Here is a 108,150-nt window from a genome sequence, read left to right as displayed (position 1 = left end):
GCCAATGGATTAGTGATATCACACCATGGCAATAAGGAAAGGAGATGAGAAAAGATACCGAGTTGAAAGTTCAGAGTGCATATGTTAGATCATATTTTAAAATAAACTATAATGACTATAAAATGAACTATAATAACACCTTTTAGGCTACCAGTTTTTGTTTTGTTTTGTTTTGTTTTGTTTTAAGGCGAATATTGGTGGTGACATTACTGTTGATCCGGTCTACTATTCGAATTTCCCAGATAACTAGATGCTTCCAGGCTAGATAAAGACCCATTGCCATTGCAGTTTAAAAGGCAGGATGCTTAAGAGTTTGGGTTGCCTCAGGAATCCCTGAAACCATTTAGGATTGTTGAAAATTTCTATTCTAGCAGAAATTCATGCTAATGGGACTTTGTCTGGTGATGATAAATGATAGTTGGAATTTGGCACTGGAACTATTTCAAAGTCACAGAATCTTAAAGATGGAAGGGATATCAGATGATCTGATCCCCCTGCTCATTTTTACTACTGAACAAACAAAAGTGACATGACTTGCCCAAGGTCATCCAGATGGAAGAGCCAAGACTTTGACTCTAGAGGTTCTGACCTAAATTTCCAATGATCTCAAAACCCCACCTTCTTACTTTTGTCAGCTCTCCCTTAGAATCCTGCTGCTTTCTTTTCTTTAGTAGCATCTCAAAAGGCCATTCCAAAAAAAATTTTTTTATGACCTTGCTCATATAACTTCATATTTTTGCATAAATTTTGGAAAAGATAGGTATTCATGCATATCCTCACCATTGTCTTAATATTTTACTCAGTCTAAAAAAATAGATAGGGGAAAGAGAGATGTAGATCCTTTTAATTTTGACCTATCCTTCTGCATATTACTGAGGAGTTAATTATTCTGTGTGGGGTAATCAGGATACTTGAGAGTATGCAGACTTTAAATTTTTGATGCTTAGCTGCCTGAGGACAATTTCCAAAAACACTAACAGAAGAGCAAGCTTTGTTAAAAGTGGGATATTCATTTCATAAATGCGGTAGCAAATAAACTAAAGTGAACTAATGATTTCTGTTTCTTTTCTTTTAAAAGCAAACTGTCCTAAAGAATGAGGACACTCCCAAAGTTCTTTATTCTCAATAAAGAGCCTGATGCAAAGAATATTTCAGGATACTATGCAAAGAACAACTCCCCTGAAACAAATTAAACAAAACAATTTAAAATTTTCAGATACTTCCAATCACATGCCTCTTGTTAATTATGATATTAAATATGTTTGGTTAACAATTTCCCTCCTCTGTCCAAAGAGATCCAAACAAAAATCACACATGAATTATAACATCCTAGCCTCTTAGTTAATGGCTACCTCCTCCCAAGGTCCATTTGTTTCTTTAAAGGAAAGTAAACGTCAGCATGTCAGGTGTTATGCATGGATATTAATTTTATGAATCCCTATCAGAATACTGGAGACTTGGAAGGGCTCACAAAATTTCTGCCGGGGAGGCCTGGGTCTCACTTAGCAGGGTTCCTATTTTCTCTAGACTCTGATAAAGACCACCTGGTCTTAGAAGTCATTTGGTTAATGTAGGAAGGTGATGTGTGTGTGTGTGCGTGTGTGTGTGAATTTGTTGTCTCTTAATCACAAAGAAAGGGAAAAATATAATTTAGGACCCCTCCCCCATATCCTTATGGTTATTATTATTATTATTATTTGTAGAGGGGAAAAACGTGCCACTCAAAGCACAGTTGGAAAAGGGCCATAGTTCTCTTCAGGTAGAACCTGGGGCAGTTCACCACAGGAAACACATACACTTTCATGGAGAGTGATCTCTCCTCTTGATTTTTAACCATATCCCAAACACACTCTAGTCTAATAATTTTATTTTTATGACCGATTATCAAACAGAAGAAGAATTTAACACAATCTTAATGACAGAAATCACTCAGTGTTATCTTTGCATTGCCCCTATTTAACTGAATGGGGTTAATCCTATACCACTTTACAAGTCAGTGTTTAACTGGCCAAGTGGAGATACCTGCTACATTGTTTCAGCTTAAAGTCCCTTCTCCATTCCATAATGGGCCCCCTTGCTGATTGGTAGTATTTGAAAATCAAGCTTTCCACGAATTAAATGGAATGCTGGAAAGTGACGTTTGCTTTCCTTGAAAGAATACCGTTTATTTCACTGAGGAAGGGTTACTCACTCCGCCAGCCTCCAGAACATTCATAGCTTTAAAGTTTAATCCGAAAAAAGGGAATTAGGGGGACAGAGGTGGCGGCGGCTTCTGTCTCCTCGTACTATCAAAGGAGCACAGCTTCATATCGTCTTAAATTTAGGGTGGCGCCTGGAAAATCCAAAGAAGGAACAAGCTAACTACGTTCGGATTGTTAACCTTTAGGTCCAAGGAGATGATTTTTCCCTCCCTCAGGACAAATTTCGGTTAGAAAATGCTTGTTTGATAGGTGGAGCCTCCCCCCCCCCCCCCTTTTTGCACAGAGGCCTGACAGCTCTTCAAATGAAATACACCTTCGACCCCCCAGAAAACAGGCGGGCAGAGATTCCACCCAGCCTCCATGAAAAAATACTGACGGCTTGTAGGATCGGCCAAATTGACCACAGTTTATTGCTGGTTCCAAGGCTTGGATGCCACACTGAAAGCTGGTACCTGCATTCTTTGCCGTTCAGAACACCCTTATCATGAACATCACTTTCATTCTAAGGACAAAGGTGGGGGTGGGGTAGGGAGAATGACGCATTATAAAGTCATGGGGAAAAATGAAGCATGGAAGCATGAAGGCTCAGGGACACTCGACCACGGGTGAGGGTGGGGGACCAGTTCTATTGGGCAAAAGTTCAACATTGAACGGGGTTTCCAGGCTTTAAAAGAGCCGCCTGTTAAGTAAAGCTCCTGTGGCTGGGCCGATGTAGTGAAAGCTGATGAGCGGCAGAGGTCGCTATTGGATCATTTTTCACCCCATTGCTCTTCTAGGTAGCCAAGAAAGGGTGGGGTTGTTCGTTTGTGTCTAAAGAAAATAGGGAAAGGGAATGAAGGAGAGAGAACCCGGAGATGGGGGTGGGGACGACGGGGGGGGGGGAGAGGAGAGAGAGAGAGAGAGAGAGAGAGAGAGAGAGAGAGAGAGAGAGAGAGAGAGAGAGAGAGAGAGAGAGAGAGAGAGAGAGAGAGAGAGAGAGAGAGGCAGGCTTTCTCATGGGCTCATAGGCACAGTATAATTGGGGGAAAAGAGTCGATTTTTTTTTCACGCAAGCCTATGTCAATTATTTAAAGTTTAACAAGAAATCGAGGTAGTTTTGCATTCCTCATCCCACCCTGTCATGTTCTAGGGGGTAGCCTGTGGCTTCTCCAGCAGCCTCGCCTCGTCTCCCGGCCTTGGAGGCTGATGCCCCCGGGATGCCGATGGGGAGGGCGCTCAGGAGGCCTGGCCAGCCCTGGCTTTGCCTGCTCCCAGGGCTTACCGTTGGCACTGGGGATGCTGCCTGGCGAAGAGCTTGCTGGTTGCCGCCTCTTTCCGGCTCTCTGGGGAATCACTGAACTCGACCTTTTTGATTTCTGAGTCTTTGGAGTAAAGGCCATTCAACGGCTGACGGCTGCACGCCTGGGGCACACACACACATGCACACGAACGCAGGGCACACACAAGGTCGCAGGAAAAGGCAGACAAGAAAGGGCAGTTGGGAAGAAAGAGGCAAGTGGAATGATAGAGAAAGGGACAGAAAGCAGAGATCTAGTTATAGTGCAGCCTGCCTACAATCATCACCTTGCTTTCCGCAGGGTGAGGGGAGAAACTGAGACCTTAGAGTTATTGTGGCACAATTCCTGATTCCTTATCCAAGACCTTACACCGCCCATTCCTCGATTAGTTCACCCCACCTCGAGGACCAGAATATTTTGAGAGGAGTCAAGGCCTTTCACTTCCCTTTCTTCCTTCCCCATCCAAACCCAGAAAGGATGCCCGGGGTGGGTGGGGGGGAAGGGGATGACCAAGTTTCTCATTGTCCCTTGCCTCTCCCTGGAAAGTGAAACTCGAAAGGCTCTCCCAAGAAGGTCCTCCTTCAACCGATTCTCAGCCCCTCTCCCCATTGCCCCCATGTCTCAGATCGAGTGACTCTTACCTAATTGCACACAAGCTGAAACAAGTTTACGCAATTGGTCTCCATCACCCGTTATCTGAAAACAAGAACAAGAGGAAAGGTGAGGAGTGGTCCGTTAGCCAAATCTGCCAAAAAGACAATTCTCTAGGTAGATCTGGGCCTAGCTATTCCCGCAGAGCCATCGTCGAACTGGTTTCTTGTCTTTGCCAGTCAATTGGGCTAAGCTTTTTAGAGTTCAAGGGTCCCAGAACTCGCTTGGAGCCTCCGCACTACATGTGCATAGACTTCCGGGCCTCCTTCTTAATAGAGACCCCCCACCATCCAGGCTTGCAGAGTAAGAGAGAGCCCTTCGAACTCAGAGTTGGAACCAGGGCTGGCTACTGTCTAGAAATGGTTAACCGCTCGCAAAAAGACGCTAATCATACAGCTCGAAAAAGTCACGTTCCTGCGGGGGCCGTCTGAAAGGCTCTTTCGAGGACTGGTCTGCTCTGTAAAAGGCCAATTATTTATAAAAGTGCAGCATATGGGGGACTGACTTTCAGCTCTCCCTGATCGCCCCCCCATCCTTCCTCCCTTGGCATTTCTTCTTACACGGAAAGAAACCCTGGTAATAATAGCGAGGGTTTTGGATGCTAAAGTAACTTGTGGCCCTGGCTTCTTAATCCATTGGTATTAACTTTTCCATATTTAGCCATGCCTTACTCAGAAGATATTCAGCCGGTCATTCATTTACCTTATAGCATAATTTAAGAGCGCTGAGGAGGGAGAAGAGGGAGTGAGGTAAGAGTGGAGTGAAAGTGCAGCGCTTGGAGCTGAAGTAAATTTCTTGGGCGTGTTTATTGCTTTCGAAGCATTTGAAAAGAACCTCGTTAGAGATCTTCCTTCTGCTACCCCACCCCACCCCCAGCCGGAAATTCAGGTCGTCCCAAATCTACAGCCACCCTGTAGAGCCAACAGAAAACTGACCGCGCCCTTGGCGGGCCTTTCGCCACACACAAAACGCGAGAAGTAGAGGAAGCGAGCTACAAGGCTCAGGTACTGGTGAGTTAGAGGAGATTATTTTGTTAAAAGAGAAACAACGAAGGAAAAGAAGAAGAAACGGGGAGGGGCATACTTCTTGGGCTCCTTGGGTTTGTAAGGAGAGAGAGAGAGAGAGAGGAGAGGAGAGAGGAGAGAGAGAGAGAGAGAGAGAGAGAGGAGAGAGAGAGAGAGAGAGAGAGAGAGAGATGTTTCTGGATCCAATATTTATTTATCTCTACATTTTTGCTTTGTAGTGGGGAGACAAGTCAATGGCACCTAAGGGTTCGAGTACCTTCTAGGGTATAGAGAGAATTGAGATCAGGGAAACAAGGCAACTCATAAAGCCACACTACTTCTTTGGCCTCTGATGGCACAGAAGTCCTCCTCCTCCTTTCTCTCCTTTTCCACTTACTATTATTCTTATTCCTTGCCCTTCTTCTTTACTAAAAGCCTAATGTTGAGCCAGCAGTGGGGTCCTGTGGGCTAATTTCACTGTCCAGAGGAACTTAGCTGTGTGTGTGTTGGGGTGGGGATGAGTTAACAGGTCACCAGTCTAAGGGGAAAGTTGGTTAGTCCCTGGGTAAGCAAAGGTTAGGGAGTGAGGCTCGGGGCCAGGCAAGCTCGCAGGCAGGGGAACTGTTTTCCTTTTCTTTGCCCAGGGTGCCCGCCGAGTAGCAGTTTGGCGCCTCCAGATTTAGTGATTCTGGAGTAAAATCACAGGATTAGTCCCTGATTGAGATGTCTGTTCGTGAGATATTACAAAATTCATTATCACAGCTCTCTACTAACTCGATATGAAGTAACCACAGATGGGATTTTATTAGTCCAGACTTCAAATGTTTAACTTATGATAATTTCAGAGGAAATTTGCATGTCATCATCATTTCGGTAATCTTTTTTTTTTTTTTAAATGTCTGAACTGGCTGCATTATTAGCCGGTGGCCAAAGCACAGAGGGTTACAACTACAGATAGTCACCGGATGAACTAGCTTTTAAAAAAAATTAAAACTATATGCATAACAAATCAAAGCATCGGAAGTCAGCAAAGAACCACACTTTTTCAAAAGTGCCCCAGTGCTTGAAACAAAAAATTAAAAAAATTTAAAAAGCGACAACCAAACCTGGCTCTGGGGACTGAAAAAGAGGTCAAGGCTTGTTTTTTAAGCTCCCAACTTAGATAATGGTCTTGTGGACTGAAGCTCTGGATTTATATTGTATGCCCCATTTAATAATAGGGCCTGGTAGTAGCTGGGTTTTGGCTAAATTATTTAGGGTGACCCATTTTTAAAAGGCACCCCCAGATCCTACTTCTGTGTTCCTGAAACAAATTCACTCGCCTTATTTTACTGCTGGCTCAGGTGGCTAAATTATCTGACAAACTGAGAAGGGCAACTTTTTTTCTTTTTTTGAAGGGAAGTTGTTCTCCACTTCCAAAGTTCGTGAACTTTTTGACACCCTCTCAGAAAAGACAATAACTTTTTATTTTATTTTATTTTTTGTGCCCAGACTCCAGTTGTTCAGCAAGATTTAAGTTTTTTTTTTCTATTTCAGTTTTAGGTTTTAAAAGGAGGGTAATGTGTTATAATGTCGTCTCTATAACTTATGAATCATATTAGCTAACACAGATACACATGCCAAAAGAAACAAGTTGGCCTTCAAAAACAAAACAAAACAAAACATAGAAATGATTTCTGTTAATTGACAAAAGGAAATCACAGCAGGAAGTAAAATATTAATTAAAATATAAATAAACACCCACTCTACTTTCTTATGAACTATGTTATCTTTGAGCAAGTTTATAATGAAAGCTCTAAACGCAAGAAACCTAGACTACCAAGAAACCTAGACTACCACATCCCAAAAACCAAATGAATGAGAAAAAGGCATTTGATTACTTAGTGATGGATAGTTAGTTCAATAATGAAAGATTCGATTGCTATAAAACTTAAAACGATTTCCCAGAACCTATTCATATCATTGTGTTTTAGGACCAAGGCACTGAACATGAAAGAAAAAAGCCTCAGTAATAACTAGAAATTATTTTCCAGGAAGAAAAATTTCTCATTCTATAAATGAAGTTTTTTTATTCATACTTAACCCCCCCAACCTTTTAATATTGTAAGATTGTTGTGTAATCTAATTAACACAAATCTTTCCTCTCTTACATCTGTCTTTCCTTATTTCTTTCTTGCTATACTCATTTGAATTTTCTAGGAAAAATATTTTACTTGATATTTTAATTTCTGTCAAGTAATATACTTGGATGACAAATCTTTCAAAATTAAGTAAACATTGCTAAGAAATTTTTCAGTATTTTTGAGTTTTGCTATTTCCCCCCTTATTTTGATCCTGTCTCTCTCGAAATCATTATTGTAGTTAAGGAAATTACCTACAGGACAGAGAACAAAAATATATTACAATGACTTGATTTAGAAATTATTTAGAAGGACTGCAATAGAATGGAAACAGGGAAGCATTTCTTTCCATATTGCACAATCAACAATTTTACTAATTGCGACTTGGTAGAAAAAAATAGCAGTGATTAAAATTTTATTTACAGACTGCACAATTTTAGGTGTGTAGAGAGAAAAGGAATTGGTCAGTAGAATAGAGATAATTTGTAACCCAAAGTAATGATAGATTGCCTAGCAAAGGGGCCTGTCTCCCAGGTAATATTGTTAGTTAGGCCTGCTGTCTAAGTCACTAATTGCTAGTTAAGAGGAAATTTGTTTTTCCAGAGTGCAGCAGCGGGATAGGTGGCTACTCTTTTTTTTTTTTAAGCTGTTGAAACTTTTGGTCTATCCCTTTTTATCTCTAGAATACTAATCCCCCTGCCGCAGGATTTGTTAACAGCGAGATGGTGTATAGATTTAAGGAAGATGCATCGGTTTAAATGCCATACGTGACCTCCACTTCTGTAGTCCTCCACAGTTCCTTAGGAAAGAGTTGTGAAGCTTTGCTTAGAGAAAGGGTTTTGCAAGATCTATTTGCAGAAAGAGAGAGCGAGAGCGAGAGAGAGAGCGAGAGAGAGCGAGCCTTGCTACAAATCACCTACAGTGGACGATTCGCCTGAGTGGAACAAATTCGCGGACTCGCATTATCTCACATCCCTGCAGGAGGGATGGCCTCCACTTACCGGCTCCCAGTTGAGCTTCCTACCACGTCCTTTGCCTCCCACCGCAAGCCTTGAGCAATCCGAGGTACTGGCTTCCCTGTAACCACCAGAAACTCGGGGCCAGGAGAAATAAAGGGATCCCAAATAGAGTACAAAGTTCCGAGGGTGTTGAGACTTTTCTTTCTGGGATCCGGAGATCTCCCAACTGCTGGCTTTCTTTCTGCTTGCTCCTCTCCAGCTTTCCCCCTCTCTCTCTTTCTTTCTGTCTCTGTCTCTCTCTCTCCTTCTCTTCCCCTTTCTCAGTCTCTGTATTGGGAACGACGTGACGTCAGCAGAGATTCCACCAAACTAAAACTCCACAGAGGAGCCGAGAGAGGCGAGCTGAGCCGAGAGCAGCAGAGAGAGCAGAGCAGAGCAGAGTGGGGGAGTAAGGGGTGGGTGGGGTGGGGGTGGGTGGGAGAGAAGAGAACGGGGGAGGAGGAGAGAGAAGGAGAAAGAGCTAGGAGGGATTGACAGAACTGAGGAAATAAAACAAGCAAAAGGAGAGCCAGACAGAAGTACACACGCCTACGCACACAGAGCAGAGAGAATACAGAACAAGGAAGAGAGAAGGACGGGGGAGGGGGGGGGGGAAGGGGGGCGGGTTTGGTGGAATAAGTAAGATTAGAAAACCAGGATAGACTACAGGAGAAATGACCAAATACAGTAGATAGAGCATCTGGTAGACATGACTGTCTTTATTTATTTATTTATTTATTTATTTATTTATTTATTTATTTATTTATTTATTTATTTATTTATTTTTGTCAGCTCAAGGGGGGCAAAACCTATTGGATAAGCGGATAGAGTCGGGGAAACTAGAAGACTTAGAACAAAAGAAAACGTGCGTGTGTGTTTGTTTGGCATGGGGTGGGGTGAAGCTGGGAGCGGGGGTCAGGGATGTGAGACCTGACTGCAAGTATTCGCCAGGAAGGGAAAACCAAGGCAGCAAGAAGAACTAAAGGTGAAACGGAGGATGGGGGGGGGGGTAATTAGAGAAGCAGACGGGAAGAGAGTGTAGAAGAAAAATGAGGAGAGACTGAGAGACACACAGAGAGGGGCACAGAGACAGACAGAGAGTGGGGGGAATAGAGACAGACAGAAAGAGAGGGGAAGAGAGAGGGGGGGAAGGGAGAGACAGAGACAGAGACGGAGAGAGAGGGGGGGACAGGGAGAGACAGAGACAGAGACAGAGAGACGGAGAGAGAGGGGGGACAGGGAGAGGGAGAGGGAGAGGAGAGGGAGAAAGGGAGAGGAAGAGAGGGAGGGAGGGAGGGAAGGAGAGAGAGGAGAGAGAGAGAGAGAGAGAGAGAGAGAGAGAGAGAGAGAGAGAGAGAGAGAGAGAGAGAGAGAGAGAGAGAGAGAGAGAGAGAGGCGGCTGTAGTGAGCGCGGGGTTGGGGTGGGGGGACACGATGAGGAGGGGAGGGCCGTGTCACTTTGCCCAGCGCAGGACTGTTCCCTGCTCACTAGTTCAAATTCAACTCAGACTAGAATAGAAAATGTTTTTCACATCACAGTAGGTAGCTTGTGTACGTGTATATATGTCCATGGTCGGGGTTGGAGACGAAGGGGGTGGTGGTGGTGCAGCCCTGACCACTTTTAATGAAGGGATTGCGATGGACAAGACTCAGAAGCTCATTTAAGTCTAGAATTTCCTTTGCTGTATGTACACCCAAGAAGTTCACCCGAGGTCACTGATATCTGATTTTTAAAAATGATGAGGCTAAAGTGTCCACAAGAATGAAATGATATTAAATGGCAACGTTGGGCTTCTTTCGAAACTCAGTCTGGTTCCTAACAATAATAAAATAAAATAAATAAAGTATTTTAAAGACAGAAAGGTGGGATGGAGGAGAAGCGGATTTGCGGTTTTTGCCTTCGCACTAAAAACTAATTGTATTTTTTCTCGACATCTATTCTGCTAGCCTGGACCAAGTAGGGAATTCTGGGCGCCCATTCACTTTAAGGCCAGAGTTTTGGACAGGTTCTAAATCTAGGTGTGAAGTCTCCACCCAATTGGAGGGTTCAATATCTTTCCAATCTCTAGGGAATGGCGTTCATTTATATTTTGGGGATGGGCCCATAAAGAGTCCTAGGGGACGTTCGATTTCTACAACTGTGCTTTCTGGGCAACACTCTACTCTCTGGGTACCCCAAACAAGAGACGGCTCTCCATTTTCAACCCGGCCGGGAAGGATTGTCATTCCCTTCCAATAGTCTAGTTCTCCTCCACCGCTATCAAGAGTTCATTTATCCTTTGAAATAAAATTTCTCAGATTTATACCGGAATTGTTGTGGGGGGTGGGGTGGGATGAGGGGACTAGTAAGTATTCTCCGTTTTCAAACTTAGCTAAATTTGGGTGTAGTCAAATTCACTTTGCACAGGGTTGAGATGCTGGCTTGATTTGGGGTAGTCTGAGAAAGGTTAGGCATTTTCTGGAATTACCTTGTGTTTTGAATTCATTTCAGTTAGTAGTAAAAACAGACAAACTTACTCAATTTGTTTTGAGTGCTAAATCCCTTTACTTTGAAATTACTAACAGTCGACAGATGGACTAATTTTATGGAAAGGGTTATCCTCTTCTGCCACGAAAGCAACTGATGTGAGACCTAAATTGCTAAACCATTGCTAACCCACACATAACATCCATGAAAACGCAAACTTTCTTTCCTTCTACCCAGTGGAAACTCAAGGCAAATGCTAGCTTTATTTGAGGGTGGGGGGGGGGGAGAGAAATGGGAAAAATGCCCAAATGCTATTTTAATTTCGATTTTCCTTTTTCTCCCTATTGACTAGTACGGATTTTGATTTTTCAAACCTTGTGGATGGCCGGAAAAAAATGTATTTTCTCAATCCAACCCCACCACGAAGTCAAAGAAGACCGGAAAGTTCATCACGTCTAGAGGAAACGTACAGCCTGAAATGGATATTTTTGATCTCTGCTTATGACACTTAAAGTGAGATTTTTCTCTGCCTTCTCCTCGACTCCCTTCTATCCCAATACCTTGGCAAATCGACTCACGCTTTGATTTTGACTTTGGTTTTTTCTTCTTCTTTGTTTTCATTTTTTATAGAGATTAAGAGACACTCATAGCGATGATGGGCCTCACTATGTGCTTGTTGGAAGAATGTGGGAACCCTCTCTAGGAAAAGGTAGGATCAGAGACGTACTAAGCTGCAGAGACAGAGCAGGAGAGACAGAAAAGGGGAGGGAGAGTTGTTGAAGAGACCCACGGATATGCTTGTGCAAATCCCCCACTTTCATGATTCAGTGGGTTGCAAACCCTATAGCGGGGGATGGAATGAATGGGTCCAGTTGCCCTGACTCCCCCCTTTTGCTGTCTGGAGTCTGTCCAGTCAAGTATGTTGGTTCGTCCCAGTCGGGGGCTGGAGCAGGCGCCGGAGCTGAGCTTGTGGGTGCTATGCTGCCCCAGCACCCGTGCAGCTGAAGTGAGCAGCTGGTGGGAAATGCAAATGGCTCCTAGAGAAATATAAGATACAGAATGATTTTCATTCCCTCCTCGAGTGTGTGGAAGGAGCTGGACATACGCTTCACGCTCCTAATCCTTCTTTTACATTTTTAGTCATACTCCTATTAAACAACTAATTAATGCCCAGAATCACCAGGGAATACATTAGACGTGCTGCTGAGAATCAGGGGTTCTAGGGTGTCTGGAAACTATGGAGCTGACTTAATATGTGGATTCCCCCTCCCCCCAGTAAATATTAGAGTGGGTCATAGCTATTGTATTTGGATTTCCATTTCTCTCCCCCCTCATTCTCCCCTTCCCCCCAGTCCCCCAAGCTCGACAAACCCAATCAATCCATCGCCCAGTAAACAAGATTTCAGCATCAAAGGTACCAGTTACACAGCAAACAGATCTCATGGTCTGGGGTTCTGCGGTGAGACACTGACATAATCTAATCCTGAATTATCAAGGATGTTACACTTTTACATAAACAAGTTGGGCCCAGATTCCCCTGTAATCCAGGCTGAGAGCCCCAACCCACAGAATCGTAAAAAAGTGCACAAGCATATATACTTCTTGCTTTCCCCAGATTTGGAAATGTCCAAAGCTAATCTTCTCCAATAAACCAGTGTGCTGGAAATCCCTCCTCGCCACCCCCCGGCCCCCACTCCAGTTATCTGGGATAAACTTGAATGTGCGTGTGTGTGTGTGTGCGCGCGAGCGCGTGTGACAGAGGGAGGGAAACATTGTGGTTCCAAAGTATAACCTTGCTCGCGTGAGTGTTTTGCGTATGTAAGTGTTGACTAAGAGTATTTGGGGCTTTGGGAATGGTTGTCGTTGCTGGACCGCCGATCTTTAACGACAACCACCACCACCACCACAATCTTTGGAAGTAAAGGTGGGAACTCGTTCGAATGAGAATCCAAGCCTGAAGGACAAATGGAGATTCAAGGCAGGACAACTCCCTGGTCTAGTGTGCCAAAGCCCCATTGCCCAATGGCAGGACCTGGGCATTGCACAGTTTTACAGTATTTTTTGAAAGGCACGAGGGGGCCAGGTCCTCCACTACCATTTACTTTCTTCGTATCTGGATTATGATCTCAAACCTTGCAAGCAATTTCCCAGCTCTGACAACAAGCGAGTATGTAAATACCAATGGCTAGCGGTGTTTAACCGCTTCAAACAGTATTGATTTGTGGGCTGCACTAAATTTGCCTTCCTGTCCAGATCTTGTTGCGGAATTGCCTATTCAGGCGTTTGATCCATGCCTCCGACACTACCATACAATAATTGTTAACAACCAAAAAAACAACAACAACAACAAAAAACAAAAAAAAAAAACCCAACCAGGCAGCATTGAAAATGAAGTGATTGATTTGCATATAAATTAAAATCACAGTGCGTCGCATATTCCAGTGTTTTATAATCATTTTGAAATTGGTACTTAACCACTTGAGTTAAAAGAATATATAAATGTCTGTATTGATTCACTAATGAATTACCTAATTAAAACGTCCCAGGTAAGTGGGTCTCGGGAAAGATGGTTAAATCAGGGCACACTAGGGTAGGGGTACAGTCTGAACCCGGGCTGAGCAGTGGGTTGCTCAGCCAGAGGAATCCGAGAGGCTTTGCTATTCTTCTATTAATTTTGGGGTCCATCTAGCTTAGGTCTCTGCTATAAAGGCTCTAAATCATTCCATTTCTTTCCCTCCTTAGACATTTTCTTTCTTTTTTGTTTTTGTTTTTGTTTGTTTGGTTGGTTTTTAAATGAGACAAGATGAAGTTGTCTTCCTCTCCGACTTTGCTGCAGTGTCTGAGCTCTCCAGGACCTGTGCGCTCTTTCTCAAGGTTCGCTACCCTGGCGGGAGAAGAAAAGCTCCCGAGCTAGGATGGCCTGGGCTTGGCTGGCCAGCCGCTGTTCCTCCTTCGCCATCCTGAAGAGAGCCGACAGCCAGAGCGAGGAGCCGGGGAGCCAAGCCGAGCAGAGCAGAGGTGGGCTCTGGCAAGCCAGTTAGCTAGCTAGCTAGCACAGCCCGGCACATTTAATAGATATGCTAACTGAGCACTTACCTTCGTCCTGAGAATAGGAATAAAAGGTAGCCCTTCTTAAGAGAGGCACTGCAAAGGCATGATAGGAGTTCAGAAGAAGCCTGGCTGCGGGGAAATCTGTAGCCTGGGGGCTAGCCAGCATCCCCTTTCATTTCAAGCACTTATTGATTTGCTGTTGTCATAGTTGGCGACGCAGAAGGACACTTGAAAGAATTTCTGATGGGGCTCTGATCTGAGAAAGGAGGTGACCTGACTGGGCTCCCACCAAATTCTTAATTACCACATCAACTGCTTTTTTTATTCTCCCCTTGCCCTCCCCCCTCAACTCCCCAACCCTTCCCCCATGGCAACGGAGTTTGCTTATTCTTAACTTTTTAATTATTCAGCAACTCCCTTTCCTCTCAGTGGCTTTACTTCAGCAGCAGTTTTCTATTCAAATTCTTCTTTCCATCAGTAGGCCTGCTTATTGATTCCTCTGACCTTTGGTGCATATACCCCCTTCAGAAATCTTTCACTCTCTTTATAATTTAGGCACCCTCCGGATTAACTTCATATGATAAGAAATATGAAGATATACTTTCTCTGCCCTCAGACCTAGAGGCTCAAATAGATACTCCCTTTCCATTTTCTGGCAAAGAAATCTTTGATGTTTGTTTGGTCTGTCTCAGCTTGGAGACTGTCTCTTTCTTATGCATTTCTCCAAAGAGTTGGAACATATATATGGAAATCCACTCTCATCATTTCCAGTGTATTCTTTCTCAGGAAACCAGGACAGGGGATGGCATATATACTGTATTGGTGGCCAGAACCTACAAGTCCATGAGACAACCAGGTCTCTTTGAATCTCATTGTGGTAGAGAAATAAATTCCAAGGTGGAGATTGGAGAGAGAGGGGGCAAAAGTCACAAAAAGAAGAATCAAAATTACATAGCATTAGTAGTTAGACCCACTAGAATTAGTTAAGATGCACCAGAGTTCATATTTAATTTCCAGATGTGGAAATATTCCATTATTGGAGAATTAAGCAGGAAAGACAACTGTCACCACAGGTATTGGTGAAAGAGAAGTACCATGGTCTTACAATTGAGAGTTAAATAGATTGTTAGCTGCACAATTGACTTTTTGGATGACATTAGATACTAACACAGTACCAGCTGCTTCATGTGCTCCATTTTTGGTGCCCAATCAGAATATACCTTGAAAGCAGCTGTAGAAGATTCCAGCAGAATTTCTTCTTGAGCTTGGCTCTATATCAGACTATATCCAGAAACCCAGATAGCAAGAAATGGATAGAACCATAGATTTGGTGAAAAACAAATTGATTGTTTCTGAGTCCTAGGGAAAACCAGAATATAGTAAGCCTTTTGCCTGGCACTTGATCTAAGTTTGGCTTTGTGGATTTTTTCTTAAGTTTTCCCAATGCCATGTCCAGCTTGTTTTTTGCAGTCGTGGACCCATTGTTAGGACGAGACTACTGCTAGCAGGATTGATGTTCAAATATGCCTGCAGCTTAGGTGGGTTGTTTTGGACAGTGTCCTTTCCACGTGAGATTTTTGGTAAAGATGATAGGATGTCATAAACTAGACATTCCTGCAACACATTCTGATGAGCGTTAGAACATGTTTCTGGTCCAAGGATTGATGCATTCCTGTTTCCTCACTTCCTATCTCTCTTTTTTTAAAAATCATGTTAGTGATACCAGATTAGTCTACAAGCTAAAGTATTACACTTGAGAGAATCAGGAGACATCATAGGAAGAGTGTTCCACTTAAAGTCAGCAGATAGATGCTGGCAGTCTAGCCTTTCTACTGTGTGCTTTTTCCAGTCTCTTTTCTCAAAACCCACATTTCCTTATTTAGCAAATGGGGACAATATATATGCCACCATTCTCAGAGGACTCTTGGGAAAAATCATTTTGTAAACTTTGATTATTGTTACCTTTAATAGTACAGTAGAAAGAGAACTGGATGACATCTTTCCTTGCTGTGTGGCTGTGGGTAAACCTGTTGAATATTCTGATTCTTAGTTTATTTAAGTGGATGGATGGATAATATGGATAATATTGCTTGAGATATCTATCTTATAGAGTTGTTATGGGGCTAATGTAACTTATAAATATACATCATAGTACATTTATATATATCATAGTCCTCAAGAAGAGAGTTAGAAAGCACTGAATGCAGTAAATATCAAATGTCATCTCCAAAAGTGAAATTGATAATATTGGAATAGCTAGAATAATTGTGGTAGCCATTCCAGAATTAGGTATCTGCAATGAGAGTATTTGCAATATAGAAGGAAAGTCAAAATCAAAACCAAATTTGAAAAAATAAATGTCAATATATGAAGGAGATAAGCCATGCTATTAAGGGGTTCTATTCCAAACTATTGGAACCAGTTTTTGCCTCTGAAAAAATAGGGAATGGGGAGCAGCTGGGTGGCTCAGTGGATTCAGAGCCAGGCCTAGAGATAGGAGGTCCTAGATTCAAATATGACTTTAGACACTTCCCAGCTGTGTGACCTTGGGAAAGTCACTTAACCCCATTGCCTAGCCCTTATCACTCTTCTGCCTTGGAACCAATATACACTATTGATTCTAAGACAGAAGGTAAGGGCTTTAAAAAAATTAAAAATAGGGAATGAAGTAAAAGTAAAGACATTGATCAAAAAACATTTGCTTTTTAATACACATTTTTATTTTAATGCCCAATGTTAAGTATATTTATTCCAATTCAAGATATCCCAAAATTCTTAGTGCAGTTTTAAGCTAAAACTGTTAATATCATTACATAAAATTATAGCCTCAAACTATCACGACTTTTCATCCTGTGTATAGCAAAGAACATAAGGTGCAATTAAAAAAGCCAACCAAATGGGGAAAAATAGAAATGATTACTTATCTGCCTGTAAATTTCCATTACTTACCAATTATTAACCAAATCTAAAGTTTAGATATGTGTTGACTTTAAACATCATCCACAACATCTTTATTTATCGTTTCTCATAGAATGTTAATGGATCTAAGTCAATCATCACATTGATCATACCATAAGAACCCAGAAACTGTTTCAGTCAAAAACAGCTGATGTTGTCAAGGGAAGGAGCATTGTAGACAAAATAATCTCAGATTTAGAATATAAGTTCATTTTCAAAACATTATGGAGTAGCAAGATGGAAAACAAACAATCCATTCAGAAAAAAAATGATCCAAATTCCTTAAACTATGACATGTAGTTGGACGGGCAGTTTATTGACTTAGTCCATCAGTGCCTTTATCAAATGCAGAATTGAATAGTCATTGAGGATGGGCCTGGATCTCACCTCATATAGTGTGGAATGCTTTCAGCATTCCCAGGCTGCTCTCTGATATAAGCCTCTTCTTTTTAAGTATCAGTTTTATCCTGGTGACACCAAGTTGTTGGGAATCCATGGAAACTCATGCTTTCAAAAGCATTACAACTACAGGTGACTCAAAGGGAAATGGAAATACATGGCAGGCTAAAGCACATGCCCAATAATAACTTGCTTGGAAATGGCATAAAGAACTTCATCAAGGAAGTGTTTTATCTTATTTGTTTATTTACTGGACCTGCGATTTCATCTGTGAAGGAAGGTACTGGTGAAGAACTCTCTCTGCCAACACAGATAGACATCTACCCAGCAAGTTATAGTCTTAGTGAATTGCCTGAGTTATGCAGAAGTTAACTTATCTGTTCAGGGTCACACTGTCAGAATGCGTCAGAGGCAGGAATCAAAGCCGAGGAATTCTGGATGCTAAGACCAGTTTTCTAGCCACTATACCATATTGCTAATGCATGTCCAGGGCTCAATAGGGGAAGGTGATCCAGTCACATAATGAGAATAAAGAATAAAAGGTAGTCTCGATATTTTCATAATATTATTAACATTAAAAGAATCAGAAGAAGGTATTGGGTATATCCTCTAGGGAGGATTTACAAAACAAAATGCAATAAAATCACATGACTGTGAAAGCCTGGATAGGTTACAATTTGCCCCAGTGGAAAGAATGTGATTGTGGATTCTCGATGGTGTCTTCTTAAGACTAAGAGAGTCTGTATTGGCAGATGGGAAATTATCATGCCCTATTTGGGAGAATGAAAGCAGGGAGAAGATGAAGGGGTATTGAGGTGGTGATCAGGCTGAGTCTTGGGAGGTCCTTCTCTTCCAGAAAGGCTTATTGATGAAAGGGAATACAGAAACTTAAAAAAAACAACAACAGCTCCATAAGGATGAGCAAACTGGATAACCAGTAGAAACAGAACAACAGCATGTTTGGATAGTGAAAGATAAGAATGTCTTTAAGGTCAGAGCATAGAAGAGTGAGCAAAACCAAAGAAGACTGAACTATTTATATATCCCAGATAGTTCATATTACAAAAGGGAAAATGGAGCTTAAGGATGTTTCTGTGAATCAGGAGAACAGAAAAATAGTAGAACGTTAAACCGTAGGAGCATTCTTGTTGTTGAATCTACTTGGAACTTTAGGGAAAAACTCAGAGAACCTGGAGAGGAAAAAAAGTCTCACTTGCTTTGGCATTCAGATAAAGATAGAACCATTGGATCAGAATTTTGGTGAAAGTGGAATTTTTGATCTTGAATCAAGAGGGCACCTAATGGTCATCTGGAAAGGGTTAACTCAGTGGTTGAGTGTTAAAGGAATAGATCACTTAATCTTTGAAAGAGAAGTGTGTTACTTTGTCTGGATTGTGCCAACATAAAACCACCTGGTGGCAGAACTATGAGAAGATTTCTCTTTCTTCTCCATTTATCCCAACAGGTCAAATACAGTGTCTGGTGGACAATATTAGTTAACTTTGAGAGGCACAGACTAAGAGCTTGTTTAGATCCTGGTAATTGCATTAAACTGTGCCAAACTAAAGTGAGTAATGCAATTGAACTTGTAATTACATACATGTATATTATTTAGTATCTCCACCCATTGTATTAGAGTAGTTTTGTATTTCACACAACTGAAATTATGTCCTTTTGAAAACTATATGGTGGGAAAGAGGTTTGGGAAGAGGAATGAAAAGAAAAGTTTATGATCCCAAGTACCTAATCTTTGCAGGAGAAACTGCTACCAATCATTCCCTTCTAGGATGGTGCTAAAAGTGACTTTGTGACAAAATTCTGTATCGTCATAATGGCCAAGGACAATACCTTCTGGACATTGTTGAACTCTCGGGGGTGCACCAATATGAGTCATCTCCCATCTGCACAACTTTGGGGGCTTATTTTTTTCATCCTGCAAAGAGGAAATAGAGGAATTTTTTCCCCTCTTGCAAAGAAGGTGTGCCTTCTTATTTTACGAAGAAGAAAGGAAAACAGAAAGAAAAAAAGAACCCTTTCCTGCTATAAGCTGATAAAACTAATGGCATTGAGCCTTTGTTGCATCTAGGTTGCTTGGGTCCTAAACTCACAGACATGCTTCTCTCTCAGGGTGGGACTCAGGTAGAGAAAAGATTGGGAATCCAGATGTTCACTTTAAGATGAATTTCAGCCCATGCCGCAAAGCCTGCCAAAAGAAGCCTCAGATTCTTTCAGATTTTTCTCATTCAATAATACCTAGTCCTAGATAGAGATAAATATTCTGGGCATGTAGAATATCTCATCTGCCATCTGGATTCAGCAGGGCTCATAACTAGCTTTTTCCACAATGGTGAGAGTAGATTTTTCACACATTGGATCAAAGGGTTGGAAAGAACCAAGAGAGGTCATCAGGTCTAACCTCCTGCCTATACTTAAATCATTCCAGAAAAATCACCATCTGCCCTTTTCAAAAAAGGAGAGTCCATAAGCTCCCTTGGTAATGCAATCTGATGCTTCATAAATGAACATATATACAGTATATCTGTCTATTGATTCAGATCCAATTGCTGAAGAAAATGATGCTATGTCAAACAGTTTATTCCAAGGTCAAAAGTGCAAATGATAAGAACACAGCACTATTCGATGTACAGGTCACCTTTCTTCCAAGGACTTTAAAATATTTCATCTTTATTTTTTACTCTCAGATAAAAATGCCTATATAGATATGGCCATCCTCATTTTTTCAGATAGAAACTTAGGTGTAGAGAGGTAAGAGACCTTACCCAGATCATCCTCTTTTGCCATGGCAAAACCAAACTTAGAACAAACTAAATGGATTCCAGTCAAGAGCATCTCCCACTTGTGATCTCCCTTTGTACTATTTTTTAAAAAACCCTATTCATAGTTGAAGCTTTTGTTTACTTATGCCTACTAGAGGCAATGAAGTATAGTGGATAGAGAGCAAAGTAAATGGAGAGGTGACCCTGGAGTCAGGAACAGTGTGCTCAAATTCTGCCCCATATCATCTGTATGGCCTTGGACAAATCACTTCACCTCAATGCCTTAAGAAAATTTCCTAAATATAAGTGGCAGAAAAATTGCTATTTTTCAGTGATAGAGGGTGAAATCATCATTGTCATTGTCATTGTCATCACTACCATCATCATCTCTGTCCACATTCATCTGTCTGCCTGCCCAACACTTATTATTTAATCCAACAGTTTATCTGCCCTTCTCATTTCTGAATATACACTAAGTCATTCAGTGAATTCTACTTGGGGAAATTGAAATATATTGGAATTTCTCAAAAAGCAGTTATAATTAATAATGCTCCTGATATTTAAGCATCATAATTTACAAAGTTGTCTTTTGTTCCTACCTAGAAATTGTCACACATCACTTTACATGTCTATCAAAAAGGGTATATTATGCCCTGTTATGAGCATGTGTGGATTTTATTTTTTCTTGAGGGAGTTGTGAAAATTTTGGTTAAATAACTCATGATATTTGAATCATTCTTACAATTTATGAGAAGGCGACATTTTTTTAAACAGATCTTACATCTGTAGGTGTGCTATGTGTTTTCTCATTGTTGTATTTAATTTAAACTTTTCAAATCCAATTCCAAGATGCCAAAGTATTCAAAATGCTAACATTTCCTAAAAGAAAAGATAATTACATAATTGAATTATCTAGGGCCAATTGTGAACTTCCTAACTTTATCTCTGCCTTTTTTTACCTCATCTTTACATCTTTTTCTTGGTGAGTTTTTTAAATTTATAGATTCCCAGTAAAGTAAATCCAATGAGTTTCTGAGAATTGGTGAGATTTTACTTTTTAAACTATCCCCCCCTTCTCCCTCCCTTGTACTGCTTCCCTCCCCACCAGTCTGTTTGTTACCCTTCTACTTCCCTATAGGGCACAAATCAGTTCTCTGCCCCAATGTATTTGATTGTTCTTCCCTCTTTGAGTCAATTTCAATGCACGTAAGAATTGAGTATTTCCTATCTCCAACCTCTTTACCCTTCCAGTGTATCGATGTTCTCCCCCCCCATCCCTCCATGTGCTTCTTTATGACATATAAATTTACCCCATTTTGTTTCTTTTCTCATTTCTCTTAGTATTAACTTCTTTTTAAAAACTTTAGTTGTATATATATATATTTATGCATACATATATCTATATACATACTTATGTTTTGGCATTTCATCCTATACAGTTTGTCACTATTCCCTCTAAGTATAATTCTTCTAGTGACCCAGGTGATAATAACAATTTTTAAGAGTTATCAATATCCTTTTTTCTTGTAGGGATACATATCATTTTAACTTATTGGGTCCCTTAAGAAAAGTTTGTTTATTTTTTTCTTTATTTTTTTCCCTCCTTTCTTAATTACTTTTTGATGATGCTCTTGAGTTTTATGTTTGGGCATCAAATTTTCTATTCAGGTCTGTTTTTTTCTTTGCAAATGCTCAGAATTCTTCTATTTTATTAAATGACCATACTTTCCCCTATAAGAATATAGTCAGTTTTTCTGGGTAGTTGATTCTTGGTGGTAGACCTAGTTCCCTTGCTTTCTGGAATATCATATACCATGCCTTTCGATCCTTCAGTGTAGATGCAGCCAGATCCTGTGTTATCCTGACTGTAGTTCCATGGTATCTGAATGACTTCTTCTTAACAGCTTGTAATGTTTTTTCCTTGGTCTGATAGTTCTTGAATTTGGCTATAATATTCTTCAGTGTTGTCAGTTGGGGATTAAGTACAGGAGGTGATCTGTGGATTCTTTCAATCTCCACTTTTCCCTCTTGTTCTAGAATGTTGGGGAAGTTTTCTTCTATAATTTCCTGTAGGATGATGTCCAGGCTTTTTCTTTTGTCATGGTCTTCTGATAGACTAATGATTCTTTTTTTTTTTAAACCCTTACCTTCCATCTTGGAGTCAATACTGTGTATTGGCTCCATGGCAGAAGAGTGGTAAGGGCTAGGCAATGGGGGTCAAGTGACTTGCCCAGGGTCACACAGCTGGGAAGTGTCTGAGGCCAGATTTGAACCTAGGACCTCCCATCTCTAGGCCTGGTTCTCAATCCACTGAGCTACCCAGCTTGCCCTGGACCAATGATTCTCAAGTTGTCTCTCCTGGAATGATTTTCTAAATCTTCTCTTTTGCGAATGTGGTGTTTCATATTTTCCTCATTTTTTTTTCATTCTTTTGGTTTTGTTTTATAGTTTCCTGCTGCCTTGTGAAGTTGCTTGCTTCTAGTTGTTGTATTCTGGTTTTTAAAGACTGAATTTCATCCTTGGCTTTTTGGTCATCCTTCTCCTTCTGGTCTGATTTTCTTTGGAGGTCATCTTTCATCTCCTTTGCCCCTCCCTTCATCTCCTTTGCCTCATTTTAAAGCTGATTAATTTTGGCTTTCAAGAAACTATTTTCTCATTTTAGTTCAAGTGCCTCTGTTTCCAGATGACTTATCTTGCTTTTTAAGTTCTTTTCCTAGTTGTCTTCAGCCTCTCTTAATTTTGTTTTGAATTGTATTTTGAGTTCTTCCAAAGTCTGTGTCCAATTTGCTGGGGTTTCTGTGTTTTTGCTTGACATTCCTTGATCCTCCTCTGTTCCATTTGCTCTTTGTTTATTGCCTGGATAGAAGCGGTAGATTGTAATTTCTTTTTTCTTTTTCTGTTGTTTGCTCATATTTGCCCCTTCTTTGTTCTCTGTAGTTGCCTGTACTCTTGCTCCTCTCATTGTGTGTTTGGAATTTTCTGTCAGCCTTCACCCTTGAAGCTTAGCAAGGCACTCAGAGCAGTCTGTGGGGGAGGGGTGGTGGTGTTTGAGCTTTCCTGCCCTCTGAAGGCTTGATGATATTAAGCCTAGCTGAGTTGAACTTGCAGAACTGGATGTGCCCTGAGTCCAAAACTTCAGAAAGTAGGGGGAGGTGCAATATGGAGTATCTCCACTGCTGTGACCAAGCTGTGTCCTCTGTGCTTCTCCTTGAGCTGCCTTCCAGCCACCCATATTTGGAGCTCTGAGCCTGGCACAGCTTTGCCCACAAGGTACTTCCTTCAGGCTAGTGCCCTTGCCAGTCCAGAGATTCCAGCCACTGCTGGAGGTTCAGTACTGTGGATGGGAAAGGGGTCCTGGAACCTTCCTTCTTCCTTCCCCTTAAACCTGAGTGTTCTTGAATTCAGGCTTTTTGGGGGTGTACCTTTTAAGTTGAGTCCAGCAGGATGGTTCCTTAGCTCTGCCCTGTTGTTAGGTTTGGTTTATAGTCCCCTAGGAGCATGTGGTTTATAATTGGTGAGGAAGGGTTTTCAGAGGTCTGAACTTTCACTGCCTCTACTCTGCCATCTTGACTCCACCTCCGTGATTTTACTTTTTAATGAAATACATTTTTGTCTCTTGAAAGAAATAGCTATTTGGTCTTTTTTTGGGTGTTACTTTCTCTTCCTAACTCTTAAATCTGTCTCTGTCTTGTCTCTTCTTTTCTCCTCTCTCCCTCTCTTCCTCTTTCTCTCTCCCTCCTTCAACCTCTCTCTCACCTTCCCTACTTCCCTCTCCCTTTCTCTCTTCTTCCCTTCCTTTCTCTCTCTTTCCCTGCTCCTTTTCTTTCTCTCTTCCACTCCTCTCCATCTCTTTCTCTCTCTCTGTTTTATTTAGTATTTGTACATTGAGATAATTTAGTATAGGTTCACATACTTTGTCTTCCTTTGCCTAAAAATATCTTCTCATAAAATATTCCTTTCAGACATAATAGGCCAATTTATGTAAATTTGTTACTTTATAATTTTTTAACCCGAGGGAAATTAAAATCATATATAACATTTTTGTTTCTTTATTAAGTTATAAAAAGAGTAACATATGTAGTATATTCACTGTGCAAATATAAAAATATTAAGTGAAGAAAAAATCAGGGAAAGGGAAGGATGAGATTAAAAAGAAGTAAAAAAAACAGAGACATGACCAGTTAACTAAAAAAAGAGCCAGTATGTCTGGCAGGTTTAGTTTTTTGCAGATCAGCATTGGCTCATGGATGATGAGAACAATATTTCTAAGTTGGCTGATATTTAAAGTATTTTTCAAATCTTTATGTGTTGCAGAAATATGATCTATTATCATTATTATCATTAAATCTCCAATGCTCAGGGAATATTTAATTGAGCTGAGCAGAATCTTAATAAGTAACAGTTTCAGTTGTATAAGTAGGGAGAGGGTACACAAGATATAGATATGCACTCTTGGAGAAAGAGACAGAGAGACAGAGATAAATAGAAACAAAGACAGAGACACACAGAGAAAGAGAAGAGAAGAATGATCCTTGGACCAAGGTTCAAGGGAAGTTCTATTGTCTCACATATCCTAAGCAGGAGTGAAAAATAATCTTAAATGATTTAATTTCTTCCAGTACTTCCTCAAAGTAAAGGAAACCTCCCACCTTCCCTACCATTTCTTTGTTGCAAACAGACTCTTGTGTTATAGGGAATTACATGATTAAGCTGAAATATAATCACCTTGGCTCTTACTCTGGTGATGCCTTTGGGAAAATTGAGGAAACTGGAAAAGCACATTACTTCTAGGCCCCTCCCAAAATAATTGCATTGGAAAGTTTTAATCCAGGCATTCAATCCGCTTAGAGGGGGAAAAAGATTGTGGAAAGGAATAAGTGTGAGGTACATAGTTGATTGGTGAATTGGAGGTGGGGAATAGAGATTTGAGGGAGGATTTTCCTATGAAAAAATATTCAATTACTCCAAAGTAGGAACAGGATTTTCCATACTGGATCAGATTCCCTGATCCATCTTCACTAATTCATCTTTGCCACTTACTCTATGGCAGTAACAAAGATCTGATACTCTTGAGGATGCTGAATTCAGCTATCATTTTCCTGATTAACTTTAAAAATGTTTCTAATCAGTTGAAAAATGAGTTAAAAGTCATCAAGCTTAATGTTAGCCATTCTATTGTTGAAATGTATTATTAAAAATGTTAATGATTTTATTTCAAACTATTAGTTCATAAAGGATAGCTTAAAAATCTAAGTTCTGAAGATTAAGAGTATGTGTATATACTATGTAGAACCAAATACTGCACAGAGGAATCCTATATAAAGCAACACATTTCAAAGCTGGCCACCACACTACATAATATTTTTTTCAAATATGCCTATTTTTTCATAGAAAATTTAAATATATATATATATATATAGTGTATACACAGACACACATACACACACATATATATTTGTATATTTCTATTCAGGATAACCAAATGTCTAATGAAATTACTTTATTTTCTGCCTTTGGGCTTATAAGAAATAACCTTGAAGAAGGCACACTGAGTCATCAGAGATATTTAGGAAAATAGGATCATAGAATTTCAGCTGGAAGGAACATTAGAAGTCACTGAGTCCAACCACTTTATTTTACCAGTATGAAAATGGAGTACCAGTGAGGTTAAGAGATGTGTCCAAAGCCATACAGGGAATAAGTGATAGAAGAAAGATTTAAACCTAGGTCCTTTGCAACCCAATCTGGCACTCTTCTAACTGTCCCATACTGCCTGCCATTGAGGCTTCTCTTTATTTGCTTCTTCAAAGAGGAATTATGAGCTATTCTTCCATGTAACTGAGATTTATTTCTTTTTTTTCTCTTTAATTTATAGTGGGAATAACAAGGTTTATCCAATCAAATTCTTTTAATAGTCTGTAAATGTTTTGGTGGTTGGACAAGGAACTCACATTAAAAATAGTAACAATCAAATTAAAGTTTATAGACATTCTAAAACCTACATGAATTTTGATATACTTTTCGCTTCTTTTCCACTTCTGACAGTGTTGCTGCAGAAGTAGAAGGATGGGGCAGTAAACTAACATCTTTCCCTCTTAAATTTAGTCTAGTTTTCCCCCAAAAGGTATTGAGAACATTCTTGAGACTTAGTTGATTCACAGGACTAAAGGCTTAGCCATTTCCTGGTCTCCTGAGTACTTAACAATTATTAGGAGATCCTGGCACTCTCTGATGTTGGCTAGAAGACCCAATAGGCAAATCAGGCAAGGGAACTTTGCTCAATTGAATCAAACATATCAAAAAAGTTGGACAATTTATTCAGTATTCTATACTAATAGCTTCTCACTTCTGTAAAAAAAAGTAAGGGAGCTGTCTTCTCATATATTTTATTTGGTGCCAGACTTGGTCATTATAATTTCATAGCCTTCAATTCATGATTTTTCTTCTTTTTGTTGTTCTCAATTATTTTATTACTGTCATTTATTCATTCACAGTCAGGCAATTAACAAGTGTTTATCATGGGCCTTCTAAGTACCAGATCAGAGTGCCAAGGATACAAATACAATGAATAAATCAACCACTATATTTAAGAATCTTACATTCTAATGGGGAAACTATAATCTAATGCATAAGAACATAGAACACAAATATAAAGAGAATAAGTACAAGATGTTTATATCCAAGGTTGTTTGAAAGAAAGAGGGCACTAGCAATTTTGGTGATGCCCATGTAGAAGGTCATACCTGAACTATGTCTAGGAAGAAAAGAAGGACTCTTTGAGGGAGATTCAGTGAAGGGAGAGTACATTCCACTGAGTGAGGGTCAGCCATTGAAAGGCATGAAAATGTGAGATTCTGGAATATTGTACATGAGGTACAGAGAGAAGGCCAATTTGACTAGATCACAGGCTATGGATGGTGAGTAATTGACAATGAAACCTCACTGGGCCTCCATATTCACATCAGTAATGTTGGGACAAAGTCGTGAGGACCTTTGAATCCTAAATAAGGGAGCTTATATATGATCTTTGAATCAATTGGAACCAATGAAGTTGATTGAATAGGAGTATATAATATTGTTAGATTTAAGCTTAAGGAAAATCATTTGGACAAGAGTATGGAGGATGGGCAAGAGAAGAGACAACTTGGGTCAATGAGACCAATTAGGAGGCTATTCTAATGATTTATGTGGGAATCAATGAGGGTCTCCCAAATTAGAATGGTAGATGTGTGTGTAGAGAGAAGGGAATGGATGCCTGAGGTATAGGAATAGCAATATTTGGAAACTGATTGGATATGTGAGGTGAGGGAGAGTAAAGTGTTGAGAAAAACACCAATGTTATGAAACTTCAAGCCTTGAAAAATGGCAGTGTTTTCTTTAGAAATAGGCACATTTGGAGGAGGGAGGGTCTGGGGGAAAGATGATAAGTTATAATTTGTACATGCTGGGTTTGTGATGTGTTGAATGGCATCCATTTTGAAATGCCCCAAAATGAATTGGCTATGTAAGACTGAAATTTGTGAGGGACTGGGGCTGGGTATGACTACTCAGAATAGATATGTATGACTAATTAGCATAGAGGTGATTATTAAACTCATGATAGCTGATGGAGGGAACTTCAATGTGGACCAAATGGAGGGAATTCCATGATGAACCTGAGGGAGAGAACTCTATGATGGAGCTAAAGGAAAGAGAAGGGAGAATGCAAGAAAGAATGGTAGAGACAGAATGAGATAGAGATAGGTAAAGATACAAAGATAGAGATGATAGAGAGGGAAACCGACAGAGAGAGGCAGATGAATATATAGAAAGCAGGGAAGGAGACAGAGAATTTAGGAATATTAACTGTTAGGGATATGATATAGATCATAAACCATTAAAAAGAAACTGAGAAGGAATGGTAAAAGTAGGAGAAAAAACCAAAAAGAGTAGTGTCATGAAAGTTTAAAAAGGAGAGAGTATTTAGCAGGAGAGGATGGCTAACTGTGTCAAATTCAACATGGACTGAGAAAAAGACTATTAGATTTGGCAATTAGAAGATCATTGCAATGACCAACCAAAGTTCCAGAGCACTAATGCTGAAGCATGCTATTATCCACCTCCATAAAGAGAGGTGATGGATTAAAGCTGCAGGATGAATTAAACATGGATGATGTGTTTATTTTGCTTGATCATGAGCATTTGGACAAGAGACTTTTTTATCAGTTGGAGAATATGTGTGGGAGAGAGAAAGTCATTGTTTGTTCATTTAAAATAACCTTAAAAAAAGAGAAATATTTTTTAGTTTGGGAGAGAACAGTTCAAATTGAGTGATGAAGTCAGAAGCCAGATTGCAAAAGGATGTATGAAGAGAGGAGGCAGTTTGGTTAAGGCAGGGAGTTGTAGGAAAGTAGGTTGAGGGAGCAGTAGGGCTTTAGGAAGGTTTTTTAAAAAAGGATTGGGGAGATAGGCATGTCTATACTTGCAACCTCCCGGCCCTCGAGAGGTTGCAAGGAGAGAAGATAGAAACAGGATAGAAGTTTTGGATCCCGCGAAGGGCGTGAACGAGCCGACTTTAGAGATGTAAATAATTGAGTCAGTAATCAATTATTGATTTTCGGGAGCCACAGCCTGCTCCGACCACTGGTGGTTATTAATTCAGGCTATTCCCATCCAATGGTCTCAATTTAACACTGCACTGGTCAGAGGATAATGCTAGCTCAGAAGGAAAGGAGATCAGAAACTAAAGGAGGTAGATAATGCTAGGTATTAGCATTAGAAAAGAGAGAGAGACAGGGAGGTCTGGCCAAAAGGCCAGGCCTCAGGGAGAAAGATAGAGAGGAGAGAGAAATGGGAGAAGTTGCTCCATTGCAAACCTGTCGATGTCCTCCAAGTGGGCGGGCTGGCTGTGACTCGCTCATTTTATTCTCTTTGATATACAAATGAGCTCAATACATATTGATCAGTTACAAGATACCTCAATACATATGGATGAGTTACCTGGCGTATTGCCATTGGATAATGCAACTTATGACAAGGTGAAGGTGGGGTTATTATCCTCGGGAGAGTGAGACAAAGGGAAGCAAGGTTTCGCACCTAAACTTTAGCCATGCTGGGAATAGAGCTCATTGCCATGCGCAGGGTGGCCATGTGCTCACTCACAATCCTTGTCTCTCCATAATACCTATGGGCTGGACTGCTACAATACTTCAGTAGGAAAGAAAGCAGTAGAAAAGGAGAACTGATAGAGGCAAAAAAAATCACTGAGATTCCAACTTCTGGAGAAGATAGAAGGGGATGGGATTAAAAATCACATGTAGATGGTTCAGTTTTGTCAGAGAATGGTCATAGCATTAGCAGAAAGGGGAGGGGGAGGAAAGGAAAGCACAGAGGACAATTCTAAGTGAGTTTAGAGATGAAGAGGAGAGAAGAACAGGGATATCAGGTAGAATGGCTTCAATTTTGTATATATGGCTTTCTTGTCTTATTTTGCATCAGTTCATGCAATTCTTCTCATGCTTCTATACAGTCACCATATTTGTTGTTTTTAACAGAACATATTCCACTACATTAATGCATCCCAAACCTGTTCATTCATTCCTCTATTGACAGATATATTTTCTGTTACCATTTCCTTTTAACTAGAAAAAAAATACTGCTCTAAATATTTTGCTGTATATGAGATCTGCCTTTTATAACATTGTCTTGATTTTATTTATTTTTTAAACTTGATTTTTATTTTAATAGACAATTTTTCAAATAAGTTTTCTGAAGTTATATGATCCATATTGTCTCCCTCTTTTCTTCCCTTCTACCTCCTGGAGCTGACAAGCAATTGAATATGGGTTATACATCTTTTGTCATACAAAACTTATTTCCATATTATTCATTTTTGTAAATGAATAATCTTTTTTTTTTTTTAAAAACCCTTACCTTCCATCTTGGAGTCAATACTGTGTATTGGCTCCAAGGCAGAAGAATGGTAAGGGCTAGGCAATGGGGGTCAAGTGACTTGCCCAGGGTCACACAGCTGGGAAGTGTCTGAGGCCAGATTTGAACCTAGGACCTCCCATCTCTAGGCCTGGTTCTCAATCCACTGAGCTACCCAGCTGCCCCCTTAAATGAATAATCTTATAGGACCAATCCCCTCCAAAATATATCCAAATAAACAAATGATAAATCATATGCTTTAATCTGCATGATCTTTCCAACAGTTCTTTCTCTGGAGGTGGATAACATTCTTTTTCATAAGTCTTTCAGAATTGTTCTGGATCATTGTATTGCTGTTACTAGCAAAGTCTATCAATTTGATTGTTCCACAGTATTGTATGTACTGAGTATAGTGTTCTCCTAGTTCTGCTTATGTCACTCTGCATCAGTTCACCTTGGTATTTCCAGCTTTTTCTGAAATCATCTTGTTCATCATTCCTTATAGCACAATAGTATCCCATCACCATCATATACCACAATTCATTCAGCCATTCCCCAATTGAAGTACATCCCTTTAGTTTCCAATTTTTTTTTGCCACAACAAAAAGAGTAGCTATAAAATTTTTTTATAAAAACAGGTCCTTTCCCATTTCAAAAAATCTCTCTTTATATACTTAGTAGTGGTATTGATTGCAAATTGCTCTCCAGAATAGTTGGATCAGTTAATATGGATCCTTGTTAATATGGAATCTACCTGTTGAGGGCATAGACAAAATGAGCCTCAGCGAATAAGAAAGTATGGTTGCATTGTGATTTGCATCATTGGTGGTACTATTGATAATGATGAGACAGAAAAAGCATTTTCTGGTAAACTACCTAGTTGAAGAGTTTCTCAAAGAGGTAGTCATATTGTCTCCACTTTCAGAAGTTGGGATTTTGGGTAAAAGGGACCACAGAATTCAGAGTACATTGATCTATTCACATTTTATGCCACCTAGAAAGTTGTGTTCATCTTATAATTGATTCAATTATTTATTTTAAAAAATCAATAAAGACCTAATTTTCCATGTTTCTCATTTCTATAGTTTAGTATTAAATGCAAGAATTTCAGTTGGGATTTTTATAATACTCAATATACTTTAAGAGGGAGATGTCTTTAAGAATACACCAATACTGTGTGACCCTGGGCAAGTCACTTAACCCCCATTGCCTAGTCCTTACCACTCTTCTGCCTTGTAACCAATACATAGTATTGATTCCAAGAAGGAAGGTAAGGGTTTATTTAAAAAAAAAATACACCAATAGCTTCAAGTTATACAATGAGTAATTGGAAGCAATGGAAGGATTGTGAAGAGGTCTTTATTCCTAAGCAAGCAACATATAAAGCAATTTGAATCAAGATAAGTACTCTAAAAATGAAATGGAAGCATGAAATTCACAGCAACGAACACAAAAACAAAATCCTCTCCCACACTCTGGCAATTATATTGCTCCTGGTGTGAGTCAGAAAGAGGTAAATACTCTTGTAGCAAAGTGTTCAGTGATGGAGTCATAATAAGAATAAGACTTTGCATCTATGAATCTGTTATAGCTCCCAAAGTTATTTTCCATTTATCTCTCCTGATCTCCAAAGTGTCATTGTGACCTAAGTAGTGTAGAGATTTTTACCACCATTTTGCAGGTCAAGAAATATAAGTAGAAACTTTTCAATACACTGCTATCACAGACACAATGGAGATCTTGACTCCCATTCCACTGGATCATTTAACTTATGGTACTGGATGGCACTCTAAAGTTTGAACCTGAGATAACATGGTAGTTTTTCAATTTTGAGGGTGTTTGAACTTAAACAAAGTTATTGTGCCAAGTCGGACTTCCCAAGTTTCCCCTTCCTAATTGTACAAGCCACAATTTAATTTCTAATGCAGCAGCGAGGTGGCTCAGTGGAAAGAGTTTTGGACTTGAAGTCAGGAGGACCTGAATTAAAATCCAGCCTCAGACACTTAGAAGCTATGTGACTCTAGAAAATCATGTAGCCTCTGATTGCCTCAGTTTCCCCATCGCAAAATGGAGATTATAATAGCATCCACATCTCTGGGTTATTGTGAGGATCAAATGAAATAATATTTTTGAAGCACTTAGCACAGCACCTGGCACATGGTAGGTGCTATATACATAATTATTTCTTTCTCTATTTTATTACCTCCCACAAAGCTAAAAAAGAAGAGATTTTGCCACTAAATGCTTGTATTTAGGGAAGAGGTTGAGTTCTCTCATCACCGAATAATCCTGAAGAGATTTACACTCCTCTAGACTCTGATCCACAGATTGGCTAAATGGGTTTGCTAAGTATAATAGAGATTTGGGATGGGACAGAAATTATCTCAAGTGGGATGTGCAATTTTTTCACTGTACAGTAAGTACATGGATTTCAAATTTTATTCACCTTGGTGTGTGGTCTTTGTAAATTGCCATGCTCCCCTCTCTCGCAAAACATTCCTCATTATTAACCAGCATTTACAAGTGCCTACTATGTGTAAGGTGTTGTGCTAGGTGCTAGAGACATAAAAAATGAAAGTATTCCACCTCAAAAAGCTTACTTTTGGGGGGGGGGGAGAGAGTTTGGTTATACTGACTAAAAATGACTGAATAGCAACAACAGAGCATTAACATTTGGGATAATTAAGAGATGGCACATGAGCTGAGTCTTGAAGGAAGCTAAGGATTCTGACAGGCTGAAAATGAGAAGGAAGCATTTTCCAGGCATGGAAGGGAAAGCACACAGACAGGAGATGACATGAAAGTTTGCATTTCTTGCAGTTTAGTTCACATGGTCTATAGAGTAAGTGAAAAGGAATAATATGACATGTCCAGAAAATGAAATTAGGGCTAGATTATGGAGGATTTAAAAATGCCAAACGGATGAATTTTCATATTTTCTAAAATATAGGAGGGAGTCACTGAAATCTGAGGATACGTGATAAGATCCATGACTTTTTTGGCAACAATGTGGAGGAAGGATTATAGTGGAAAAGTGAAAGACAAGATGAAAGACAGAGAAATGTGACAAGATTCTATCTTAAAGAGATGTATCCTTCTAACCAAAGTTCCTGTCACAAGCTGTACAAATATCCTCATTGACACCTTCTCAATAAATGTCTTGTTATTTTAACGCAATTCTTTAGAAACATGCTGTTATACTGTATAACTTATAATCATATAAAAACATCAACTAATTAGTATTTATTAAAATGGGAAAATTAGTAGTTTACTACTTCAGGTTCTCAATGGTTCTCAACAAGGCAATGAAGGATGATAAAAAGCTCATATATCCTTTTCTCGATTACCTAGTTTCTCTTAAGAGTAATGGAGAAACCACTATGTTCTTAGGCAGCCCATTCTACTTTTGGGTATCTTTAGTTCTTAAAGAGTTCTTCCTTACATCAAGCAGAAATTTATTTCTTGGCAATTTCTTGGATATATTTTGCCATTAACAGTCATTTATTTTCTCTCTCAGAAAAAGAAAACCTTGGCAACAAATAGCCATAGTCGAGCAAAACTAATTTTTACTTTGACTATTTAAAAAAAAATGTGTCTCATTCTGCATCTTGAGTCTTTTGGGAAGTTGGTAGCATGCTCCATCTTCATATCTCTTGAACTGTGATTATTCACTCCATTGATTTGTTATAGAGTCTTCATTTCAGTCCTTCTAATCTCTCTTCCACATGACAACCCTTCAAGCACTTGAAGACAGCTATTATGCCTTTTCTGGATTTTCTTTTTTCTAGGTTAAATATCCAATTCAATTGCTTGGTCTTGGGTTTTCCTTCCATATCGGCCACCCTCCTTTGGCGTATAGTCAGGTTGCTAATATCCTTCCTAAAATGTAACATTCAGAACTGAACACAATATTCCAAATATGATCTGACCAAGGAAGAGTACAGTGGGATTATCACCTTCCCTATTCTGGACTCTACACTTCTATTAATATAGTCCAAGGTCACATTAGCTTTTTTGGTCACCTTGTAACATTGTTGACTCATCTGGAGCCTGGAGTCCATTAAAATAAGCAAATCTTTGTTACAGGAACAGTTATCTAATTGTATTTTAGCTATCCCACTCTTGCACTGGTGACTTTTTGAACCCAGTTGAAGGACTTTACATTTTTCTACATTACAGTTTATTTGGAAATATATTTAAATCTATTCTCTTGACCTGTAGGGTTTTTTAAATCTTATCACCTAAAATGTTATTTATCCCTCCCAGTATTGACTTACCTGAAAATGAGTAATTATGCATCTATACCTATATTAAATAATAACACAAGAAGTAGAGAATGGATAAAAATACTTCAGAATGAAATTGGAAATTTATATATTTATGGTTGTTAATTATAGTTTTTTCAATCAATAAAAAATCTAATTTTTCTTCATCCTTCCTCCATCGCCTTCTTCCCCAATTAAGAATGAAAGAAAAACAAAACCTCTATCACAAACATGTATAGTGTAGCAAAATAAATTTCTACACTGACCACATCAAAAACAAATACATCTCATTCTTCACTTTTGAGTCCTTCACTTTCAGCCTCTATTTGGAAGCATATTTCATCATTAATCATTTGTAATCACCTTTGCTCATTTTAGTGATCAGGGTTCCCAATTCCTTCCTTCCTTCCTTCCTTCCTTCCTTCCTTCCTTCCTTCCTTCCTTCCTTCCTTCCTTCCTTCCTTCCTTCCTTCCTTCCTTCCTTCCTTCCTTCCTTCCTTCCTTCCTTCCTTCCTTCTTTCCTTCCTTCCTTCCTTCCTTCCTTCCTTCCTTCCTTCCTTCCTTCCTTCCTTCCTTCCTTCCTTCCTTCCTTCCTTCCTTCCTTCCTTCCTTCCTTCCTTCCTTCCTTCTTTCCTTCATCTTTTTACCTTTCTCATTTCCCATACTGGAACTTCAAAGTGTCTACATAGCTTGAGTCTTTTCATCAGGAATACTTGGAAGACTTCTATTTCATTAAACATTTTCCATGAATAATTATGCTGAATTTTTCTGGATAAGTTATTCTTGACTGTAAGTCTATATCCATTAACTTCTGGAATATCATATTCCAAGTTCTCTTTTTCTTTAGTTAGAGGCTACTAAATCCTCTGTGATCCTAAATGAACCGATCAGTATTTGAATTTATTTTTTTCTGGATGCTTGCAGTATTTTTTTCTTTGATATTAAGCTCTGAATTTTGACTACATTCATTTTGTCTTTTATTTTCAGAAGGTAACCAATGGATTCCTTCTATTTCTACTTTTCTCTCTGGTTCTAAGAGATCTGAGCAGTTTTCTTTTAAGACTTCTTAAAATACAAAATCTAAATTCTTTTTGGTCATGGCATTCAGGTAGTCCAATGATTTTTTTTTAAATCTTGAGAGGATTTAATGCGTTAAAATAGGTAAAGAGTTCTGTGAAGATTAAAGCACTATGTAAATACTAACTAATCTTATTATCCAAAAATCTTTCATCATTCTGAACACTCTCCAGTTTACCAATTTTCCTTTTAAAATGTGACTCCTGGAATAGACTATAATAATCCAGATTTAGTTTTGGCAAAGCAGAGTACAGTTAGATTATCAGCTCTCTAATCTTGGACACCATCATTTTCTTTTCTTATTACCATTTCTTTTCATTTTTATATATAACATAATAATGTAATACATATAATTTTGTTATGATTATGTTATAAATTGTAATAAATATGCATATCCAAGAGAAACAAATTCTTACACTAGATATGTTAAAAATATTTCTCATTCTTTTTTCTTTCTCCACTCCTCCAAGGCAGGTAACATGATATAGTTTATATAAATATTGTCATATAATACATATTTCTCTGTTCATGTTGTAAAACAAGACACATATTTCTTATGCTAGAGAAAAATTCATGGAGGAAATAAAGAATGGCATACTTCAATCTACATTAAGGATCCCCCCCCCCCCTTTTGTGGAGATGGATATCCCTCCCTTTTAAAATTATTTATTTAGAATATTTTCCCCTGGTTACATGATTCATGTTCTCTCCCTCCCCTCTTCCCTCCCCCTTTCTGGATCTGACAAGCAATTACTCTAGGTTATACATGTATTATTGCTGAAAACTGATTTCCATATTATTCATATTTGTAATAGAATAATCTTTTAAAAACAAAACCCCCAATGATATTCCCATAGAACCAAGTGATAGAATCATATGGTATTTTTTTTTCTGCATTTCTACTCCCACAGTTCTTTCTCTCAATCTGGATAGCATTCTTTTTCATAAATCTGTCCCGATTGTCTTGGATCATTGTACTTCCATTAGTAGCAAAGTCTATTACATTTGATTGTTCCACAAAGTTTCAGTTAATGTGTACAACATTCTCCTGGTTCTGCTCATTTCACTCTGCATCAGTTCATGGAGGTCTTTCTAGTTCATATAGAAACCAAGCAGTTCATCATTCCTTATTATAGCACAATAGTATTCCATTACCATCATATACCACAATTTGTTCAACCATTCCCCAATTGATGGACACCCACTCATTTTCCAATTTTTTTTGCCACCATAAAAGTGCAATTATAAATATTTTTGTACAAAAATTTTTCATTATCTCTTTGAGGTACAAACGCAGTAGTGGAATAACTGGATCAAAGGGCATGCAGTCTTTTGAAGATCTTTGACCATAATTCCAAATTGTCTTCCAGAATGGTTGGATCAGTTCACTGTTGTATATCACTTGGAATTGTCTTGGATCTTTGCCTTGTTGACTATAACTAAATCATTCAGTGTTGATCATCATACATTATTATTGTTACTGTATATAGTGTTCTCCTGTCTCTTGTCACTTCATTTTGCACCATTTCATATTTTTTCAGGTTTTTTCCCCCTTTGGTGATCATCTTCTTTGTTATTTCTTATGGCACAATAGTATTCCATTACAATCACATAGCACAACTTGTTCAACTATTTCCCAAGTGATGGACATCCCTTAAGTTTCCAGTTCTTTGCCACTACAAAAAGAGCTACTATAAATATTTTAGAACATATAGTCGTCCCCCCCCCACCACCTTTTCCCCTTGATCATCTTAGGAATTAAATTTAATTGTATTAATGGCTTATAAGTTCTATAACTCTTACTAGTTATCAGTGTTCCCATTTCTTTCTTTTAAAAAATCTTACCTTCTATTTTAGAATTGATATTGAAAATTAAGAATTCACTGATCCTTAATCTTTTTCTCTTCTGTTTTCCAATTCAGTTGGTCTATTCCATTAAACATCATATACTTTTTCCTACTTTTTCAGTTTTTCAAATTTGTTTTAATATTTATTGATGTCTCATGGAGCCATTGATTATCATTTGGTCCATTTTAACTTTCCATGGAATTTTTTGGTAGGGGAAAATTTTGTACTTCTTATGCCAAGATGTTATTTTCCATTCCATAGTTAATTTCTTTTTCAGTTTTTCCTTTGAGCACTCTCACTTAATTGATTAAAAAATATTTTTAAAGTTCTAAAACAAGTATTATTTCTTTCTTCCAGGAATTTTGGTGAATCTGTATCCAAGACATGTTTTTCTTTGTAGCTTTATTTAAAGATGCTTGCAGTCATTCTCTTCTTCTGGGTTTGTGTTTTGAGCATCTCTGTCACCATAAGAGTTTTTTTTTAATGATAGGATTCTTTATTACTTGGACATTCTTCCAGAATATTGTTTAACTTTGGATGTGATGTTAGAGTTAGGTTCTGTGAATTTCTAGAGGGAAGGTCTGTGATGATCCTATTGGTACTTTCTTAGGATAGTGGATATTGTGGTGTTCCAGACTCTCAGAGAAAGAAAGCTTAGGTTGGGGTTTTGCAGGATTTTAGGACTTCCAAAACCTTATTGTCTTTATTGTCCAAGCTCTGCTAATTCTTGACCTAGATTTGGGTCAGAGCAATAATATATTGCTGCTTCACTCAGCCACTATCAGTCAGTTGGAATGCTCTACAGGTTTTGAATTATAGAACTTCAGGCTTTGCTTGGTTAGGTATTTCTGGTCTCATTATTCCTCCACAGACTGTAGACTGGGGCAGAAATTGGAAACAACAACCTGCTCTGAATATAGTATCTGAATCAAACCACTAATATTTGCTTCTAAATTTGCTTTTGTACATTTTCCACAGCCTGCAACTGTTCCTCACCTTGGATTGCCACCTTTAGGTGAAAGTCTCTTTTTCAGTCTGAATCAGTGACTCAGAACTGGGTAGTGGGCACTTATGTTTGTCTTCAGTTCCCCAGTTTGGGTCTGAAGGTGCCTTGGTATGGGTCTAGGAATTCCTCTTGCCTTGATGCACAGCCTCTCCTTGCATTCTAAGTTTTTTTTTATCTACCATGCTCCTGGCCATACCCTGACTCCAGTGTCCTCAGAGCTCTTTATCTATATTCCTATGCTGAGCTAGTCTGGAAGAATTAGTCACTCTGATCTTTTCTTGGATTTCACCACCAGGTTTTGGTTTTGTGCATTTTCTAGGTCTGTTTGGAATTTTGGCAGTGAGGAGTTTGCTGTACTGTTTCTTGCTTCAACAGTGCTATTTTAAAGGAGGCTAGTCTTGGTTAGTTGAAGTGATTAATTAACCTTTCTTAAAAAATTAAATCTATTTTCAATTAATGCAAATCTAATTTTTCTTCTTCTCACCTCATCCCTATTACAAATGTGTATAGTCAAGTAAAACAAATTCCATCATTAGTCTTGTAAAAAAAAAGCCTCAATCTGCACTGAGTTTAATGTTTCTCTATTTGGAGATGGGCAGCATGCTTATCATGAGTCCTCTGGGATTATGGTTAGTCATTGCAGTGATCAGAATTCCTAGGTTTTTCAAAGGTTTGTCTTTTATTATGAAGTTATTTTATGGTTCTTCTAACTTTACTCTTCATCAGTTCATACAAATCTTTCCAGGGTTCTCTTGAAACTGTTAATTTTATAATTTCTTACAGCAGAGTAATATTCCATTAAAATGCTTATTTTTTATTAGAACTTTATCAGGAATTCCCCCTTGCCCGTCACCATGAATTCACTAACTATCTGGTGATGCATAGACTTGGTTGAAAGGATAAGAAATGGAAAATGAATGGTCCATGGACACATAGATAGTGAACATAAGGATCAGAGGATTGTGTTCATGCCATCTGACTCCATGTCCTTTGTTCTTTTCATCACACCAGGCTGCTTCTCCATCTCAATAAATTATCAAGTATTTATTAAGATCTTTTTTATAGACTAGACATGTATTAAGCACTGAGGTTTTAAATACAAAAATAAGTTAAACCCTGTGCTCAAGAAGCTTACATTTCTAGTAGGTGGATCCATTTTTTTATTTGGTTTTAGTGTCTAAGTCAAGGCATTCATATTGTGATTCTTTTTTTAAAGGAGAAATAGTAATATAGATTTGACTTTTAAGTCTTGAGCAAGAGGTGAAGAGAGGAATCAGATGGATAATTTTGTGCATGGCAAGGCAGATGGAATCCAAGATCACTATCCTGGTGGTCATTCATGTTCTGATAGATGACTAGATGAATGAAGCATGATCTGGGGTGGGAAAGAAATGGAGAGCTATAGTAAAGATTAAATAATCTGAAATATAAATCTTTCTCTATCTATCTATCTATCTTCTATCTATCTATCTATCTATCTATCTATCTATCTATCTATCTATCTATCTATCTATCCATCCATCTTTCTATCTATCTATCATGCTCTTTTAGATCCTAAGTCAGAGCAGCAGGGAATGAGAAAAAATAATTGAAATGACAAATTTTGAACACAGATTATCCAATGATTTTTTGGAAAGATGTAGTTAAAACAGCTCTCTGGATTCAAAGGATTTGTGTCAAGTTCCCTGATCTGCATTTACTACTGGCATGACCTTAATTAAATCACTTAATTTCCATCAAGACTTACTATGAATTAGGCACTGTGTTAAGCAGTGAAAATATAAACACAAGCAGAAAGAAAGACAATCCCTACTCTCAAAGGGCTTATATTATAACTGGGGAGACAACTTATAAAAGGAAGCTGAAAACTGGATTGGAGAGAGAGGTATCCAAAGCATAAATAAGGAATGAAAACATGGCTTGCTGGGGCACGTTTCTTAAAATGGAGGTTCTGGAAGGACCTGGCTAATTAGATGAAGAAGCATCAAAGGCTGAATATACTTCCAGTATGAAGAGACCTGGTTAGAAGTGAACTTTCAGGATGAGGAGGCTTCAGGGACAGAGTGAACTTCAGAGATGAGAAGTCTGCTTTGAAATGGAGAAGCTCAAGGGGCAGTGAGGTAATTCAGTGGATAAGAGCCAGACCTAGAGACAGGAGATCTTGGGGTCAAATGTGACCTCAGACACCTCCTAACTATGTGATCCTGAGCAAGTCACTTAGCCACAGTCTAATCCTTACTCTTCTTCTGCCTTAGAACTGATACTTAATATTGATTCTAAGACAGAAGGTAAGTTTTTCTTTCTTTAAAACAATGAATCCCAGAGAAGCATGAAGGTCTTTGAGCTGACTTCCTCATCTAAAATGAGGAGGTTGGCCTCTGAAGTACCTTTCCTCTATTTGACCTTGTAACTTTTCTCAGGAAAATCACATTACAGGTATTACTTTGGTGTGGAATAAATTAGAACTCAGAAATAACTGGGTGTGAAAGTAGAGAAGACTATAAACAAATACACAAGTGGGACTTCTGTTTTTTTTCCATTCCTGGACAAAGAGTAGTCCCTTAAAAATTAAAGGTTGATATTGAATATTGGGATAAGTAGTGAAATATAAGAATGTTAAAATCTTGTATACAGAGGGATAAAGATATCACTTATTTACTGAGATTTATGGATAATATAATCCATTGAGTACTTAAATGTTAAAGTTAATCCTCTTTACATAGTATGTCTTATAAGAATCTGAATGAGGAGGATTGGCATAGAAGAACAAACAGAGATAGAAAATTTAGGATTTCCTAGAAAATATCTAAAAAAATGAGACTGAGTTGTGTCTGTATGACATATGTGCATCAGGACTTAATTTTGCATGCCTGTTTGAGAAATGGCAATTCTTTCTTACTATATAGAGAAACAATCAGAGGCATTGAAAAATTTACTTTTCAGGAAGATGATAATAATTTGCACTTATTCCTGTATTTCCTTGTAAGTTTCTAAATGCCTTTCTTATATATGTTTATCTTATCCAGCTATAAGCATCTGGAGGACTGAGACACAAGGCCAGTGACCTACTGACAGTGGGTATTCATGACTGGTTGTTCAAACAGACAATTTGAAGGAAAAATGATAAATCATCGGTCCATGAGCTGAAAGTTGACATGAAAATATCTTGGTAACCCCTGATGTCAGTCAGGTCCAGATGAGGATAGTTTGAGCTATGAAGGTAAGGATTTACAAATTGTGCTCTACTGTTTGACCAATGTGTTTTCTCATTCCCTTTCTGTCTTGATTATCTAGAGAGGCTGTTAAAGATAAGGTTTGGCTGGCCAATCAGGAAACATTTTGCCTTTGAAGCTGACAAGAATGACTCATTAACGACCAACCAGGAAGCTTGTGTCTGGAAAATTCTTTTCAAAACAAATGTTTTGAAATGAAGGTTAAAAAAAAAAGGTTGTGTGTGCTCTGACATCCAAACACTATAGCCTGTGTATACACTGGTTTATTCTCAGTCCAAAGATTTGTTTGCTGTACTGGAGCTGCCTGCTGTGGTGGAAGGATCTTTGATTTAAATGCATAGCCAATTTGGCATGTGTAATGTTTGGTATGCCCAAATTGTTGCAGTGACAGACATTCTTGATAAGAGGATGAAGGGGATCACAATATTTTAAAATGGGTGAGTCTAGTGCAAAGGGCTAGCAAAAAGAAACTGAAGTTTTTTTAATCCTTAAGATTTCTTAAGAGCTCATAAATGTATTTATTAAATTTTGTGAATGGAAAAACTTTAATTAATTTAGAATACTTTTCCATGACTACATGATTCATGTTCTTTCCATCCCCTTCTCTCCCCCACTCCCCATAGCCAATGAGCAATTTCACTGGGTTTTATATGTGTCATTGATCAAGACCTATTTCCGTATTATTAATATTTGTATTAGGGTGTTTGCTTAGATTCTACATCCCTAATCATGTCCCCATCCACCCAAGTGATTGAGCAGTTGTTTTTCTTCTGTGTTTCTACTCCCACTGTTCTTTCTCTGGATGTGGATAGTGTCCTTTCTCATTAAGTCTCTCAGAATTGTCCTGGATCAGTGCATTGCTGCTAGTAGAGAAGTCCATTACATTCAATTGTACCACAGTGCATCAGTCTCTGTGTATAATGTTCTCCTGGTTCTGTTCCTCTCACTCTGCATCAATTCCTGGAGGTTGTTCCAGTCCCCATGGAATTCCTCCACTTTATTATTCCTTTGAGCACAATAGTATTCCATCACCAACATATACCACAATTTGTTCAGCCATTCTCCAATCGAAGGGCATCCCTTCATTTTCCATTTTTTTTTTGCCACCACAAAGAGCGCAGTTATGAATATTCTTGTACAAGTCTTTTTTTCTTATGATCTCTTTGGGGTACAAACCCAGCAGTGCTATAGCTGGATGAAAGGGTAGGCAGTCTTTTAAAGCCCTTTGGGCATAGTTCCAAATTGCCCTCCAGAATGGTTGGATCAATTCACAACTCCACCAGCAATGCATTAATGTCCCAATTATGCTACATCTCCTCCAGCATTCTTTACTTTCCTTTGCTGTCATGTTAGCCAATCTGCTAGGTATGCAGTGGTAACTCAGAGTTGTTTTGATTTGCATCTCTCTGATTATAAGAGATTTAGAGCACTTTTTCATGCACTTATTAATAGTTTTGATTTCTTTATCTGAAAATTGTCTATTCATGTCCCTTGCCCTTTTATTAGTTGGGGAATGGCTTGTTTTTTTGAACAATTGATTTAAAAGAGCTCATCAGTTTAGAAGAAAGTGCTCTGAATCTCTGTGTGTGTCCACACATCTACAACCTAATGCAGGAATGTCTGAACTGGCTATTAGAACACTAGCTACAGTGGGGTTGAACTATACCATGGAGACTACTGAAACCAGGAATTAAGGAATTGATGCTATCTGAATGTTCAAGTCCAAGATAGGACCAGCAATCAAGAAGTCTGAAGCCAAGTAATAATTCAGTCCTTTTCCAAAATGAAATGGCTAGGGATGGATTCTAGTTGGTATGCTCTATGTGTAACAGAATGGAAAGGTCATTGGACTAAGCAAAAGGAGTCCTGGGTTCTAATGGTATTCCACTATGTGATCTTGGTGAAGCCACTAAACTACCTCAACTGTAAAACAAAGGAGTTTGATCTATGAAGATGTAGTCCAGCGATTGCATGGATAGGCATATCATAGGATCATAGATTTAGAATTGGAAAGGATATTAAGAAAATCAGGAGCAAAACCATTTGAGGAAAGTTAATCCTCCTTATCTTATATAGGAAGAATCTGAGGCATCAGGATATTAAGCAATTTTGTTCAAAGCCAAGTTGAATTTGAATCCATTTCATTTGATTCTAAATCTGGCTTTCTTTTCACTCTACTACATACTAGGGGTTCAAAGAGAAAAAGAAATGACTCATGTACTTTAAAATATATTTTGCAGCACTTTTTGTAATAGCAATGAATTAGAAGCAATATTGATGTCCATTGAAAGTTGGCTTTAAAATCGGGGTATAAGCATGTAATGACATATTACTGTGCTAGAAAAAGTGATGAATATGAAGAATACAGAAAAGCAAAAGAACTATATGAATGCATGCAAAGTTAAATAAGTAGAATGAGGATAATATATGGTTACAAAATTGTATAAGAACAAAAATCTGAAACTAACTGCTATGTAAGTAGATGATCAAATTTATTCCTATCAAAGGGGGGGGGGTGGAATTGCCTTTTTTTCCTTTCAAAGAAGCAGAAGATTATGGTATGGAACATTGTATACATTGTCAGACTCATTTGATGGCAAGATTTACTGAACTTTTTTATTCTCTTTAAAAGATATTGTTAAAAGAGATAACTCTCTGGGAGAGAGAACAAAACTAGTGTTGCCATGCCAAGTATAGTGCTTATCCTGGGATCCCTAAACTTGTATCTAGGTGGACTAACATTTCTTTTTTGATGGTCAGCCTAATGATGTGCCAAAACACTTTTCTGGATAAAAAGGGATGGATAAAGAGTGACTTTTGGAAAGTTATCCATTTGGAAAGCAAAATTTCATATTTACTGTTTGACCTCCGATAAGTCAGAGTAACTTTGTATTATAAAGCTTGGCAAATGATTTACCCCTCTGGAATGCAGTGAGAATGAAAGAAAAGTCAACTAAAATGCTTCATGATCTCCCAATGGAAACTACTACATAGATAGAAAGTGGTAGCATTCAAATGAAATTTCTTCTAACCACGTCCATGAAAAATTTAGCTCTCAAAAGAGTAGTTTATATGTGGAATTTGGGGATGGGGCAGAGGGTGAGCCAACTGCCAACATGTGTTTTTGTTGAAATGTATTTGCTAATGTAAACAACTTATGGCTTACTGTGGCACCCAAGGACATCACGAGTTGAGTCTTGCATGACTTTTGGAGAATTTCACTCTCATCAAGATTAATACAAGGAAATCTGTAACACATATTTCTACGCTCACATGTGGCTCATGCAGTAAAAGAGAAAAAAGACACCCATTTATGTCAGGCAAGTGTTGTGAAGCAAATGGCATATTTGATCAATAGAAACATAAAGGAAAAGGGATGAGAGAAGGGAAAAACTTCAATAAAAAGGGTTTCAGGGTATTGTTTATAATACATTTTTTTAACTTAAACATTTCCTAGGACTCTGAATATTTTGGTTTTAAAATTAATGTCTTAAAATTTTTTGTCTATAATGTTTGAAAGTGAAATTACTTGGAAGGCTGTTTTGCATTTATAAATAGAAAGACAGTCCTTTGACTAACAAAATGCTGAAAAGAATAACCAGAAATGCAGAGCTTACTGTTGGCTGATTCTTGACTGTGTCCTGATGGGCTGTGGTTACAGGATTAACTCTTAAACTTTACTCACAATCAGATGAACATGTCTTTGCAATTGAAGGATTGAAATAATCTTCAATCTATTTAGTTATATCTTGTTTGTACAGAGATCTTGTATGTTATCTTCCTCATTAGACTATAAGAACAGGAACTATTTTCACTTTTTTTGGTAACCTAAGTACTTGGCATAGTAGCTGCCATATAGTAGGTGTTTAATAAACATTTATTGACTTGAAGTTAGCTTTCACAAGACACTCAGAAAATCACAATCAGAAGAAATTTCATGATAATAATCTAATGCACTCAGTTCCCTTTTTGTTATCTGAGTTTAAGGGAAGACACAAAACTTTATCATCCTTTTCATTACATTGGTAACTTGGAAAGGAAGACTCCTAAGTTGAGTGTCAGTGAAAGCTGTATTCCAGCTGTATAATGGCAGCCTGTATACACACTGAAGCACAGTCTCAAGAGTTTTAAGGAAGTTTCAAGGTTATCTTGGGTAGCTTTTCCTTATAAGACCCTGGAGAAGTAGTTATCCAGCTTCTAGTTGAAAACCTCTAATGAAGAAGAGCTCACCACCTCCTGAAAGGCAAACCATTCCACTTTGGAACAGTTCTTAATAGTTAATAGTATTTGTCTTACATGCTGCCTAAATTGTCTGAAACTTCTTATTATTCTTATTGTTTCCATACCCTGAGGCCAAGGAAAATAAGCCTAATTCTCCTTCCATATGACTGTCCTTTAAATAGTTGAATTCAGCTAACTAGCATGTTTACTTTCCACTTCCTCTCCAGACCTTACCTTCTTTAAGCTGAACACTCTGGGGTCCTTCAACCAATCCATATGTAGCATGACTTCCAACACTAACAGCACTTTGCTCACCCTATTCTGTATGTCTTCAGCTTATTGATATTTGTACTAAAGTGTGGCACCCAGAACAAAGCACAATAATCTAGATATTGTTCAACCAAGTCAGAGAAGAATAGACTAGGGCTTCCTCTGTCTTGCACATTGGGTGTTTCTTAAAAATTTTTTTAAAATAGTCATTAAAATTATTTTTTGAGTTTCAAATTCTCTCTCTCTAGTACCTTCTCCTACCCATTGAAATGACAGGCAACGTGACACCAATTATAGATGTGAAGTCATGTAAAACATATTACCATAATAGCCATATTGCTAAAGAAGCAAGAAAGAAAATGGAAGAAAATATCTATCAATCTGCACTCAGAGTTCATTACTTCTTTCTCTGAATGTAGTTAGAATTTTTCATCATATGTCATTTGGAATTGCCTTGATTCATTATATTGATTAAAGAAGTTAAGTCTTTCAGTTGATCTTTGTTATGATATTGCTGTTACCGTATACAGTGTTCTCCTGGTTCTAGTCACTTTGCTTCACATCAGTTCATAGATGTCTTCTCAGGTTTTTCTGAAACTGCTTTGATTATCATTTGTTATAGCACAATAATATTTCATCACAGTCATATACCACAGCTTGTTCAGTCATTCCCCAATGATATGATAGCACATCAATTTCCAATTCTTTGCCATCTCAAAAAGAATTGCTCAAAATATTTTTTATTCAGATTTTTTTCCCCCTTTTCTTTGATCTCTTTAGAATACAGAACTAATAGTAGTATTCCCAAGTCAAATGGTACACACAGTTTTATTGTTCTTTGGGCATAGTTCCAATTGTTTTCCAGAATTGTTGGACCAGTTTGCAACTCCACCAACTGTGCATGGGTACTTCTATTTTTTTCATATCTCCTCTAGCATTTGTCACTTTCATTTTCCTTTTTTTTTAGTTAATCTGATAGGTATGAGGTGGTACCTCAAAGTTTTTAAAAATTGCTTTCTTTAATCAATAGTAATCTAGACCATTTCATATGTTAATTGTTAACATTGATTTCTTATTCTGAAAACTTCTGGTTCATATCTTTTGAACACTTGTTAATTGGCAACACTGAGCTTTTCTTGATAAAGTCTAAAAGTGTATGAACTTTTTTGGATGGAAGTCACACTTTTATTCCTATTGAGGTTGCACCAACCTAAAACAACTATGAAGGGTGTGCCCATGGGAATGCAATGGAGGTTCTTCTGGATCTCTTTATTGATGTGTTAAATTTCCTTGGTAAGGTGAGCTCTTTTAGAAAATGTCAACTCTCATAACCCAGAGCACTTTCCTTGCCCCTAAAGGGCACCATATTGAGGATGATTGATTCCTTTGTTTATTCTGGGCTTTTGAAAAGAACTGGAGAGAATAAAAGATAAAGAGCTATAGAGAGAGTCTGGAACTAAATTCTCTGGAGAGAAAGCCTATCGATCTCCCTTAAGGGATTCACATGTATCAGAGATGGGATCAAACCAAAGGAATAACAGAATGGTAAGAAGCTCTTGGGTCAAGCTATGAACTGAATGATGTAGACTGGCAGGAGTGGCTTGACATGAATTCTTGGAAAAATTGATGAGAGCTGATGAAAATTAAAAAGCAGAGCCACGAAGTAGAAAAAATCAGAATCTCAAACTGTTGTATATTTTCATAAAATTCTTGATTTATAATTTTTTTTTCTTCTTTGAGAGTAATTTTAGGATAAGAAACTTGCTACCTTCCCAAATTAAGAAAGTGTACTATTTGGAGAAGGTGCCATGGAGATGACTGCAGAAACTACAACACTGCACCAAAAGATCCAGAATGAACTTTGAGATATAGTAAAATTGAACTGTGGAGGGTTGAATGCATTTATTTTGAATGTACACTCTTATGCCAAAGGGGACTGCCCCCTAATTGGCTTTTTGTCAATATACTTAGCAATCATTGGTTTTGTTCTCTTTTTCTTTTATTTCTACCTTATCCCTAAATTATTGTAATTTTCCCTTAGGAAGTACAATATTGTATGTACCTCTAGTTAAAGATCTTTAGAGATATAACTTGGTTATGTGTACTGATTTCATGGGGAAACTAGGCATGTAAATCTGGAATATTTCTACATGCTTGTTTCCCATGGGAATCACAGGGGGGATTGTATAATTAGAACCTGTTCCCCAGAAACTCCAGTTTCCAGCATCCCATTTTCCTCCTCACATGACATGCTGACAGAGGAAGGATATAAATTTTGTGTAGCTTCACTTCTCTCTCTTCTTATGATCAAGGATGGCTGAAGTGGGCTTTTTGGGAGAGGCGAAAGAATTTCTTCACATGGTCTTATTTTTGTTAGATAATTATGTTTTTATACTTCTATTTACTTTTTTATTCCTTTACTTCAAGTGATTATTAACAATATTTATAAAATACAATACTTGGAGTATTTGGCATTTATTTAAATCTTATACTGGTGAGGTAGAGATAGCTAGATGCTAAAATGGATAAAGTGCTGGATCTGGTATTTTAAACTTCTAGTTGTGTGATCTTGGGTGGTCACTTAATCTTTATTTCAGTTTCCTCAACCATGAAATGTGGTAATAGTGACATCCTCATAGGTAGTTTTGAAGATAAATTATTGTAGAGATCAAATGAGATAATATTTGTAAAACACAGCACAATACCAGCACATGTAGGTTCTTTATAAATACTTATTTTCCCCTTCACTTTCTTATGTGTATTGTGCAGTACTGGGGGGAAGGATTGATTCTTTTTTTTTTCAAAAACTCTTGCCTTCTGTCCAAGGCAGAAAAGTGGTAAGGGCTAAGCAGTGGGGGTTAAGGGACTTTCCCAGGGTTACACAGCTAGGAAGTATCTAAGGATAGATTTGAACCCAGAACTTCCTGTCTCTAGGCCTGGTTCTCAATCCACTGGACCACCCAGCTGCCCCTAGTAGAAGGATTGATTCTTGAGAGCATTGTTGCCCTTTTCTCCTTTAGATGCCCTCAGCCTTATGATGTACCCTAAGTATGGAGGATTGTATTGGCCCATGGGCAAGAGGCCCACTGGAGAGGGTAGAGAGGGACTATATGCAGCTATGGCATGAGTTAATTGTGTGTATTGTATGTGTGTTTTGTTGGGGAAGAGTCAGGGTAAGTAAAGCCTGTCCCACATTAAATATCCTGTCATTTGAAGTGCTTGTATGAGAAATAAGACATTTCCCTCTTCTTTTGAAAGAGATCTGTAACGGTCTCTGATATTTCCATTGGAAGTTCTGGGTGGTAGAAAAATTCAAGTATATATTTACCTTTTTTCATTTTCTATCCAGTGTTCTGATTCTGTGACCTCAGGTCAAATGGAACAAGTTTCATCCTTTTGTCACATGACAGTTCTTCACATATTCTAAAAGAGAATTCAGGTCTGTTAGAAGGATAAACATGTCTGGTTCTTCCAAGAATTTTCATATTGCATAATCTTAAGGCCCTTAATCATAGTGATTGTCCTGCTCTGGATATTCTTTAATTTATCAATGTCATTCTTGAAATGTGACATTTATTACGTTGTGAGCTTCTTGAAGGTAGGGACTATCTTTTGCTTCTTTTTATATCCCCAGCACTCACCACAGTACCTGTCACACAATAGACACTTAATCAATATTTATTGATTGACAGTCTAGAGCCCAACACCATTGTCTTTTTTTTCCTGTTTTTTTTTTTAACTTTTAAACATTATTTTATTTGGTCATTTTCAAACATTATTCATTGGAAACAAAAATAATTTTATTTTCCTTCCCCCTCCCTCCTGCCATCCCTCCCATAGCCGATGCATGATTCCACTGGGTATCACGTGTGTCTTTGATCCAACTCATTTTCAAGATGAGGATTGAGCAAAGAAGGGCACAATGGGAGATGATCTCCTTAGTCCTAGAAATCATGTCTCTTTTAAGACAAACTTAAGATTGTATTAACTTTTTTGGCTGCTACATCACACTGTTTATTCACATTGAGTTTGTTGTCCACCAAAAAAGCTCTACAATTGCTCCAGGGTTTGGCTCTCCAGTGTAAAAATTAATTTTATCTCTAATAATAAAAATATTATATTTTATGAGGTTTATTAAGGATTATTAGAAATCAAGGAATAAAGAAGATACAAAACAAAAACCACATGCCCGTGGCTGATTAGCCCATTCCTGCGTGGGAGGTGTTACTGCCAGTTAAATACCAATTTTGATCTCTCCAACCTGAGGACTCAGGTGAGATTATAGTGAATTCTGAGAAATACCAGGGACTTCTGGGGATTGAAGGAAATACCAAGGACTTCTGGGGCTCAAAATCTCCATTTTTACATTAGCTAAGATTGCTTCATCTTATGTTCATGAAGTTGACTTTTTGGATTTAAGAATAAGGCTTTTAGAAATTGCTATTAACTTTCATTTTGTTATATTTAGCCTGATATTTAGCTTCTGGAGATCTTTTTGGATCCTGAATATGTTAGGCAATGTGTTTATGCTTGTTTCTACATTCATGCTCTATACAAATTTGGGAAGAAAGTCAATTATATTTTTATTGAAGTCATTGACAACACTGTTTTCACATTGTCATCACATGGCCAAACACCAACCATGGGGCATTCTCCTAGAGGCCTCTTTCAACCTGATGGTGAATCTTGAATGTTTTTATTTTTATTTTTTTTGGCACCAGCCATTCAACCATAACTGAATGCATCCAATTATTCCATTATCTAGACTACATTTCTGCATCTTGTCCATAAGAATAGCATGGTCTTGAGGATGAGTTAAATGCTCTGCTAATATCTAGGTTAACTATATCTACATCATTGCCCTGCTCTACCAATATATTAATCCTGAAGAAAAAGGAAATGCAATTAGTTTGACAGCAATTGTTCTCAATGAAACCACACTGGTTTTTTTATGATCAATTCTTTCTAAAAAATTGCTATAAATGAAATTGATTGGTCTATATTTGGCTGACTCTACTGCCTTCTTCCACTTTTTTTTTTAAATAAAAACATTTTCCCCTTTCCAAATCTTTGGAAACTGTCCCATTCATTGCCATTGGAATAAGAGAGACCCCTGAGAATTCACTAGGATATATTCCAACTGGACCTCATGATTTGAATTCATCACTATTTTTTTTACTATCGCCTTGTTTAGTTCATGTATTCATTCTTAATGAAGTTCTTTTTTTCCTTCTCTGCTCCAGTTTAAACATTCATCTCCTAGGCAGAGAAAAACAGAAGGAAAAAATGAAAATCATTGAAGAGTTTGGTCTTTTCTCTGTTACCATTTATTATTATATCACATACTCTTTAGTGTTCCTAATCCTCTTCTGATTCTGAAGATTGCAGAACCCAACTAAAAAGACATATCCATGACTGGTTCACTATTGTTTGTTTTCACTTGTTTATTCCATTTCTTATTTTCTACCCTCTAAGACACCCTGATTGGATCCATTTCCCTGCCTTCTGCTACAATCAATTCCTCTGTAGTTGGCATTTTTCATGTTCAGTTTTTCTCAGTCATATTTCTATTTCTAATATCAGCATGCTGCCTGACACAGAGTAGGCACCTAATCAATATTTGGCAATTGACTCAATGATTCTGTAACTCCAATGGTCAATATCTGTGCATAAGATTACCTCTTTATAATCAGGATAAAAGCAATATCTCCATAGTACTATAGCTTTAAGTTGGATCTGTGGGCATAGAAGTAGAACCAGTTGGTTAAGTGATTTAATGACTCTTGTAAATTGTGAGACAATGTTATTGGCAAGGTCAAAGAAATCCAGATTTTATCCTTTGGGCAATGGACTCCATGAACTATAAATTGGACCTGCTCAAGCTTTAAACCGAATCAGGTCTGTCTTTGCTTGTATAGTTTCTAGGCAAAAGTATATTTGCAAAACATCACTAGGTCCAGCAAGATATATATGGATTATGTCATTATAGTAGTAATTACATGCCTTCACATTTTCCTGATTTCTAACTAGTTACATGAACTTAAGTTCCTGGAAACAATGGGTTGAAAGGGAGCAGTGGGACTATAAAGTGATAAGCCCGTTAATGTCTTGTAAAAAGGGAGCTTTTAAAGAATAGTTACCTCTTAACAACTTATGTTCTATGAATATGATGGAATACTATTGAATTATAAGAAATGATAAAGATAGTTTCAGAGAAATCTAGGAAGACATATATGGACTGAAGCAGAGCGAAGAGAGCAGAACCAATTATAAGGAGAACAATTTGTAATAAAATGACTATATTGTAAAAATGAATTTAGGAGGAATTAAGAACTCTGATCACTACCGTTGTAAATAATGATTTCCAGAGGACTGATGTTGAAGAATGCTCCCCACCTCCTGAGAGGTCACAGTTTTGGACATGACCAGTTTTTCCTCAGTGGAAGGGGGAGGTAGGAAAGAGTGAAAATAAATGCTTGTTAATTGAAAGCAATTTTTAACAACAACAACATAAAAGAATAGTCATCTTTGCGATATCAAATGGAATTCTGGGGTTCCATGTGAGACAGGCAACCAAGCCAAGGAACTTTTCCATAGAGGTTGGCATGTTCACAGAGGAATCCTTTCCTCTACCTTTCTTTCTCGCACTTTATTTGGCACCTCCAGAGTGTACTTATCTGTTCACTAATACCTATTAAAGATGTTACCAACTAAGGTATTAATAGAAGACTAAGGTAAGACATTAGCAAGTAATTAAAGAATTTTCTGATAGCATGAATTCCTGCTTTCATCAAACATTTTTCATTTTGTTGCTGGAGAAAGACTGTTGCACCAAAACTGGGGGGAACCCTGCCAGAGATGTATCAGGGATAATATGGCTTCAGAGGGAATGTGTATGACTCTGGGTTGTGGTATTTGAAGTTGATCTTCATGAGATAATGCCTTTCCTTTCTCTTTGAGATACTGACTTCTGGGGAATGGGGGAATATGTCATTATCATGAAGTTCTTAGCTGATTTCAGGTGCAGACATTGAAGAAATATGGAGGGGGAAGAGAGTACCCCAGATTGAGTTATATTTGACTTCGTCTTTTTGAATAGGGTAAGGTTCCAAGCTAAGTGATTCATGAGGGTGATGCACATCTGCTCTTGGAAAAGGAATAGTAATGAACTAGGTGTGAGAATGGCTGCTTTTTTTTTTTTTTACATAAATGGAAGCATGACTATTTGTAGTTTTATGTATACTAGAAGCAAGGCTTCTTTTGGAGTCTTTTGAAATGGGCAGAAGATAAGAATCTTAATGGGAAGTGATTTCTAGGAATTACATTTTTGGAGGTGTTCTTGGAGTTCTAGGTGGGGCTATAATGAGCTAAAATCATGATATTTATGAAATCATGTACATGAATAATTTTATATTTTAAATCCTATAATAACATGAGCCAATGTGGTGGATGGGGTTGGAGAAGAATTACTTCTACAATTAGAAAACTTTATATCTCATTGTAATGACAGCAATTATCCCTGGTAGAGAAGACCTAAAACATTTTCCTACTTTATGTGTGCTCTCTCTCATTTTGAGACACTATTTTCCCTTATTGATGGGACATTTTCTACTACTCTACCCTATCATTAGGGGAAGCTAGATGGTACAGTGGATAGAACTTGTTCTGGAATGAGGAAGTCTTAACATCGAGTTCAAATCTGGTTTCAGTCACTTGCTAGTTATGTTGCCCTGGATAAATCACCTAATCCTATTTGCCTCAGTGTCCTCATCTGCAAAACAAACTGGAGAAGGAAATGGAAAACCACTCCAGTATCTCTGTCAAGAAAACCTCAAATGAGGTCATGAGGAGTTGGACACAACTGGAAAACAAGTCTATACTAATGCAACACCAACATTACTCTTCTGATGGGGACTCAATCAACAGCACCCTGATATTTGCCTTGTGCTTAAAAAGTTGGAAAAACTTTTATTTTATAGATTATTTCATTTGAAAGTCACAACCACTTCATAAGGTAGGTGCAATAGGACAGATATAGTATCATTGTCCCCATTTTACAGATAATGAAGGGCAGTTAGGTGACTGACCATGATCATATAGCTAGTAAACTTCAGAGTTGGGATTTATTCCCAGCTCTCCCCAATGCTAAATTCAACAGCCTATCCACTGCCCCATGCCAACTGCTTATACCTGTAGCTCTATTCTCTGGCTAATGGTCAGACCACAATCCTTATGCCTTTTGTGTAATGGTGACATGATTTAACCAAATTTGCACATTTTTGTGGAGTATAGTAAGTATTAAGTGAGAACTATTTCAACCACAAAATTACTTAGCATAGCCAAGTTTTTCAAAGCAGATTATTTCATTTTGGAATGATTTCAAGCATGTCTTTTGTTCTATAAATCTTGTGAAGAATGGGAAACATACTCCCCCCCCCCTAGAAATAAAACAATCCACAAACATAATTTTGAAAGGAAATCCAAGGTCTACAAAAAAATAACTTGTCTAGGTTTTAAAGACAAGAAGATCTTTTCGGTTGTGAATTTAGACTTAAAAGCTGAAACTGGGGTAGCATGCTATGACTCCATTACCTTTACCAGCCAGAAAATTTTTGTCATTCTTATCTCAAAGTTTGTGAAATTAAGAAAAAACATCCATGCAGGGACTGAGCTAGAATTTTACTGCTGGAGTGAGGAATGCCATTGAAATTGTCAGACTCATAAACTTTTAAAATGTTTAGGTCTTTTGTAGAGAGGGTACATGGTATAGGGTTAGAAACCAATACCCGCAAGGCTATCAGAAGTGGATTTTGGTCTTTGAGCTATCATAAATTCTTATAACTTTGGACAAATCTTTAAAAATTTTTGTGCCTTAGTGTCTCGATTCATAAAATGAAACAATACTCACAACTTATTGTAAGAAGGTACACTTTTCTTCTTAGCACCTAAGATAAGGTACATAACAAAACTCATAGGGGCAACTGGGTAGCACAGGGGATAGAACATCAGGCTTGGACTTAGAAGGATCTGGGTTCAAATCTAGCTTCAGACATTTACTAGCTGTTTGAACCTGGGCAATTTTCTTAACTCCAACTGCCTTGCTCTTGCCACTCTTCTGTCTTAGAACTGATACTAAGACCAAAGGTAAGAGTTTAGAAAATAAACATACAAAAACCAAAAACTAGTTACAAGGTATTTGTATTTGACCTTATCTAAGGTCCCTTCCAATTCTAAAACATTAAAAAGACCCTTACCTTCTATATAAGAATCATACCCTGTATTGCTTCCAAGGCAGAAGAGTGGTAAGGGCTATGCTAGGGGTATTAAGTGACTTGCCCAGGGTCAATGTACTGAGCCTACTACCTGCCCCCCAGATCCATAACTTTTGATGCAAATGGCACATAGTTTTTCCTCTCTGAAAGAATACAAGCTTCTTGAGGGTGCTGCCTGGTTTCACTTTTATTTTTGTGTCCCCAACACTGAGTGAAGGGCTTAGTACATAGTAGGTAGTTAATAAATGCTTGTCAATTTATAGAAAAGCTGGGGGTGCTATGGTCAAGGATTATAGCCCATACTGCCAGATATTTTTACTGTGTTGTTTGCTTTTGCTTAACTCTTTTTCTTTGTTATGATGTAAGATTCAAGATAGTGTTATGGTGTGTGGATATCAATTAGGGAATTGAGTGGTACAAAATAAAACTTATAAAAACATTTTATAAGGTTTGCAAAGTCCTTTATAAATATTATCTATTTTTTATATGTAACAATTTTCTGGGTTATATGCTATAATTAACCCCATTTTACAGATGAGGCAATTGAGGCACAATGAAGTTAAGTGATTTGCCTAGCTATTGTCTCTCAGGTTAGATTTGAATTCAGGACTTCCTGACTCCAACTTCAATAATATATCCACTATACCACGTAGCAGTTAAATGACATCAATTAACATCGATGATCTGTATTTTGGGACATTGTCTGAATCTGTTTAAAAAAAAAGGACTCAATAGACCACCCGAAATTTGGATGAATAAGAAAAGAGAATGTTGTGCTGATGATTGCTTGAACATTCAAAATGATTCTTGGAAGTTTGCCTGAGAGGTCCATCCTCTCTCCTGCCTTAGCAGCAGTGATATAAAGTTTCTTTAAGTAGAAACTCTTTGTATTTGGTTGCCTGAAAATTCTTCTCTTGTAATGACAAGAACATTTTATCTGGAGTTGGAGGTTCTAAGCCCAGCTTTACTTCATGTGTTGCTTTGGGTGACTCATTTACCTTTCTAGACTCAATTTATCTAGCTGTAAACTCAATGGAAGTTAGCCTTTAAGGTACCCCTGGTTCGACATCTTTAATGCTATGAAAACCCTCTTCTGCTTCCTAGCTGAGTAGGGGAATCTCATCTGGCTATGACAAGAGTGGGGCTACTGCCAATACAGTAGATTAAAGATATATTCATTCAAAAGCAGTGCTAGGATGATGGGGGTGGGTAGGAGAGGTGGGAATCATCATTTGTACCAGCTTATCAAAATAATTGGTACTAGAGTCTTAGCCCCCTATTTGAACATTGGAAATTTTAGTTAAGACATTTCAGATGTTTGTTTTTCTTTTCCCTTTTTTCTCAGTCCTAGAGGACCTAAGGTTCTAGTCAAGGCAAGGGCAGGTAGAGGATTTTAGTTTAAAAGGGGGGGGGGAGAAAGGGGGAAGGGAATAAGTATTTATGTAGTACTTGCTATGTGCCAAGAGTTGGGCTAAACACTTCTCAAATATTACCTCATTTGATCTTCACAATAAGTCAAAAAAGTAGGTGTTATTATTTTCATCCCCATTTTACAACTGAGGAAACTGAGGCTAAATGACTTGCCTAGGATCACACAGATAGTATCTGAGATAAAATTTGAATTCATGTCTTCCTGACTCAATGACAAGCTCTCCTTTCATTTTATCACTTATTTGTCTCAAGCTGTCATTGTTTGAGAATTTGTTGAGTACTCATGAAGGGTAGTAGCTGAAATGGATGAGATAGTATGGACCCCCAAAGAACTTATGATCTAGTTAGAGAGGACAGGCTAGGGCTTGGGGCAGGAGGTAAAAATAGCACACGATACAAAGCATTTGATAATTGAGTGAGAAATTGTGAGGCAAAAATTATGAGCAAAAACAATTTAGGAGAATTGAGAAAAATGTCCTGAGCTGCCTGTGGATAAGACTGAAAACTAGAGTTGAAAAGAATCGCCTAATTCATTCCCCTTTTATTTTAGAGATGAAGAAATTTAAGCCTAGAGAATAAATGACTAAGGTCACTCAGGTAATAGGTATAAGAAGTAGTATTTGAACTCAGATACTCTCCAGAACCAGTCATCTTTTTACTATATTGGCAATTCTCAATATTGTGGTCTGGAGACTCCTAGGGATCCCCAAGATAATTTCATGGCATCTACAAGGACAAAACTACTTCCATAACAATATTGACATTTTAATTTCTAATATAGTAAGACTTGGGAAGAGGTCCTCAAAGATTTTCAAGAGGATAAAGGAGTCTGGAGACCACAGAGTTCTAGAAGTGCTACACTATAACATATTTCTCTATTCTATTCTGTTCTGTTGGTATTCAGGAAGGTGGGAACAGTCATGAACATATTACCTAGTTGGATTTTAGGAGACTGCTCTTCTCAGTTGAGCAGCCCACAGTTGTTGGCCAATCATACCTTTCATTTATGCTGTTCTCTGAGCAGTCATGATGGTTATATTTTATCAAGGTGAATATAAGAGATTTCTTAATCATTCTTATTCATTCTTAATCTTAATCACATTGACAGTGATTGCAATCTGACTGGAGTTGTCAAGATCTCTGGAAGAGAATGATAAAGTAGGAGAGAAGGAGAATGGAAGGAAGAAGAAAAAATATTTTTATTTATTTTTTTAATTAAAATTTTTTATTTAATTAATTGATTTATACTATTTTTCCATGGTTACATTGTTCATGTTCTTTCTCTCCCCTCCTCCCACCCCCCTCCTATAGCCAATGAGCAGTTCCACTGGGTTTTACATGTGTCATTGATCATGATGTATTTCCATATTATATTTTTATTGTGAGTATTTTAATGGATAACCAAATACTGACCAGTCAAATGACCTACAAGAACAAAGGGAAAGATTGGGTAAATTGTATTTTCTCTTACATTTTTTTTAATTTTATAATATTTTATTTGATCATTTCCATGCATTATTCGTTAAAGACAAAGATCATTTTCTTTTCCTCCTCCCCACCCCCATAGTCGACGCGTGATTCCACTGGGTTTCACATGTGTTCTTGATTCGAACCCATTGCCATGTTGTTAATATTTGCATTAGAGTGTTCGTTTAGAGTCTCTCCTCTGTCATGTCCCCTCAACTGCTGTAGTCAGGCAGTTGCTTTTCCTCGGTGTTTCTACTCCCACAGTTTGTCCTCTGCTTATGAATAGTGTTTTTTCTCCTAGGTCCCTGCAGATTGTTCAGGGACATTACACCGCCACTAATGGAGAAGTCCATTACGTTCGATTATACCACAGTGTATTAGTCTCTGTGTACAATGTTCTCCTGGTTCTGCTCCTCTCGCTCTGCATCACTTCCTGGAGGTTGTTCCAGTCTCCATGGAATTCCTCCACTTTGTTATTCCTTTCTGTACAATAGTATTCCATCACCAACATATACCACAATTTGTTCAGCCATTCCCCAATTGATGGGCATCCCCTCATTTTCCAATTTTTGGCCACCACAAAGAGCGCAGCTATGAATATTCTTGTACAAGTCTTTTCTCCATTATCTCTTTGGTGTACAGACCCAGCAGTGCTATGGCTGGATCAAAGGGTAGACATTCTTTTATTGCCCTTTGGGCATAGTTCCAAGTTGCCCACCAGATTGGTTGGATCAGTTCACAACTCCACCAGCAATGAATTAATGTCCCTACTTTGCCACATCCCCTCCAGCATTCATTACTTTCCTTTGCTATCATGTTAGCCAATCTGCTGGGTGTGAGGTGATACCTCAGAGTTGTTTTGATTTGCATCTCTCTGATTATAAGAGATTTAGAACATTTCTTCATGTGCTTATTAATAGTTTTGATTTCTTTATCTGAAAACTGCCTATCCATGTCCCTTGCCCATTTATCAATTGGAGAATGGCTTGATTTTTTGTACAATTGATTTAGCTCTTTATAAATTTGAGTAATTAAACCTTTGTCAGAGGTTTTTATGAAGATATTTTCCCAATTTGTTGTTTCCCTTCTGATTTTAGTTACATTGGTTTTGTTTGGGCAAAAGCTTTTTAATTTGATGTAGTCAAATTATTTATTTTACATTTTGTGATTCTTTCTGTCTTGCTTGGTTTTAAAGTCTTTCCCCTCCCAAAGGTCTGACATGTATACCATTCTGTGTTTACCTAATTTACTTATGGATTCCTTCTTTATGTTTAAGTCTTTCACCCATTTTGAATTTATCTTGGTGTAGGGTGTGAGGTGTTGACTATTCCTAGTCTCTCCCACACTGTCTTCCAATTTTCCCAGCAGTTTTTATCGAATAGTGGATTTTTGTCCCAAAAGCTGGGATCTTTGGGTTTATCATATACTGACTTGCTGAGGTCGCTTGCCCCCAGTCTATTCCACTGATCTTCCTTTCTGTCTCATAGCCAGTACCAAATTGTTTTGATGACTGCTGCTTTGTAATATAGTTTGAGGTCTGGGATTGCAAGGCCCCCCTCATTTGTGTTTTTTTTTCATTATTTCCCTGGATATCCTTGATCTTTTGTTATTCCAAATGAACTTTGTTATGGTTTTTTCTAAATGAGTAAAGAAATTTTTTGGGAGTTCAATGGGTATGGCACTAAATAGATAAATAAGTTTGGGTAGGATGGTCATTTTTATTATATTGGCTCGTCCTACCCATGAGCAGGTAATGTTTTTCCAATTGCTCAAGTCTAGTTTTAGTTGTGTGGAGAGTGTTTTGTAGTTGTGTTCATATAATTCCTGTGTTTGTCTCGGGAGATAGATTCCTAGGTATTTTATTTTGTCTAAGGTGATTTTGAATGGGATTTCTCTTTCTAGTTTTTGCTGCTGAGTTGTGTTGGAGATATATATATATATATATATATATATATATATATATAAATGCTGATGACTTATGTGGGTTTATTTTGTATCCTGCAACTTTGCTAAAGTTGTTGATTACTTTAATTAGCTTTTTGGTTGAATCTCTAGGATTCTTTAAGTAGACCACCATGTCATCCGCAAAGAGTGATAACTTGGTCTCCTCCTTGCCTATTTTGATGCCTTCAATTTCTTTTTCTTCTCTAATTGCTACTGCTAGTGTTTCTAGTACAATGTCAAATAGTAGAGGTGATAATGGGCATCCTTGTTTCACTCCTGATCTTATTGGGGATGCATCTAGTTTATCCCCATTGCAGATGATATTAGCTGATGGTTTTAGATATATACTGTTTATTATTTTTAGGAACGACCCTTCTATTCCTATGCTTTCTAGTGTTTTTAATAGGAATGGGTGTTGTATTTTATCAAAGGCTTTTTCTGTGTCTATTGAGATAATCATGTGGTTCTTGTTGGTTTGTTTGTTGATGTGTTCAATTATGTGGATGGTTTTCCTAATATTGAACCAGCCCCGCATCCCTGGTATAAATTCTACTTGATCATGGTGGATGACCCTTCTGATCACTTGCTGGAGTCTTTTTGCTAGTATCCTATTTAAGATTTTTGCATCTATATTCATTAGGGAGATTGCTCTATAGTTTTCTTTCTCTGTTTTTGACCTGCCTGGTTTTGGAATCAGTACCATGTTTGTGTCATAAAAGGAGTTTGGTAGAACTCCCTCTTTGCTTATTATGTCAAATAGTTTATATAGTATTGGGATTAACTGTCCTCTGAATGTTTGATAGAATTCACTGGTGAATCTGTCAGGCCCTGGGGAATTTTTCTTAGGAAGTTCTTTGATGGCTTGTTGGATTTCATTTTCTGATATGGGATTATTTAAGAATTCTATTTCTTCTTCTGTTAGTCTAGGTAGTTTGTATTTTTGTATATATTCATCCATATCACCTAAATTGTGTATTTATTGCCATATAATTGGGCAAAGTAATTTTTAATGATTGCCTTAATTTCCTCTTCATCAGAGGTGATGTCCCCCTTTTCATCTTTGATGCTATTAATTTGCTTTTCTTCATTCCTTTTTTAAATTAGATTGACCAGTACTTTGTCTATTTTGTTTGTTTTTTCAAAGTACCAGCTTCTTGTCTTATTTATTAAATCAATAGTTCTATCACTTTTGATTTTATTAATTTCTCCCTTAATTTTTAGGATTTCTAGTTTGGTTTTCTGCTGGGGGTTTTTAATTTGATTGCTTTCGAGTTTTTTTATTTGCATTTGCAATTGATTGATCTCTGCTCTCCCTAGTTTGTTAATATATGCACTCAGGGATATGAATTTACTTCTGATTACCGCTTTGGCTGCATCCCAAAAGGTTTGAAAGGATGTCTCGCCATTGTCATTTTCCTCGATGAAATTATTAATTGTTTCTATGATTTCTTCTCTAACTAAACGGTTTTGGAGTATCATATTGTTTAATATCCAATTAGTTTTTGATTTGGTTTTCCATGTACCATTACTGATCATTATTTTAATTGCCTTGTGATCTGAAAAGGCTGCATTTATTATTTCTGCTTTTCTGCATTTGTGTGCCATGTTTCTGTGACCTAATGTATGGTCAATCTTTGTGAATGTGCCATGTGGTGCTGAGAAGAAGGTGTATTCCTTTTTATCCCTATTTATTTTTCTCCATATGTCTATTAATTCTAATTTTTCTAAGATTTCATTCACTTCTTTTACCTCTTTCTTATTTATTTTTTGATTTGATTTATCTAAATTTGATAATGGTTGGTTCAAATCTCCCACTAATAATTGTTTTACTGTCTATTTCTTCCTTCAATTCTCCTAGTATCTCCATTAGAAATTTGGGTGCTATATTATTTGGTGCATACATGTTGATTAATGATATTTCCTCATTGTCTAGAGTCCCTTTTAACAAAATATAATTACCTTCCCTATCCCTTTTGATCAGGTCTATTTTTCCTTTGGCTTTATCAGATATCATGATTGCCACTCCTGCCTTCTTTCTGTCAGTTGAGGCCCAGAAGGTCTTACTCCATCCTTTAATTCTGACCTTGTGGGTGTCTACCCGCCTCATGTGTGTTTCTTGGAGACAACATATGGTAGGGTTTTGGATTCTAATCCATTTTTCTATTCATCTACATTTTATGGGTGAGTTCATCCCATTCACGTTCAATGTTATGACTGTCACTTGTGGACTCCCTAGCATTTTGATATCCTTCCCTAATTCTAACCTTTCTTCTTCAGCTCTACCTTTTAGTCCATTGATTTACTTTAAATCAGTCCCCCTTGTACTTCCCTTTCTACCCCCCTCCCTTCTTATTCCCTCCCTTATTTTCCCCTGTAGTCTTTTTAAAATTCCCCCCCACCCTCTCCCTCCCTTGTACTGCTTCCCTCCCCACCAGTCTGTTTTTTTACCCTTCTACTCCCCTATAGGGTGCAAATCTATTCTCTTCCCCAATGGATTGGATTGTTCTTCCCTCTTTGGGTCAGTTTCAAAGTACGTAAGAGTTGAGTATTTCCTATCTCCAACCTCTTTACCCTTCCAGTGTATCGATGTTCTCCCCCCTCCCGCCATGAGCTTCTTTGTGACATATAAATTTACCCCCATTTGTTTCTTTTCCCATTTCTTTTAGCCATAACCTCTTTTCCTTTTTAGCTTTAGTCATGTATATATATATACATACACATGTATATGTATTTATGCATGCATATATCTATATACCTATTTATGTCTTGTCCTTTCATCCTATACAGTTTGTCACTGTTCTCGCTGAGTGTAGTTCTTCTAGATGCTCAGGTGATAGCAACAGTTTTTAAGAGTTGCCATTGACCTCTTTTCTTATAGGGATATATATCATTTTAACTTACTGAGTCTCTTAAAATTTTTTTTGTTGTTGTTCTTGTTGTTTTTTCCCCTCTTTTTTAATTACCTTTTGATGATTCTCTTGAGTTCTGTGGTTGGACTTCAAATTTTCTGTTCAGGTCTGGTCTTTTATTTATGAATGCTTGGAACTCTTCTGTTGTATTAAATGACCATACTTTCCCCTGTAAGAATATAGTCAGTTTTGATGGGTATTTTATTCTTGGCTGTAGACCTAGTTCCCTTGATTTCCAGGATATCGTATTCCATGCCTTTCGGTCCTTCAGTGTGGATGCAGACAGATCCTGTGTTATCCTCACCGTGTTTCCATGGTATCTTAATGGCTTTTTCTTGGCAGCTTGTAATACCTGTTCTTTCATCTGATTATTTTTGAATTTGTCTATAACATTTCTTGGTGTTGTCAGTTGGGGATTAAATACAGGGGGTGATCTGTGGATTCTTTCAATCTCCACTTTCCCCTCTTGTTCTAGGATCTTGGGACAGTTTTCCTGGATAATTTCCTCTAGTATTATGTCCAGGCTTTTTCTTTTGTCGTGGTCTTCTGGTAGTCCAATTATTCTTAAATTGTCTCTTCTTGAACGATTTTCTAAATCGTCTGTTTTATGAATGAGATGCTTCACAGTTTCCTCAATTTTTTCATTCTTTTTGCTTTGTTTTATAGTGTCCTGCTGCCTTGTGAGGTCACCTGATTCTAATTGTTTTATTCTGGTCCTTAAAGATTGGATTTCATTTCTGGCTTTTTGGTCGTCTTTTTCCTTCTGGTCTGATTTTCTTTGAAGATTGTCTTTCGTCCTCTTTACCTCATCTTTCATCTCCTTTGCCTCATCTTTCATCTCCTTTGCCTCATTTTCCAGCTGGATGATTTTGGGTTTCGGGACATTATTTTCTTGTTTTAGTTCAAGTGCCTCTGTTTCCAGATGACTTATGTTAATTTTTAAGTTCTTTTCCCAATTGTCTTCAGCCTCTCTTAGTTGTGTTTTGAGTTCTTCCACAGCCTGTATCCAATTTGCTGGGATTTCTGGTTTATTGTTTGCTGATCTCTCCCCCTCTGTTCCATTTCGTGAGTAGTAGCTGTCTATTGTAGTTTCTTTCTTCTGTTTCTGTTGTTTGTTCAAATTCACCCCTTCTTTCCTCCCTGTATTTGTCTGTGCTCTTGTTCCTCTCATTTTTTTGTTTTTTGGGGACTTCTATCAGTCTCCCCTCTTGGAGCTTTAACAGAGGATCTCTTGATGTTATCTCTGGGGGAGGGTTGTTGGGGGTTTGAGGTTTCCTGTCCTCTGGAGGCTTTTGATTGGCTTAAAGTCCAGCAGTCAATGAGAATGAATGGGGAGCCTGGGCTTCCCTTTGTTCTGGAGACTTTTGATGGGATTGAGTTCAGCTTAGTTGGGCTGGGTTTACTCTGAGTTTTAAACTTCCTGGATAGCTGGAGCAGATATAGAGGATCTCCAAAGCTCTGGCCAGGCTTCCAGGTCTATGCTCCTTCTAGGCTGCCATCTTGACTTTGCCTCTAGGTTTCTGTTTTTTCAGAAGACCCTGCTTTCTAAGGAGGGAGATGCATGACCTCTCTGGGCTCTGAGTGCTCCTGATGGGATTAGGTTCAGCTGGTTCTTTCAGAAAACCCTGCTCTCTAAGGGGGGAGGGGTCGTGATGGGATTAGGTTCACCTGGTTTGGGCCAAATGAGCCCTGAAGCAAAAAAACCTCCTCCTCCACAATCTGTGTTGAATGCCTGGAGACTGGCCCAGGTTGTTTTCAAGGTAAGCCCTTCACTGGCCCTGAGGTTTTTGTTCTTTCAGAAGCTCTGAGGGCTCCTGATGGGATTAGGTTCAGGTGGTGTGGGCCGAATGATCCCTGAGCCAAAAGAAAGAGAAAAAAACAACCTCCTCCTCCACAGTCTGTGTTGAATGCCCGGAGACTGGCCCAGGTTATTTTCAAGGTATGCTCTTTGGAGCAACCCCTTTGCTGGCTCTGAGTTTTCTGTCCTTTCAGTAGCTCTGAGGGCTCCTGATGGGATTGGGTTCAGCTGGTGCCCTAAAGCTGGGACCTCCCTTGAGACTCAGATGGAAGGACCCAGCCAGGGGGCTACAGGCTTCCCCCTTCTCTCTATGTTTCCCTGCCACCTGTGTTGGGCACCCTGGAGACTTGCTCAGGTTGCTTTCAAGGTGAGTCCTCAGAGCCCTGAGGTTCCCGCTGCTGGCGTGGGCTCAGCACTCTGGGTTGGGGGGGGGATGGGTCCTGGGACCTTCCTTCTGCCTACCCCTTAGATCCGAGTGATCTAGGGTTCTGGCTTTTGAGGTGCGGTACCTTTTGATCCAGGTCCAGCAGGAGGGTTCCCCAGGCCTATCCTGTTGTTCAGCTTGAATTTCGGTGTTTTAGGAGCACTCGGTTTGCGATTGGTAAGGAAGGGTTTCTGAGGTCTGAACTTTTGCTGCTTCTACGCCGCCATCTTGACCGGAAGTCTCTCTTACGTTTTAAAAATGGTAATTTGGATAGAAAAATTCAATCCCAGGGCCAATCCAATCAGTGAACATTTTTCTGACTATTATGTAGAATTAAGTTTTTTTAAATTAGTACTAATTATCATTCTCAGGCAAAAACATGAAGTCTTTCAGGCTATTATACTAATTCTTGCATTTCAGAGACTCATCACCTAAGATGACTTCATAGCTATGCTTCAAAGATGCCTGGGACATTCTGTAAAGACGATTTTTTTAAGACCTCATTTAGCTTCAAAATTTCTATGGCTCATAGTTCACGCTTGGAGTCAGAAACACTTGTGGTCAAATCATGTCTCTGAATCTGACTAGCTGTTGGAACCATGGGCAAACCATTTAACTCCTCTAAGCTCAGTTTCTTCATCTACATAGTGGGAATGATAAGACAAGTTGTAACTACCCGAGCAGGGTTGTTGTAAGGCTTAAATGAGGACTTATGTAAAGTTGTTTGGGAACTGTAAAGCCCTAGATAAATGTCAGTGATTTTTATTTTGTAGTCTAAATCAGGCCCATAGAAATTAAGCAATTTCCCACGGTCACATGGCTAGCGTATTTATTGTCTTAGTTTGTATATTCACTTTCAACTTGATTTATCAACTTTGGCAGCTATGTGCAAGATTTAGGGGTGGGAGTACAATATGAAGTAGCAGTACAATACAAAGAGATTTAGACAAAACAATCCCTTCTAACAATGGACATACTCTTCTAGGAGATATGCCATTTACACAGATAAATAAGTGCAAGCTAATTTGAAGAGGGTTTGAGTAATGTAAGAAAAAGCATTTGGCAACTCAGTTGAATCTTGGAAAAGATAAGGTCATATCATATCATAGAAAGAACCCTTGCTCTGGACCTGTGTTCAGACCCCTCCTTTGGTGTTCACTACCTTGGGTTAATCCCTTAACTTTCCTGGGCCTCAGTTTTCCTATTTGTAAAATGAGTAGGGGTAAGGTAAATGGCTTCTGAGTTCCCTTCCATCTCTAGCTATAAGGAGAAATGAGAAGATAACATTTTCCATGCAATCAGATCCCAAGACCATTTATGTGGGACTGGAAAGGGCATCTCGCGCTGATAGGAGAAGCTCAGACTATTGCCCAAGTATTATTGAAAAACCTTAGACCTTTAACATCGAGCAACTTCTCTCACATTTGCCCAACTTTCATTAGCTGAGGTGCTTATACAGTTGCCCCACACTCTAATCTGGAGCTAGAATCGCCTTCAGATTGACCCAGTTTCAAGGCTAGTTGCCACAACAAGACTGGTTGTTCAAAACACTTGAACTTGACCACTGGCTGAATGACTCTGCCAGGTCTTTGGGGAACTAAGTTCTCATAGTTCTCCCCGAGGCAAAAGCAACATCCTTTTAAATATTATTCTAGTCCTTCATCTATTTGTTGACCGAGCTCTTGCCATGATTATGGAATATCCTCTTTAGGACAGTCAAACCCTCACCAGAGGGTTTATAGCTGTGTAAACTCCAGCTGATAGATTACTAGTAAATCAAGAAGGAGGTGAGTGGTAGGGGGTGAAATTCTCCTGCTGACCAAACTGAATATTTGAATTATGAGCTCAATAGCAGTAGCAGCAGAATATTTAGATAAGCATTCATTAACCAACTCAGCAAAGTCTAAGTGACCAGTTCAAAATCACTGAGCTAATAGTGGCTTATCCAAGACCAGGACCCAGTGCTCCAAGCCAATATTCCATGCTATGTCTCTTATTTCAAGTCTTCCTTCTCATTTAGGAGTACAAAACAGATTTCCAAACCATTTAATTCCTTCCTGGAGAATGAGTTGTTACATTGCTCTGATTTTTGGAATCAATTATAAAACTGGAAGGTCAACTACAAAGCTCATTTTACAGATGAGTAAAGTGAAGTTTACCGAGGCTGGGGCTTATTTAAGATCATACAGATAGTGGCAGAGTTGGGAAATGGAATTCAGGTTGGGTGAGTCCAAACCCATTGGTCTATACCATGCTGCTTACAATGACACATTTTCCCAGTTGCTATATAGAAGGTGTCCAAAAGTTTTAGAAAAGTTATAAACATTAAGAGCCTAATAATAAGTAATAAAGGGGCACCTCAGAATTACCACATGAGGTACAAGCTGATTCAGCCTAGTCTGAAGTTAAGTTTTAAAAAAAACATCGTTGATTTTCCATTTAAACTTGACCTAGTTCAGACAATTTCCTTGTATTTCTTCTACTTCCCCAAAGAGGCAGACTGCTGGGCCCCCTTCAAAAAGGTTCCATTCTTTAAGGAACCTAAAGATTAATAGAATCCAAACCCAATGAGCACAATCTCTACTGATTCATACAAAAGAGTGAGGAGCTCACTTCTTGTGAGATTATGTGAATCTCAACTGTGGATTACATTCTAATGATGTCTTATTGAAGCAGAGACAAGTAGCCAGATCAGATCACCATCATCAAGACTTGCCTGCTGAGGGGGGTTTTATTGGCCTCTAGTCCACCATGAGGAGGGAAACATCAATCTATCCCAGCTGTACGATGACTGATGACCCTTTCCCATTTAGACCTGCTCTCTTCCTCCTCCTCTCAATCTTCCCCAAGTTCTTCTCTTATTCCTCTTGTGGAGGAACTCTTCTTCTAAAGCTATAGACTTTCCTGAGGACATACATATGATCTTGCTTCAACAGTCACCTCCTTCACTTTTCTCAGAAGTTTCCCCCACTGTGGTCTAAGGAGTAGGGGTTGAGTGGAGGTAACAGTGGTCCTCTTACAGTAGTAAGTACCCAACCTGTCTTTGGAAAAACTCAGGTTGCAATTTCCTTGGTAAAGGGAACTTGCAGTAGGGAAGTTTACTCTACCAATGCAGATTAGCAATCACTTTGCAAGTTATGGAAGTTAATTGTGATGCAGTAGCTAGAGCTTGGGCCTGTAGTCAGGAAGAATTAAGTTCAGATCCATCCTCAGACCCTCAAATCACTTAACCCTGTTTGCTTCAGTTTATTTAATTATACAATGAACTGCAGAAGGAAATGGCAAAGTACTCTAGTATCTTTGTCAGGAAAACACCAAATGGCATCATGAAGAGTCAGACATAACTAATAGACTAGACAATAACAGCAGAAATTCTGAATACTAAGATTAAATCTAGACAACACAGAACAAAGTATATCACTGGCAATCATCCTGTAAATTTGGAGCAATTACTCTACTCTTTGACTTCTGAATATAGAATTATGTATAGCATTTATTTAGCAGCAGGCACCATGCTGCATGTAGTAGGATAATTAATAATAATGCCATGTTCTTCCTTCACTCTTCCAACAGGCTCTTCTATTCTCTACTATCTCCAGAAATCTATCCAAGTTTATGCTTCTTGCTTCCATCTATCCATCTCATCTTTTTCCGTCCCCTTCTCCTTTTGTCTTCAATCTTCCCCAACATTAGTCTTTTCCAGTGAGTCCTGTCTTCTCATCTTGTGGTCAAAGTATTTAAGCTTCAGCTTCGGTATTTGACTTTCCAGTAAATGGTCTGTCAGTATTGACTGATTTGATCTCCTCGATGTCCAAGAGATTCTCAGAAGTCTTCTCTAGTATCACAATTCAAAAGTATTGACTCTCCAGCACTCAGCTTTTCTTACAGTCCAACTCTAAAATGACTAGTTCAAGATAAAACTTGATCTATACATTTTACTCTCAAAATCATAAGATGACTCTGCAGCTCTAGAACTTGCTTTGTTGATGATGAAAATTTCTCTTACCTTTAGGATAGGTCTTAGTTTCTGACATTTTGTGGGCAGATTCCTCATAGGAAGACAATGTGATAGGATCCTAGATTTAGAACTGGAATTCTATTCTGTTTATTTTATAGGTCATGGACATAGAGCTCAGAGGGGCCTAACCACATCATTTGAAAGATTAAGAGAGTGAAACTTGGAATGATGAAGGGCCATACAAAAAGGTTATATAGGCAGTACTCGAAAGAGCAATATTTGAAACTTGGTCTTCTGATTCCAGCAGGCAGGCATACCAAACTGTTTCTCTTCTATTGTCCCAAAATACCTCTTGACTTCCAAGACTTTTTCTAGAAGTATAGGCTTTAGTGTTGGGATATAAGGGCATGATGGACTAATTAGCAGAATGTCCCAACCATCTTCCTTCACCTTTAAACCTTAGTAAGTTTTAATAAGCATACAACTTCAGAAAGGACACCCTGACTGTTTTATATCCAGAAATGACCATTTATGTCATTTAAAATGTCATATCTTGCTCTCCCTTGTACTTGTGGTAAAAGCCAAAAGGACAAACTAAGTATATTTCCTTCTTTTTAGCCATCACTAACCTTGTAGTTTTTCATATTCACTGTTGATGGTACCAATAATAAATGTATTTGTTGTATATTTGTGTGGTGGTGGTGTTTGTGTATGTGGGGGGAGTCAGGATGGGGAATAGATAATTTGGGCCAGTGATGTTGACAAGACGGTGCTATAAGGAGATGTTTTATAATCTTGGGGAAGAGGTTGGTAAATCTAGTTCCCCAAGGAGTCAGAGAATGTCTTCTTTCCCCTGTAGTCAGAGAAGTTGCAGATGTTTTGGATTTCCCTTGGGGAATGGCCTGCCAAGGAGATCTTGCTTTGTTGATGAATTATGTTTCTGGATTGCTGTCTGGGGTGTTTGTTACATTCATAGTGGACTTTCTCCAGAAGATTTCTTCTGCAATTTATATTATTGTGCTCTCAAAGAAGTACATTTTCTAACTGGCTTCCAGACTCGTATTTAATTTGGCTTTATACAAGATGTTTGACAATGCTCTTACAGCATCATACAATTCCCGGCCACTCTCTGGACTTGGTGTGGCTAAGGGAGGGAATTCATAGCTTGTTGAGGCTGAAGGTTGTGATAGACAATGGTGTCAAACTCTCATAGAAATGGGGGTCAGGAATCTGCACATAAGGATGCCTGCAGGCAGCATATTGACTTGGTTTTAAAATGTAGTGTTAGCTGATATTGTCGCTTGTTTTGTTAAATATTTCTCAATTACATTTTCATCTAGTTGTGACCACTCTCACGAATGCTGCAGAGTGGTTTGGGTCCAGGGGTTTGGCAACACTGATAAGGGAAAAGATATTACGTTTGGAATCAGGAGCCCAACCTAAAAATCTTTCCTTAGATATTAACAGGGTAAGATCAGGTGAGTCCGTTAGGATCATGGGATCCTATACTTAAAGGATTCTCTGAAGCCAGATGAGGCAACTGAGTCCCTCAGAGGTTAAGTGACTAACCCAATGTCACACAAGGGGTATCAGATGGGATTTGGACCTAGATCCTCTTTATGCACCTCAGTTTCCTTATCTGTAAAGGGAACAATGACACATAGACAACCTATCTGATATAGTTATGAGGAAATGACTATATAGATATGAATTATCTTCTAGACTAGGACTAGATTATTTTAGTAATATTATGAAAATATATAGGAAATTATAATAAATATAATTTATCTTAAATTATAGTTCTTATATATTTAAATTATACTTTAATTGTATTATACATGAATCAAAACAATATCTTTATAAACTATAATTAATTATAATCATATTATTTAAATTATTCTTATATATTTAAATAGTTCTTATATATTTTAAATTACACTTTAATTATATTATAAATATGTTAATCAAAATAATATCTTTATAAACAATAATTAATTACAATAATATTATTTTAAATTATATTATATAAATGAAGCAGCAAAATAATATAAATATGATATGCAAATAATATAAAATATAATTTTATTAGAAGATTTGTTTATGGTTGAAGAAACTAGGGTTAAATAGGTTATATTACTTGTCTAATGCCACACAACTAAGTGGTCATGTAGTCTCAAAGCCAATTCTTCTGATTCTCAGAGCTTTACTCTTGGTGCTATGATAATTAAATTTATCATTACCCTCTAATTGAATTTGTCTACTGGGTCAAAAGAGTTGTCCCCCATTTGACTAACTTTTAAGTTTAAGTTATGCTTAATAATATAAGCGCCTTTGTTCAACTTAAAGTTGAACTAAAATTCATATTTTGGATAACCAGTTATTATTAAGTTTGATATATCTTTCACTTCTGCTATAAAATCTTCTCACTATTTTGCTACATAGATGAGCTGGTTCAATTTAACTATTTTATAGTAGCTCACTCAATTTTGGGGAAGTGGGTATAGATCTTTTTGTCTGTGTTGACTGGCTAAGTCATTATGCAAAAGGAAGAAGGGTAAATCTTTGCTTTTATTTGCTGTTAACTAGTCTTTCATTTTTTTCCCCCTGTGGTACTGTCATTATTGTGCTTATAATATCTATTCTATCACCTCTACTAAGATAATTTTAATGATTTGGGTTAATTTGATAATAGTTGTTTGAGTATTTATTGGGGCTATTGTTAGCTCAATGATCAGTCCTAATGAAGAGCTCATGTGTAAGATTAGCTTAATTGGGATAAGATTCCATTTATTCTCACATTTAATACCATTTCTCCTGTCCCTTTCTCACTTATCTCTAGCTCCTCATACAAAGAAGGCCATTCTCCACATCCCAGGCCATCTACAGTTGTCCTGACATTTGTCTTGCCACTGGACTTCAATGACTAGAACAGAAAATGAGGCTGATGTCTGTGCAATTCTATCTCACTTAAATCCAATTTATGCTTGAGTTAAAAGATATCATCAGTGATGTCATATTGGTCCTCTTCAAGTACAAAGAACAACTACCAATCACTTCCAAGTACTTTTAGTTGGAAATTAGTATTCCTTGGAGCAAATGAAGATATGGCACTCAGGATAATTATCAGTGCTTTTCCTATTAGGAATTCATTATCACATCCTTTCAGATTTTTAAAAGATTTTTGCTATCAGAAGCTACATGAAATCCAGATTCCCCCTTGACATCTCCTCCTCCCCACAGCTATGCCCAGGTTCAGGTTGCTGTTTGGATTTTTATCTCTTTGAATTTACTTTTGATTCCCTCACTGATGTTTCTCCATACCAGGTATGTGGATTCAAAGCAGACATTTAATTAAAGTAGAAGAATTAAGATACTCACAAGGAAGTGGACCAAGTATAAAATGCTCTCAAACACCTCTTGCCAAATGGGTCCTAAGTAGTCAACCCCTAAAGAACCTCTCAGATCTCCAGCACAGGAGAAGTACAAATATTTCTTCACTTTCAGGACCATGCATTTCGGAGTAGTGTATGGGAACTGGCTTTGCTTACTATGCTTTCTTTAATGGCAGAGTGGTAGTTTTGAGATCACTGTATTGGTGGCAAAAGAATTAGAGAATATTGCTAGTCCCAGTGCAGCAGCTAGGAGCACTGACCTCTCAGAAACCAGAGCTTTACGATAACCAGGACAGCTCCTTGTACCACCTGCCTCTTTCTGTGACTCTGTCTTCATGGCTTTATCAACAAATCTCAAGAGCAAGTAGACCTTCCGCATGGCCCAGACCTGGCTGCCACTTTGTCCCTTTGCTCTTACCCCCCCCCCCATGCTTGTTTAACTCAGTTTTCACAACCATGGATTGCCATGAGACTCATAGCTTCTTTTGAGCTTTCTGTGCTAGACCTCTTCCTTCCCAATAGTGTTCTACACTAGGTGATAATCACCCTGCCTTGGCCTCAATGCATGGACTTCTGGAAAATATAATCTCGAGAATTTCCTCCAATGGAACCTATAATAGGGCTCCCTCTATCTTCATGACATACTGTTGTGTGCTTATATTACTCTAACCCTCCCTCACTATTTTGGGAGCAGGAAATCCATCCATGGAAACATCCTTGAAAGCTTATAGTGCTAGTTCTTATAGCTTCATAGGATTTAGCCCTTGGATATCATTTAGGGGGTTCTTAATCTTTTGTTATATCTTGGATCCCTTTGGCAATGTGATAAAGTCAAGGACCTCTTCTCAGAATAATGTTTCTAAATGCATAAAATATAAACAACTACCAAGACCAACAATTTATATAGAAATGTGATCATATTAGTATATGTGTTTACATACACATATGTGTACATGTGTATAAATGTTTATATTCATGAGTCTCAAGTTCATGAACATATATGTGTGTGTGTGTGTGTATACACACATAAATATAGTCCAGCAGTCGAATTATTTAAATGAAGAATTGAAGGCATATAGTGGTGAATTGCCTCATATAAGATCCCATTGGTAGTAAACTGAGACTTTAATTTAGGTCCTCTGACTCCCAATCTGTTCTTCATGTTTAGCTCTTGCATCCACTTTAGGGTAATTCCAAAGGTTCAGGTCAAAGTCTTCTTATAAGATAATTATTGGCTGATCATGAGTAGATTATAGAGAAATCTTACCACCTGTTGCCCCTTTGTTTCTGTTTCTCTGCACTGTCTCAATTTCCAGGACCTTTTTTAATCTTCAGGGGGAAGTCCAGACTTTCCAAAGTCAGTTTTGCTTTCAATGTCTCCTACTCCCATCCTTTTGAATATTTTATTGTTCTACAAGAGACATATTGGTTGACTGGCAGACAAAGGGTGTGAGGGGAGGCTCATTTGCATTAGAGGCAGAATTCCCAGTCCCCTTCAACCTTCTTAATATAGTAACATTATTTTTTAAAATTAAAATTTAATTATATATTTTTCCAGATTACACTTCCATACAATTTTAATAATAATTTTCTGACATTTCATGATCCATGTTCTCTCCCTCCCCACTCTCTCCTTCCTGAGATATCAGGCAATATGATATAGGTTGTGCATATGCTATCATGCAATACGTAATTCCATAATCATGTTGTGAAAGAAGATGCATGTCACTTATACTAGAGAAAAATTAATGAAGGAAATAAAAGTGAAGAATTTAATGCTTTAATCTGCAGACTCCATCAGTTCTTTGGAGGGGGATAGCATTTTTTGTCACGAGTCCTTTGGAGTTGTCATTGATCTTTATATTGCTGATATTTGTCTTTTTAAATTAAAAAAATTATTATTTTAAAAAACATTTTTTACTGAGCTCCAAATTCTCTCTCTCCTTGTCATCCTATCCCTTAGCCCCTGAGAAGGCAAACTGTACACACCCATTCTAGAGGTTAGAAGGCATTGTGGCATGGGGCAGGTGTGGGATGGTGGGTAGTGGAATTTAGTTGAAACAGACTACTGAATTCTATTCATGGATCTGATATAAAAATAGGTGCTTTACTTTGGGTAATTCACATAACCGCTTTGATCTCGTTTTATCATCTTTAATATGGAGATAAAAATTCCTTTCCTATTTACCTATGGGTTGTAAAGGTTAAGTGAGATAAAAGTGTGGAAAACTTTGAAAAATTGTAAAACATTACTTAGATGTCTTTATTGTTCCTTTCTTGTTTCATCTTTCCCTAGTCATTTATCAAGTGCCTATTTAGGGCAAAGCATTGTATATTATTATCCCCTCTTCATCAACATATTATTTCTTTGCCTAATCTTTTGAAATGACAATTTTCCATCACACATCAATACTACCAGTTTTCTGTGCATCTAATAAATTCCATGCATATTATACCTTCTCTTGTGACCTTCAAAATTTCATTTTTTCTTACCTTTTTCTCTTGAAAAAGGACTGGACTTGTGATTTCATTGCTATATCGAGATGCTACCAATGCAGGGTAACATCTTCTTCTTATTAATTAATTTTTTACTTGTTTGTCAAAGTTCCTGGATATTGCCCACTCTCCCTTTCTCATACTAAAGAAGATATTATTTGACAAAACACACACACATAACCATATATATATATATAAGTGTCTGGCATGTTTCTATTTGTCAGTTCTTTCTCTGAAGATGGACGTTCAGTTATTCTTCAAATAATATTTCTGTTGCTATACATAATGTCCTCTTGGTTTTACTCTTTTAATTCTTCATAATTTCATATGTCTTTTAAAAATTAACCTGCTTGTCATTTCTTACAGTGCAGTAATATTCCATCACAATTATATATCACAGCTTGTTCAGCCATTCTCCAATGGATGGGCATCCTCTTAATTCCCAGTTCTTTGCCATGACAAAGAGAGCTGCTGTCAATATTTTAGGTTGACACCTTCTTTGCATCTCAGAGTCTTACTTTCCTAAAGAAAATTATGTATGGAGATGATGTAGACCTGAATCAGGACTGTGTACTTACTTGCTGAGTAGCCTTTCTACGCTATAGTTTTCAGTCTCTTCTTGTCAACTTTTTGATCTGCTACATGTGTCTATATTTTTCCTTTGCCAAATCTGAACTTGAAGCAACCAGACTGACTTACAATGAGCCCAAATACCATAGAATATGTACCCCATTTCTCTTCAATTTCATGACTTTGCTTTTCCTTAGGGATCTGGTCTCCTGAGAGTCAATTCCAAGAGAATGTGCCCAGTAAGTATCTCAATTCTAATTGGTCAATCAATCAATGCATCTATTCAGTATCTGTTATATGTCAGGCACCGTGTGCCCTCCCCTCCCCCCCAAGGGCTGGAGATAAAAATTTACAGATAATAAAATAAGCTCTACTTTTAAAGGGCTTACATCATAAGGAGGGAGACGAATAGTGCATATATACATGTATACACACACTCTATAAACACACTTAAAGTAGTTAAATACAAAATAGTTTTGGGAAGGAGAACACTAACAGTTGAGAGATTATGGTTAATCCTAATTTTTCCCTTGTGGTTCATTTATAACCTAACAGAGCTTTTAAGACATTATTTAATTCATCATTTCCCCGTTGAGTCAATAAGGAATTAGAAATTTATATAAAAATGACTTTTAATTGCCTACTAAGTTCAAGAAATGGACGATTCAGACCCCTCCCTCTAAATTCCTGCCCTCAGGGAGCTTACATTTAGTTGTCTACAGCTAAATCATCATATACAACCCTGGCAGAATTAGGACTAAACCTCAGAAAGATTGGTAAAGCAGACAGACAGCCCAACATCCTTTTAAAGTAACATGGTAATAATAGACTGTTTCCTATATCTGAATTCCTAGAAGCATGACTTGGGAGGTTTTAATTGAGAACAAGTGAATGAATGAAGTTCCTGATCTCAGAGCAGGAAGTATGGCATTGTAGACAAGAGAGTGGTAAACCTATATGGGGGGAAAAAAGGGACTTTGGGAGTTTGAAACTGGCCTGTTTCTGTGTCAGACTTGCTGCTGATCTGGGTAATATCTTTGTTGAAAACCATGCACTTCAGGATCTGCAAATAAATCACTGAGATTATTTATTCCTGCTGTGTCGATGTGCTCATTTTTCTCCCACCATAAGGAAGAGAGAGCAGCTCATTCCTGAGCACAAATTTTGTAACTCCATCATGTTTTAACAAGATGACTTTACCACTTTTTAAAAAAATCAAAACCCAAGATTCTCTCTCCTATAAATTGCTATTGGAATAGGGATACGCTTGGTGGTTTTCTGTGATGACACTTCACAGCAACTATACAAAGGAACTGAAGGTCTTAAGACAGAACTTTTTTTTTCTCAGATACCAGCCAAAAAACAACAAACAAACAAACAACCCAACAATCTAAGGAACTGATAGTAACTTGCACTGATGATAGCATTTGAGTAACACCAAAGAAATGTTATACTTCCCTTTCCCTTTGTCCAGCTTGAGTAACACAGTATCATGAGTAAATATTATACTCAGTAACTGAGTGAGGGAAAAAAATGCAAAATTTAATCAGAGGGGATAGAAGCTTCCTTTTTTCCTTTGCCTTTTTGGGATGGGGGAGAGCAGAGAAGAAAGTGTGTTGGTTTGTCTTCTTTCATGTCTAACCTTTATAAATCCCGTCCTCTCTTTTTCTAGCCTCTAGGGTGTCTTTTGGGGAATTTCCTCCCTCTAGAGACCCCATCCCTGTTCTGGCATTTATTATTCTCTTTAAGTTTAGACACTCTCACTTTCAGAAACCAAATTCAATATATGCCGCTGAAATATCTCCCTGTCACAAAGGCTGTGCTTCGTCTTTTCTGATCCTGTTCGGTCATCTCCCAGACAAGAGGCCCCAAGGTTGATCCAGCACATGCGTAGTGCCTTTGGAGTTTTGAACCTACTTGGTCTTTGGTTAGCTTTCTCAGATGTGTAGTTGTAGTTTGTTCTCTGTTTCTTCTCACAATTTATTTCTCTCTCTTCTATCGTCATAGACACTACTTCTCAGCCCAAGGATCTATCTGGGCAAGATGGCACCCTGAGAGGCAGTGTGGCATAGAGGACAGAGTACAGTACCTGGAGTTGAATCCTATATTTAAATCCTGACCCAGATATTGACTTGCTATGTCACCCTGGATAAATCATTTAACCTCTCCGAGCCTTAATTTCCTTGCCTGTAAAATGGATATAATAATATGTGCTCTATCTTAAAGGATTGTCTGTGAGGAAAAGAGAGACATGAATGCAAGATGAATTAATTAATTCCATGCTCTCTATTTTCCTTTTGTAGTTTCCATGGGTGACCCGAACTAGATTGTTACAAAGCGGCTCTAATGTCTTACCTCCAAACTTTATTTCAACTGTGAAGATAGATATTTGTTTTTAAAGCATTTGGAGGTGATTGGAGCTACATAAAAACAGCTATCAGTGTCCTAAGGTCCACCACCAAGAACCTGGAAGCTAACCTTCCATAGCTCTGTAAAATGTGCTCACTTGAACCTCTTGGGACTATGTTCTGGCTAAAGCTATTATCTTGCCAATTTGGCCTGAACCCAAAAACTTGGGTTCCAAATTACAGGACTTCAGGGTGTTGAGGCTAAAAAACCCAGCAGTTACATCCCAAGGATTCCCCACTGGTGCTTATCTGTGTGTGTCCGTGTGTGTGTGTGTGTGTGTGTGTGTGTGTGTGTGTGTGTGTGTGTATGTAATTCCTGTTGGGAGGCTGGCTTTTTTGAACCAGTTAATGGAGCCAGATTACAAATTGACTCTGGTTAGTGTGAACATCATCTCTGTTCAGCTGCAGGACTCCCGAGTCACTTTTTTGGGTGAGTGCCAAAATTATCAGATAAATTTTTTTTCCTAGTTGCAACTGGCTACTGGGTAATTCACCTTTTAGCTTCCATGTTAGGCAACCTCAAAAAGAGCTGGGAAATTTCAGTTCATGAGGAAAGTAGGAAAATTAACATGGTGGAGATTTTTTCCCAGAAATAGTCCCATGCATCCAAAGAACAAGAATCACCTGAAAGAAATGGATTGCCTAGGTTCTGATTTTTATATATCATCACTGTGGCTGGAACTTCTTCAGTTAATATCCAGCGAAAACTTTTTTTTTTTCTGGTGGAACAGAGTTCTTACATTTGATTTTTACTATGAATTAAATATCAGTCCTTCATGTACACTTTAATGATTTTTTTTTGGCAAGCATAGGCACAGGGTTTATTTCTTTGTCTGGGTTATTAATTTTGTGTCATCACAAAAGGTAGCCTAGTTTTATTTTGAGATTGGTTTATTTTCCCTGGACATTTGGGATGAATAGCTCTGCATAACAAATTATTCTATATGCTCTAGTTTCAATCGTTTAAAGTGGAATCCAAGTTTTTGCATCAGGAACCAATTAAATGATAGTTAGATCTGACTGAAAAATTAATGGTCCAGAACAGAAACTGTGTAGAATTTTTTTTGGAGTTCCTATTTGCAGAATTTCTGTTTTGAATAAAAATCTGGAAGGTTCCCAATAAAAGACAAAGTCATCATTTTTTTAACCAGTTGAACATAAATGGAGCCCCACCCAGCCTTGAATAATCATTTAATGAGAATTATTTTCTCTGCTTTCTATTAGATTACAGAGGTGTTTATTAACATCCAGGGACTGTAAAATTTTAGGATGCAGATAAACCATTGCTGGTGGTACAAGGAGCTAGTCATTGCTCTTTTTTTTTTGGTAGGGGGAAGAAGAGGTTTTTTACTTTAAAAATGTCCATTCCATAATTATACCATCAAGCTTGATTGCAAAAACCTTTAGGTCCTGCCTCAACATCCATCAGTATCATGTTAGTCTTTGTTAGTTTTGTATTAAAAATAAAACAATCAGTATTGAAAATGCTAATGTTGAGTTCTCTGGTTTGAACCTCGTTAATGTACTTGGAGAGAAGCCAATGGTTGAAGATTATATGGGAGGGAGGAATTCACGCTTGGTAATTTCCCTGATACTTCAAAAATCGGCCATTATCCTTTTAATCTGACCATATTTCAAACATATCAGTAATCACTTTCCCTGGTCTGCTGATCCCATCAGTTGTTTTTTTTTTTTTGCAAAAAAAAATCATGGCTAGCAGTATCAGATCCTTTTATATGATCAAATTATTATCATTTTACTGGAAAATCTGACATTTTAAAAGATTAACTTTGTTCTGATTGCTCTGCAAGTTGACTCAGTCTTTTCATAAAATGTCAGAATTAGAGGTTTCAGAGATCTTTGAGGTTATCTGATCCAGTCCTCTCACATATAGATTTAGAGCTAGAAAAGACCTTAGAGGCTGTAGTCTATAGCCCTCATTTTACAGATAAAGAAACTGAGGCACAAGACCAAAAGCCATTAAGGTCACAGAACCAGAACTGGAAGGAATCTTTGAGGCCACCTAATACAACTCCATTTTACAGATAGGAAAACTGAGGAACAAATAGATTGGGACTTGCCCAAAGTCACTGAATTAGGTAGCATATAAAGTAGACTTTGAGACCATTTTCTCTGACTCCACAGGCAGTCTGCTTTTCAAGGTCCTCCAAATCGTAAATATGTATATGTGTGAACCAAGGGTTAATCTAAATTCTTCTGATGCCAAGTCCAACGTTCCTCTCACTATATCATGCCAACTTGGCTTAGTTTCCACAATATTCATTTTAATTTGATTATTTCAGTCTTTATTCCAGAGGAGTTAATTTGTTTTTCAGTCAGTTTTCAGTCAAGTACAACTCTTTGTGACTCTCTTTAGGGTTTTCCAGGCAAAGATACTGAAGTAGTTAGTCATTTCCTTCTCTGGTTCATTTTATAGATGAGGAAACTGAAGCAAATAGGGATAAGTGACTTGCTCAGGATCACTCACACAGCTAATAAGTGTCTGAGGTTGGATTTTTAACTCAAGTCTTCTTGACTCCATCCAGGTCAGGCTCTCTATCCACTATGTCTCCTCCATGATATGTGTTCATTGTCTCCATACTGTGACAGATGGAATTTTATCATTACTTAGAAGAATTATATATAGTGATGAGATAGCCTGGCATTTTGAATCCCTTTTCAGACTTGGGAAAATTCCCTAACTTCTCAGAGGCTTCTATCAATTGCACTCATATTGTCTACATTATGGGGCTGTGGGGAAAGCACCTTGGTGAACCTGGAAGCTGTAGACACACGTTGAGTCACCATTTTATTGGGATTTAGAAGTTCAAATGGCAATTAGGACCTACTTTATAAATTTGGTTGACAAAAAAGAGATTTGTACAAATACCACCAATAATAGGATCATAGATTTAGAGGTGGAAAGGAACTCAGCTAGGCTTTAGAGTCTAACTTCTTTTACAACGGAGGGGAATGAGACCATGAGAAATTAAATGATTTGGTCCAAATCTCATATATAGACTCCAAAGCAGAATTTGAAGACATTTCCACCTGACTCAACATTTGCCACTCTAACCACCATACTGTACTCTCTCAAAACATTAGTAAGCCCCTGTTTTTTTTATTATTTTGTCAATCAATTTGGGTCTGACTCTTTCTAACCTCATCTGGGATTTCTTGGCAAAGATACTGGAGTGTTTTTGCCATTTTCTTCTCCAGCTCATTTTACATACGAGGAAATTGAGGCAAACAGAGTTAAGTGACTTGTCCTATGTCACATAGCTAATAAGTACTGAGGCTGGATTTGAACTCAGGAAGATGAATCTTCCTGACTCTACTCTGTGATCTACCTACTGCTCCACCAAACTTCTTCTAACAACATTCATATTCATAATTATTGCTTTCTAAGACCAGACACCTAACCACTACACCTTAATACATTTGTAACGGAACATCTTTCTCATATAAGTAACATTATAGATTCAATAGGGTTTAAAAATGATGGGATTAAAAGGATACTATAGTTGGACAATGTACAGGCAAACATATGGCAATATTGGGATAAAATTTATTTTGGGGGAACATTAGTCTTTCAACGGGTTAGGGAGTGAATGATTCAGTGAGTAAACTCCCTCTGCCAGTGCAGATCAGCACATTCTGTACTCTGCATCTTAAAAGTATTGAGAAGTTAAGTACCATCAATAGAGGAAAGTACAGTGATCACTTTGGCTGCCCAAGGAAGCAAGAGAGACAACTTTTCCCCAGCTCCTATTAGGTGTGGCTGACAATTACACCAATTAATTTAAGCCAACAGGTACCATTTTTCAAGGCTATTCTGGAGCCTTTTCCTTAAAATTTTAGTACAATCACATATCTTAGAAAATGGGAAATGCTAGAAGTCAGAGAAGGATTTATTGTTTTGTTAAATGTCAAGGCTTAAAAAAGAGATGGAAAAATATTAATAATGGTGATCAACCTTAAAAGTTATTAGTCTCTATTTACATCAGTCCCTCATCTGTAAAATGGGGATACTCTGGAGCAGAAAATGGCCAAATAGATATCTCAGTCATGCTGAGTCAGATGGGACAGAGCAACAACAACAGTGTAGGCATGAATGCCATTGGTCATGCAGCCAGTGTGCATTAGAGGGGAAACATGAACTCAGGCTTTCTTGACCTCATGCCTGGCATGCTGACCTTAGGGGTAGTCTGCCTTTCAAAGGTAATTTGCTTATAAAGGGAAATTAAGAAAGAAGATACTATCATGTGCCCTAGTTATTGCATGTCAGACTGGGCTATCCTTTAGATCTGGTGACACTTCACAAATTTTGTTAAATAGAGTTCAGAAGTGGAGAGGCTGTGGACTGAGGTTCCATTTGGTCCTGATGCCCCTGACTCATGGAAAATCAGACTCCAATCATGCTGCTTTGAACCATAATAGCTTAATGATAATAATGGCATTAATTAGCATTGAAAGTTATCAGAGCACTTTCCTCCCAATAATCTCATAAAGTAGATAATCTACTATAATTTACATTTTAAGGATGAAGAAACTGAGACACTGAGAGATCAGAGATGCATTGTCTGGGTCAAACAGCTGGTCAAAATCAGGATCATGATTTGAACGCAAGCCTTCAGACTATCAAACCAGTGCTTCCTCAGTACTTTAAGGCATGATGTGGATAAGAATCTTTGCTCTGGATCTCAATCTTGGGGAGCCTATCAAATCTTGGAAATTCATAGGTAATGACTAAGGTACCCAGGGTTGCACTATGGTTCTAGGAAGCAGGAATTGGACCAAAGATTCTTAGGACTTACCCATCTATTGGTTTAATGTGTTCTTCCTGGGGATAAAATGAGTAAAGGGTATGAGAGTATTTAAATTAAGTGCCTTTAGGACTTCATTTGTTGGGTGGTACTTTTTTAGATGGTTGGCATCTTCACTGGCCATATTCATCAATTAGCAACTCAGAATTATGGGATTGCAATATGTAGTGCAGTGGATAGAGTTCCATAACTGAAGTCAGGAATACTCTTCCTGAATTCAAATTTTGCTTCAAATACTTACTATCTGTGTGATCCTGGGCAAGTCACTTAACCACATTTGCCTCAGTTTTCTCATCTGTAAAATGAGCTGAAGAAAAAAGTAGAAAACCATTCTAATGTCTTCACCAAGAAAACCCCATGTGAGGTCGTGAAGAGTTGGATGTGATGGAAAAATTGAACATCAACAAAGAAATCTTGTCCTTTTCCAGCAAAGGCCAAAAATGAAGTCCAAATGGTACAGATTCTTTTTCTTTTAACTCTTCTTTTTGTCTCTTTGAATGTTTTGGTGACTTAATTAGGAACTTCACACCAGGACAAGATTTTTATAGGACTATGGGGACTGAATCTGGTTGACCTAGTTAGAAAATTGAGTTCAGCTTTTTAACATACTTGCATTTCATATGAACTGCTCATCAACCAATGACACTTGATTTTCTGATAACTTTGTTTCAAATCTCAGAACAAGTTTTTTCAGTATGAATCTCTGCCCTTAGATCACTCTATGGACTTTGACTTTGCAATCTGCTGCCCATTGTTTGGAGACTACTGTAATGGCTTGGCATGCATGAATAAGGGAAGGATGAGGTTTCAGATGGAAATCTGTTGTTTCCATTCCTGATCTCATGCTTAGTCAGGAAACTAACATACCCATGAGGGGTAAACTGTTGACTATTTCAGGGTACTGCTAAAAGTGACTTATTACTACAGGGGCTCAGTGGTATTCTTGTGACCTGGAAAAATTAATATTTTTGGGCTACTATTTTGGCAAGTAGTTTTTTTTTATATTCGGGATCAGAGTACCGATATCAGATCTGGAGAGTTCAAGATCAGGTTACAGGAAGAAAAAACATTCTTAGTGGTAATAGCTTTGGACTGGGTGGGTGTTAGGAATGTTGGCTTCCATTCATGGTACCGTACATAAATGATTCAATCTGCATTTTAATTTAACATACTAATGTCTTTACAGTCATTAGTTTGGCATTCTTAGTTGAACCAATGACTTCTTTATGAATGGATGGACAGATTGCCCAGCATGAGTCATTACTTTCTTTCCTGAAGACCAAAATATTTTCTTGGACCTATCTCCAACTACATTTGACCAGACTGGTTTCAAACAGATTACAGGTTCTCCATTGGATAGGTATGTATCATTGTAACTGGGACATAGGCTCTGTCTTTATAGTTTTCAAAGTATAATTCATCTATATCATTGAGTTATCCTCAAGAAATGCTTATTTTTCTTGCTTTTGTTCCTAGGAAAGTCCTTTGAATCCATATTGTCCAAAGCTATTGGAAAAATATCTCCACAAGCAACAGCTTGGAAGTACAGTAGATCTGGGATCAAGAAGACTTGGAATTCAAAAACCAGCTTTAGTCATGAACTAGATTTGTGACCCTGGGCAAATCACTTCACCTCTGACTGCCTCACGTTATTCAATTATAAAATAGGAATAATAATAGCATCTATCTTCCAGGGTTGTTTTAAGACTCAAACAAGGTAATTTTTGTAAAACATTAGGCACAGTGGCTGGCCCATAGGTTCTTGTCTATTTCCTGGGTTTCTGCCTAACCAGACGATTTTAGTCTCTCCAACCTTTCAGGTAGTTCCTGTGAGGACACTCTAACCATCTCACTAGATGTGGAAATAGTTCCATGGCTATCAGTCAAGACTAGAAGGAACTCATTGAAAAGAAATGGAAATGATAGTTTCAAGGTACTCTGATCAGACAGACCATAACTTGAATACTGTGTTCACTTCTGAATGATAGAGTTTAGTCACCAAACTTGCTTATCACTGCTACACAACCCAAGAAAATGCTGAAAATATGGGAATATGAAGCTTTTTGGTGAAATAATAATACAACTGTTTGGACAGTGTCAGCAAATGTGATTTATGTAATAAATATGTAATTTATGTAATAATTTTGTAAATAAATTTATGTAATAAAAATTAAAACTATTATGAAGAAACAATTCTACTTTGGTAAACAAATTGTAATGTTTATTAGAGAGTGAAGCATGACCAGGATGGAGACAGCAATGAAGAACATGAATTAGGCAGATTGATTTAAGGAACCAGACATGATTCACCTGGAGAAGAGACTACTTGGGAGGGTTAGAATATGACAGATGTTTTCAAGTACTTGAAGGACTTTTATGTGGCAGAGTCAAGACATATTCTGTTTGACCCAGGAGAACATAAATGGGAGCAAGGTTTAGATATTAAGTTGTTGTTCAGTCATTTCAGTCATGCCTGCCTCTCTGTGAGTCCATTTAGGGCTTTCTTTGCAATGATACTTGAATGGTTTGCCATTTCCTTCTCCAGCCCATTTTACACATGAAGAAATGGAGGCAAACAGGAGTAAGTGACTTGCCCAGGTTCACACTTAGACATTATACATAGGTGATTTTAGGCTTGGTAGTGGGGGGATTCCTAAAAATTCAAACCATTTTAGAAGTGTTGTTCCCAACATTAGAAGTTTTCAAAAGAAGTTGAACAACCACTTTTCAGGGATGTTTGAGAATGATTTTTTATTCTGTTAGGGATTGATTGGCAATATGAATAGAGAACTTGTCCTAAAACGTATTGGCTGTGACTATGCTATGGGAAAAATTCATAACTTGTCTATTCCCTGGTCAATTCTTCAAGACTTTAGGTTGCAGAGAAGGTGCTGCTTGTATTGGTAGAGGGAGTTTTCTCATGGAGAGTTCTTCATACCAATGAAATTATAAATGTGATCTAAAAATATTTAGTCAAAGTAGCTGAACTCTGAAGTCTCCTTTCCTTCTCCCTTTTTGGTTTTGAACTTCTCCAATGCTGTGAATGTTCATTCATAATGTAATATTGGTGTCATCTCTATGTCAGTGAATTTGTGTCATCTCTATGTCAGTCTATCAATATAAGAAGTGCAAAAGAGGAAGATTGCACAGAAGAAGGGGAGACAGCTATCAGAATGGCTAAGTCAAACATGCTTCCACTGGAAGCCACTGAATCAAATTCTCCCTTCTGTTAGGTGAAGCTAACAATGACATCATCATTCAGAACAATAGGTACCATTTACTGCATTGGAATGTAGAAAGTTAGGGTCATCGAGGCTGGGGACTGGTTTTCCTTCTTGTTTTTGGATCCCCAGAACCTGGCAGAATGCCTTAAACATGGCAAGCAGGTTAATATGTTGAATTGTTGACTTGACTTACTCGGATAGGAGGAATTGGGTGATTGATTTTGATATAACAATAAAAAAATGCTCAAAAACAATCTTACATCCAAAGATCTTCATAGATGTTTAGGCATTGAATTGATAAGGTAAAGGTAATTTCTTTTTTTGGTTAAGAAAACAATAATTGGAAAGTCTTTGATCTCCACATTTCTGCTATTGTTTCAGCAAATGGGATCTTACTGTTTTAGTTACACTATTTCTATCCCATCTCATCAGGAGAGATTGTGGCTAGGATTTCCCTCATCAGTCTCTATGATGGGCACCGCTTATGTATTCAATTCATTCAATAAAAGCTCTTCACTGAGAATAAGTACTATTATATTATAATGAGTTTCTCTATCTACTGACCCTACCTGGATTTCGGAGGGTGAGGTAGGTATGAAAGACTCAATACCCCCTTTATATGTCTCCTGAGCCAGGAATAATTTGTTCAAATTTATTTTATGCTCTTTACCCCATTTTTGGAAATGCCATCCAGAAGGCAACATGTGTGAATAATGGGAATCTAGTAGGGCAACCTAAGCTTTCTCTTTTGACACAAAATTATAGGTAGTTGAATGGAAAGCACATAAATGCTAACTTTCTGTCTTGATATCAGCAGGTTATAGGGGGCTCAAATCAAAATTGAGTATTCCAAATTTGATCCCGAAGCAAATTTTTATGGTTACATGATAAGCCCCTGAAAAAAAGGGGTTTATGATGAAAATGTTGAAAGACCCTCAACTTTAGGACAAGGCACAGTTATAATTTTCCAGGCATTAGGCACCTAAAATAACTTTGTATGAAGATTATTATGGGATTTATCCCCAGGTTTGTAGAAAAATGCTTAATGTTGAACTATATTTTATGCACACAAAAAGACTTATTTTATAAGCTAAGGAGCTCAGAGATTTAAATTCCAATATCCAACAACACTATTACTAAAGGGCTGGCTCCTTTCAATTTCATAATAGTTACCTTAAGTTTTACATGTATCTATCTATATCTATATACACATATATAATTAAAAATGTTCTATCAGACTTATTTTTTTCTGATAGAATATATACTCACTATGTATTTAATGACATGTGGCAGAAGGTCCATGAAAAAGATGAATTACAAAAATCTGTAGGAGTTCTGTGTCAGTTTCCCAAGACAACAATGGAATTCAATTTTGTCTTTGGTTAGGTGTCCTTAAAGGTAACACAGATGTCTGTATCTGCTCTGTAAGATTCTTGATCTGATGGTTATAAGATCAATGATAGTGCTTTTTTTGGATGAAAGGGACTGAGGGACAACCCCCCCCCCCCACCACTACCCTCCATCAAAAACAAAAACAAATTTTAAAATGCCCAGAAAATTTCTAGACCTTTTCTTCCAAGTCACCCAAGGGAGTAAATGAAGTTCCACCATTGGTAGCCTCTTCCTTCAAAGCCCTCTATAGTTTACAACTTTCTGCTTAAAACATAAAGCTATTTTTACTGTACTTTGAGTAAACCTTAAACTACCAATTTTATGTGAGTAATTGGGTTCTAGGTACGCAGTCTGGTTTAATGGGAAGCTAGTTGAACTCGACTGAAGATTGAAACTCAGCTCTGATATTTTCTAACTGGGGGATCAGAGGCCTTCCTAATCTTCAGTTTTCTAAATTGCAAAATGGAGGTAATGATGCTTATACCCATGTATGCAATGTGCATAAAATAATATATAAAAGCAGGCTATTATTTAAACTAGAGGCACTGTAGCTTTGACCTCAGAGTCTGGAAGACCTGAGTGCTAGCCTTGCCTCTGACTTATATTGATCCTGAGAAAATTATCCATGTCCTAGACAACTCTCCAAGACTATATGCTATAGTGTGCAACTTTGAAGTATATTCTACCATTTTACAGGTGAAGAAACTGAGGCTAAGGAGAAACTATAAACACATTTTCCAGGATCACACCTATTTTGGGAGGTTGAATTTCCATATCAGGAATTCCTATATCCAGGAAATCACTAGATTTGCCCTTTCCTCTTCTCAGTCCCCACCTCCCCAATTTTTTAACTAGTTCAATTCATTTTAACTTATTGTTCATACTTTTAACTTTTTCTGTACTTCACTCCCAAATCAGTCAGTTAACTCACTCCTTTCACGAGATCCAGAGCTGGAAGGCATCTTAGACATCTGGTGTTACTTTCTCATGTTTAACATTCCTGAAAGATGCTTAGATATAAGTCTGTCAGTTCTAGTTGGGTTTAGCCCACAGTATTTGGATTTCAGTCCTCTTTCCAGTATGTCTTGGGCATTTGTTCTTTAGTGTTTCTCCCTCAGATCTTGCTGTATTTGAGAGGCAGAAGGATTCAGTGGAATGAACATTGGATTTGCAATCAGAGATTAGGAATTCAAATCTTGCCTTTGTTCCTTACTACTTGTGTGACGTTAATAAGTTCAATCAAGTCATCTCAACAAGCATTTAAAAAATCTTTTACCTTTCTTCTTAGATTAATTGTATGTTCCAAGGCAGATGGACAGTAAGGGCTAGGAAACTGGGGTTACATTACTTGCCTAGTGTCACATAGCTAGGAAATGTCTGAGGCCAGATTTGAATGTCTCAATAAGCATTTATTAAGTACTCACTGTGTAGCAGCACTGTATTAAATGCTGGGGATAGAAATACTAGAAGAAACAGAGAGTTCTTGTCCTAAAAGATCTTATATTCTAATGGAGGAATAAAAAATCTAAATGGGAGATGAAAAATTTGTGGGGGGGAGGTGAAATGGAGAAAGTCCCCACTTGGGGCATAGTAGAGAAAGTCAGAAGTGTCAGGAGTGGAGCAGAAAAGAAGGAACGATGGCACAATTGGCCTGGTCATCCTTAAATGAGATATTCTGGGAAGAACCAGTCAATCCTCACAAACAATAAAAGTCTTTTGTAATAAAGCTTATTTTCAACATGAGGTTCTAACTCATCTGGTGATAAATTCAAAGAAGACACAAATGATGCTTTGAGGAGCTTCTTAAAATTTCTGGGCTTCTGTTTCCTCTACTGTAAAATGAAAGTATTGGACCAGGTGAAGTTTAAGGCATCTTCCTTGTCTAAATGTTTGACCCTATGATTTTTTTCTCTTTTTAAAAAATATAATTTTATTTTAAAAATATTTTTCCATGGTTACATGATTTATGTTGTCTTTCTCATCTCTTCTCTAAACCCCTCCCAGAGCTGACAAGCAACTCCACTGGGTTACACATATATTATCACTCAATACCTATTTCCACATTATTCATTTTTGTAATAGAGTCATCTTTTAAAACCAAAAATGCCAAATCATATACCCATATAAACAAGTGATATGATTTTCTTCTCTTGGTTCCCTGTAGTTCAGCAACTTGGTACCTAAGAAAGGAATTTCCATTTTTTCTGGATTTCTGGACCATCCTTTGGTTCCATATTAAAAGTTGTCTCTTTGTAGCTTTTAAAATTCTGGCCAGAGAACACCTAATCTTTTGCCATGGGTTGTGGATTCTCTTGTACTTGTCCTTGGATTCTTCATAATAGCCTCACAATTCCTCAGTTTCTCAGTCAAGACAAGGAATGGTGTCCAGAGAACCCAAATGATTCTCAAGGAATATGGCACAAGTGTGAATTTCCATAAGTGAAGTTATCCATTGGTGCTCTCTTGTCTCTCTACTAAGAGTACCTTTTCTCCATTCTTCTTCCTTTCCTTCATTCTTTGAAGATACCTTAGTTTTAACTGACCATTGACATATTTTTTTATTAGGAGGTTTCTGCTACTGTAAAAACTAGATGGCCTCTGAGGTCCCTTCCAGGTTTAGATCTATGATCCTATGAATTTTGAAGTAAATGCTATTATTCTCATTTTACATGTGAGCAAACAAAGGCTGAGGAAAAACTCCAAAAAAATTTCACAGGATCACACCTCTACAACTAAACTGCTCTGAGACAGGCATCAAAGCTGGTCATCAAGACTCTAGGTCCTGTAATCCAATTAGTACACTGTCTTCTATTCTATAAGTATATGTATATGTAATAATAATTATGTAATAATAGCTAACATTTATATATAACACTTACTATATGCCAGCCCCTGTGCAAGGTACTTTACAACTATTTTCTAGCTCTGTGAAGACATTTTTGGGGTTATTTGATTGGTATGGCACTGAATAATAAACTAATTTAGGTAGATTTTTTATTTTTAATTAAAATTTTTTATATTGGTTTTTATTTTTTATTATCATTTTATTATTTTATCATATTTGTTTAGTGTATCTATGAGCAATTAATGTTTTTTTCCCATTTATTTAGTTCTGACTTCATTTGTGTGAAGTGGTTTGTAGTGTATACAGATAGTGCCTGGGTTTGTCTTGGCAGGCAGACTCCAAGGTATTTTATATTTTCTACACTTATTGATTTATTTGTTTTTACCAATTATATGTAATAACAATTTTCCAAATAAGTTTTCTCAAGTTATGTGATCCAAATGGTCTCCCTCCCTGCTTCCCTTCCCACTCCCAGAACTGGCAAGCAATTCAATCTGGTTTATACTCATTTGAAGTAGAATTTCCCTTTCTATCTTTTGCTTTTGGACTTTATTGGTAGTATAAAAATGTTTATGATTTATGTGGTACAATTATTAACTCTTCTAATTATTATAATAGCCTTAGGAGATAGATGCTATTAGTACCTCTTTTTTATAGTTGAGGAAACTGAGGCATATGGTGGTTAAGTGATTTGCTCAGAATCACACACAACTAGGAAGTGTCCAAGGTCATATTTGAACTTAGATCATCCTGATTACACACGTAGTGCTCTATCCACTGTATCACATAGCTCTATTTTAGGGTTTTTAAAGTACACAGCCTCATGAGGTAGATAGTATGAGAAGTGTTGTGATCCCCATTTTGCAGATGAGGTAGCTGAGGCTCTCACAAGTTGAAAGGCAGAATTTAAAAGCTGTATCATCATACTCATGTAAGTGTTAGATGATTGCGATTAACGTGTTATATCTTTCAGTGATATTTGCACTTCAAGAAACATTTCCTAAAGACAAATCTAACAATAAAAATAAAAAAAAACCTTTTTATTGTCAAAAATGATAAAATTTGGAGAAGTATGGGAGATAAGATTATTTGAAGTGAACTGTGAAGTTTTTTACACAGGGGCCAACATCACTGGATTTTATTTCCAACATCTAAACCAAAATGAGTGGAACAGGATATTTTAGTTTCTGGATAAAATAGAACAGTAGCGAAGAGCAAGTCATCTTGCTCTTTTTTTAATTTTAATTTTAATTTGAATGGACTCGAGGATGTGCTGGGAGCCAGCTTATATGAGATCTTGGTTAATTGTTAAATTTTCAGTAAATTTTTAATCTGTGTCTTAGAAATTAACAAATACTACATATCAGGCCATGAATTATTGTTTTATTGGCTGTATAGGCTTAAAATAGGGAGAGGAAATGCTTCTAATTCATATTAAATTTAAAATTATGTCCTGTGTATATTATTATATTTGGGGAGATCTGGTTGTTAAACATTTACTAGCACATCCCTGGATGTATCATGTTTTACTAAGTGCTTGCACATTCTCTCACACTTGCAAACATAATCTTATAGGGAGATATTTGGGAACTGGTGGTAGGAGTTGGAATTTATCATCATTCTAAAATCATACCAAATATGTGGATGACCACCTTCTCTCTATATGCATAAAGTTATACCCCAATATTGGTTTGTATAAGGAATTTATAGCAGTGAACCAATTGTAGTATCGTAAGATATGATATATCCTTATTTTAAGAGGGCAATATTTTCTGCTACACTTAGTATGCCGTAGTGTCTACTCAAGCCTGGGGAATGATACTCATTAATAAAATGGTATGGGTAGAATTTTTACATTCATGTAGAACTTTAAATTCACATTAATGGAGTAGGATTGTTAAAATTAAAGGAAGTCTATGGCCAGGTCGTCATATGCTTTTCTACAAAAAGTTATCAAAAGTCAAGTTATTTAAATAGAAACAACAGAAATATTTGCTGTTGAATACCCATTTCCATACCTACAAGGATTCCAGATAACTGTATTGCCTAACCATTTTATTTTGGAGGGGTTAATGATCATGGGTTCTTTGGACCACAGATTTAGAGAGAGGAGAGAACTTAGGGGACTCCTAGTCTCATTTTGTGATTTTATTGTTATTTAATAAGAGTTAATTGTAGGGAAGATTGTATTTCCTAGTATGATAGGATCATAGTTGTAAAGCTAGAAGGAGCTATTTGAGGGGTTTAATTTGTTAATTTTATTGATGAAAAACTAAAGCCCAAGAGTAGCAAGATTAGACGCCAAACCCAAGTCTTCCAATATCAAATCCAGCACTTTTCCTGTGACAAACTTCTGTGTTTGAAATTTCCACTGTGATTTCTAGATTTTGTTTCACTTCACTTAATTCCCCACGGCCTAGCAAGAATATGTATTTATGCCTTGGATGGAATAATGCTTGTCCAGTTGCCTCATGATAATTTGAAAGATTTCTGAGCATACTTGCATTTTTATTCATCCAGAAAGTGGTTATTATGGAATAGGGGAAAATGCATTTAAATTCTGGATCCAAAAAGCAAAAATGGAGGCCTCTTACTCTGTAGCTTCCTTGGTTCCCTTCCCCTCTTCCAATTCTGAGAAGATTGACATTAGCTCAATCCTTACAAAGATTAGTAAATGTCTTAATAGTCTTTTCATCTTCTTCAATGACATAAACTTTCTCTTTCTTATAGACATTTCTGATGGGCATAACTGGTCCTGAAGACTGAGTTGCCAGCTTAAGTTCTTCAGCAGAGCTATGTCCCCTCTTGGATGCAGATGGTTTCTTTGGGAAGAAGAAAATTTGGAATGATATTCCTTAAAAAACCGAATATTTGCCTGAAAGGACTCTATATTCTTTTTTTCTTTCCTTTTTCCTTACATTTTATCTTAGAATTGATACTATATATTGACTCTAAGGCAGAAAAGAGGTAAAGGCTAAGCCAAAAGGGGTAAGTGAGCTGCTCAGAGTCACGCAATCAGGAAGTGTCTGATGCCAGATTTGAACCCAGGTCCTCCCAACTCCAATCCTAGCATTCTATCCACTGTCCTACCCAGCTGCTCCTTCTGTAGACTTATTTCTCTGATGAGGGTCACAAGAGATAACAAATGGTCTTTGCCATTTTTTCATATAAACATGCCTTAAACAAGCTAATTGACCTGGAAGCATGAACTTGGGGGTAATATCAATATGCCAAACTGTAAATCACCCCCACCCCACACACCCCACATTTGCTGGATAGAAATAGATGGAGAGGGAGGGGAAATTAATTCACTGAGCTTTTCCTTGATCAGCTTTTTGTTGCCTTATTTTTTTTTTGACTGGATGGTTATTTTTTGGATGTCAATTGATTTTTGCCAGTCTTTGTGGAAATCATGCCATTTTGGCTGGATGCTTAGGACCCTCTTCACAGGCACCACAAACAAAAAAGACTGCCCTTTATTAATTACCAAGTTAACAGAGAGCAGTAGAGTACTGGCATGTGGTAGACACTTAGTAAATGCTTGTCAGTTGATTGGTTGGTTAACTGATTAGCAAGGCTAGGCTACTTGGAGGTACAATTCAAAAGCAAGATTCCTCCAAGGACTCTGGAAAATTCTGCCATTAAGTCTAAAAACAATGATAACAAACTCATTTGGAATTAGTCACTATAAAAGGTGAGAAAGAGAAGAAATCTCTAAAATTGATGGCACCACATTTATATAAAAAATGCAACAAATGCATTATAAGTATACATTGTTTCTCTGGTGAACGACCTATTGAAAACCTCAAGATTGGACAAAACCTTGAGAAACTATTCGATCTATTTTTCTGTTTCTTAAATGGATTGATTAAGTGCCCATTATGTTATATGCTAAGGCACTGGCAATACAAAAAGAAGCCCTAATGAGTCGAAGAGAAGGCATTCTCTAGGTACATTTTATAGTGTTTTAAAAATACCATTTCTTCCAAATTCTTCCCGACATCCAGGATATAAAAAGGTTGGTTTTTAGACTCCTAATAATAATAAAACAGTTGAGCATATACATCAATACACTCACAAATACCCATAAATTTTAGCATCTATGACCATATTATCAAGGTCAGACAGAATAGAAGTAAAATTTCATCCTTAAGAAAGGATGAGATAAAGATAAAATGGCATTTGATCTTGGAGTCACTAAGGATGACCTGGAGCTTATTGAGTATAGGAGGGGAGTTATGGAGTCAGATCTTTGCATTAGGAAAATTGCCTTGAGAGAAGATGAATTGGAATCAAGGATAATCTTGAATTAAGAGGACTGATTAGGATCCTATTATAATAATCCAAATGAGAGGTGATGAGGACATGAACTAGAGTGGTGCCTGTGTGAGTAGAAAGAAAGAATTATATAGAAAAGGTGTTGTGAAGGTAGAAACAATAAGATTTGAGATATGTTTATGAGTGCACATGAGGAGTCAAAGATGACATCAACATTGGGAGCCTACATAACTGGAGGTGTATGGTGCCGTTGACAGTAATAGATAAATTTGGGAGAAAGGTAGGTTTGGGAGCAAGATTATTGTAAGAAAATCTATAATGCAGATAATAATCCATCCTTCTCTGTCCATGAAAAATAAAAGGAATAAATCAGTGCTTATACTCAGTAGCCTCAGCCCAGGGCACAGAACCAGATAAGGGGAACTTGGATGGGAGGGGGATTGGACATACTCAGGTCAGAAATTAATCCAGTGGCTGATATAGGTGTCCTGCTTGTGGTTAGGTAATAACTGCCTGAGGTTCCTATTCCTGGAACAGAATGGGAGAGAGAGATAGACTTTGCGCAGATGCAGGTGAGACTAAATGAATTGTTTTGAATAATAATGGCTAAAAAGATGGAGTAGCTGTATTGGAGACAAGTCCAACAATGGTATGGAATGGAGGGTGTGATGCATCCTCTCTTTCCACCTTCTAATTTGTTGGCCAGGTACTCCTTGAGGTCACTAATAGCCTTCACTTTGAAGACTGCTGGTATAGTAGATGAAATGAGGGACTTGGATTTAGGGAGCCCGGGGAGTTGAGGATTTAAGGATTTCCTATGTTAGCTTTGTATGATCAAACACAAATTCCTCAACTTTTATGAACTTCTAACCTCCAGTTAATTTTTAGCTTCAGCTAAGACTTACCTATCAATTTATAGATGGGTTTTAAACCATATATATGACTTGCCAAGGAAATCACAATTAATGATCACTGGAGACTAAATACTTCATGCTAAGTTTAAGATCTGATTTTGTTCTTGTCAAAAATAGGAAAACACTATAATCATTTTTTCCTTTTCTTCTCTTGGATAAATATCACCAATTATTTGTCATCAAATTTTTTAACGACTGACTTCTCAACTCTTTCCTTCAATAGAGAAATGTTTTCCTATTATCAAATATGATCAAAGTTTGTAGTGATTCTGCCATGTTCAGTGATTTTCCTCATCCAATTTAACACCTTGAAGAAGTTTCTTATGTTAGCTTAATGCATTCTGATACCAAGCTCACTCTCTCTTGTTTAATGTGTAAACTTAATGAACATATTTTTGCTGTGGCATTTTCTAGGTAACCTATTTATCTACCATTTCTTTCCTTTCCCATAGTTTTCCCATGAATTAAAAGAGAATTTGGCACACAATATTTACTTCTAATTTGTGTCCAAGAAGTATAATTATTGATAGGTTGATAAATATGCATCAGATTCATATCCCTTTTAACTTGATGGAAACAGGTTAGAGAGAATGAAGATCTAATTTACAGATTAAAATAGTGGCTTTAATAGAAAGCAAAGCTGGCGAGGATTTGATTAAACTGATCAGAGGAATAGAAATTGGATTTAAAGGTGGTTGACTGACTTATGAATACTCCAAACACCTTAAAAAACATCCTTAAAGTACCAAAATTTCAAATGAGATTTAGATACGGGCTGATTATTTTTTTCCTGCAGATAGTGTGTGTGTGTGTGTGTGTGTGTGTGTACACGTGTGTACAATGGTACAGCCCTCATTATTTAATTGAGCAACTTCTATAATGTACTTTATGATTATTTTCATGGTCTATCCCAAGTCTCAGAGTCAATTATGTTGGAAAAATTAATGCTGGGGGCTAAGAAGAAATGAAGGTTTTTCTCCTGTGATCATGTTTGCATGTTTGTATTACATGGTAAATGCAATGCTAATTACCTCCTCCACACAGGTGTGCTGGATTCTTAGTGAAAACCTGAACCAGAAACCTTTTAAAGGGGTTACATTTGTTGGGAAAGACTCAACACCAAATTAAATATGGCAGCCTAAGTTTTACCATCTTTCTTCAGGCAAACTCCTACTGACTTGTTGGGTATTTAGACATGCAGGTACCTGAAAAGGCTTCTTTTATGAACATGTGCTAGCAAGAAACTTTCCCCCATGTAGGCAAGATCTCAAATAACCCCTGCACATGGGTGTGATCTAGGTTAAGGCCTCATGACCCATGTAAATAAATGTTGCTTCAAAGGACCATTGACTAGTCAGATGGTTACTGGTGTTTAATGGCAGGCAAGAAGCTTTTATCTTGTGAAGAAGGTCACAAATGTTTAATGAATGGACAAATGTGAAGTGTACAAGGGTCTGCCTAATTGACAAGCTATGTGAATCAGTCACTAATTCAAAAATGTTATTGAACATTTCAATGTAAATGGAAAGTCAGATTGCAAAAGCAGTATAAAGCATTACAAAAATGTCAATCACTAATGCTCAATTACATAGAAGACAGGGTAGTTATTATGAGAGAATAACTGAAGAATAGAGAAAGAGAGAAACTTATTTTGCTATTTAAGTGATCTGGAGAAATCTACTTGTCAGTTTCTGCTAATGGGAACTCATTACTTCCACAGGAAGCAATTTCCATTTTTAGGCAGCTCTAATCATCAGGAATTTTATTTTCTTCTATGGAACTGAAATCTTTCTTCTTGTAATTCCTTCCATTATTCCTTATTCTGGACTGTGGAACTAAGGAAAACAATTTTAATCCATCTTCCACAATAGAGACCTTTAGCTGCCTGAATATAACTAATATGACTCTCCTTAATCGTCTTTTCTCCAGTTTAAGTACTATTAGTTTTTTTTTATTGATTCTCATATTGTATAACTTTGAAGTCCTTTAACATTCTGAACCACTTTCTATGGAAGCTTATTTTTGTCCTTTCTATAAGATGGCACCCTAAACTGTACTCCCCAAATGCTTGGACCTGGGCATCATACAATAGGACAATCACTAACTTCTACAATATCAAAGGCCATTTTACATTAATTAAGGAGCCTAACCTTGATTCACTATTTTTGGCTCCCATATTAGACTTTTGATAAATGTTGAGCTTGAAGTCTATAAAAAATTCCAGCTCTGTGCTCAAGATGACCTTGAGGCAGAGCCCTACTGAGGTGGAATGCGATCATTGACTCTGTAAATGTGGCAGAGAAGATGGCTTAGGAAACGATCAGGAAGGAGTATCAGGTGCTACTCATTCAGGGAATGTCAATATTAATTAGGATGCCTTCTATTTATTTGGCATTTTGTTCCATGAAGTTTAAAGTCTTTTAAAGACATTATATCTTACATGCTAACAACATTTTTGTGGGCTGATTATAAAATATATTACTGTAGGCAACATACATATAGTGATCAAGAAAACTCTTTAATCTGGATTAGCAAAATATTTCTTCTTAGTGAGTAGAGAATTACCCATTTAATATTTTGACCTCAAACCAATATTTCAATATTAAGAGGATTCTGTACAAATTAATATAAAATTTAATCTGTTTCATAAATGAAATAAAATTTAAAGACAATATAAATTTTACCAAAGAATCAATTGGAATGGAAACTTTATAATCATGTGCCTAGATCTAAAAATTCTAGTTCTGATTCTGCATAGCAATATCTGAAAGAGGTCATGTCATTAAGGTGTATTTCATATTGAAACATTTATTTTTGTAAATTTCCCAGTAGATATTTTAGCACTTTTGCCTTTTATTATTGAATTAAATCAAATTGTTGAACTTTGTATGAATAGAGAAAAATAGAGACATTGGGATAATCATGTAATTTAATTTGCTGGAAATTGAGCTATATTCTGATGAAAATATTTATAATTTGCATGACTTTTTTTTTGTATAGTCTTCTCCCAGTCTTCACTTGTAGTTAGATGGAGATGTTTACTTATCTTTTAGACAGAGTTGTGAATGCTTCTGACTCTAATCTGTAGTTTATTCTTAAAATCTATTTTAGAGAGGAATATCAGGGAGAAAATCATTCTTATCATTGAATCAATTCTCCTTATTGAATTTTTACTTAAATAGAACTTTCTCATTCTTGTTTTCTTATCTTTACCTTATAAACCCTTCTTCCTTTTCCTCTCTACCTTTCAGTGTAGTTTTTTCTTTACACTGTGAAGTGAGTTCTCAATAATATTGTGTGTATTATCTATAGCCAATTTTAAATACTCAATTATCATCTTTTTTCCACTTAGGATGTTTTTTTTTGACACCTCTTCTTTCATGGTTAAGATGAAATTTACTTGAAGAATGCAAATTTTAATAAGAACAAGCCATTATATAGTGCTTGAGAGTTTACAGAGTGCTTTACAAATATTATCTCATTAGATTCTTGAAACAGCCTTGGGAGATAGCAGATATTTTTATTCCCATTTAAAAGATGAAGGAATTGAGGTAGGCAGAGGCTAATTTGTTGACCCAAGCTAATAAGTGCCTAAGACGGGATTCAAACCCAAGTCTTCCTGACTCTAGGTCCAATACACAGCCTCTCATCTGCCTATGGATTAGTTTTTATGAACACTTTAACCAGAACATGATTATTCAGTTTTCTAGCAAAAATTAAAAAAAAAATATTTCAAGGTAATTACTTTTCACTGGTCAAACAATAAATATGAATTCAACAATTCATTTTAATCAACCAATTAAGCACTTAAGATGTTCAGAACAATTCAAGTCAACAAGAATCTATTAAGCACTTACTATGTACCTGGCAATGCAATAAGTGCTGTGGGCACAAATAGAAAAGAAGAATAGCTCCTCTATTTAAGGAACTTATGTTTTTAGAAACCCTTACCTACTTTCTGCCTTAGAATAAATACTATGTATCAGCTCCAAAACAGAAGAGCTATAAGGTATAGGCAATTGGAGTTAAGTGACTTGCCTAGAGTCTCCCAGCTAGGAAGTATCTGAGGCTATATTTGAATCAAGGTCCTCCCAACTTCAGGCTTGGCACTATCCAGTGAGCCACTAGCCACCCAAGGGACTTACATTTTAATTGGAGAAAACACATAAGTGGAAGCTCAAAAGCGAGGGAGAAGAAGTGCTTATGCTGGAGTGGTGGCAAAATTCAGAGAGTCAAAAGCGGAGCCAGGAAAGGATGAGAAATGATAAGACTGGGATCTTCCTCCAAATGGAAATTCCAGGAGGAATTTGCCATTGGCAGAGAAGAGAGGTCCTGGCTGGGGGGATATTCCAATGTGAGAAGACCATAGGAATAAGGACACTTTCAAGGTAAGATGACAGCCCACATATCAAGTTATTTGCCAACTTTGTTTCTATGCCCACATCTCTTATATATATCCCCTTCTCATTCATGCCAACTTTCCCAAGGCACCAAGTTGGTTTTTGGTTGATTGCATGTTTCACTTAAATCAGCTAAGGGAACATTTTTATACTTTCCTCTGTAATGAATGTACTTTCCTTTGCTCTGTATGTGGATTCTTATCTATAAAATGGTCATCTCTATTGATGGTTGAATGGCTTGTGCATATCATGATCTTATTGGAAAAAAACCAAAACATTGAAGAAAACCAACAACCCATAGATGTATGAACAATGTCCACATGAGGGCACACTAACTGTCAAGTAACAATTGTTTTGAGTTCTCCTGTTACTGGGTCATGTGATCTAAACACACGTGTATGTTAGTTTTGGACCACTTTTTGGGCCATTGCAGAGAGTAACATTAGTGCCAGTCCTACCCCCAAGGGAAGCTAGAAAATGATTGCCCTGATGGAATAGTCAATAATGAGATCTTTCTTTGGTGTGCCAAGCTATGCCATTCAGTAGATTATAAGAGTATTCTTCCTTTCACATACATTCAGGTTCTTCACTTTTTATGATTTCCACAGAGAAAAGAAAGCACAGCTTTCTGTAGGGTTTTAGCGAAGTACTGTGTCTGACCTCTTTCATTTCTGGCCAAGCTTCTATGTAAAATTATTTGAAAGGATATATGGTATCGCTAGAGGCTTCTTTAAAATTCTTCCCTGTTCTGGTAAAGGAATAGGTTCTTTCTCACATGCCAAGAAACATGTTGAGCCAGATTATATCAGTCCCCAAGACACTCCCTAGTTTTGGGTTGGCACCCTTTGGAAGCAGCATGCACTCTTCCAATTCACTAGAGTATGGATTAGTAAATAGTTGGCATCCCACTCTCTGCTGACTCCTTGATGGCAGAAAATCTTGATTCTTAATATCTTCACTGTATAAGAAGTGGGAAGCCACATCTACTTTTCTGGAAGAAGATAGAAACCCTCCGAGGAAGACTCTGGTTCATTGAGTAGATTTTCATTCAACTATTTCATGCCTACTTTCATGTCTAAGTGGAAGAAGTTCCACATGTTGGCATCATCCCTTACCAGTTCAATATGCTAGCTTAGGACAATATTACCTGTAGTCATGACAAAGGTGTTGCCTTCTGGTGTTATCCTTTTCCATCTAAACACTCAGTTTGGCAATTGTTTTGAATGCATCAGACCGGAAGATTTTAGTGTTTTCTTTTAAAGATGAAATCATCCATGACAAAACAATCAGAATTCTGCCAGATTTCCAAAAGTGAATATAAAATAAAGTATCTGATGAAATCTATTCATGTGCACAGTAAGTTATGTCTGTGGCTCTTCAGATCAGGGAATATTAAACAAAATTTTGATTCAGCTAAATGAGTAGGTTGTGTATGTATTATTTTGTTTAATACATAATTTTTTATTCAAGCTTTTTAGGATCCTTCACAATCATAATCTCACTGAATTCTGTGGCTAACAATGAAATGATGGGATCAGAACTCCCTCTGTAAGGATCTTTATGGTAGTGATGACTTCCAAACTTTACAATTGCATCTCTTAGTACCATGTTGTACACAGTAACATAATATAGGCAGAGGCGATTGGATGGTGAGATGAAAGGAGGCAGCTTGTATAGAGAGGAGAAATGAGCCACCACAAGGGCAATGAAGACTGGGAAATCGACTCAAGGTTTATCCCAATTGGTCACTAGCACAGGCTGGAATACTCTACCTAACCAAGGTGTGACCAGTTGGCTTCAGTATGACATTTTCTCTGTGCTCTATGTTTGCCTGGCATGGCAAATTTCTTTCTACATAGACTGTTTCTGTATTGGGGGAAGGCAGACATCTCTGAGACCTAGTGCTGGTATCTGAGAAGGAAGTGGGGGATTTCCCCCTACTATTGGCATGATATGAGTTTGTTGTGGATGACAACAATGGACAGAATTATGAACACTGGAAAAAAGAGGATAGTGCCAGAAGGAAATGTAAGCTCTCCCATTATTAGAATTTTCTGGGCAGGCCCTTGAGTTTCATATTATCCTCCTATGGGGCAACAAGAGAAAGAATCATTACCCCATTTTTAACAGATTGGCAAAGTAGGAGAAAGAGAAGTTGAGACTTGTTTTGGGGTCACAGCTGTCCTGTCAGAACTAGAACCCAGAATTCCTCAGGATTGCTGTTTGTAAATTGATTCATCCCAGAGAAATTCTTTAGCCTCACCACCCTCTCTCCCTCCTCCCAACAAAGAATTCCCAAAATAAAAAGAAACACCCCACATCATGCACTTAAATTAGGCCTATTTCAGGCAGAGTGGTTAATCCAACCCTGAGGTGGAATAATAACTTCTCAGCCTCCTTCTCTGATGTGTAGCTGATATGGAATTGAGTGCCAACATATGTTTGTACAAATATATTGAGGAATATAAGCAGTCTACTGCTAATTACTACACCCAAAGCCTCATGTGAAGTTTGAAAGCTGCCTGAAGGAATTTGCTTCCATGAATTTTTTTTTTTTAAGCTAGAAAAAGTGAAGTAACTTCTTTTGTGTTTGGGACTGGAAGAATTTCAAACATTACCTACTTAAATTTTACTAATAATTTAATTATTCAAGAGGTGGAGGTTATCCTCATTTATTAGAAAACATATAAAATATAAAAACATTTTTAAACATTGTAGAGAAAGAGAAGACCACACATCTAAAATTGTGCTTTTCTACATTAATTTTATGAATGCAAATTAGAAGAATACCCTTTACTTTTATTTTACCTATACTTGTAAAATGGAAAGTTCAATAAGTAATCATTTAGATCAGAGGTTCTTAAACTGGGGTTCATGAACTTGAAAAATATTCTGTTAACTGAATTTCAATTTTATTGTTATCCTTTACAAACATTTGTATTATATTTTAAATATTTAAAAATATTATTCTGAAGAGGGATCCATAGATTTTACCATTTCTCTAAAGAGATCTATGACATCAGATGATTCAGGGGAAAAGACACATTTTTCTCAATTTTCTGTATATGGGAAGCTAAAGAACTTTTTTGGCTTGAATTATCCTCCACTTCTATTCTCCCGGTCATTTTACATGCCTGAAGAATAGATATAATTGATTACAAATAGAATTTTCCCATCTAGTTGAGATCATTATTAAGCCATTTAATTGTGGAATATATATCTGGCTCATATTCCAAATACATACCTTATTACCATGAAATTTAATTTTCATAAATGAAAAGATTAGCCATTTGGTACAGATATGGAAAAATCTAGTGGGCTGATGTGGTTATTGGAAAAATGGAAGAAAAAAACTCTAGAGAACATATGACCTTTCTGTCTCAAGGAACCAATGTAAAGAGAGAAAAGTGCATATTTGGGGCATAGTGCTTATATTGGCTATTTGCAAATGATTGCAGCTCTGAAAATTCTTTTATTTTATAATTACCTCAAAATTTGTTTTGGTGGCAGTGGATAGACTACTAGATTTGGAATCAAGGGGACCTGAGTTCAAAACTCTCCTCAAACACTAGCTTTGTGATATCTGTTTACCTTTTTCAGCAGTCTTAGATCCCATTTCTATTACCAGGATATGGATAGATCCTTCCTCTCAGGGTAATTGTGACAGTAAAGTGAGACACTCTTTGTAGAATGATTTGTAAACCTTAAAGTGCTAGCTATTATTTATAAAACTTTATCTTCCATCTTAGAATCAATACTGTGTATTGGTTCCAAGATAGAAGAGCTGTAATGGTTAGGCAATGGGGGGTTAGTGACTTGCCCAGGGTCACATAGCTAGGAAGTGTTTGTAGCTGAATTTGAAACCCAGAACCTTCCATCTTTGGGCCTGGCTTTCAATCCACTGAGCCAAATGCTAGTTATTATTATTATATTTTTATTATTTATTATATCATATTAAAGCTTCTCCAAGGTGAACTAAATGAATAGGGAACAAATTTGGTCCAAATTACTAAGAAATTTGAAATGCAGACTTTTGAAAAAAGTGAAGTTTTATTGTTTTCAAACATAAATGCAGGGAAATGAAGTTTATTCATTCATTTGTTCATTTATACATCCATCCATCCACTCCACTTGACAATGATTTAAAAAATGCTTATAGGCCCTGTTTTAATGAATAAGAAAATTTGGTGTGTAATTACAGAATAAACAATTGGTATGTAAACAGATGTTTCTTAAGTATTCAAAGGTGCCTGAACACAGTTTGTTCTCTAAGTATTTTAAACACTCACTTGTGATTATGTTTACATTATTAACTTTTATTACATATAAAGAAAGGGTTTGCTAGACAGATGAAATAATGCATGTAAAATGCTTTGCAAATTGGAAATCTAGTTCTCAATGTAAGACATTATTAGCTTTACTATTGTGAAGATTGAATTTAGCTATTTCCTGATTGTAACAATGAAGATACTTAGTTCTTCCTTTGTTGTGAAGATTAAATTGTAATCCCCTGATTGTAACAATGAAGGTACTTCCTTTATTGGGAAGATTGAATTGTAATACACAATCTATTTTTAGATTTTAATCTACAAAAAGGTGGTAACTCAGTATTTTAAGTAGATCTACCCATTTTAACTATAAAAAGGTGTTAAGTAACTACAAAAGGTGAACTAACCAAAAAAGGTGTTAAGTAACCCAAAAAGGTATAATCTAACCAAAGAAGGTGTGAACAAAAGATGGGCAGTCCTGGAGAAAAGCGTCTGTTGTGATTGGTAGATATGAAATTTAGGGGAAGTGACACAAGAGAAAAAAATCTTTAAAAAGAGGATCAGAGGCCAGAAGATGATATATTCGAATCAAGATTCCAGTTAGATGTAAGAACTCTGACTTGGAGTTGGACTGGAGGACAGACACTTGAGGAGAGATTGGAAGAGGAACTTGACCCTGAAGGAGCGCTCTCATGCAGGAGACCTCAGACTGCTTTGCTTTTAGATAGTCACTGTTGGTGAGTGAAAGTCTGACTTAGTACCCCTGCCTTTTTTAGAGGTGTAAACAACTGAGAAAGACCCATCATCTTGAGCTTTTTTTTCCCTGAGTAGGGCCTTAGAATTTCTACCTGGCTCAGAGGAAGCCAGAGTTGTTTCTCTCTCTCTCTCTCTCTCTCTCTCTCTCTCTCTCTCTCTCTCTCTCTCTCTCTCTCTCTCTCTCTCTCTCTCTCATTCTTTAATATCTTCCCTCTATTGTAAATAAACTACCATAAATTCCATTTACTTTAGTAATTCATTTTGGGATTTAGAAATTAAATCCCTGGCAACTACTTATATAAATATTCAGAGTCCAACCATGAATAAATTTTAACACTATAATTACTAAATAGACATAAATTTTGAACTATATCTTTATCTAATGATCATAATTCTGAATTTTGACAGAATCACAGATTCTCAGTCAGAAGGGATCTGCATGGTCTTTGAGGCTAACGCTTGTCTGAACAGGAATTTCTTCTAAACTATATCTGGCAAGTGGTCATTCAACCTTTCTTTGAAGAGCTGTAATAAGAGAAAACCTTAAACTACTGAGGCAGCTAATTCTGCTTTCAGAAAGTTCTTAATTGTTAGCAAGATTTTCCTTATATTGAGCTGAAATACACATCTTTCCAATTTCTACCTATTACTTTGCCCTCTGGGTCCAATCAGAACAAGTCTAATCTCCTTCCTAAGTGACAGCTTTTCCACAACTTAGACAGCCTTCATCTTCCCTTCTAACTTCCTTATCTGTAAGGGTAAAGGGATCTGCTTATGATATATTTCTGAGACTATAGTGGTCACCATCCTCTGGATGCTCTCCAGATTCTCACTCTGCTTCCTAAAATATGGCCCCTGCAGCTGAATGCAAAGCTTTTCAAGATAAATTGCTATCTGGAAGTGTGTATGGGATGTTCTGGGAGGATTAGTACAGTTGGTATGAGGGTTCGCTGAGACCTTTTCAGGGCTGCTCATCAACCTTTGGTTTCTACCTTTTGCCCAACTCTCACTTGTGATTCCAAGAATCTCTAGTATGTGCAGTGACCCCACTCCAGGAAAACTATCTCAGCAGAGAGGCTAAACCAGGTTAATTAAGGGTGATTGACTGGCCTCAAACCCTGTTGGTGAGTTGGAGGGATGTCTACCTCAAGCACGTGAAGATTTTTCTTGGAATGGGTAGATGAGAACAAGAGCCATGAAATTGGCTGAAGTAAGTGATGTGGGGTGCTTAGAGCTTGGCCATACATCAAAGATGTCAAAGTCATTCAATGCATCCCATTCCATCATAATTTTTACTGACTTTTGTCTTGCCACAAAGCAATTTTGGGCTCTTTAAAAGAGACGGATTCCATTTTTGTCATTGTATTCCCAGCACCTACACACCAAGTACAGTACCTGACACATTTAAGTATTTACTTAATGCTGTTGATTGATTTATTGAAATGTTCATAGCATTCTGTGGCTATATCAGTCTAGTTAACTTGTCCAAAAAAAAAGACAGGAAGCTATTTAGGAATGATTTGTTCTTGATGAAGTGTGACTAACCCTTCCCTTTCTTCATAAATCTTCATGGGCCACCCTTTTAAGAGTGCATTCTATAATTTTGCCAAGAATTGAAATCAAGGTCAATAGCCTCCAGTTTGCATGGTCCATTCTCTTCCCCCTTTTGATAGTTAAGAAAATATTTCTATTTTTGTATTAGCTTATAACTTTCACAATCTTTGGAAAATCACTATGTCTTAGCAATTACATTGAAAAATTCTCTCATTACCCTGTTATATAGTTTGTCTCACAATTTGAACTTATTCCAGGCAGCACAAGGTGTGTTCCTACTCATCCCTTTACTTCTCTTGGGTTTCAGTTGCCTGTTAACCATTCTTGATTTAATTTTCTGTCTAAAGACCAATTTATTATCATTGTCCTAGAAAGCAAAAAACTGTGGTTCTATCCTTCTTATTAGCTCCCTCTGGCCCCTAGGAAAACTTAAAACAATACCAATAACACATTTTTCTCAATCTTATTTCCTGAAACTGTTGTTGTTGTTTTTAAATAAGGCCATGTCACTCTTCTGTGTTCATCCAACCTGCTCTTTCTTCTTCTACACCTTTTCTAGAAAAAAAATTTAAACTGAATGATGAATCTTCCACAGATGTAGAATATGGGTATGGAAGAGGGTTGGGCTAGGTAATCTAGCTAAGTCCCCATTACTAGTTCTAAAGTAATCTGTTGTTCAGAATTTGTTTGACTTGTTTGTTTTCCAACCTTGATTTTTTATATATTAGGTCTCCCTAAAAAGTGACTAAGTGAAGTTGAATGCTACGCCCCAGTTTAAACCCATTTGGAAGGTGTTGTGCATTGAGTGGTGTCTTAATAACCTGAAAGAATTGATGTAGCTTCTAGAGTGACTCAAGTATTCCAGTCATGTTCCAGGAGAATCTGCCTCAAGGTATGTTACCACTGTGGCTTTATAGTCATAACTTGAGAACTCTCAAAACTTATGGTGCTTCCATTTCCCTTCTTCTGTATCAAGAGCTGAATTATTTCTTGCCACAAAAACCATAACTTTATGGAAACTTAAATATCTAGTTCAACTCCCTCAATTTGGAGATAAAACTGATGTTTAGTGAACACGAGTGTGCTGATCAAGGCTAACTAATTTGTTAGCAACAGAATTAAAAATAAAATCTAGTGCTTAGAGATGGACTGTGGAGTTCAATATTTGTTCCAATACATTATAATGTTTACTTCCAGAGAAGGAAGAACAAAGAGTTTATTCATTGAGCATGCAGCACTGATGGGATAGAAGAGATTATTTTAAAATAGGAAAATATTAATTTTAATATAATGCTATAGAAATGATAATTATATATTGGAAATCTTTGCACATTTAAAATCAATGCACCTAGAATCAGAAGAATTTATGCAGATTGGGACAATTTCCACATTAAACATCACTGATAAAAGTCTAATTTCCTGGATTAAGAAATAAAATCCATCAGTAACTATTTGAAACACTGTTCAAAATCACAGATATCTGAGACACGTAAAAACTTAAAACTAGAGGTAGCACCTCTCATTTGCCAAATCAGTGATAATGCAAAAAAATGCAAAAATTGAATGCACTAATTCAGTGCTGTTGGAGTTGTGAATTTGTCTACCATTTTTAGAGAACAATGTGAGAAAAATTATTAAACTGTTCATGCAATTGATCCAGAGATCCTGCTACTGAGATTATGCCCAATAATAATAGTAACAATGCCATTCATATGATCCTTTAAGATTTGCAAAGTTTCACAAATATATTCTTAAAAATATTTACAAATATTACCTTATTTTATCTTTTTTTAAACATTATTTTATTTGGTCATTTCCAAACATTATTCATTGGAGACAAAGATCATTTTCTTTTCCTCTCCCCCTCCCACCACCTCTCCCATAGCCCATGC

The 108,150-nt window shown here is 37.3% G+C and overlaps 1 protein-coding gene and 1 long non-coding RNA gene across 3 annotated transcripts in view; one reads left to right on the top strand and one right to left on the bottom strand.

The window, feature by feature from the left end:
• The window catches only part of PITX2 (paired like homeodomain 2), a 17,473-nt gene extending 13,871 nt beyond the window's left edge, over window positions 1–3,602 (bottom strand). Inside the window, exon 1 of the mRNA XM_056803075.1 lies at window positions 3,463–3,602. Within this exon, the coding sequence (XP_056659053.1) occupies window positions 3,463–3,580 (118 nt within the window). The 5' untranslated portion in view covers window positions 3,581–3,602. The remainder of the gene's footprint in view (window positions 1–3,462) is intronic.
• Window positions 3,603–11,061: 7,459 nt separating this feature from the next.
• LOC103098737 (uncharacterized) lies at window positions 11,062–102,501 on the top strand. 2 transcript variants are annotated; one of them, XR_001622819.2, is made up of 5 exons: window positions 11,062–11,231; window positions 11,349–11,427; window positions 13,555–13,736; window positions 41,035–41,228; window positions 92,819–102,501. It is a non-coding gene; the product is annotated as an uncharacterized LOC103098737 (long non-coding RNA). The 2 variants fall into 2 exon arrangements; XR_008912984.1 differs by having other exon boundaries at window positions 13,517–13,736.
• The last annotated feature ends 5,649 nt before the right edge of the window (window positions 102,502–108,150 follow it).

This window comes from Monodelphis domestica, chromosome 6 (assembly GCF_027887165.1).
Source record: "Monodelphis domestica isolate mMonDom1 chromosome 6, mMonDom1.pri, whole genome shotgun sequence".
Taxonomy (NCBI): Eukaryota; Metazoa; Chordata; class Mammalia; order Didelphimorphia; family Didelphidae; genus Monodelphis; species Monodelphis domestica.
Note: the sequence above shows the minus strand (reverse complement) of the source record. Positions and strands in the feature narration are given on the sequence as shown.